The following is a 125,914-nucleotide window of genomic DNA, read 5'->3' as shown; positions in this document are numbered from 1 at the left end:
TCACCTGGCAGGAGGGAGAGAAGGAAAAAGATCTCCTGCCTCAGTTCCATTCTTCATCCCTTTGCCTGTGTTCAGTCTTCTCTTGCCCCCATGGTCAGAAAAGAAGGAAAGCAGCTCGGTTCTTCTTTGGATGGACAAGATGGAACTTTTAGCCCACTCATTTGAGTGTTGTGGTTGAAGTTAGAGCGTTACATCTGTGAGCCTTTAAGAGACAAAACCCATGATGCCACTTCAGTACAGAGTTGTCTTAACTACAAACCCCTAAAGCACATGTCACTGGAATAGGAAAAGCCACACCACTCATAATTTGCTTTCAAGCAGAGCATGTCTTCAGTTACATGGTACTTTTGGAAAATCTTCCCTTGGAATATATTATTTGAGAGAGGAAAACATTATTTCTTTCCCAATAGGTTGTGAGTTACAGGCCTTTAAACACATGTAATAAATACATATTCCCATCAGCACAAGATGTGAAGAAATGATTGCCGTGATGGGATTAAGCCTGTCACAGAAGTGCTTAGGTTTAAGTCAGTTGTTTGCATGGTGTTGGCAACATCTAATAGAGGATAACTTCCAGAGACTGATATAAGGAAAAGTGAATCCCTCTGAATTTTCTGGAAATACAGAAGTTGTTGGCATATTAATATTTCAACATCCAAAAAACTGCCATTGAGTTATGCAAAATACGGGCACAACTTGGCTTTTCCTTCTGCAAAAATCTGGCATCGTGCTGCATTTGCTTTTAATTCCTTTGTTCCTCCATTAGAGATGGACCACCAAAGGCAACAGTGGTCTGGCTATTCTCTGCTCTGAGGCATCACTGATGTATGTATATATTTCCTCCTTCTTCTTGCATTATTTTCCTAAACTAAACTGCTGTTTGATTCTAGGGGCAAAATAGACAGTTTTGAGCATTTCAGTCTCCGCCAGCTATGACTTCCACATGTTGTTGTAGCCACCTTGTGTCAAACGTCCACTTAATGACACCTTCCACATCATATGTATTTTTAAAATTAGGAAAGCTTTAGGGTAAAAATGTCTTTGAAAATCGTTGTGCTTTTGAGACACAAATTCTTATGTGCTCAGAAAATGTTGTGAGGATTCTTTTCTTAGCCATTAAAGCTAATACTAGACAACAGACTAACTGTAAATAGCATGATGCCTGTGTTTCTCAGTGTAGCCTAACAGCTTAAAAAGACTACGACAATACTTGTTAAAGTAGTAGAAAATACATGCTACTAGTGTTTTTCTGTTTCTACTGCCTCAGAAAACCCACATATATGACCTGGGATTGGTGATAGATCTTCTCCAGGTAGTAAGGCGAACTAGGTGGCTTTCAGATATCCCCATTAACAAACATTTTTGTGATTACCTGTGATTGAGGAAGTCTGTAAATGGTTCATGAGACAAATTCTGCGCCCGTAGCCCAGAAAGCCAACCGTATCCTGGGCTGCATCAAAAGGAGCGTGACCAGCAGGTCGAAGGAGGTGATCCTGCCCCTCTACTCTGCTCTTGTGAGACCTCACCTGGAGCATTGTGTGCAGTTCTGGTGTCCTCAACATAAAAAGGACATGGAACTGCTGGAACAAGTCCAGAGGAGGCCGCGAGGATGATCAGGGGACTGGAGCACCTCCCGTATGAAGACAGGCTGAGGAAGTTGGGGCTGTTCAGCCTGGAGAAGAGAAGGCTGCGTGGAGACCTCATAGCAGCCTTCCAGTACCTGAAGGGGGCCTATAGGGATGCTGGGGAGGGACTCTTCATTAGGGACTGTAGCGACAGGACAAGGGGTAACGGGTTCAAACTTAAACAGGGGAAGTTTAGATTGGATATAAGGAGGAAATTCTTTCCTGTTAGGGTGGTGAGGCACTGGAATGGGTTGCCCAGGGAGGTTGTGAGTGCTCCATCCCTGGCGGTGTTCAAGGCCAGGTTGGATGAAGCCTTGTGTGGGATGGTTTAGTGTGAGGTGTCCCTGCCCATGGCAGGGGGGTTGGAACTGGATGATCTTGAGGTCCTTTCCAACCCTAACTATTCTATGATTCTATGATTAAGGAGCTCCTGGTACCAGTGAGGGTCTGACCTTGCCAGGGCTTTTTTCCCTGGCATCCCACAAGATTGGGCCCCAGGATTTTTTTCAGAGTTCTATTAATACTTATTTTTTTCTATACCTCTGAAAAGACTGTTTTAAACCGGCACAATGTATACCAGGATCTGATGGGCTGTAACCTAATCCATTCTGCTGAAAGAGTATCTGGTGCCAGATTTTTATCTCCCACAGGGTTATCTGTAAATATGAAATCAAAGCTTCTGCAAGAACCGAGTGTATGAACTTGCACTTCTACATTGCTAAACCATTTCTGTTTAAGTCAGCTATGCTCATTAGAAGAAATTGCCCTCATCTGTGTTTGCTGCAGAGCTAGCAGCTGAACAAGCAAGGATCTCAGAGGTTTTGTTTCTGATGTTTCCCATTAGTCTCAGCCCCATTTCAGATTACGAGGGTTATCTTTATGTCTGGAGCAGCCATCACTGGGCAACAGGTCCTGTGTTGCCACGTTCTTGGACATGCGTTATCTCTTCAGCCTGACTAGTAGCATTTATTTGGTGTATTCAAGGGAAATTCAGAGGGGTTATGCTTTAAAATCATAAGCAACACTCTTGGGCAGTAACTGAACTGTCTCGTTTAAAAATGTGCCTTTCTCCTAAAAATGTTCATTTCTCCATTAATTCCAAGGTACACCTGCTAACAGATCAGTGATCTTTGCGTCAGAAGACCAATATTTCAGAGCTGGACAAGTTATTAGATTTGATACGGAATCAGTGGTGGTAAATCCATGATTTATTGGCTCTGGATGAGATGTACATCAGATTGGCATCTGAGATGTACAGTGAACACCACTGGTCATTCACTTCTCAGCATTGTAAAGACATCCCATCATTGTTTTGTATTTGCTGACAATGGAGTTGCCTGTTGCTGAAATAGGGTATCTACAGGAGCTGTTGTGTATTGAGGTATATAGAAAGTATGCAGCATTAAGAATTATAATTCAGTTGGAGATCTTCTGCTAAATGCCAGAAACGTAGTGCCCATTTCTGCACTCTGAGAGGAGGCAGAGGAGGGAATGGTGAAATCTGCACACAGTGAATCTCTGCTAACACGTTTGAAATATTTCTCTTCAGATTCCTCTATGTGAGTCTTCTCATAGAATCATAGAATAGTTAGGGTTGGAAAGGACCTCAAGATCATCCAGTTTCAACCCCCCTGCCATGGGCAGGGACACCTCACACTAAACCATCCCACCCAAGGTTCTGTCCAACCTGGCCTTGAACACCGCCAGGGATGGAGCACTCACAACCTCCCTGGGCAACCCATTCCAGTGCCTCACCACCCTAACAGGAAAGAATTTCCTCCTTAGATCCAATCTAAACTTCCCCTGTTTAAGTTTGAACCCGTTACCCCTTGTCCTGTCACTACAGTCCCTGATGAAGAGTCCCTCCCCAGCATCCCTATAGGCCCCCTTCAGATACTGGAAGGCTGCTATTAGGTTCTCATTTCAATACGATTTTGCATGGATGCATGTATGAGAACTGAATGAAAAAAACAGTCTTGGTGGGTAAAACCAATTTGAAAGCTCACAATCAGCTGGACACAGACCATCTTCTTACGTTCCTGTTTTCACTCTTCACAATAACAATTGGCATATATGCACAGTAAGATCCAGGAAACTAGAGATTAATCATCTGGACAAGCAGAACTCAAAGTAAAAGCTGCAGGGGAATGTCTGGCAATACTGCAAAATGTTTAGCTCATATTAAGCATAGTCAGATGATAGTAAAATATTGTAACTCACATATACTCCCATTTGTTAAACCTGTATTTGCATCCTGACATCTGGGCTCACAGGGAGGAGAAAGTCCACCCCCATTAAGGGCATGTAAGGTAGTTATTTAATACTATCCCCTTATAATTCCCCTTTTTCTGAAGCTGTTTCTGTGTGTTTCTGTGCGTTGTGAATTTACAGCAGGCAACAGCTTTATTGTGGCAGGTGAGGTCTGGGACATGAGAGGTGATATTGCATGTGCTGTAAATTAGTTTACAGGTAAATAATGTAACGCTTAAAATAGAGGCAGTGGAATAGGAAGCAGAATCTGCTGGTTTCATTATGCCACTTCTGGTTTCCAGCTGTTAAACTATGTTTGAAAATTAGCTTACTGCTCCTGTTTTCCTAAGAAAATAATTGCCAGTGGGATGCCATATGACTGTGAATGGGGAGCGAACGCTGCTTTGAATCCTCTTAGGTAATGCACAATATGCCCTTCCTACTAGCTGAGACTGGTAACCTGTCCTATAGCCTGATACACCGTTTTTAGCCGTTATTCTTCTGCTCTTCCATGCTTTTATCTGCCAGTATCAGGACGCTGCTGCCCACAACACTGCTACAGCACAGGTCAAAAATCATTCACTTGAAAAGACAGTTCATGGACAACTGTTGCAGCAAGAGCTAGAAGCACAGGATCTAGTTACTGCACAATGCAGGTACTTCTTCCTACTGAAATCAACAGGAGTCAACAGCCCAGACATAGAATCATAGAATCATAGAATAGTTAGGGTTGGAAAGGACCTCAAGATCATCCAGTTCCAACCCCCCTGCCATGGGCAGGGACACCTCACACTAAACCATCCCACACAAGGCTTCATCCAACCTGGCCTTGAACACTGCCAGGGATGGAGCACTCACAACCTCCCTGGGCAACCCATTCCAGTGCCTCACCACCCTAACAGGAAAGAATTTCCTCCTTAGATCCAATTTAAACTTCCCCTGCTTAAGTTTGAACCCGTTACCCCTTGTCCTGTCACTACAGTCCCTGATGAAGAGTCCCTCCCCAGCATCCCTATAGGCCCCCTTCAGGTACTGGAAAGCTGCTCTGAGATCCCCACGCAGCCTTCTCTTCTCCAGGCTGAACAGCCCCAACTTCCTCAGCCTGTCTTCATACGGGAGGTGCTCCAGTCCCCTGATCATCCTCGTGGCCTCCTCTGGACTTGTTCCAGCAGTTCCATGTCCTTTTTATGTTGAGGACACCAGAACTGCACACAATGCTCCAGGTGAGGTCTCACAAGAGCAGAGGGGCAGGATCGCCTCCTTCGACCTGCTGGTCACACTCCTTTTGATGCAGCCCAGGATACATCTGTATAGATCTAAGGCAGGCCTGCAGAATGTATGTGCAGAATCATCTGTGCTGGCACAATGGCTCTGCATCACCCTCCAGTTGTGAGCTGTGCTGACTGACACCACCACCCCCGAAACTCTGTTCTCCTGTAAAAAGTTACAGCTTTATACTCTGACCTCCCAGACTCAGTTTCTTCAGCTGACCCAAGATGACGTGATACTTGGTTATGCTATCTGAAACTGCCAGTCTGTTCCCTGGAACACAGAAGAAGATGGAATAGAAATTAGTAATCCTTACAGCCTCCACCTTCTGCCTCACACATAGCTGCAAGGTGTGTACTGTGACTGGTCAACGTGAAGAGCAGCAGCAGGCTTTTCCTATCATTCCTCCCACTTCCAAGTGACATGCACAGCTTTAGTGAAAGGTTTTTTGTGATGAATTCAGATTAAACACCACTCATCTATGTGGAGTGGTCTTATTTTATGTATCAATACAAGCTACAGCAGAAATGTGACAGAAACTGTTATAATCCTTTTATAGTGCACAACATTCTTGTTAAAAGTGAATTTATAGGCTGCACGTTATTTGTTGCACTCTTGTGCTTTTTAGTGTTTAATTATTGGTTAATGTGGCTTGCCTCTCTAAGAACACTTTGTTAGTGTATCATATATTTGAGACAAAGAGGCATCTGTGGGATATTTTGCTCTTGTACCTAATGAGTGAAAGGCCTTTCTTGTCTAAGTACTAGGAAAGGTCAAACACAGACTTCAAGAAAGCAAGCATCATCTTCAGAAATGCAAGATCAGTGTCTGCATGAGACTGGATACAATAGGGTTTCCTCAGCAAGGTATTGAGCCTTTCACCTCATATTGAACCTTCTACCACTTTGCATTTTGTACTGTATTCCGGAGTATTTGGAATAGCGAATATTCCTTACCACGTGTTTGTGTACTGCACTGTACAATGGGCCCCAGTCTTGTTTGGATCCTCTCTTGAGGCTTTCTGTGTTAGGGTCCAAAAGCATATTACTCATAATGAATTTGCAATGCAAATTCAACAGCACTCTATTAGTCACACAGAGTATGAGAATAGACAATTGTTCAGGAGTCCAATTCGATAACTTTGGACTCAAAAATTAAGTATTTTAAGCATATTTTGAAAGGCAGTTTATGCATAGCAGCACTCTGTAGTCCAGCAGGAGCACTGCTTTGGGGAAGACAAGGTAGAACCATGACTGCACAATGAATCAGTTTGATCTATGGAGATGTTTTAGAACATCTGCTGAAAACACTTTAATAAAACCCCACAGCAATTAGAGCAACACGGTCGTATTAGCCACATAATGAAGTGCTAATGCTGTGTATTTATATTTTGTAGGATTTATTTGAATCCTTGAACAAACTTGAAAATTAAGCTGAGAAAGCTGCAAATAAATTCCTAATTGAAAATGTGCAATTTTAAAGTCATCAGGAAAGTACCTAGAAATCAGCTTTTCATGTACTGTAGTGTTATTCTAATCTTCTATTATAATAAAAAGTTATATTGATAACATCAAGTGTCACCCATTGCCTTTGAAACAACATATTTGGTTGACATCCTCCTTTAGGGTAGTGTTGTTGGAGTAAGTGGATTCACACAAGGAGTTCATTTTGATGGGCAGTATCCTTGCATGAATCAGAGCATTTACGAACTTGCAAAGAGTTTCCCATTAATTGCATCGAGCCATGGTAAATCACGCATTTAGGTTTTGCCTCAAGATTCACGAGTGTGTTAAGCTCCCATGGGAACCCCACACACCCCTGGGTTAATGCTCAACTAAGTTATTAATCTATAAGAAGTTTTGGGGATGGCTGACATACACTATGAAGAAATGACGATTGCGTTTTGGGAGTTCAGTGGGATAGAATTCCCTGCTCCTGCATGTGTTCTTTCAAAACGTCTGGGATTCATCAATGCAACTAAGAGTAAGTTTTCGTTGCCCTCTTAATAAAATGACTTTCAGTTGAGATTACAGAATATTCATCCCAACGCCTTTTCTGTAATATGAAGTGTATTTCACTGTATCAATAACATGAAAGGTTCCCAAGTTTGAAAATCTAAATGCTAGTGTTCACTATACCTAGAATGCATTCTTTGTCTAAGTTGTTGTGTCAATACATTAACAGTGAGAGTCAGCTGGAAGATGCAGCAGTCTTGCAACTGTGAATCCTGTGTAAGACAACTTGCTTTAGAACCAGTATAAAACAGGCCTTAGATGGTTCAAATGATGATGAACCCACTTCTTTTTGTCTCTCTGGCTGCTGTACCAGACAATTTCCAGCCTAGTGAAGACCTTAAGAAGTCACTGTCAAAGTGTGAAGGTTCCAGACTCTTGCCTTCTATTTCACAATTTACTGAAAGAGTAGAAACTTCAACGCACTTCTGCCACTATGTTTGACCACCACATGGTATGTTGAAGCAGACAGCATTGTTGTAACATCATGAAATGAGTAAGTAGAGTTACTTGCTGTATGTAACCAGGAAAGCAGGAATTAAACCTTTAGCATATATGGCTGGTTTAAATTACTTACAGTTGCCCAGAGAAGCTGTGGCTGCCCCATCCCTGGCAGTGCTCAAGGCCAGGTTGGACACAGGGGCTTGGAGCAAGCTGCTCCAGTGGAAGGGGTCCCTGCCCGTGGCAGGGGTTGGAACTGGATGAGCTTTGAGGTCCCTTCCAACCCAAACCATTCTAGGATTCTATGGTTATAGCAACTTGATATTATTACATATCCTTTTAATACTCATGAGCATCTTGTGCAAACGCTATACTCGCAACTGAAAGAGACTGCTAATGGTTGTTTTATCTGATTAGTGTGATAATATAAAGGAGATGTCTATTTTAAGGAGTTCTTAAAGTAGGATCATCAGGATGTCAGAAATAATCACTCTGCACACTTCCTAAATTGCTGCTATTTATACAAGAGAACTATGAGAAAATAAGAGCAACGAGGGGCATTACAAAGCTCCAAATCGGAAGCCAGATTCATCATTACACTAAACTCAATTCTAATAGCACTGGCTATGGGAAAGGAATAGAATGAGAGGAGAAAACACATATTAAAGATTTATTTTTCTTTTAGTCTGTAATATACAATGCTCATGATTAAATGAGCATTTAATTGCCTGATTTTCCAGACTTGTAATGCTTGGTTGGATAACTTAAAAATACCGAAGGCACATTTCTTCCTGTTGAATTACTAATACACATGCTTACATTTAACTCTGCTTTATTGTCTTTGGTATAAACACCACCACTGGTCATGATTAACTAATTTAGGAGTCTATTCCTCTTCAAAGAACACATCTGTTACTCTATTTGCTGGAGCAGGGAGCTTAGCGATTAATCCATACATGTATATGGAAACGTGTTAGAGATGCTCTGCCAAGGGCATCATCCTTTTGTCTGCAATCTTCACCTCTTCTGCTCCTCAGACCTTAGAGAGGCTCAAAAGCAGGTGAAAGAGGTGTCACCATCAGGTTCATCCTTACGTTTCCCCTCCTCCCCCTCTAGGGCTCTCCTGCCCAAGCTTTTAGGAGCAGAAAAGTTGCTTAATGCAAGGGGTAAAAAGTCCCGTCTCGGCCGTGCGCGAGCGGATGTTTCGGGGATCTATTCCAAACGGCTCGGGCGCCCTCCATTTCTGACAGAGACAAAGCTCAAGGGCAACGACAGGGACAGGGACAGGGACGGGACACGGACAGGGCAGGGACAGGGGCAGGGACAGGGCAGGGACAGGGCAGGGACAGGCGCGGCTCCGCCGGCGGCTGCCAGCGCCGGCTGCTGCATTCCCCCTCGTAACCTCAGAGCGGGGCTGGCGCCCGCCATGACCGCCGGCTGCACAGGGCTTGGCCCCACCTCCCGCTGCCGTTTGACCCTCCGGGGCCACCGTCGCGCCCGGTAACGGCGTCTCGGCGGCCTTGGCGCTCTGGGCGGTGCTGCGCCGGCCGGGCGGCGATGTCGGGGCCGGGCAGCAGCGATGGGGTCACCTCTTCCTCCGGGAGCTCGAGCTCGGAGCGCGGCCGCGCCTCGCTGCCGTCCACCTCGCGGAACGGCGCCGTGCCTCAGCGGCGGCAGCAGCAGCAGCAGGCCCGCTCGCCGGGCTCCGCCGACAGAGACATGGAGGAGACGGGTGCGGAGGGCGAGGAGCCGCAGCGGCTGGAGGGCGGCGAGGGCGATGAGCGCAGCAGGAGGATCATCCGCAACCAGTACCGGGAGCTCATCTACAGCGTGCAGCGTAAGCCCGGCCGCGCTGTGTGAGGAGCTCGCAACGCTGCCCTGGAACACCCGGTTCCTCGGGCTGCTGAAACGACGGGCCCGCGGTTGGATCCAGGTCCTGCCTCCCTGGAAGCCTTTACATGCCCTGGGATAGCAAGGTTATGAGGGCGTTACCCGCCCCTAACCGCATTGATGCCGCGGGCCAAACTGCCAGCTTTAGACCCGGAGCTAAACGCAGAGCCTTTAATTTTGCCTTAATGGTGTTTGAGCTTTAATTTGGGTGCAGGTTTTCTGCTCGGACCTGAAAGTTGTTCGTGGGCTTTCCAAATGCTGTGGGATTTTTAGCAACTCTTTAGATAGATGTGTCAGCGCTGCCCATCTGTGTGGCTGGAGTGTGATGGTTTTCTCATAGAAACATCATGGTGGTTGGAGTATGGCCTGCTGAATTTAGCAGTGTGTGGTGCTGGTATTTTCTGCATGCTCAGTAAATGTGTGGTGGTGTTTTACAAGGGAATACAATGCAATTCGTGGATTATCCCGGCTGTGTTTATGCGGAAACCAGCAGTGGTATGTCAGGTCATTGAGGTGGTGTAAGTCTTTAAAAGCAGTGTTGTGAGTAGCTGTTTAGAACAGGAGCTCTGAAGCCGTGTTAAATCATACATAGACTGTGATATAGAACTGACTATGTTTGACGTGGTGATCTTCAGAAGTCATCAAGCATTCACTTGGGGGGTTTTGTTTGTTTGTTTCATGAAAATCCTTAGTAACCTAAAGGTAAGATGAATAACGTGGTAGCTGGTAGCAGCTTTGACACAGATACAGGTATTTTACTCGAACCAAGAGGGATCTGCTAACATAAATTCATAGAATCCAAGGCAGGTTTGGGTTGGAAGAGACTTTAAAGCTCATCCAGTCCCAACCCCTTGCCATGGGCAGGGACCCCTTCCACTGGAGCAGCTTGCTCCAAGCCCCTGTGTCCAACCTGGCCTTGAGCACTGCCAGGGATGGGGCAGCCACAGCTTCTCTGGGCACCCTGCGCCAGCGATTCACCATCCTATGGTACAGTATAGATCTTACACCATTGAAGTAAACGAAAAATTACTTCAAACTGAGTTAATGCATTAATAAAAACGGAGCCTGCGTGATCTTGCAATTAATGTACTGTAACTATATTCTGTATTTTTGTGTATGTGACCCAGCCAGTTCTGATTAAGGTGTAAATCTGTATTCCTCGATGCGTCTATATTTAAGTAACATAAGATTTCGTTTGTTTGTCCCCCAGAAAATCGCGAGGATATGCTGAGTTCAAAAAGCAACAGGCTGACAGAAGCTTTGGAAGAAGCCAATAAACTGTTTAGTGGAGGTAAAACAAATTCTGTGGTCCTTGTTAGTGGTGTTTGCTTGACAGTTGGCCACGTGTAAGGTGATGACTCCTTAGAAACAAAAAAGGGCAAGAGAATGAAGTTGAAGGTCAAGTACTTTACCAGAATTATTAAAGTATAACTTAAAACAGATAGGTTTAGTTGAAGAGGAATTATTTGAATACGTTGATATGAGAAAACTAATATTACTTTAGTGTTTATTTGCGCTTGGAAGTTCTCAGTGCTTTGTCTTGACACTGCAGAACAATATACATAAGCAGTAGATATAGAAGCTATGAGTTAGAGGGGTTCATTTCACTTTGAGAGATGGAAAACATGTCAATAAAGAAGGCATTTTATTCTTTAGGGTGCTGTGTTATTTTTCCATGCTTGCCTTTGTCAGTGTCATCCTTTCCTTTTCCTTTTCTCTTATTTTTTAATGCAAGTACTATTATAAAGATTATGTAAGTACAGGTGTTAGAGGTCATTGCAACAAAATGCTTGATAAAGCTTTATACCTAGGATAGTCTGTATGCTAAATTTTCTTACTGTTTTTTTGATAATTTCATCTTATTAACATAAAATCTTTTCTGTAACAGTTTTCACTGCACGAGAAGCTGCCCTTGATGCCCAGTTTCTTGTCTTGGCATCAAATCTAGGAAAGGAGAAGGCCAATGAGTTGCACTCTGAAATGACAACGTTTGATTCTCTAGTATTTGCAGAAGACTTGGTAAGTTCTAGACTGAATTTGCCAACAGTTTTGCTGGGGGTTTGCCCTGTTTGTTATAGAACAAGTTTTCAGGCAGTAGAGGACAGTTCTGATGGAATTTAACTCTTCCTGTGAAGTTCTTTGATTAACTTTCTGGTTACTGTTGGTAATTGCTCTAAACTATGTATTGAGCATTTCCAGTATGCAGAGGGGAAAATATAACTTAAAATGCAAACATCCCCTCCCGTTGGTGCCTTGCTGCTACTTTATCACACCTTGGTTTGTGCTCTTAAGGTAGCCTTGTACGCTTTTTTTATGCTCACTGTTTTGTAGCTTCAGTAGCTCTGAGTAGTTTCTTTATTCTCTCCACTGCTTTATATGTTTTTGGAATTCTTAAGGCCCCATGTCACTGACATGACATGGGACTTTAGATTACTTGCATGCTTTTAGACTTGACATGTTTGCCTCTTTGTACTGTGACTGGGTGGAAGAGTCAGTTTAGAATAGCTTTGAAGAGTTTGGGTTTTTTCCTTCCTCCCCTCCCTGGAAATTTTCTCTTGTGTTACACTAGATTAATGAGGAGTCTGAGTCTTTGGTCAAGTCTAGAACTCTGCAATATTAAAAAAAACCCCATCAAGTTAAATTGTTTTGCAGTGTTTTTTTCTGGGGAAGTCTGGCGGCTGGCTGTAAGGTTGAGTCAAATAAGCTGTTTTATGGTGTTGAGGAGCTAAGCTTCCTGGAAATGTGTGGTGTTCAGAAACTGTAAGATACCTTAGCTTTATAGCACAATTTAAGTAGTCCGAGAATGGTTTGGGTTGGAAGGGACCTTAAAGCTCATGTAGTTCCAACCCCCTGCCATGGGCAGGAACACCTTCTACTCTCCTACATGGTAATTTCATTGAAGTTCTGTTGTAATATAGGCAGTTTTATTTACCTATAGCTCTTTCTTCCAATGCTTGCTGTGAATACAAGTGTGTATGTGAGTCTTTTTCTGTTTTCACAGTATCTGCAGGAAAGTCGAGGTTCTTGTGCAGTGGTATTAAGTATTAATCTAGCAAGACAAACACTGTGATCTAGTATTTTACCATTACAGTATTTGCTGATCTTTCTCTAAGTGAATTTTCATTGCAGCTTTTTTTTATCTTCTAGTTAACTTTCATGGGTATAAATCGCATAGAAGCAGAAGAAAATGATAATGATTCTGAGAGCATTTCAGGCTATTTGCCTAGTGATGCCTGGCATAAACTGGGAGAAGAAACAGAAAAGTACTTCAGAAGAGCACCTTCTTTTCACTACATGTAAGTTTATTTAAGGAAATAGCATAAACTGCAGCACAAGTCAATGGTCTTAATTGATTCTTATCATTAATGCCCTGGGCCTGAATAGAGTTTAATCTTGGGTCACAGAGTGTCAACAAGAACTGACGTGTGCTCTCTGTTCTTATGGTACGGTGAACTCTTTGTCTCCAAAATATTTCATAATGTTTCTTCCTCTGATTTTGATTTGGCTTGGCTACAAAATAGCATCGCTTGTATCTAGTAGAGAAAGCAAGATATTCTTGATTTACGTGCTTCAGACCAAACCCAGCAGAAGCGATCGTCTTTCTTTCAAAAGCTGACTCTTCCCTCATCTTTCTCTCCCTGTACAAGTTGCAGCCAGAATCATGAATACAGGAAGCCTTTTCCCCCCACCCTAGATAGTTTTGGAAGGTCAGTCCATCGGGGTCTGTATCTTTTACCTGGTGATCCTATTCTCAAGAAGAGACCAATAGTTCTTCTTGTATATCTGTGTTAATGAGTTGTCTTTTAGAGTCTTCCATTCTGTCTTTGCCTTCGCAAGAAATCACCTGATTACTGGCAAGTGGCCTGTGTAGAATCGGCATCATCTCTCGTTTTGTGTAAGCAGCCCACTGGTAGGAGCCTTTTTAGCTGCTGTGAAGTGACCCTTAGTCACCTGGCTTATAGACAACTCTCCAATTTAAATCTCTCATAAAGACAGCCATAGCGGGACCTATTTGAATTAAATATCAGCAGTAGAACTGAGAGAGTATTACTCAGTTGGCTATGCTTTCACACTTGTTCCACCCCCCAATAAGTCTCACTGTAAGAAGGCTGCTGAATATACTAATTTGATCATACAATATCTGATATTTAATGAGGGATGGCTAATTAAGATGATTCAAACTTGGCTTTGCACTTTCAAGCTCTAAGAGATAAGTGTTTTCCAAACCTTTTTATTTTTTTTAAGACAAAACTGGCTGCAAGAAAGACTGTTTTCTCAGTAATTACATTTTGACTTAAGTAATTATGGACTTTATACACACGTCTCCTTTTGATGGAGGATGTGTGAATATAAAGTGTTAATATAATAAAGTGTTAATATAATTAAGTGTAGTTCTCAGTTTAGGAAAAGAACTGTTAATTTCTGACTCTATCCTTGATGGGTTCAAATTTGAAGAGGGGAACTTAAGGTTAGATGTAAGGAAGAAGTTCTTTACTGTGAGGGTGGTGAGGCACTGGAATGGGTTGCCCAAGGAAATTGTGAATGCTCCATCCCTGGCAGTGTTAAAGGCCAGGCTGAACAGAGCCTTGGGTGACATGGTTTAGTGTGAGGTGTCCCTGTCCATGGCAAGGGGCTTGGAACTCGATGATCTTAAGGTCCTTTCCAAGCCAAACTATTCTATGCTTCTCTGCTTATCTGAGGCCTGAGTTATTTTTTCTCATGGTTAGTCTGTGATTTCTGAAATGGAGCAATTGCAACTCAAGATAGGGAAAAATAAGTGCTGTAAAATATTTGGGTACCTGCTGAACTACCTTGGATTGAGTCTCAATTCACACTCTCTTCTTTAGGCATCTAGCTTGGTGGAGATTCAAGGCACTCAAAGTTAGGAGCCTAAGTTCCTTATGTAGTCAATGGAGAGAGGTAAGCACTCAAGAAAGTGCTGAAATCTACCACCTATATTGCATTGTTTAATGAGAAATGTTGGGTCTCATCTTAGTGTACTGAATGTTCTTATGATTGATTGTATATGAGAAAATTGTAAACCTGAACTTACAGAAACTAAACAATAGATAAAAAAGAGATAAATACTGTATGGTGAGAGTTTTCAGACAGGAAAGTCTGTAATAAATTCAAATGGAGATAGAGGAGGATATGAATTTCATTTCTTTCTTAGCTTTCAGAAAAGGAGATTTAAAGTTTTCTGTTAAAGTTGGAATAATTGCATCAAATTTTATACATCTGTTGTTAACTCTGGTATGAGGCTGCCAACATATATTGGGAACAACCTTAGGGGATGGTTGTTTACAGAAATCTACGTGTGATGAGGCTTTATTTGTAGACATCGGTCATTACTTTGCATCCTTATCAGCAGATCAGTTTGCTTACTTTATAGATTTCTTAGCACATCATCTAAAATATATTTCCATATACGTGTTCTTTTTATCTTGGTTAGGTTGGGATCTTTCAAGTCTGATCCTCCTGTACCAAGGCAACGGATTGAGAGGCAGAAAAAGACTACAGGAACAGAAGGAAAAAGGGCGATGCCTGCTCAGGTTTGTGAACTGTTATCTATATTGATGATTTGTTATGGCACAGTTACTACAACTGACTTGTAAATCTTTCTAGTTCATGTTGGTTTGGGGTTTGTTGTTAGGAACTGTGTAGTGCGAAAGGATTCAGACTAAAGAATTCAGACTTCATTATTAGGCTTCTCAGTTTTTTTTGTGTGGACTGCAGTATTTCACTGAGTGGAAGGAAGTAGGATTTACAGCCTGATTTTACAAGTTCAAATTATTTTATTTGCTCTGATGCTTGTTGCTTTGAAAGGAAATGAAAAGAAACTTCTCTATATTAGTGTGTTTTCAACTTTTAGTTAAAAATCATCTAACAGTCCACATTATTTGCACAGAAATGCAGGTAACAACAAACTAATTGACTCCCTTAATCACTATTTTCTCTGCTTTCTGTTTTCCCATTCCTTCTGTTGTACTCTGGCAGAAAGGCCAAAGTCTGAGAATACTTCCAGGGAGGCTTCCTTTGAAAGAATAAACCATGTCAATATAGGGAGCCTCTGGCTGATAATGCCAGCGTGTAGAGGCAACATCATAAAATCAAAGACTGGTTTGGGTTGGAAGGGACCTTAGTGCTTATCCAGTTCCAACCCCCTGCCACAGGCAGGGACACCTTCCGATAGAGCAGGTTGCTCCAAGCCCCTGTGTCCAACCTGGCCTTGAACACTGCCAGGGATGGGGCAGCCACAGCTTCTTTGGGCACCCTGATGGTGAAAATGTTGAGTGTGGCTTTCTAAATGCAGCATACTTCATAATAGTCCAAATAGTGATAGAAAATATTCTGATACAGTTTGTACTGGGAAGAAGAGGAGCTGGGGAGTTTGAGACAGTTGTTTCCAAAAGCAAGTGACTGCTGTTTGTCGTTTGCTTAGGGAAGCGCTGATGATCACATCACATATATGTAAATCTGTGTTAGATATAGTTATGTGTAGAAGTTTCTGTAGCTTGCAGGGTGGTCAAAGGGAAATTGTTACCTAACAGGAGCAGCAAACAGGTTGCTGAGGACTGCTTGAGAAGTGTATTTGGTACTGTGTAGGTTACAGTGCTTGGGGGGTGCTTTGGAGTCCCCTGCTGTACCGCTCATGAGCAAATCTGAAATCACAGTCGTGTCCTTTGACCATGTTAAACTTCACTTTTCTTACGTGTAAACTTAGGTGCTTTTCTGAAAAGATCTTTAACTTTTCCTTCTTTTAATGAACTGCTCTTCTACACTTATAAATAAACTTCTACAATAAACTCACAGACTGTGCGCCATTAGGCATAACTCGGAAATATTGGAAAGTAAATATAGACCTGTAAATAGGCTGAAAACTTTCAAACTATAGTATGTCAGGTTGATTCTGTAAGATGGGAATTGATTCCTAAAGCACTGTGTATGTTGTTTTACGTTTGCATACGTGTGTCTGTGACTGTGCATGTGTGGCATAGAGAGAAAAATTCACCTTTTAAGTTAGGTGTTCATAAAAGGCCCTTTTCATCTTGTCTTGCCACAGGGGTTATTGGAGGTGAAACTGTGTTTCTTTTTTGCAGTTAAAAAAAATGGAGGAGTCTCATCAGGAAGCTACAGAAAAAGAAGTAGAGAGGATCTTGGGATTATTGCAGACTCATTTTCAAAATGATCGTAAGTATGATTCCAGTAAGCTTTTAAAGCATTACTTTAAGAAGCTGAATGCTCTTAATCTACAGTTAAGAGTGATTAGACTATAGCAACAAAATTAGTTGGAATTTGCAAGTAGAAAGCTCTCAGACAGGTTGAGATGGCTGGATTTGTTCAGCTTAGAGAACAGAAGACTCTGGGGAGACCTTAGAGCAGCTCCAGTGCCTAAAGGTATATACCTACAAGAAATCTGGAGAGAGGCTTCAGACAAGGGCCTGCAGGGACAGGCCAAGGGGAATGGCTTTAACCTGCCCGAGGGGAGACTGAGATGAGCTCTTAGGCAGAAGCTCTTCCCTGTGAGGGTGCTGAGGCGCTGGCACAGGGTGCCCAGAGAAGCTGTGGCTGCCCCATCCCTGGCAGTGCTCAAGGCCAGGTTGGACACAGGGGCTTGGAGCAAGCTGCTCCAGTGGAAGGTGTCCCTGCCCGTGACAGGGGTTGGAGCTGGATGAGGTTTAAAGTCCTTTCCAACCCAAACCAGTCTGGGATTTTACGGTTCTTCCAGGATTCTATGCAGACTTCATGTCGCAGGATACAGACTATTTTTATGAACACTAATTGACTGCTGTTTGCTGCAAAGTAAATTTAAACCCTATCCTCTCTCTCTTACTAGAACATGCCGTTTTTTAGAGGGGATCAAATAATTACCAAATACGTGTATGTGTGTGGCAAAAGATGGAAGAAAACAATCATCTCTAGAAACTGTTTCTTTCTTCAGGCAACTGGGAATTCAGTTTTATAACTAAATAGACATAAACAGTCAATCAGCTTTTAAAAGGAGCCCTGACTTTATGTTTGCATATATTAGGTGTGTGTACCGCCTGTTTGGTTTTTTAACAACCCCTTTTTTCCTTGTCCAGCTAGCACACCTATTTCCTTCTTTGATCTTGTGATTGATCCCAACTCCTTTGCACGCACTGTGGAAAACATCTTTCATGTGTCCTTCATTATAAGGGTAAGGCATGACATGAAACGTTCTTGAAATCTTATTTTGGATATTGGAGTTATCCAGAAATACGATTTTTTGGTTTTCTGGCTTCAAGAGTGACAGATTAGGATTTAAATATTAGGAATCCTAATTTGTTTTCTACAAACAGTCTGTGATATTTTAGTAATTGAATAAAAAAGAAACCAGAGTTGACAGTATAATATTTTTTATTAAATTTTTCTATTATAGTTAATTCCCAGCAAAACAATAATGAAACTTTTGCTGTTACGCACATCTCAAAGGGATTCTGCCTCACTTTATGTTCGATTTTAGAAGTGTAGTCAGGGAGTATAGAAGCGTTATTGAGGCTGTAGGAAAGTATGTTAGTGCAGTGTTTAATACACCTTTTGAATCTGTAGATTTGCACTTCATACTTAGTTTGTCAAATTACATGAATTTGGGAAAACAGAAAAACTTACTAATATATTTGTCTAAATTCAGGTTGATAGTGAAAAGTGATGTGATCATGGAGGGTTCACTCCAGTATATTTACTGAATAATGATTTTTAATAAACCAGATTTTTTTCTAATCCAGGTTACCAATTGTCCTATATCAGCTGCATTCTTTGTGAATGAATGAATGCTGTATTTAAACTATTCTTATTTGGTATGCCAGTTAAGACTGTGTATCAATACATGTACTTGTTTATGATGTAATATATTAAAATATGGAATCTCAGTGCATTATCTTAATCACCTCTAATTTATGAAACTTTAAATCTTGTCTTTTCAGGATGGTTTTGCAAGAATAAAGCTGGATGACGATAAATTGCCAATAATAGGTAAAATCTAGCTTTAAAAGACTAATTGTTGGGGTTTTTGTTATTGAAAAGTAGCTACATCTTGTGTGTTCACAAAGTTTCAGGTATATTTTTAGCTGCAAGAGTAGAGATTTGGGGATATCCAGTGAGTGTAATTGAAGACATAAAGAGATTTATGAGAGGAACCGAAAGTATTGAGTCTGTTAATAAAAGGAAAGGGAATAACCTTTTATTTCCAAGTGATATCTTCACTAATACATAAACAAACATTGTTAGGTTTTGCTGAGAAAACAGATTTTTGGATGCAAGAAGTCTCCTTTATCTGCGTTGGGAAGTGCTGCATCTTCAGAACAGTTGTAAGGGAAATGCCATCCTACGTAGGAGGTGTTTAGCTTTCATTCTCATGGCATATCAGTGGGATTAGAACTGGTTGGATTTTGGAAAGGATGAAATACGTAGGTCCTTCTGTGACTGAAATGTTAGTTCCTCAATTTTTAGGAGTTAAGACTAAAGAAATGTCTGGAGTGTATGATACAGGCTATTGCTGGAGACTATCTTCGTGCAGCATGTATCATTGATTTGCTTTTTGTGAAGCTTTTGTATTCCTGGAGGAGACTGACTTTATGAGTAAAAAGACTCTGGAAATGCTGTACTTTGCACAGAACCTTCAGAAGACAACGAGGAAAGGGAGGATGGCCATAGTGCTGGAGCACGGAACCAGGTTGTCTTGTCTCTGAACTATAAAGACTGGAAGGTATAATAGATAGCTCTTGATACTTTTGATTATTTTTTGTTGCTAAGTGTAGGAATTTATCTACTGCATTGTTACATACTCTGATGAGGACAGGAGTTATCACTGTATTATCGCTGCATTTAACCTTATGGTTCCCAGAACAATCACAAATCTAATAAGTGCTTTTAACTGCAAGAACGCTGAGAACTGGGATAGCAATTTCCTCTTTGATCCTTGAAGCCTGCCCAGTTTAAGTGCTTTTAAGTTGTGCAGTGACTTGCTTTTACTGTTTTGTATAAGGGCTGCATAAATAGCATCTGTTTCTTCCTTTCCTGAATGATAGTTGCTTTTAGAGGGGAAGTTCTCTGTTCAGTTTCCTCACCGCTTGCTCTTTGTACTAGATCTTAAACAAAAAGTAGTTTTTGGCACGTACAGCTCCTCTCCTTTGTCCCTCGCTCAAGGATACTTAGGAATTTGAAGTAGTGCTTCAGTATGAGAAACTTTACTACTTATGTGATGGTAACTTCAATGAAATGAAAATAATTCTGTTCTTGTAACTTACATACTTTTGTCATCTCTAACCAGGAGATTGTAGAAACATTTGAAATAACGGAACCCATGATTAGCCCTCCTTATCATAGCAATGAAGATGAAATGGAGACAGATTAATTCTTCAGGTAAGTTTTTTAATAAATCAAACTAAATAAGGATATTTATTGTTTTAATAAATCAGACTAAATAAAAGAGGGTACAGTGAATGAGTTCCTTATGCATGTTGAAGAACTGCAGGGAAACTACCTGTGACTTATAAATGTAGAAAAACTATGAGCAGTGCAACTGCATAACATCTGGAACATTGTTGATGTCTTAATGGAACAAAGTAATCTGATCTTCTATGCAGTAGTTAAATGAAAAAACCCTTTATTTAGAGAAAAGATTCAGAGCAGTTCTGCGGGGAAGGACTTGGGGGCGTTGGTCAATGAGAAACTGAACATGAGCCGGCTTCAGTGTGTGCTCGTAGCCCAGAAAGCCAACCGTATTCTGGGCTGCATCAAAAGGAGCGTGACCAGCAGGGCGAAGGAGGTGATCCTGCCCCTCTACTCTGCTCTTGTGAGACCTCATCTGGAGCATTGTGTGCAGTTCTGGTGTCCTCAACATAAAAAGGACGTGGAACTGCTGGAACAAGTCCAGAGGAGGGCCACGAGGATGATCAGGGACTGGAGCACCTCCTGTATGAAGACAGGCTGAGGAAGTTGGGGCTGTTCAGCCTGGAGAAGAGAAGGCTGCGTGGAGACCTCAGAGCAGCCTTCCAGTATCTGAAGGGGGCCAATAGGGATGCTGGGGAGGGACTCTTCATCAGGGACTGTAGTGACAGGACAAGGGGTAACGGGTTCAAACTTAAACAGGGGAAGTTTAGATTGGATATAAGGAGGAAGGTCTTTACTGTAAGGGTGGTGAGGCACTGGAATGGGTTGCCCAGGGAAGTTGTGAATGCTCCATCCCTGGCGGTGTTCGAGGCCAGGTTGGACGAAGCCGTGGTTTAGTGTGAGATGTCCCTGCCCATGGCAGGGGATTGGAACTGGATGATTTTAAGGTCCTTTCCAACCCTAACTATTCTATGATTCTGTTTTTACATGTCAGTCAGTTAAGTGGCATACTTGAGTTAATTTTTTGTAGCTTTATACTCAGAATGCAGGGCTGTGAAGAATCACAGCTTAGTTTTTGTACCTTTTAACCTATTGACAGCTGATGTTGTTAATAGATTAGTGTGAAGGACTTGAGGTAAAAAGAAGGGAACACCATCAGGTTCCCTCTAAAATCCATTCAGCCATAGCATTGAATTCTTTTATTGTCACAGGTGTTTGCTAAGTTCCAAATCTTAATGCATGTTGTCTTACTGGCTTTTCTTTTTTTTTTCTTTCTTTCTTTCCCCCAGGTGCCTTACAGAAAATATTTTAAAACGTTTCATTCCGAAACTATTTTATATGTATATATGTTGTAAAATTATTTCTATTAGAACATCTCGACACTTCCTATGCGCTGGTTTGTTTATACCTGTCACGGGGTCATTACCATATACTTTCTGTTTATTATGGCTTAGTTTGCCACTTTACATAAAGTTTACAGATGCTTCTAAGTAAGAATGAAATGCTGTCCCCCTTCATACATCCCTCGCCTCTCCCCAGTAGCTTCCTGCAGGTGTAATTTGCGTGGTTAACCATCTCTGCTGCGATAATCCTGGTATCTAGATGAGTTTGGGTGCTACAGGAGACACTGATGATGTCTTTCTGCTCTTAGTCCTCTGGAAACCAATGTTTGAGTTTTAGGTTTGATCTCAGTGGCACATAAAAGTCCTCCTTCCTTGGACTTAGTTAAAAAGACATCAGGTGTATCTGGTTTTGTAACTAAGGCAGGACAGCTACATGTGGCCATGACATTATTTTTTTAATTCAAGATAAATAAAGTTTAGCTCCGTCTCCAGAAAATCCTCTTTGGAGGAGCTCTGTCTCTGGAGTTTTTAGGACTTTTTCCTTTATCAGGCAGGGTTCTGATCAAGCAGCTGGGGTAGGAGGTCCTGTTGATGCTGTTAGAGCATGTTTCTGGGGGTGATAACGTGGGCAGGCCCCGAGGGTGTGTGAAAGCACGGTTCCATCATCTCTGCTCGACTACACCAGAACGCAGAGCTCTTCTAGAGCAGCTCCAGCCAACGGGGCCAGGCCTCCTCCGAGGGCCGCCTCCTCCTCGCTTCGCCCCGGCGGGGCGCTGCGGGCAGGGCCGCCGGGGCGAGCCGGGCAAGCCGTACGCCATGCCTGTCGCCGTGGTGGAGTACAAGGGCTGGAAGGAGGGCTACCGCTGCGGTTACTGCGCGTCGGAGCAGGGGAAGGTGTCTGCCGGTAAGCAGGAGGAGGTGGGACGGGACTGGGACGCCGGTCTCCAGCGGCTGGGCAGCGCCGCCGCCCTCACTAAAGATGGCGGGTCCACCATTTCCTGTGGGCGCTCCCGGTGCGCTGCCCGTAGCAAAGATGGCGGCGGCGGCTGCTTCCGGGCGGCCCAGGTTGCGGTGTATGGCGGCGGGGAGGGCGCTGCTCTGAGCCGGGCGGCGGGGCACGGCCAGAGGGTCCCGGCGGAGATGGCGGCGGCGGGCGTCTCTCCGAGCATCGTCGAGTACTTCGGCGGAGAGGATGGCTACCGCTGCGGCTACTGCAAGAACGAGACCGGCAACCTCTCGCACGGTGCGGCCCGCGGGCAGGGCGGGCTCTGAGGGCCGGGACGCTACCGCAGGTGGCTGGAGGCCACCGAGCGGCTCCAGCCTGGGGCCGGGGGAAGGCTGTGAGCTGCGGCGTGCAGCAGCCTCCGTCCTGCCGGGAGCGAGCGCTGCCCCTCTCCCGACGGCCCCCGCCGCCCCCTGCTCCGGCATGGGGGCTCCGAGCGGCCCGGGGTACCCGGGGCAGCCCGCAGAGCCAGGCCGGGCCGGTGGGGGGGGCCGAGGAGGCCATGGGCTCGCCGGGAAGCCTCGCCTCATGGTCGGGGTCGGTAAGAGTGCTTCTCCAGGCTGGGGTGAGCCACGAGGAATAACGGGAAAGCTGTGTAGAGCGTGAACTGTTTAATTACCGCTATCATAACACGTGCACCCCAAGTAAGGATGTAGCTAGGGTCCTTCCCTAAGCGGTCTCTCGGTGCAGTTCGGCCCCTGAGGCGCAGCTCTCCTGTCTGACCCTTCGCTGACGGGGAAGGCTCCATCTCCATGGGGTTAACCCAGGGCTCCCAGTGTTGGCCGGGCCGGGCTCGATAGCTCTAGATCTGTGGCTGGACAGGTTTAGCTTAGGACGGCTCGGTGGGAAGCGGATGATGTGCTTTCCTGGGTGAAGAGGTGAGAGACAGTCCCTGAGCTCTGCTCCACCCGGCAGCTGCCTGGGCAGCTGCTGTCCAAGGGGTCCCTGCGAATGGTGTGTGTCCGCTTCAGCGCTGCTCGGAGGAATTCTGGCTCGGTGTTCCCAGCAGGTTAGCGCAAGATTTAGGAGCAATTCAGTGTTATTTTGTTGGTGTATCTCTGGCAAAGATAGCAGGCAGAGAGGTGAACTTTTACCTTGTGCAGTCAGAGCAGTGTAGAATCAGAATAGCCTGGGCTAGAAGGGCTCCAAACCTCATCTGGTCCAGCTTCTCCTGCAATGAGCAGGGCCATTTTCAACTAGGTCAGGTTGCCCAGCTGGCCTGGAATGTCTCCAGATATGGCACATCCACCGCCTCTCTGTGCCAGTATTTTACCACAATTTGATTTGCAGGTTGGTTTGCATCTCAAGGTCTGTATTAGTTTTGGTGTTTTCACACTTTGTGTGTTGAAATCAGTAATTTATGGCATACATGCATATGCCCATCCTTGCCTTCCAGTATCTGAAGGGGGGCTATAGGGATGCTGGGGAGGGACTCTTCATCAGCGACTGTAGTGACAGGACAAGGGGTAACGGGTTAAAACTGAAACAGGGGAAGTTTAGATTGGATCTAAGGAGGAAATTCTTTCCTGTTAGGGTGGTGAGGCACTGGAATGGGTTGCCCAGGGAGGTTGTGAGTGCTCCATCCCTGGCGGTGTTCAAGGCCAGGTTGGATGAAGCCTTGGGTGGGAGGTTTAGTGTGAGGTGTCCCTGCCCATGGCAGGGGTGTTGGAACTGGATGATCTTGAGGTCCTTTCCAACCCTAACTATTCTATGATTCTGTGATTCTATGATTTGTAACTCGCCGTGAGCTACTCAGATTTGCAGTCATATTTTTGTGTACCTTCCTGTGTTTTAAAGCATAACCGTGGTCAGTCAAGTGTGCTACTGTATTATTTATTGCAGGTATGTGGGCGCATTCGATGACAGTTCAAGATTACCAGGATCTCATAGACAGAGGATGGCGAAGGTAAATTTAAAACAAAAGACGAAGCCCTGCTGACAGGTTAGATAGAGTTTAGAATCCAGTTTTAAAACTTAGGTCTGTGTCCTGCGTTCAGGAGCAGCAGTCATTTGTTTTTCTCCTTCTTAGTAGCTGGTGCAGTGCTGTGTTGTTGACTTTTAGCCTGGGAACAGAGCTGATAACACCGATGTTTTTAGTTGTTGCTAAGTAATGTTTAGTCTGACCAAGGACTTTGTGAGCCTCGTGCTCTGCCAGGGAGGAGGGGAAGCCGGAAGGAAGCAGAGACAGGACACCTGACCCAAGCTAGCCAAAGAGGTATTCCATACCACAGCACGTTATGCCCAGGATGTAACTGAGAGTTACCCAGAAGGGCTGGTGTACTGCTGGGTTGGGCTGGGTACTGGTTGGCTGGTGGTATTTGTATTCTCTCCCCTTATTTCCCTCATCATTATTATCATTGGTGGTAGCAGCAGTGATTTGTGTTATACCTTAGTTACTGGGCTGTGCTTATCTCAACCCGTGGGAGTTGCATTCTTCTGATTCTTCTCCCCATCCCTCCGGGAGCAGGTGCAGGGAAGAAGCGGGGGGAGTGAGAGAGACTGCTTTGGCTGACTGGGCTTAAACCGCAACAGTCTGTGAAAACAATTGACTAGTTTCTCTTAGCAATTGCAATAGAACTGTCTCTGCAGTGCTCTTTGCAGTTTTGTAACACGGTTGAACAGGAAAATACTCGCTTCTAGAATCCCAGACTGGTTTGTGTTGCAAGGACCCTTAGAGCTCACACAGTTCCAACCCCCAGCCATGGTCAGGGACCCCTTCCACTAGAGCAGCTTGCTCCGAGCCCCTGTGTCCAACCTGGCCTTGAGCACTGCCAGGGATGGGGCAGCCACAGCTTCTCTGGGCACCCTGTGCTGCCAGCACCTCAGTGCCCTCACAGGGAAGAGCTTCTTCCTAGCACCTAGTATTTTAGAAAGATAGTATTTTAATTTAGCAGCAGAAAGCTGAAGAACTTGCTTCTTGGTTTCTGTTACTCATCATGTAATATTTTGATATTATTTTAACAAAAAAGGTTGGTCTTACATTTATTTTGTAGTATAAGCAGCAACAAATGGATGCATATTTGTTATTATTTTTAGAAGTGGAAAATATGTCTACAAACCCATCATGAATCAGACTTGTTGCCCTCAATACACAATAAGGTAAGAAGCTCAAAATCTGCTACTGTGATTTGACTGCTTCAAATACGTTCAACCGTTTGTGTTTACTGCTTTAAATACATGACAGCACTTGAAGGGTTTATCTACTTGTTATGATACTCTGAAGGCTAAATAAGTGCTGTTGGGTTTGTGCACAGGCACATCAGTGGCTCTCTGATGGTTCCCTATAAGCAACCTGCTAAGTGTACACCCTTGCCTTTTGCTTCTGGGTTGCAATTGAATGAGTCCTGTGATTGCTGTCTTGCTTGCTGGTTTCAGGTGAATTATAAAGTCTGTATCCTACAAACACTGCCTTAGTAGCCCAAATAAGAGAGGCTGTCAGTTATACAGGGTATGAATGATTCTAGATATGCTTTCCTTGTGTGAGTAGTTGGTATCAATGCTGTATCTATAAGATGAATAAGTGAAAGAATCTATTGTATTAGCCTCCTAGGAAAGCTTTTATGCACTGCTTGAGGTCACCTTGGCATATTTTAGTGATTACTGTGATATGCACACAAAACATGGCATGAAGAATGACATTATGCAGTACAGGTATTATATGTGTATAGGATATTATGCAGTATAATGTTGTTAACTCAAAAGTGGTGAAAAAATGTTTGACCACTTCATATAATGACACTTAAGAAATAGAAAATACATATATAGTGTAATTTTTTAAAGTGGTTCCTTAACCTATATTATTTCTGAAATAATCTTTCCCAAAAGAAATCGTAATCTTTTCTTTTTAAGGTGCCAGGCTTTGCATTTTCAGACCTCCAAATCTCACAAGAAAGTTCTGAAGAAAATGCTGAAATTCCTTTCCAAAGGGGATGTTTCGAAAGTAGTGAATGAAGGTAAAGAAATTCTTCATGTTTGAAAGTGGATACTGATGGTTGAAAAGAGGATCAGGTACCTGCTTGAATGATCAAATGGCTAATATGCCTTGATCCGAGGGCTGGAGCAGCTCTGCTCCAGAGAGCTGGGCTGGTTCAGCCTGTAGAAGAGAAGGCTCCTGAAGGGGAGACCTGAGAGCAGCTCCAGTGCCTAAAGGGGCTGCAGGAAACCTGGAGAGGGGCTTTGGACAAGGGCCTGTAGGGACAGGCGAAGGGGAATGGCTTGAACCTGCCCGAGGGGAGACTGAGATGAGCTCTTAGGCAGAAGCTCTTCCCTGTGAGGGTGCTGAGGCGCTGGCACAGGGTGCCCAGAGAAGCTGTGGCTGCCCCATCCCTGGCAGTGCTCAAGGCCAGGTTGGACACAGGGGCTTGGAGCAAGCTGCTCCAGTGGAAGGGGTCCCTGCTTGTGACAGAGAAAAGGAAGAGCAAGCAGGGTAAGGAGGGTTTTTCTTTCAAGTGATTCAACAGTCACACCCCATTTGTCCAACACCAAAGCCACCTGTTTTCAGTTGTGATGGAACCTGTGTTTGGTTCTGAATCATTATAGTTTGCCTCTTGTGTGTATGTGAGGCTTTTTTTGTTCTTTTTTCTTTAAGTTGTTATTTCCTTGAAGTTATGGCATGAAATTAGTTGAATGACCCATTTTGGTGGAGAAAACTATTCTGTAGTAATTCAGGGTTGTAAAGGAAGTTTTCTGTGTTTTGACTATACAGTTGTAAAGTTTAGTATTAATGGTGCAAAGTGTGAGCTGTGGTCATGTGGATTGAAATTCACTCATGCAGTTGTTAATTACTTACAGAAGAGCCTATGGATTCTCATATAGAGGATGTGGGTGCCTGTGATTTTGCCTACAAAGGTGAATCACATGTTAGTCAGTCTGAACTGACTCCCCTGAGTGTGGATCACGCTGAGAGGGTGGAGAATGAAGATCAGGACACAGGAGAAAAGAAAGAAGAGGGGACTGTGCAGAAGGTGGAATCGGATTCTCTTCAGCTGCGTGCAGATAAAGAGACACCAGTCCCTGGAGAACCATCACATTCGGCTAAGGTTGTTCATGCACCACCTAAGCCAGGTAGTAATTGGAATGCACTGTCACGACTCACATATTGTTGAAGTCCTTTGTTTAATCTTGCCTAGCACATCAGTAATAATTTCTTTCTATTTCCAATACTCTTCCCAGTTTATGGAATTTTATGGTATAAATTGAGAGGTGCTGCATGGTGCGTGTTTTCTTAGTTTTTCCTGAACTTTGCATTAATTTTCATTATATTTATTTATTTATTGAGAATACGTACCTACAGCTGATAGTTTTCTATGAGGTGATTGAAGCTCATCAGACACTGGGACCAGTTTCCAATTTGGGATACTTTTGTGTGCAGAATAAGATGTACATCCAGCTTTTTCTTTCCACTGTAGGATGTGGTGACTCAGGCTTTATGCACCTTGAGGAATGGTTCATAGAATCATAGAACATCTCAAATTGAAAGAGACCCATAAGGATCATCAAGTCCAGCTCCCTGAGTTGGATTCGTGACTGTCCAAGACTAAGAGCTGGATACAGCTTTGGCTGCAGGAGTGCTAGTTACTCAGCTAGGCTAAGGCATAACCTTGCCTCTTGTACAGCAGTGGGAAACCAGTTTAAGAAGCAAGAAAAACATCTTAGTGTTGTTTTTATATTCCTTAATTTCTGTAGATCATCTTCTTCTAGTACAGTTTGTATTGTTTACACCCTGTGAATACACCCTTGTGAATAACTTGTTTAAGACTATATTTTTTATGCCCTTATAGCCTACTTGCCACAGATCTAACTGGCATTGAAAACACATTGAGTATATTGTTGTGTTGTTATTTTGTAGGGTTAAAGAAAATTGGATAGCTTTCTGCTGATTAAAAAGCCCAAAGAAGTAGAGATAGTTCTGGTCCTCTATAAAAAATTACATTTTCTAGGTTAGCTTTTTAATCTGTTTAGGAGCTTTCCTTGTTTCGTATTTTGGCTAACTTTAGAAAATCAGTGTCACTGGAGGATGTGAGCAGTCATAAGGAGAAAGACTTGAGGGTGTTGGCTGATGAGAAGCTCCCCATGACCCGGTTTCAGTGTGCACTTGAGCCCAGAACCCCCATGTGCTGGGCTGCACCTCCAGAGCGTGAGCAGCAGCTTGAGGAAGGAGATTCCCCCCCTCTGCTGTGCTCTGGGGAGAACCCCGTGCAGTCCTAATCCAGCTCTGGGGCAACAGCACAAGAGGGACGTGGAGCTTTTGGAGCCTGTCCGGAGGAGGCCACAGAGATGCTGCGGGGGCTGGAGCAGCTCTGCTCTGGAGCCAGGCTGAGAGAGCTGGGCTGGGGCAGCCTGGCGAAGAGAAGGCTCCTGAAGGGGAGACCTGAGAGCAGCTCCAGTGCCTAAAGGGGCTGCAGGGAACCTGGAGAGGGGCTTTGGACGAGGGCCTGTAGGGACAGGCGAAGGGGAATGGCTTGAACCTGCCAGAGGGGAGACTGAGATGAGCTCTTAGGCAGAAGCTCTTCCCTGTGAGGGTGCTGAGGCGCTGGCACAGGGTGCCAGAGAAGCTGTGGCTGCCCCATCCCTGGCAGGGTTCAAGGCCAGACGGTGCACAGGGGCTTGGAGCAAGCTGCTCTAGTGGAAGGTGTCCTGCTTGTGGCAGAGAGCTGGAACTGGATGAGCTTTAAACTCCCTTCCAACACAAACCATTCTTTATCATGCAAATTTGCAGAACCCTCTTGTTTTTTAAATAACTAATGAAAAACTCTGATTTATGTAAACTTCATTTGGGAAACAAACGAAGTGGCCATTGACAGCAGATGGCAGCCTTGGGTAAAGAATCTGTGTGAACATGCCTTTCGTTTGAAAAAGCTGAGAGATAACGGGCTTCAGTTCTGTGGCAGATAACTTTACGTAAAACTTAAAACACTGGAAACAAAGATAAAGAAAGCTTGAAGCATTGCGCTGTCTGGGTTTGCTTCAATAGAGGAGAAATACACATAGAATCTTAGAATGGTTGGGGTCTGAAAGGAGCTTAAGATCATCCAGTTCCAACCCCCCGTCCCACGGGCAGAGACGCCTCACACTAGACCATGTCACCCAAGGCTCTGTGCTTCTTCCTTTCTGTGGGTTTAAAATGAAATATAAAAGTGAATAACAAATGTATCAGAAAGCTTATTTAATTAATCTTCAGTATTTTTTTTTTAGGGTAGGTGGTGTCATAGGTCAAATGTAGTTTAAAATTTTCCAGGTAGAAAGATGTTTAGTTTTCATCTTGGAAAATGTAGACTTGTTCCATAATCAGATTGTTTAATTGCATTTTTATTCCATTATAAGCAGAACAGGTCATTGTCCTATAGGAATAATGGGCTGTTTCTGCACAGTTTCATATGGAAAAGAAGGTTTGCTTATGTCTGCATGCACATTCATTGTTTTAAGAAGTTTTTCTTGCTAACTTTCAGCTTATAAGAGACATGAAACAGATCCTGATACAGATGAAATACTAATTCTTCAACTGTATCATGAGTATTTTAAATAAACTCTTCCTCTGACTTGTCTGCCTGTGGACAGGTCACATAAGATCTGTAATTTCCTCATAGGATTTGTCCTTTTCTGGTGGATAATTTTAACTCTATGGATGAAACAAATACTCAAAACCTTAGCTGAGAGGTAAGAACTCTAGATCATATAATGGGGTTGTCTAAAGAGTGCCAAAGTGGTATTGACTCATTTTCGAAGTCCATGAGATGCTCTCAGCATTTCAGCTCTCATGGAGAAACCAGACTGGGACTTGTCTGGGTGAGCCATTATGAGCTTGCTAGTAGCTTGCCCCAGGAATACACTTACAAGCTCTGTAAATTCTATATGGTATGCACATTAGAAAGAATAGTTAATAGCCTTACTGATGCTTAAAGATTTATCCCAATACAAAGTATTTTGCCATTTTCTATGATGTCTCTATTGCTAAGGAAAGATTCAGGCAGTGGCTCTGAGGTCTGCAGTTCTTTGCAGGTGAAGTAACTCTAATCACATCAACGAGCTTTCACAGTACCAGTGCACTCACCGTTCCCAGTCTGCAGAAGGATAGCAGTGTTCTTATTGTCCGTGGGAAGGTTTGAAGTGGATTGAGGACAAGAAAGATGTCAGTTTTAGCTCGTAAGTTTGTAGAATCATAGAATCATAGAATAGTTAGGGTTGGAAAGGACCTCAAGATCATCTAGTTCCAACCCCCCTGCCATGGACAGGGACACCTCACACTAAAGTTACTGGTAAGAAGGAGGAGAAGGAAAGGAAGATCTAGCTATGCTTTCATAGGAGTGCTGGGAAAAAAACAGTTTCCATGTAATTTCCAGGTGTTCAAGAGTCAAGTGGGATAAGCCGTAGTTAAGTCTGGGTTTGTATTCTTCTTCTTATAAATACTAGGAGTTGGAAGTGTGTTTCCTCCTAATGCTTCACATGAAAGCACCTCACTGTTCAGGGTACTTTCACATATGACAAGGTAAGTCTTTCAAAAGCTGCCAGTGTCTTTTGCCAGTACATGGCTTTCAGGAGAAAGCTAATGGCTAAAGACTTCTCCAGCACTTTGTCATCATGTTTGTTACAGTTTTGGTCTTGTACTAGATGTATGGCACTATTTCCCTGTATGAGCGTAAGTTTTTTACACTCACATGAGACTTCTAATATATGGCTTTTTTTTTGGCCTCCAACTCATCTCCTACTGCCCTAAAAAGTAATAAGAAATGCAGAATTAGAGTTACTTTTTATTACACTAGCTGCCTGCTGATGCAGTTTTGAGTGCAGCTTTCCCTTTATACGGAACTTGCAACAGCAGCTGCTAAGCTGAGACAGATATTCCTGGAAAATTGAGTAGTCCTTCCACCACTGTTTGCAGCAGTGCAGCAGATTCATACAGCTCTTACGCAGTTTCTGGAGTGAGGTGGGGTGTCAGTTACAACATGGAGTAGCAAATCCCTTTGTGCAGCGATGTCCAAGTTTTAGGTAGAAATGAGAATGTTAGGAAAGATGTTTCTTGCTTTTTGTAAGTTTTTCAAATTTGAATTGATGGATCTTTGTCAGGGACTGTAGTGACAGGACAAGGGGTAATGGGTTAAAACTTAAACAGGGGAAGTTTAGATTGGATATAAGGAGGAAATTCTTTCCTGTTAGGGTGGTGAGACACTGGAATGGGTTGCCCAGGGAGGTTGTGAGTGCTCCATCCCTGGCAGTGTTCAAGGCCAGGTTGGATGAAGCCTTGTGTTGGATGGTTTAGTGTGAGGTGTCCCTGCCCATGGCAGGGGGGTTGGAACTGGATGATCTTGAGGTCCTTTCCAACCCTAACCATTCTATGATTCTATGATTTACAATCAGTATTGATTTGAAATTATGCTGTTTGGGGAAATTGGTACTTCACAGAATCCCAGACTGGTTTGTGTTGGAAGGGAGGTTGAAGCTCATCCAGTTCTAACCCCCTGCCACGGGGGGGTTAGAACCCCTTCTGCTAGAGCAGTTTGCTCCAAGCCCTGTATAACCTGGCCTTGAAAGTACTTGTAAGTAGATTATTTGTTTGGTAATTTCCTTTCAGTGCTTATAATGGGTAGCATAGGACTAGCCATCATTCATTTATTATTTATTGAAGAAGATTCTATGTGAATTTTTCTAGTCCTGGCATTCTCCTATCTTGGCTTTTTATCTTATATTTGTACTATAAGTATAAAATTAATTCAGCCTCTTTGCTGAGGAATATAAACCACTTGACTTTCTATTTGTGTATGTGTTTGGATTCATTATGCTTTAAAAGCTAAGTTCTTGTCGTGCTATGTACTGTTTTCCATGGTGATCCATTTAGGTGTCTAGCTTTGACTTCTGTTCTAAGGAAATAACATTTCACAAATAGAGCGTTATGGATTGTTAAAGACGGAGGTAGGTTGATAAAAGTGGATTGATTAGTAAAAGTAGACAATCTGAATATATTTTTAAGCAAAGATGGAAGCTTATATAGCTTTTACGTGACATTAGTAGCACTGGCAGGGGGTTGGAACTAGATAATTGTAAGGTTCTTTCCAACCCAAACCATTTAATGATTCTGTGATAATGGCACTGGTGTTGGCAGCATTTCTGTATGCTGAATAAGGATTCCAGGTGACAAAATAGAAATGCTTTTGTGTGTGTGTGTGTGTGTGTGTGTGTGTGTCTTTTACAGGAGAGTTGTGGAGCCACCTGGGTTCTGGAGGTGGCAGAACTATTCTCTGTGAATTCGGCTGTGAGGTTTTGTGATTGTGTATTTTCTCTTCAGTATTTCAGGCTTGTCCTATAGGTGTTTGGATGCAGTACACCATTGTACTGTTCATTAAATAGGAGCTTTTCTTTGTTTCTGAGAGGGGAATGTGGCAAATTGATTTAAGGACAGACTTAGCAGGAAGTCTTTCATTTTAGTTGTTAAATATATCCTTGGCTCTGGGGTGGAATCGTGGTCGAGGTGTTTCCATGGTAAATTGCTGCATTAAAACAGCTTTAGGAAAGAATCATTGCAACCGAGCTTGGCACTGAGCGTGGTTGCAGTTGTAAATGTGAAATACCATGTTGTGTTCAGACCACAGTCTGCAGTTATTGGTGATTTTAACCATTTCTTGTCAGTGACTGTATAAGAACTACTTGTTTGTTGCAAAACATGATGTTTAATTCTTTGCCTGTGCCCTCTAGGGAAAGGGGCTGACCTGAGCAAGCCCCCGTGCCGAAAGGCAAAGGACATACGTAAAGAAAGAAAACTGCAGAAACTCCTTCAGAACCAGACGTGTACAGTGGAAGGATCTCAACTTCAAGCAGCAGATCAAGTTTTCCTCTTGCAAAACTCTAAATCTAAAACAAACCAGCCTAAAAGCATTGAAGACTTTGTTTTTGTCTCTTTACCTGATGATGCACAACACAAATTAGAGGTAATATCTTATTCACTGGTGTTGGAGGTGGAGTAAGGAAAAGTCTAGTTAAGGAGGTTTTAAAATGCTTAGGTGTTTAGAATCTGTGACTGTATGGAATGAGAATAATTTAAGTCTGGAAGTATATATGGTACTGCATTTTATATATATAAATATGTATATTATATGTATATTGCAGCTGAGCTCTGTGTAACCACAAGAGGGTACTCTTGCACTTGCAGTCAGTTGTGACAGAGCCCTGTACAGTTACCAAAATAACTTGCAGATTGCTTTCATACAGTGTGACTTGAAAATGAAAGACTTTGAGTTAACCGAGTGTTGAATGATGAGAGATTCAATATTTAGTTCTGCAGTGTATAAATGCTTAAGCTATCTATGCTAATGAGTCTTGACAAGAAAGCAGTAACTGTTCATAAAATTAAACAGATAGGAAGACAGCTGCTCTTTGTAACTGCCATTGGTATGTGTTGATGTCTTTGGAAGCTGTAAAAGTGATGGTAGAAAAACTTTGCTAACTCTACTGGTTGCCAGTAAATCTATTAGGAATATAGAGACAGTAAGCTGGAAGACTTGGACTTCTTAACTTTTGTTAATCATAAAACCATTTCTTTTTTTGCCCTGAAAGCTGTAAAACCATCTGAATATAAGTATTTTCCTGTAGTTACTGGTTCTCAGTGATGGTATTGGAAAATAACTGACAAGAAGCCATGGAATTGATCCACCTTGCTAACTCCTTCAGCTTTGCTGATGAGTTGTATAGTAACAGACATATGATGGCTTTATCCGAACATCTGCATTTAGAAGATGCAGGTAGCATTTAAAAGGAGCATGGCTCCAGCAGTGTGATTCTCTTTGCTGCTTACTTTGCTGTCAGGTGTGATTTGTTTGTTACCTAGATCAGAACCAAAGCTTTTTGTGAAAATAGAACTATACTGAAAATTATGTGGGTTTTTTTTAAATGACCATGTCCTTAAATATGCTTGAAAAGAAAGGCACTGTTCAGGTAAGGGCATTCTTTTGGTTAGGGAGCAATCATTTTTACTGAAGAACAATTTTTAATGTATAGATGCCATAAATGTCTTTTATGTGTGTAAAGGTGATGGTGGGGAAGATGATCACTTCCTATTACAGTTAACTTATAATTAAATATGGAAACATTGTTTCATCTTCCTCTTTCAATTTGAAAAATGCCAAGGAATCCCCTTGGGATTATTGCTCCAAAACCAGAGTCTTTAGACTAAGAGCACGGGAGTCTTCCAACTACACGGGTCCTTCGGGTATTTTTCAGTGTAGTGTGAAACTACAAGAAAATCTCTCTACAATGTCAATCTGCATAGTACTTCTTGGTATTATTTCCTGCAAACTATTTGTGTAGTTCTTCTATAGGCATTTTAGTTCTCTTCAATTTGTGCTTCGTAAACTTTGTATGTTACTCAGTGTAAATATTAAAGCCTTCAGTGGCCTAAACAGAGCTGAAAATTCAAAGGCTATTTGTTAATATGCATTAAATTGTGAAGGTTCTTGTGCAGGTCAAAACTTCTCTCTGTTGTGATGTTTCTGTATGTACATAGTTATTGTATGACATTGTAATAATGAATGTGTTTAACTTCTTCTGAAGGTGAGGGTGGTGAGATCATCTCCACCAAGTTCACAGTTCAAAGCCACATTTCAGGAGTCTTACCAGGTCTATAAACGTTACCAGATGGTTGTTCACAAGGACCCACCTGATAAACCAACTATAAATCAGGTCAGAAGGCCAAATGCATTTTAAGCAGAGCTCAGCTTCCCCTCTATTTCGTGTGCCTTGTTTCTAGTAGAAACAAATGTGGATTTTATATCCATTGTATATTCAGGAGTGTGTAAAATACTGTATCAAAGAAAATCAACATCCTGAAAGTGCAAATTCTTTTGATGCCTTTTTTGTGAGTGCCACAGATACTTGATTTTAGTTGCAGACAGGGAAGTTAAGGAAGTTGCATGGATGCTGCTGGGTAAGAGGTAGAGAGGATGAGGCTTTTGGAGGTAGGTGTTGTGGGCCTTAAAAATACAACTCTCATAAGAACTAAAACCAGCTGGACATTTAGCTTAATAACTGGTCTCACTGGCTTTGGTTTGTAATCATTCCATAAGGATAATCAGGGCTAACAAATGAGCACTTATATAAATTGTTGGTGTAAAGTCACAGAAGCTGTATAAATTAACTTTCAATTTAAGCCCTCCAACATGTAATCTGTGCACTCTATCTAAATCACACATTGTTTTCTTCTTGCAGTGCCGAGGCAGAGCATAATAGTTACGTGTCAGGCACACTACTTCTCTACTATAAGAACACTGTAAGAAAAAAAACTAGACATGAGTTTGGAGACATGCTATATGTAGGAAGAATAGGTACTCGTTAAAACAGGGCAATGAGTTATATGCCATTAAAAATAACACATCTTAAAAGTCCTTGAGACTGTGCAGTGAAAATATAATGTGTGGTTGGGTTGTTAGATATTTAGTCAAAACAAAAAGTAGGTTATATAAATTGCTTCTTTGGAGTGTTGTACAATTTTTATCCTTGAAGGTATCAACAGTCAGTTTAAGCTTAGTTTTAGTTGTCAGACTTTCCCCTGTAGAAGGTTATGATGTTTAAAGAAGAAAACTGATTTTGGAGGCTTTGAAGTGGCTAGGAGGAGATCTTTCACTAGCCTTACCTTCAGAAGCATGTTATCTGATGATATGCACTCAAACCAGTCTGCTTGTATTTTCCTTGCTCTGAAGGTGAGGTTAGTACCTGTCTCCTTTGAGGACCCCCAGTTCAAATCATCCTTCAACCAGTCAGCCACTTTATTTGCCAAGTATCAGATGGCTATACACAAGGATACACCTTCTGAGTGTGGTGAGAACGAGGTACAGTTCACTGCATGCACCTTTATGAAAACATGGTTTTGAATGCACAGTTAAATGATGGGAAATAGTGTTTCTTAAAGAGTGATTCTAAATGTTAAGATATTGGAGTTTCTGTCTGGAGGGGAAAGCGTTGGTGGTTTTTAGCAAGGTTCTGTTGCAAGACTCTAGCCCAGGGGAAGCTGAGCTGAAAAGGGAAGGGTTATGTACTATCATAACTCAAAACCTGATGTTAATGAGTTAAATGGAGCTTGTATATGGTTGTAAAGAGGTCTGGGACTGAGACTTTCACTGGAAAAGGGGTAATAATATGGAAGTGCTTTTTTGATAGCAAGAGCATCTTCTGCTTTAAAGCTGTTGGGTACCTTTTCCATATTTCTCCGTATTTTTTTCGTGGTCTTGCTTAATTAAACAGGTGAAGGTTTTAAAAATCTTGAGCTTCGTTCACATGTCATTGTTAAGCAAAGCCCACTTCCCAATTAGAACTCACCTGGGCAGTAGAAACACTGCAAAAACGTTCCCACCAGCTGCTTGTCTGAGATTCAGTGAGAGCACATTGCGTATGAGTAACGCCTGTTTTTTAAGTGGTGCTTACAGGATGCTAATCCTAATTCAATAATACTAATAGAAGTACTTGTAGGGTTCTAAAGAAGCAGCAATTCTCTATTTTCCTGGCAGGTTGCACAACACTTTCATCAGTAGAATTACTAAAGCTGCTACCTCAGATCTGTCGCTTCTATTTACCACAGAAGTCCAACTTCAGTATTGCTTAACTATCTACTCAGACTTTAGTGTTCTTGTGAGCAATACCTGCAGAAGTGATGCCCAGCAAACTGTGGCTGGTTTCCAGGTAGAATAAGAAAACCCCATAATCAGTTTTGGCTTTAGTTCAGAACAGTGTAAGGAGAGCTTTTTTGTGAGCTCTCTGTAATGCCACTGTGGAAAGCCATAACATTTGTTTCCCTTTGTTTTGTGAAATACTAGGACTTGTAACTAGAAGAAGTAGTATGTGTTCTTTTTATAATTGCTGATAGAAGTTGGATTAATTATAATAATGTAAAAATTGAAAACATGCCAACAAAGATTGAGCTATTTACTAGATTTGTACCAGGCTGATTTAGGGACTTGATTTGTCTGCTATGATGGATGTTTTTCAGCTCTAATGCTTAGATACAGCATATATGCCCCTATGCTTTTGCTCTGAGTATCTGGTTGCTGCAGAGTGGCTGATAAGAACTTTATATACTTATTCTTGGTTTAGAATTATGGATTTTTTTTTTTAATACAGTCATTACATTGTGGTGAATCAAGGGCAGAATCATGATGGCTGCTTGCAGTTCAGTTCTGAACACCAGTTAGCTCCCAGTTTAGCTAAGCTCTGTTTGGGTCAGAGTGTGTGGTTTGGTGTAGACTTGGGTTTAATCACCCATGGAATAGGGGAGGAAAACTTATAAAGATGTATTAAGGACAATTCAGGTTTCCACTATGTTAAGGTGTGAAGTCTATAGTGGGAATTGCTGTTGAATAGTAAGGAGATAGATTTTATTTACTTCTAATAGTTTAATGGATTTTTATCCTCCTCTTTTCCCTTGTTACTTGCCGTAGACAATTCCCTACTTTCCAGAGAGAGAAGATCAAGGCAGTTTGTGCAGGCTTAGTATAATATTCCAGAGGAGACGCAAGACCTTCTCTGAAGCATCCAGTAAATGTACAGGCTCAGTCTGATGCTGATGGGTTTTGATTTAGGTCCCTCTTTAGCGCTAGTAAATTCTGTTGTGTGTTCACATGACTGTCTGGTTCAGAAGATCTTTTGGTCACTAAAGCTTTGTCACTTCAATCAAAGCATTTTGTATTTGATCCCTGCAGGAAGTAAACTAAAGAATACTTTACACAAAATGTATTTTGAGGTAGTTTAGGAGCCTTTTTTCCTTTTCATACTGTGTGGGAGGAGAATTATCTGAATCACTTTTAAGAAGAGAAGGTACCAAAGAGGGTAAAACTGATCCAAGTTATTGAGGTGAAGGGTGGAAAATGCTATTTGAAAGACCTCAGACTTTTTCTTCTTTCTCTTTTTTAGGCTTTACTGTATCATACAGACATTATGGAGCCAAGTAGATTTTTAAGTAAAGATAGAATAAAATCCTGTCCTATGCACAGTGCTTTTTATCAGGGGAGTCACAGGTCTGCGTTGGGCTTTAAAGTGGCAAACATCCAGGAATTTGTTTTGCATCTAAAAATCAAATATAGCTTTTAATCTGTGCAAACTAATCTGTGTATGGGGGATGAACCTCCTTTTCGGGGAGAGCCCTGCATGCTTTTGTGTCTGAAAAGTTTCTAGCTTAGGAAAAATATTCTATATTTGGCTGAACACTTCATGTTAAGAAAGCTGTCTACATTTAAATTGAGAATTCGCCAAAAATTGTTATGGGCACATATTAACAGCTTCTTTTTGGAATATATTCTTAGATTGTTGGCATTACAATATATTGTTAGCCTATATTAGCTAGACTAGTTTAATATTGTCCTTATTATATTGAGGCAATTTTAGGAATAGATTTAGAATATTGGTGATTATATGGTGATAGAACTAATGTGGAAAGTTATAAACCAATTCACAACATTAACAAAAGGTGTGTGAACCACGAAGTTCAATGAGTTCAATGTGAAAGCAAGCCCTCTTCTGCACCTATGTAATCTATATCCATCTTTCATCAAGATCTTTGTGGGAGAAGGAGGAATAGATGATTTCCAGGACAGGGAATCCATGGAATATTTGACACCAAAGGTGACTTTGGACTGCTGGGTGCTCTCAAGTGCCACTTTGAGATCAGTGACAAGTGGTGTTTCAGTGTCCTTTGACAGTGGCTTTTCCTGAATTTTGGCTCTTCTTCCTTGCTTCTTCCTGCTCCTCTTCTTCTGCATCTGTGATGGATGTTGCGGCAGCACTAATGATAGTGATTGTTCATTAAAAAGAATTCAGTTTGACATTTTGCTGCAGAGAGTCCTGCAATGGATTTCAATGATGCAATGCCAATTCCTGATAAAGGCAGTGTTTTCTGTTTGTTCTAATAAAAAGCAAGGTAAAAATTCCACAGTGGAATAAAGTTTTTCTAAGTAAGTCCCAAAGTCACCCCTGTGGTGATGAAACTTGTCTTTTTTTATGGAAGCATCATTGCAATCTTGAGTACCATTCTCATTGGTGAGTAGAGAGTTTGGTGAGGTGGAATGATATCTGGTATCTGTCAAATAAGTTTATATTCTAAGTTACTATAATGGTTTTAAACTGACAGAGGGAAGATTTAGATTCAATATTAGGAAAAAAATCTTTAATATGAGGGTGCTGAGGCACTGGCACAGGGTGCCCAAAGAAGCTGTGGCTCCTCCATCCCTGGCAGTGTTCAAGGCCAGGTTGGATGAGGCTTGGAGCAACCTGCTGTAGTGGAAGGTGTTCCTGTCTGTGGCAGAGGGTTGGGACTGGATGGGCTTCAAGTGAACTTCCAACCCAAACTATTCTAGGATTCTGTTATCTAAAAGCTCTCAGCTAGGTTAGTTCTTTAGCTATATTCAGTGATTGCACTAAAGAAAACCCCTAGTGCCTGTCATACCAAATGGACTTTTATACATAACATTGTCCTGTAAAAATTTGAAATGAAGCACTTTTGTCTTCCTGCCTCTTTCCTGGTGAGCTTAATGGTTGCTCTGGGGGCAGCAATGCGATAACACCTTGTCCATTAATGTGATTTTGAGGCTTTTTACAGTAGTCTTTTTTTTTAAGAAGCATGGCTCAAGTGTAGCTGAAGCAAGTTATGTAGCAGTCACACAAGTTAGAAAACATTTCCATAAAAGATCATAAAAATTCTACAGTAGTTTCCAGAAAGAGCAAGAGTTGAACAGTTTATTGCTGTTTAGACCTCCTGAAGCAAACGTTTTATTTCACATTTCATGAGTGTTTTATAATGACAAACTTGAAGGAAAATAGAATGTGTCTCCCTTCCCTCTACAAAGCTGACTGGACACTCTTTGCTTTGTGCTTAACTAAATATTTGTCTTGGAAGTAAAGAGTTTCACAACACACAAAAGAGACACTGTTTGAGAAGGTGCAAAGAATTACTGAAATAGGTGTAGTGGGGTTTGTTTTTACATTCCCAGTGTTTTTTGGATTTGCCTCCCAGAAATCCACTTGAACTACTATAGAGAACTGAGTGAGTAGTGTGGGACATGCCAAGGAGCACATTTGGATCCATTTGAAAGCTGGAAGCAGCAGCCAGTTGCACACTTTTAGGTCTCTCTAAGCTATTTTCCTCTTTCTTTTGTAGCATTCTAGTGAGAGAATGCTTAAAAACTCCTTAGGTTCGAGGTTATTTTTAGCCTGCTGTCGCTTGCCTTGGCAGCCATATACTTTTATAATGCTCTTTAATGAGTACTTTTATCATTCTGGGTGATGGCAGCAGTAAGCTGATGATTGACTCTTCGTGGTCACTGCTGCAGTGAGCCCATGTTGCAGATCCCTGATGATGCTGACTTAAAGTATTCCTTTATCAACCTGATTCCTCCTATTTACTTGCGAGACCCTTGTGAACTGTAGTGCTGCACATTCACAGATTATAGGCTTGAAATGCCTAAAAAGCCAAAGAAATTGCTCATCCAAGCAATTAAGTGGCTTGTTCACAGTCATGTCATTTCAATGCAGATGCTTACTGCATCAGTTTGCATTGTTTCTCTGGTTTTGACACTCAGTTTTCCATATATCCGTGTGAAATTAAAAAGTCTTTACACTGAGACTAACAAATCTTCATTATTTTGTAGATAATTTTCTTGTGAGCAGACAAAGCCCTGGGGACTTTTGTCACTCCAGGAGGGAATTGAAGTCATAGCTCTGAAATGTACGTTCTGTCCCATCAGCAGTTAGTTCTATTTTGTTAGTCCAATTCTTGTACTGAAAACTGCATTTGAGACATGCATTTGAACTTTAAGTCATCTCTTTCCTTATGTGCTATGTTTTAAAGGCTCTTTCTTCACCTTCAGGTCTGTGGCTATCTCTGAAACCGTATTTTGTTAGCATTCCTTATTGTTGTAAGTCACTGTTGAAAATGCTGAACAGAGACAGTTCCAGAATAAGTCTATCTCTAGACCTTAGGCAGAAATTCTTCCCTGTGAGAGTAGTGAGGCGCTGGCACAGGGTGCCCAGAGCAGCTGTGGCTGCCCCATCCCTGGCAGTTTTCAAGGCCAGGTTGGACACGGGCTTGGAGCAAGCTGCTCCAGTGGAAGGGGTCCCTGCCTGTGGCAGGGGGTTGGAGCTGGAAGGGCTTTAAGGTCCCTTCAACCCAAACCAGTCTGGAATTCTATGACAGCTCAAAGCTGTTTTTCCTGAGCAGGCTATGATGTGTGACATCAGTAACTCTTGCCTTTAGAAAGTTCTTGAGCTACCAGATGAAACTGTTCCAGTTTAGCATCCAAAGCACCTGAACATCTTCCCTCACTTGCAAAAGGCAGCAGGTATTAACGCCCTAGTTTAATTACAGCTTTTTAAAGCTGTGCATGTGCTTTTACTTGTGCAAGTACTTTTGAGTTGAACCAAATCTTCCTTTTATTTTTCCTGCCCCTTCTGCCTTGATTTACTTCTCAGTGATGCTTTCATCCCTTAGTTTTATTAATTCTAGTTAAGCTTATTTCCTGTTGTTCTGTTAGTTCTTTCTGGCAGTTGCAATTAGTTTGCACCAAAGTAAAAATGTTGTGGATTTCATATATATTGTACAGTTTTTGAAAGACTAAATTTTATGTAATTCAGTTTGAAATTAAAATTGGAAAAGCATGGCTTTGTGAAAGGAATTCTGATTGTGCTTGTGTAACGGATTGAGTTATTTTACATGCAGCACCAGCTTTTGACTGTGTTTCTCTCATGGTTTATTGAATCCTTTTTGAATTGTGTTCACAATAAGCTTGCAGTATTAAATGAGTTTGTTAATTTAGAAACTGAATCTTATGTTTACTTCAGTTTAAATACGTGTATAGATTCCATAGGTCCCTGGCTTAGGAAGAAAGGGCTTTGAGTTTGGTCTAGTGGAAGGTGTCCCTGCTTATGGTAGGGGATTGGAACAGGAGGAGCTTTAAGGTCTGTTCCAATGCAAACCAGTCTGTGAATCTATTATTTTGGAAGGGAGAATAAGTGTTGAGAAGGTAAGGGCAGAGGTCAACTGATCTAAGCTCATTAAATTCCCCCGCTTTATGTCAATTAAATTCTGCCTTAACAGAAAAAAACAAACAACAAACACAGAACAAAAGATTGTTGGGGTTTTGGGTAACTGTTTCTTAATAGATTTCTAGAGAAGATTGAGTCTTTTGAAGCTTACTATGACTTAAGGAGATTGTCTAACCTGAGAACTTTAGCGAGTTTCAACAGGTAAAAGTAACAAGACCTGCAATGGTGTTTTTTCCCCATCAGATTGTGATACAAATTCAAGCACAGTTAAGACTTTGTTTTCTAGCCAGCAGTATAGGTAGCTGCAACAGTATGTACTCCCCAGCAAGCAGAAGTCATGCTTGAGCTACGCTTGGAGTCCCCCTTTGCCCTCGAAGCCAAGGGATTGTTCAGCAGGGCCTGGAGAACTGATAAACTATTTGAACAGTGCCGTTGGCTCCGTTTTCTCACCCAGAGGCTTTAACTCGCACTATAAAGCTAAAGTTACAGATTAAGAACTATTGGGGGTCTTCTGAGATGAAAATTAATAACACATGGTTTATTATTTCTGAAGCCTGCATGTTCTAAACTCACTGGCTGTAAGGACTGATGCAGCCACAGTGTAGGAATTTGTAACTCTGTTCTTTATTTAATGGAATGGAACAATTCAAATTCTGAATTACTTTTTATTTCTCTTTGTTACCTTTATTCCCTCTGTTTTTCTCTCTTCCTACCCACCAAATCAACCCCGCCTAGAATTGAATTAAGATACATCATTCAGTTTTCTAAGCTGAGTTACTTAGAGGGGTGGTGACTAGGTCTGAAATGGTTCATTATAGGAAATGCACAATCTCCTGTCTTCACCTTATAGAAATGAAGTTTTCTTTCATAAAGTCTGTGTTCAAAAGTTTACCGTTCGTCTGTAGCTCAGCTACTGCTATATGTTTGAGGGGGGAAAGATCTGAAGTAGATGATCTCAAGGTCCTTTCCAACTCTAACTATTCTGTGATTCTGTAAGTAAGGCTTTTACAAAGCCTTGATTATTTTAGCGTCAACAGATGCACTGCCTTAGAGACACAGTCTTAGATGAGGTTCAGGTTGTGTTCACTTCGAGCTACAATGAGAATGGTCCAGTTAATCTTTGCAGATCGATATATATCTAATCTACCAGAGGCTGTGGTTTTATTGCTGAGACCTGTTTTATAGCACTTTCTGAAGAAAAGGGGAAGTTTTAGTTACTTAGGCTGTGTATGAAACTCTGTTCAAAGTCAGCAGCTTGCTTTGTTTGCACTTACTGTTGCTTTCTTTCCTCCCCTTCTCTGGGAAAAAACACGATGACTGGCGAGTAATCTCCCCATTTGTGGTATTCATCTTTAAATAATCTTATTTAATTAATTGAAGAAATTCATAGAGTTCTTGACAACAGTCGTGTTTTTATAGGGGTCATATTCTGTTTATCAAACTTTTAATTCAAAGTTCCTATTTGCTATTACTTTGCAGTTTGCATAATGCAGGTGTATTAAGTCATCCAGCCCTTAGAGGAGGGAGGATTAATCTATGTAACACACATTAGCTTTTTAACAAAGGGATGTTTTGGGGTTAAACGCATACCAGAATTTTAGAACATGTTTAATGTGGAATCCACCAATAAGGAAGTATTTGTATCAAATAAGTAAATGATGGTAAATAAATACCTATTAAGTTTTATTACTGTTAGGATCTTGAACAAGCTCCAACTCATTAAACCTTTGCTTTTTGGGTTGCCTGTCAGCAGCACATCACTTTGTATTCAGTAAAGAATGCAGGTTTGAAAATGCTTGCACTTTCAGGAAGTTGATTTATCTTTCTTTCCCTTTTGTTTCCTTTTCTTCTTCTTCCTCTTTAGACTTAAAGTGGGCTTGCTTATGATTCTGGATGTAAATAGACTTAATAAATATATATTAAAGGAGATGAAGGCCCTACTCCCCTTGCTTTAGTGATGGGGCAGGTACCAAGGGGATGGTGGGAAAAGGCTCTATATTGCAGGCAGGGAGAGAAGGGTAATGGGTAATTTAAAATGAAGACACCAGAAACAGACCTGTATTATAAGGTGATAATTCACTTCACATTTTTAAAGTACTTTGGATAGTTGATTGTTGTATCTATTTGTACTTCTAAATAAAATAGAATGTGGGACTTAAAATTTATTTTACCTCTTAAAATCTGATGGCGTTCTTCAAATAGATGGTTTTGAAAGAGTGTGTTTGACTGTTACTGTATCCTCATGTGCTGCTAATGTTTTTCTTCCTTTTCTGCTTTGCATATTTGGACTGTCTTTCTGGGCACATATTTGTGACGAATCTACCTCGATGCAGTTCACACGATTCCTCTGTGATTCTCCTCTGGAGGTATGTATCCATTTTAGATGCAGGTTTTGAAATGATTGTGTTCTTTCCTTTCCACTCCCTGGGGACAGCAAACCATTATGATGTAGGTGGTATAGATGAGTAGCACAGTGCTTATATCATCACTAACTGTTTTCAAAGTGTTTTCAAAGGAGTTTCAGAACTCTTTGGCTGGATAATCAGCTGGATAATAAGCTACCGCTGAATTTCATGTCACTCTGTTAAGAGCCAGGAGCAGAAAGTGCTGTCTTTTCTGTCCTTGGTTTATTTCTGTGAAAGAAAAGAACATATTAACTGTATAGCTTCCTAAACTTGAATCTGACTGCAGTCTGAGTTAAAAGTTTAGGGGAGATGCTGTTGCTTCATTTCAAGCAAGCAAACTGCTATGGATTTCTAGCACTTTCTTTCTTGTTAGTCTTAAAGAGTTAAGTACTGTGTGACTGTAATGAAATTGTCAGGTTATAGTAATTACACCAGTAATGTGATATGTCGCAGCTTGACTGAATCCATGTGTGGAGAGTTTGTTGCTTTTCTCTGCCGAGTCCACTGGCCTTTACATTCCTGAAAGCTGAAGAGTAATAGAGCTCATTAGACTTTATAGGAAAAGGGCTTTTATCACCTCGTCAACTCAGGCAGCAGACTGCCATTATATTCTTCATTCCGTATGGCTATGTAGATGTTGATGCTCGCTTCCCTGCCAGGTTTACACCAGTATTGTTACTTACAGACACTTTTTATTGACATTTCCAAGCTTGAATTCAATTTTGTGTGGCACCACTACACATGTCTTCAATTAGATGAAGTTAAATAAAAGGGGTTGTATATCAGAGGCCAGGGGATTCTTGGAATTCTTGATTCTGAAGCAGTTGCCACAAGCAAAGGTAGTAAGTGTGTAGTCTGTTTACTCTTTTGAAGAAAAATAAGGGAAGGTTTAGATTTTACTTTCAATTCGTTCAATTTGTCATTTTTTGCACTGTCACTGTTGTTATTAGCTGCAAATAACATGAACACCCAAACTCTTCCTGGCTTTTTTTATTTCCTCATTGTAATATTCTCTTCAGTTTGTTTTGGCTATGGGCTCTGGCACAAAAAATGAGTAACTTAAAGATACAGCATATAGTAGCAGAAACGGAGGCAATTTTGTAGCAGTAAACAGGGTAATGTAGAGGGAACTGTTTGAGTAGGTTTTAGTCATCCTTTCTTAGAAGCTACATTTAAACGCTTGCCATTTTACCACTTCACATAGGCAAATACTACCTGGTTTGGAGGGGTAAAGCTACAATGTCCAAGAGATGCAGGAGTCTTAGCCAAAAACCAGTGTGGCCTCATTCCCTGTTGCCACGGGGAGGGTGTTTATGAAGGAAGGGCACAGGGAAAATACGGGCTGCTTGAGGTGATTCCTATTTATTGCTGCTTGATTAGGAGGGTGTTTGGGCCTGTAGTTGTATCTGCATTTGTCCTTCCCAGGTTGTTCCATGTCATTACGATGCAGCAGTTGGAATGAGTCTCAGTGCTCAGATTTGTTGTAACGTTCCACAGTTGAATGATGGTTTTGTTTTAAAATCCTTCTCTAATTGCTCTTTTGTCTTTTTCCATCTTGACTGATGCTACATCCATTTATGAAATGGATGATTTCATAAAACTGCTCTCAAAAGTATCTTTTGGAGTGAATTGCTAATTGATGCATGTTGTTTTGGATGTGTGTCTGGCAATGTTTCCCCCATGCATTTATGTTCTGTGGGTTTATGAACATTTGATATTTCCTCTGCCTTTTTAATCACTCAATATTATGGATTTTTCCTATAGTTGTTTACACTCAGCTCTTGTTCTTTCATCTTGAATGCTTTTAAATCACCAGCTCAGTTTGCTGCAACATTGTTCAGTGATTCACCTACCAGTGTGGAGAATGTAATGGATTCAGCGCGATGGAAAGTGAACTGCTTTCATAGCAACACAGACCGATTTGGGTTGGAAGGGATCTTAAAGCTCATCCAGTTCCAACCCCGTGCCACAGGCAGGGACACCTTCCACTAGAACAGCTTGCTTCAAGCCCCTGTGTCCAAACTGGCCTTGAGCACTGCCAGGGATGGGGCAGCCACAGCTTCTCTGGGCACCCTGTGCCAGCGCCTCAGCACCCTCACAGGGAAGAACTTCTGCCTAAGAGCTCATCTCAGTCTCCTCTCTGTCAGGTTAAAGCCATTTCACCTTTTCATCTGTGAGGGTGCGTTGCTGGCTTATTTTAATGAAAACATGCAGTGCTACCTCTGTGCTGACACAGTATTTGTAGGCTGCTTTCACAGCATCTCCACTAATCCCTAATGAAAGGAGGACATAGTACTGAAAAGGAAATACGTTGCTAACCAAGAGATAGAAATCAGCATATGGCAGGTTGTGCGTGTGTACCTTTGGGAAAGGAACTGCTGGAATGAATCAGTTTACTTATTCAATAGATAATTTCCACTGGAGTCCAGGGTTTCCTGGCTTTTTTCTTTTCTCTGTGTAAGGGATAGCATGGATTTCATGGCTTCCTCCTCCCTCCATCCACAGCAGAGGGTAAAATGGAAAAGTGCAAGATAGGGAATCTCATGAAACTTTAGAGAGAAAAATAATCATGCAGTTAGTATGGTCAAGACCCATTTTGGGTGCAGTGCAGTTCACACTGGTCTGGTATGTGCGCTAACAAGTGAAATTTCCATAATAATAATAATAATAATAATAATAATAATAATAATAATAATGAAGAATCAATACAACATCCCTTAAAAGCAAAGACCAGTGTGCTTTGAAGAAAACTGAGCACTGTCATCATCACTGAAGTTCAATTATAAGCAGTTACTGCCTGAGGTGGGCTAATTGAGGCAGTATGTAGTACCAGTTGCTATTAAGTATTTAGGTTTTAATAATGCATTGTAAAATATGAGCAATCAAATGTGTTCATGGAATCTTTAGCTAGCAAAATATGAAGATGGATAGAATTAAGATGGGATGGAATACATTGTGGTTTTCTCTGCATTACAGTCTAATCATTGGAGACAAAATGACTTGTTTCAATTTTTGTACTGGATTTAAGATGATATCTTAGGAAGAAGTTCTTTATAGTGAGGCTGGTGATGCACTGGCACAGGCTGCCCAGAGAAGCTGTGGCTGCCTCATCCCTGACAGTGTTCAGGGCCAGGTTGGAGGGGGCTTGGAGCAACCTGCTCTAGCGGAAGGGGGTTGGAGCTGGATGAGCCTTAAGCTCCCTTCCAATACAAACCAGTCTAGGATTCTATGATTTAATTCTAAAGCTTATAGTGTAATCAGATTATAATAATTTATTGTATTGAAGTTTGAGAAGAAATTAATTTCAAGTAAATTGGTCCCTCTGGATTGATTCCAGGGCTAATGTATAATTTTGCGTAGATAAGGTAAGTCCTTACTGATGAAGCTCACCTGATGCCCCTTGTATATCTTATGTCACCGTTTACAAATGTGGTCCTATGTGGACATATCAGTAGTGTGAAGTGGTATAACCATAACCTGCTTCAGGAAGATGTTTCGTATTCCAGACATGTCTCATGTCAAATTTGTCTCGATGGTGCATTAGAAATCAAGTTAAAAGAGCCAAGTAGTCACTGAAAAATTGAGCAAACAAAACACAAGCATTACAAAGGGTAAAAACTTTTGAAGGAGGAGGAAAATGTTACTGTTATTTGCTTAATGTAGTGGAGATCCCTGAACGTTTAGCCTGAAATCAGTGCTGTGCTTATGCTGTTTGTCACAGAACATAAGCCTTTTCTGTTCATGACCTTTCACTGTAATTGCATTAGGGAAATAACTGCAGTTTATGCTTTGCTAGAAGTTCTTCACTGATGCTAACCCTTCAGTTTGCAGAAGTGACCAAACCCATCCAATGCCATTTGGAGGTTTGGGGTTGCACATAGACACAGCATTTATTTAACTCCAGAAGACTTTACTCTGAGTGAAAACCATTTCCCATGTTGGCTTAGTCTGTCTTTTTTAACATTAGTTAAACCCTGTGTGAAGAGTTTCTGACAAAGAAAGAAAACGTGGTTTAACTGAAACTTACTTAAGCAAGTGTGTGTTATATTATCAATCACATTTCCTCTGGGCTTGCAGGAAATGGTTCACTTTTTCTGTCACCCTAATAGCTGAGAGGAGAACTTAGAGACAATCTCTTACTTGACTGTGTCCCAGCTTAAAAGTTTTACTCCTGACCACAGGATTTCATTTGGCTCTACTGAAAAGTTATGGATATTGTATGAAACCATAACTGTTGAATGTAGGCTTTGCCTGAATGAGAAGGAACCCAGTTCCATACACTGCAGACTGAGCTCTCAAATGATTGTTTCATTTTTCCAGTATCTGTAGTTCCACATCTAGTTTTCTGCTCTGTAACTGCATAAAAATGCAAACTCTTTATTATATGGTCCTTATTTTGGGACTTCGTTGTTGGGGAAGTCAGTTGAACTGATTTTTGTTCACGTGATTGATTCCTTTTGACACATGTGGTACCAATTAGAATAACTTCCACTGCCTATCATCTCTTCAGTCTGCGCTACTGTATCAAAATACTTGATTAAACCCACCTTCTGTTGTTGTAATGCAAAACAGTTGGTAATAGTAGGCAATATTGTCAGATTTATGGAGTGAGAAGCGGCTTTCTGAAGATCTGGCAATGCAGTGAAAAACATGACTAGATGGATAATTAAGTTGAGCACAGTGGAATTCGGGATTAAAGTAAACTTGACGTGGGAGAAAATGGCATGCCAAAGTTGGTTGTGTAATACAGTTTAAATTAGAAGATCGTTTTCTTCTTAATTTGAAGCATCAGGTTTTGGCTCTAGGTGCTTTACCCTGTCTGGAGACATACTTCAGTGCACATCCAAACCCACAGCACATAACAATAGCGAGTTCCTTAGGGGGTTTGCAGAAGATGCTCTGATGTGGGCTGACAAAGAAGTTCCACAGATTTGCTTGCAACGCAGTTCCAGGTGCTTGGATAAAAGGTGTTTTGTTGGTCAGGAAGAGTAAAGCTCAGAGTAAGCTGATCAGTTCTTTTTATAAATGCTTTTCTCAAGCAACTTTAGTGGCCTCTCTGACAAACTGATTTTTCCAATACTTGGGGACATGGGGGAGAGAAACATTGCGGTCCTTGCTGTGACAAAGCGTCAGAGGAGCCAGGCAGCCACAGCCTGCCTTGGGAACAGCCAGCACAGTGAAATGTCTGTATTTCACCTTTCTGCCTTAGGGCTTTGTCTCTTGTTGGAGAGTAAGGAGGTCAAAGAGTACCTGCAGAATTTGTGTGTAATGATTTGTTAATAACTTGATGAATTGCATTGTTTTATCACGTCACTACTATAAGTGGTGGATGGCAGAGGCTGTTTGCAGATTCCTGGCTGGGAGGATGGCTGCCCAGAGAAGCTGTGGCTGCCCCATCCCTGGCAGTGCTCAAGGCTAGGTTGGATGGGGCTTGGAGCAAGTTGCTCCAGTGGAAGGTGTCCCTGCCTGTGGCAGGGGTTGGAGCTGGATGACCTTTAAGGACCCTTCCAACACAAATGACTGTGGGATTCCATGATATGTTGAGTTTACTCGTGATAACTACAGCAAAGGTCACAAACATGAACTATTGTTTTACCTGCTTCTCAATGTCCTATTTTCCCTTTTCAAAACACGGACAGAAGGAGTAATTTCTCACAGTATTTACTTCTGTGTTAATATTCTTTCTCAAATTAGGTTTCATACTGAGAGTCTGCGTGTCAGACAGTCACATCCCTCTTCATTCTTTTTGCTCAGGCAGAGAATGCTCCAGATGGACCAGAATGTGGCTATGGTTCTTTCCACCAGCAGTATTGGCTGGATGGGAAGATAATTGCTGTTGGTGTCGTTGATATCCTGCCCTACTGCGTGTCCTCCGTCTACCTGTACTATGATCCAGACTACTCTTTCTTATCTTTGGGAGTCTACTCTGCATTACGGTAAGAGGACTTTTTTGTTATCTAATAGTAAGAATTGATACTTGTTCCTCAACTTGAGCTTTTATTTCCAGTCTAAACACGGGTAATAGTAAAGTATTTGTGGTTTATTTATATTTACTTATTGATTCTCTGTGGTTGGTCGTATTCCAAATACACTTGTAATTGCCATCCTTGAACAGGGGTGGATCTTTCTAGCTAGCTAAATACTTTTACAGATTAAGAAAACACTCAGAAACAAAATACCCAGTTCTTATTGCCCTTGCAAATAATTTAGTATTGCTTGGTCTCAGCGGGAGAAGCCCCTTTTTTGTTTGAATAGAAATAATTTTTCCTTTGACCTTTTGCTTAGCCTAGTCACCAGATTAAATGAATCACTTTTATAGTTTTATGCACATAGAGATCATAAATAAAAGAGTACCTAAAACCCGTTGTCTTCTGAATTAGTAGTCTCCTGGTGTACTAGCAGTAGTACTTTCAGGTATGTTAATCTCATTATCTTTGTCTTCAGAAAGCCTGATGGGACAGAGTAATCTTATGAATCTTAAAGCCTTAAATTAACTATCAATCTAGTCATGCAAAACAGTAGGAGTTGTGGGTAATGCTTTTCACTGTGAGTAAAACTTGTCTGCTAAACTGCAAGTTCCTATTCTTCTTCCATGAGCAATTTTATGGTTTCATTAATATTACAAAGGGAAAAGAACCCCTAATGAGTGGAAATATTTGTGTGTCTCCAGTGGTCTATGTCTAAAAGAGTCTGAATTATCAGTTTCCTGAGGCATTCAGTGGCACTGGTGATTTTATAAGATCAATCGAAATTAACATAATACATAAAACGTACATAAAACGTTTTAAGTTCTGTGAGTTAGAATTGTTTTTTTCTTTCTGTCAGTGGTCTAGATTTTTAGAAGCATTTTATTAGATATGTTAGATTTTTTAATTACATAAGCTAGATATTACAGCCTATAAGAAACCTGGAGAGGGGCTTTGGACAAGGGCCTGTAGGGACAGGCCAAGGGGAATGGCTTTAACCTGCCCGAGGGGAGACTGAGCTGAGCTCTTAGGCAGAAGCTCTTCCCTGTGAGGGTGCTGAGGCGCTGGCACAGGGTGCCCGAGAAGCTGTGGCTGCCCCATCCCTGGCAGGGTTCAAGGCCAGACGGTGCACAGGGGCTTGGAGCAAGCTGCTCTAGTGGAAGGGGTCCCTGCCCATGGCAGGGGTTGGAACTGGATGAGCTTTAAGGTCCCTTCCAACCCAAGCCGGTCTGGGATGCTGTGATATTTGAAATTAGACTGATTATTAATTTTTCCATGCAAGAAGAGCATATAACATAGAAAGCCAAGTCCTTGTAAGAGTTGGTTTTCAGTATTTGTACATATCACATTACTTTATGTAATAATAGACTGACATAATCCCTGCTTATGAATTCTTGAAATGATTTTGACTTTTCTACATAACAAATTGAGAACTTTGTGGGTGCAACATGCGTGAATGGCTCAACTGGAGAAAAAGCAGCTTATAAATTCTGCAGCATTTAAGGCAATAAAAACGAGTTCCCAGCAGTCTTAGGGGGAGCCAATCTTGTTCTTCTTTCAAAAAGGGGAAAAAAGCCTGGAGAGTTAGGGAGGATTTAGGAAGTTGCAGAGGAATCTGATACCTTCAAAGCTGTTGCCAATTTTACTCCGAGGAGGTTAAACTGCATTGCAGCGCTGTCACTTCCACTTCATGCTACTCTGAGAGTTTTTGCTGCTGAGTCGTAGAAATGATGGGATTTGTGGATCATTTTGAACTATGTAGGCATGTAAGTAAAGAATGAGGGGAGAAGAAGCTACTTGTGAAATACCAGATTTAGCAAAGTAAAAACAGTCTTCAAGAATTATTGAGTGATTCTTCTTTGCATGAAGAAGTTAAACCTTCCCCTTGCTACCTGAAATCATGAGTCGTAGACAAGCGTAGTACTCATCACTTCTAGTTAGTAGGAGGACAAATACTTGAACTACTTTTGCAGTTGGGTTATGTAGCACTGAAATACTGTCTGAATTTTGTATTGGTGAAATGAATGCGACTTCCTCCCTAGCTGATAACTCTTGCCAAGCACTAACAGCCGTCATAACTCTTCAGATGTGTACCATAACCTAAACTTTACAAAAAGAGTAATTGAAGGTCTGTAGTCTCTTTTCCATAGGAAAGATTTATGCAGAAAGAACACAGGTAGATGCATGTTACGCCATACAGTGACAACTCATCACTGCTCCTGGTGAAAAATAGAATCATAGAATCCTACAATGGTTTGTGTTGGAAGGGACTTTAAAGCTCATCCAGTTCCAGCCCCCGGCCACGGGCAGGGACACCTTCCACTAGAGTAAGTTGCTCCAAGCCCCTGTGTCCAACCTGGCCTTGAACACTGCCAGGGATGGGGCAGCCACAGCTTCTCTGCACACCCTGTGCCAGCACCTCAGCACCCTCACAGGGAAGAACTTCTTCCTCTAACCTGAACTTCCCCCTGTTTCAGTTTCAGTTCATTGCCCCTTGTCCTACTGCTACAGTCACTCTCTGGCATCCTTATACATATGGATGTTAAATGGAGTTAGAGGATGCTCTTGCATTGGATCATAGTATACGCTCCTGAAAAGCAGAAAGAGAAGAATGGTTTAGCACCCTCCTATTCAACTTTGCCTAGAGTGAGGTTGGCTGAATAGATAAATGAAAGATAGAGCAAGAGCTTAAGGGTCCTTACCTAGAGCATATCACTGAAGGCTGTAGCCCATGCAAAGACATTGGCAGTAGTTCTAAGCTTTGGTATCACATGCACTAATTCACTGGCTTAAAGCTTTCTTGCCCATGGTGAGACTTGTTGCTGCAGCCCATTTTTTGCCTCGTTACATTATGGTTTACTTTATCTTCTGTTCACTTTAAGTCTTTCTGTTTTATTAGATCAGATAATTTATAGTCCAATGGGAAAGAGTGTTAGGAGGCTTTTGAAGTGCAAAGATCATTTTCCCCTTTAGTGTTCCAGCTTTCTGAATTGCAGAAGGGTATTTAATTAGGTCCAGGATAATCTGCATGAGACAGTAAGCTTGTTTAACTTCATGCCACGTTTTAAAGATTATCTGTGTGAAGTGCATGTTTGCACATTTCGGTAGTACATAAATCCAACTTCTGGAACCTGTTCTTTTTACCTGGATTTGCAGTTATGGAGTAACTTGTTTCCAGACATTCTTCACTTCTTGAAGAAATGTAGAATCATAGAATAGTTAGGGTTGGAAAGGACCTCAAGATCATCCAGTTCCAACCCCCCTGCCATGGGCAGGGACACCTCACACTAAACCATCCCACACAAGGCTTCATCCAACCTGGCCTTGAACACTGCCAGGGATGGAGCACTCACAACCTCCCTGGGCAACCCATTCCAGTGCCTCACCACCCTAACAGGAAAGAATTTCCTCCTTATATCCAATCTAAACTTCCCCTGTTTAAGTTTTAACCCATTACCCCTTGTCCTGTCTCTACAGCCCCTGATGAAGAGTCCCTCCCCGGCATCCCTATTAGGCCCCCTTCAGGTCCTGGAAGGCTGCTATGAGGTCCCCATTCAGCCTTCTCTTCTCCAGGCTGAACAGCCCCAGCTTTCTCAGCCTGTCTTCATACGGGAGGTGCTCCAGTCCCCTGATCATCCTCGTGGCCCTCCTCTGGACTTGTTCCAGCAGTTCCATGTCCTTTTTATGTTGAGGACCCCAGAACTGCACACAATGCTCCAGGTGAGGTCTCACAAGAGCAGAGTAGAGGGGCAGGATCACCTCCTTCGCCCTGCTGGTCACGCTCCTTTTGATGCAGCCCAGGATACGGTTGGTTTCTGGGCTGCGAGCGCACACTGCAGCCGGCTCATGTTCAGTTTCTCATCGACCAGCACCCCCAAGTCCTTCTCCGCAGGGCCGCTCTGAATCTCTTCTCTGCGCAGTCTGTAGCTGTGCCTGGGATTGCTCCGACCCAGGTGTAGGACCTTGCACTTGTTGTGGTTGAACTTCATAAGGTTGGCATCAGCCCACCTCACAAGCGTGTCAAGGTCCCTCTGGATGGCATCCCTTCCCTCCAGCGTATCAACCGGACCACACAGCTTGGTGTCATCGGCAAACTTGCTGAGGGCACACTCAATCCCACTGTCCATGTCAGTGACGAAGATGTTGAGCAAGACCGGTTCCAACATCGATCCCTGAGGGACACCACTCATTACCGGTCTCCAGTATTTCAGTATGAAGAGGTAAAATGAGTGTAAGGATTGTATTCAAAAGTAAATAGTCTTTTTTTTTCCTTTCACAGAGAAATCGCTTTTACAAGGCAACTCCATGAGAAAGCTCCTGATCTCTGCTTTTATTATATGGGTTTCTACATTCATTCGTGCCCCAAAATGAGATACAAGGTAAAGTGTGATCTTACTTCTTTCCTTAGTGTACTGTTAGTCAAAGCTTTTGACAGTGTTCATAGTAGTATCGTGTTTTCTAATAGTCAGTTTGGATTTTAATGTTGACTTTCTATGGTTAAATTTGAACATTGGTCATTATTTAACTTGGCTTCCAGTTTTTTTCTCCTTGTCAAAATTTAGCTGCATATGGTATTTATTACATGTTGGTTTAAAAGCAGTTCACATAGAAAGGTTTTCAAGGCTGTCACATCATAGTTTGTCATTTGATTACCTGGCTGTCTCATGTTTGCAGTATATTCTCCAGTTTTAGGTTTACATACCTGTGGCACTGCTGCTTGGTGCCTGTGGGCAGTGATAACGTCTTCCTGGTCTTGGCTGTACTTGGGCTTTCCCTCTTTGGTTTTTTGTTGGAGAAAGGGCACTTGCTCTGCTGATGAAAGCAGTGACAAGCTGGGCTAGCAGCAGTTCTGACCCAGAAAAGCAGACTTTGGATGGAAAGGGTCAGGAAAATCTACAGAACATTTAGAATAACCAATCTATCACCAAACCTCCTTTGTAGCTCCTGTGAGCTTCAGCTTTGTTCAGACCTGAGACACCTAAAGGTGTCTCTTGCCTCTGTTTTTTGTGAGCATTATGAATGTGGTATCTTTTCTTTGTAAATACATCATTGCTTTGTGAATATTATGATAAAATTTTTAAAAGGGCACTTAGTGACAGGACAAGGAGAAATGTTTTTATACTGAAAGAGGTTAGATTGAGATGAGCTCTTAGGCAGAAGCTCTTCCCTATGTAGGTGCTGAGGCACTGGCACAGGGTGCCCAGAGAAGCTGTGGCTGCCCCATCCCTGGCAGTGTTCAAGGCCAGGTTGGACACAGGGGCTTGGAGCAAGCTGCTCTAGTGGAAGGGGTCCCTGCCCATGGCAGGGGTTGGAACTGGATGAGCTTTAAGGCTCCTTCCAACCCAAACCAGTCTGGGATTCTATGATTTTTCAGAGTACTGACCATCGATAAATATTTGCTGAACACTTGCACATAACCAAAATTCCTGTTAATGATATGGAAAGATGCATGAAATGTAGAGTAAGAGGTGCAATGTTTTCTTTTCCTTCCCCCCCCTCAGTGAGCTAAAAGTCTGTAGTGTTTTCAGCTAGTTTTCAAATAGCCCCAAAATCGTGAGGTTCATTGAAGTGATGATTGTGACAGAGGAAAACATTTCAGCTTTATTGTGGCCTGCAGTACAGGTAACCATGATGGTTCAGTCTTCGGAAAATAACAAACCCCTCCCTCTCCTTTTGCTAGATGTTTGTCTGTCCTTCCCCCCCCCACCCCTCTTTGCCAGCCTGAGTTTATCATCTCCATCTGCTGGCCAAAGAAAGAGGATATTAAGTTTTAAGAGAAGGATAATGGGTGAGTTGGAAAACACTGCCCCTTTCATCTAAATCATCTTAAAGGCTATCATATCACCAACTTGAACCAGCTCTGATTATTTGTTCTACTCTTTGGAAATACTTAAAAGTTTGGGATTCTTTGTTCCTGTGGAGACACTGTGATTTAACATCCCTTGTCTGTTCTTCAACCTATGTGGTGCAAGACTTGTAAAAAGTATGCATTTAGTTTACTAGGGCACAAGCAAATCTGAGAGACAAATCTGACTATAATGGGAAAAAGCATCCCAGTGTTGAAAGCTGTCATTGCTGAGAAGCTTGGGTTTGAGTCTTTTGTAGTAAGTTTTAATGAAAATGTGAACTTTGGAGGCATGGATTAAACATAGCTCGTGTAGGAGTCAGTGTATTAAAGTGGCCAGCAAAAATATGATTAAATGCTGTAAAACTGGGAGCTGACCTCAGCAGCCACTATGTATTTGTGTTATATCCCCAGCATAAGAGGGACATGGAGCTGTTAGAGCGAGTCCAGAGGAGGCCACGAAGATTCTGCGAGAGCTGGAGCAGCTCTGCTCTGGAGCCAGGCTGAGAGAGCTGGGCTGGGGCAGCCTGGAGAAGAGAAGGCTCCTGAAGGGGAGACCTGAGAGCAGCTCCAGTGCCTAAAGGGGCTCCAGGAAACCTGGAGAGGGGCTTGGGACAAGGGCCTGTAGGGACAGGCCAAGGGGAATGGCTTGAACCTGCTCGAGGGGAGACTGAGATGAGCTCTTAGGCAGAAGCTCTTCCCTGTGAGGGTGCTGAGGCGCTGGCACAGGGTGCCCAGAGAAGCTGTGGCTGCCCCATCCCTGGCAGTGCTCAAGGCCAGGTTGGACACAGGGGCTTGGAGCAAGCTGCTCCAGTGGAAGGTGTCCCTGCCTGTGGCAGGGGTTGGAAGTGGGTGAGCTTTAAGGTCACTTCCAACAGAAACCATTCTGCGGTTCTGTGATTATGTATTATAATGTGGTGTCTCGTCTGTTGAGCTTGTTCTGTTGAAAATAATTGCATGAAGAATGAGATTCTCGCAATCCTTCTAGGTTTTATTCTCAAATAATGGAAATTGAATAAATTGTAATGGGAATATTATAGCATGTTTTTTCTATTATTATTATTTTCTCTACAAATCATGAGAATTTCCGGGGCAGGGGATGGGTAGAAGAAAACCTATACATATGTGTTGAGAACATGCACAATAGAAAGTAAGTAATTCTCCATGCTGGGAAAGGAATAATTTAATTAACGAATTTCAAGGTTTTCCATGTTATTTTAGATTTCTTTTCCTGTGTATATTTGTTTTGCAAGGAATACAATTGAAAATCAGGTTGACATAAGTTCTGTAGGCCTGCTTTACCCTCACTGAAATAGTACACAGAAGCAAATTTTAAGGCTAAGCTCTGAAACACGTCTGGGTAATGCTACAACTCCTGTGAGTAAGTACTGACATTGGGAATTAAGTAATTTCGGTAGTTCCTGGTTGGCTTATGTGCATTATGTGCTGAAGACTTTGCTTTATTACAGTTTAATAGAGATGTTGAAGGCTCCCTTAATGATATTAGTGGGGAAGAAGGACAGGCTGTTGTGAAACTAATGTCAGGTAAGAAAAATAAATGCAGGAAAGAAATCGAAGCGATTGGAAAGCTAAACACTGGTTTTACCCTTTGCTGGTAATTGTCTTTGCAAATTATTTGGCCTAGGATGTTTAGAAATGGAGGCTAGGCGTAATATCACTTCTTTACATAAGCAGCGTCTGATGGAGAGCACCGTAAGCAGTGTCTTGTGAAGCACACATGCATGTTATCCTTATTTACAGTAAAGTCACGGGAATTTGGAGATCTTTGAAAGTTTTCATTCTTCTAGTCACAGATTGTGATCCGTGGAAATGTCTAAGCTGACATTTGCATTTGGTTTTTGATGGAAAAGCAGTACCAGACTGCTTCTAGCAAAGATTCCTGAGCTTGACTACCGGTTTGTACCAAGCAGCTGTGTATCTTCCTGCTGATCAAACAGGGGTAGCGGGTGAATAAGGAACAGTGACTTTATGATGTCGATTTAAGGAGTTTGACAGTGTTCCACTTTGCATGGAGTCAAACTCAATATTCTGTACAAAATGTAGCTGGAATAATTGAAGAACTTTGCAATGAACTGTTGTATTCGCATTACAGTCCAAGACTGCACTGATGTTGTGCACATGAGGACATAGCTGGATTTTTTGCTTTTAAATACATATGGTTCCTAGATGGGAGGTATAGATATCCAAGCATTAAAGCCTTTTTCTGTGTGGGTACTTTCTTGGAATGCAAATTATAGACATCTCTTCTGGATTCTAACTTGTTTTGGGATGTGATCATATATACCAGTGACTGGGTCATATACAGGAACAGCTCAGATCACTTTGGTTGTGTTGGATGTTCTATGGAGCTCCAAAGCATTGATAGAGTATTTTGTTGAAGTATTTGTTTTTAAATGGGGCTGCTGACATGCTTGTTCTGCTTTTTATGCAGTTCTTGAAACATTGTCGGTATCTGTCCTAGAACATTTCTCTGAGCAGTCACCTTTGATATGGCCAGAACATCCCACCAGTTGCCAGTAGCGCAACAGCTCCATGCAGCTGCTGGGTACTTTTAGCCACCACTGAGCAGGTCAGGGAAGGAACTGACAGAGAATACACTATTAGGGGTCAGTGTGTGACCTTCTCATCTGAAGGATTTTGTTGCCACAAAAAGTACAATTTTGGGCATTTATAGTGCAGTGGAAGATTGGAGGCCTGATCTTCCTGGAAGAGGATACCCAAATCAGTATTCGCGTGACTCAGTAGCAGAGTTTGAGAATTCCGAATTATCAGGCAGGAAGATGAATTATTAACAAGTTTAGAATCATAGAATCAACCAGGTTGGAAAAGACCAGTAGATCATCAAGTCCAACCATTACCCCAGGCCTGCCAGGACCACCTCTAAACCGTGTCCCTAGGAGCCTTATCTATATGGTTTGTGAACACATGACAGTGATTCTACGCCATGGAAGTGGATGATGCTTCTTAAAAGGGTTGTTTTTAAAAATAAAGTGTTTTTTTTTTTTTTTTTTTGACTCACTATCCCCTTCTCTTTGTTCCCAAACAGCTTGCGTTTGATTTCAATGTGATTTTAAACCAGTGATGAGGAAAGGGAATATATTGCAATATTAGGCTACTTTTTAGTTCCCAGCTTCTCCTAGATTTGTTCACGTCTATGGGTTAATATTTATGAACTGGTGAAATAAAATCTACATTAAATTGAGACAAAAGGATTTCTGTGTCCTATTAACTATGTTAATATGGAAAAATGCTATGATAAAACCTTAAGCAATGGCTTTGTTCCATTTTTTTCTGGGTAGGTCAGGGTAGCACAAGAATAAAATGGTTCTCTGAAGAAATTCATGACCTTGTGGTAAAACTTCTCAGGCTCTGTTAGATGTGGTAGTTCTTATGTTGGAAAACAGTCTCCTGGAACATTTTCCTAGAGTCATAAGATGCAAAGTCTTTTTCCTAATGCATTTTTGAGTGTGTGATAAAATCTTAAGTATAAGAAAGTATTTTACTTGAGGATGATGTTGGTCTCAGGCTTGCTTCTGATGCATTTAAGAACTGTATCTGTACTTGTTAATGCTTTTCAGTTAAAGACATTTGTTTCCATGGAGTTATAGAAATAAAAGATCACCTTTAGTGAACAGCCATATCGGAGAGATGCTTGTGAGGATCTTGGGCTATTTTCCTATACTGATATTCTATTTTATCCCACATCTTTGCAAGTAACGAATTTTACTGCGTGGTTCAATGTTGCTAAATCCACATTCTCCAGTTACTATGGACTCCTTGGGAATCCCTTCTGTACTTTCCATAGCAGTTCTTTCATAGCGATTTTGAGTCTTGTGGTGGTTGTCACTAAACAGATCTTGGGTTTGTGCTTCTGGTGTCAATTTTAAGTGAACTTGCTGTTGTGCATTTGTGATGCAGACCTCTGTGGACCTTTAATCAAGCTCTCTCTATGTTCTTGTGCTAGAGGGGATTTGTTGGTGATGTTTTCTACCTGCGTTTCCTTAGTTCTGAGTTTTTTCAGTGTCAATATTTGCATGCAAACACTGCAATTGGAGCATGTATTGTTACTTGTTTTGGTCAATGATCTCCTTTCCCTGAAGCCACTCCACTAAGCTTGTAAATAACTACCAGTGTACTTTGAAGTACATAACAGATTTAATGTCTTCTTGCAGTGTTATCTCTGTGTACCATTTTAAGACCATTCTGTGATGTGAAGAGGTGTTTTGACTGAAATCTTTATCCAGACTTGTGTGCAGGCCAAAGTAAATGGAATTATTTCAAACAGTCTCCTTTGGTATCAAGGCATGGCCAGACTTCAGATAGACAGAGTACTATAAAGGGTTCTGAAATGTCAGAAAAGAAACAAAAGGCTGATTCAACTGTGATTAATCATTCTTGAACTAAATACCTCGGCCTGACTGTGGTCATAAGCAGTGCCCCTGGAATTTTATGGCACTTGAGAGCCAATTTCTTTGGCTGCTTTCAGGAATTCCAGCATCACAACTCCTACAGCAGTGAAACGCATCCAGTGCTAGCCTGGGTTCCACGTCCATAGGATCCACAAAGGTCTGGCTTCTCCTGACTCTTTCACATTTCTGACTGTGGAATTAACCTTTTCAATAAGCTTGGGTTTGCTGTGTCAGCTCGGATGTGTGAGGGAAAGAGACTTAATGCGACGTGACTTTATGCGATCCTCAATGATTTTGGGGGGTGTAAGCACACACCGTTACGGTTCTGCCACTGAGCTTTGCAAGCTGTGTCGCTAGTTCCCCACAGAAAGAGCTGGCATTTCTATACGTCCATGCGTGCTCTTTCTGTTCAGCTTGTATTGAAGGTGCTACCAGCTGTCGGCCTGCTTTTCTCACTGATATTGCCATTTACTTTGAAATGGGAAAACACAATAAGCTAAGAGTGGATAAGCTTTGGAAGACTGGAGCTGTTCTGCTCACGTCTGTTAGCACTTGTGCTAGTGGTTTTTCCAGGATTAATTTAGTCAGTTTATAGGAGTAAATACGCATTTAAATTAATACAGAACAATTTTTTGCATATAAACAGGTCATAAATAGTCAACTAAATATTCTGAAGAGTCAGTACTTGTTAGTGAGAGCCAAGTTGTTGCTTGCAATAACTTGTAATTTGGTCATAAAGAACTGAAATATCTGGGTTGCAAAACCATTATCTACTCTTAAGAAAGCAATAAAAGTTTTGGCAACACAGTGGTTTTGCTCTTTTGGCAAGACTGTTAAAAACAAACAGCAAAATAATGGTATGTTTTTGTCTTTGTTTATAAGAATAATAATAAAATCTTGAAAACTATAAATTGTAGAACTGAGGGGGAAAAATCCCTGGTTTTCTCTGTCTTGTTAACACCACTTTTATCTGCCTCCCTTCTTCTTTCCTTCCATTTCTTCACTGGACTCACAAGCTGGGATACTTCTCTACATTAGCATCAGCAGCTAAAATTGATCATTCATTTCTTCAGAGCTCTGAACTTACCTCCTGTGTTCCTTCCAATTATAGAATCAGCATGGTTTGGGTTGGAAGGGACCTCAAAGCTCTTCTAGTTCCAACCCCCTGCCATGGGCAGGGACACCTTCCACTAGAGCAGGTAGCTCAGATGGTTTTGGTTAGTAACCCAAGGAAGACTACTTTGAATTACATTGGAGTTTTGGTGTTAAAACCCATTTTGATGGGTCTCATAAAGTGACTTGCCAAGACTTCCAAAAGCAGTTTAATGCTTCTGAAAATGAAGTTGCTTAATATTCTATCTGGTTGTAACTAGTGCAAAAAGTCCTTATCTATCTACATATACTTTATCAAATGTGTTCTAAGTAGAAGCTTGGCTGCTTTTTGGATCTCATAGATCATATATTCACAGTTGCAGTGTCAGGTTGTGAAAACTACATTATTATGAGCATTAAAGTGCAGGATTCAGGAGATGCTCCCTTCTGGAAGGCAACAGTGTTATTGAATGCTATCAGTGGATTTCTACTGAAAATATAATTATTAAAAGCAAAATACCAGTTTCCATGTCATTTTCATAGCAGGTAATGATAGTGAATGTAGTTACTTCTTTGTGTTTCCTGAGCTGCTGTGTGTAATTGTAAATTGCTATAGTTCTTCCTTTGGGCAAGTGTTGAAGCTGTGCTGAATTTCACACAGCGTTTGCAGGGATAAAACCGGTTGGAATCCTATTTTTCTACTAGTAAAAAGTAGAGATCCCATCCATGGCTTTTATTCTTAACTTTAGTTTTACTTTTAAATTATTTGCAGTCAGGACTTAGGTTTTGGTCACTTAGAACTCTCCTGGGAAAAATGTGAACATGTCCCCAGGGCTTTATTTTACTAATGTCTGAAATGTGGGTTTCTTTACTTCAAGTTTAGGGTGATGGAAATGTAGCAGAACTGAAGTGAAAATGATATGTGTATTTATGCCTGATTGTATTTGTAGGCTTTTATCAGGCAGAAAATGTCTGTTGCACAGGTCTTTGAAGTGAATGAGTCTCTCTCTTGTTACTGTAGAGCCCCTTGAGAAACTAAACTTGTGTCCAAAAGCAGAAATTCTGGGGTGTATGTTGTACAAGTTTCAATGGAATTTCTCTGAATGTCATTGTCAGGGTGAAGTTGTATTTGTGAGGCAAGGCCTTGCTGCGGTTTCAGCTGTCTACCTGCAACCTTTTATTTGATGGGTCTTTGATTACAAAACAGATTTCATCAAGTTGAGTAAACTTTATTTTGGGGGGGCTTTACTCCTCTATATTGGGGAAAGAAATGCTATTAAAGAGGAGTAGGTCCTCTCAAAACTCTCTATTTGTTATCTTCTGTATGAGGCTTGGATCAGGTTATGTTATTTTCATGCAGTCTTAAAACCCCAAACACATCCCTCCACCCAAAACCAACCAGCCAAAGAATTCCCAAAAGAGCTAGTTCCCATAGAAGTTATTTCAGAGGAAGGTTCAAAGTGTCTTTTAAGTAATTCCATTACTGTTTTAAATATCAGATAATTTAAATATCAGACGCAAATATTGATGATTTACTGATTTTGATGATAACTTCGCTTATAATGACTTTGATATCTATCACTAAAGAATTTGCATACGGTGGGAATATGCGTATTGGAAGGTATATGTTCAGGTTCCACAGTTCAGATATTGTGATGGAGATGGTATTAACTACCTGCATATGCACATCAGCAGGGATAAGTTCTGCACCTTTTACTTGTTACAGGAACTTTGTTAACTTGGGATAACTTTCCTATAGTGTTTCTTTAATAAATGTGTCTTTGTTAATTAGTGCAAGGCTGAAGTACACTATAATCTAACCTTATTTTCATGAAAGCACAAGAATAAGAGGTGTGGTTTGTTAAATTATAGGCCAATTCTATACTGATGGATGCTCTCAGAGTTATTAGATGTAACTTGCCTGTCCCTGTTAAAAGGAGCCGCTAAAAAGATTTATTCAGGATCATGTGAATAAGCCTGTGGCAAACCATCTTCTGAATGATACTAGCAGCTAGAAATGTTATCATGTCTATGACTCTGCATAGTCATAAATCCATTGCTTAGTGCTGACTTGTACTGAGTCTTATTTGAAGGCTTATTTGGGGGGCTCCATAGCAACCGTAAGCAGTTAAAGTGAGAACTGTAAACTGAAACACAGAGACAAAAGAGATGTAGGTTTTGTTTGGTTGATTTTTGGTTTTAGAAGGGGAATAATAGATTTTTGCAATTCATGCATCTTTAATTTTTCTCCTTCACCTGAGGAATCACAGAATCAACCAAAAAGACCTTTGAGATCATCAAGCCCAACCACAGTCCACATTTCAGAATATTCCGATTGCAGTTCTACAAATCCATTAATCCTTGCTGGTTAGTAAATATCAGAATGCATGGAATTAAGTGTATTTATGAAGTTTCTAATGAGCAAATGAGTTAATCTCGTGCTGCTTTGTTAGCTTCACTTCATTTATTGTTGATTTAATCAGTTTTGGATGGTTCTCAAACAGTAGTTAATGTTCTTTACTTCTGATTCTTGTCTCTCTACCTGCCTCTTTGTGGGGATTCCCAAAAGTGAATGAATTTGAATATGCAGAGATGGACATCTTATAATGCAAAAGGTTAAACTTATTTATGAAGATAATGCTCTTCGCTTTTCCTAACATAGTCTCGATGTGAAGTTGTTCCCAGTCGTGCCAGTTTCCAAGTTCTTGTGCCTTTTAAATCTGTCACTGAAGTGCAAGTCATGGAAACACAGGTTAGTTTTATCCATTTACCACAGTTACTGAATCTGGCAATGCCTGGAGTATTGGATCTCTCATTTAACTTCAAATAGGATTGCTGTTACTGTAGTCTTCCTTGTTTTTGCAGTTTTGCTGATTATATTAGCTCTAATTAAGCAATATTGTCAAGTGGAATTTATTTGGTCTGAAAGCCAGGAACTCCTGCTTTTCCTGGCTCTGCTGTGTTTCACCTTGTGGTCTATACAGTAGGAGCTGGCTGACAAGTCAGTTAATCTCCACAAGAGATGTTTTTTCTCCAGTTTTCCAGGAAAGATTTAATGGTAGATACTTTAATGAGGCCTGGTTTTACTAAGACCTCATTAATTTTACAGAGGTCTCAGTGCACTTCTCTGAGGTGTTACATTTAATCTAGATGACAATTTATGGTTTTGAATGATTATTTTCTTTGTCTGAGTTTGTTTAGCTGCTGACTGTACTGAGTCTCCAAGTGTAAGTGCATTAATGAGGTTCTATTTAGCCTCAATCCTGATAATTCCTGTAAAGGGGAATGATTTGGAACCAGGAGGGAAAAATGGAATCATAGCAAAGAGGACTTCTCAGGGACTATGGGGGGATCATGGAGTCCATCCCCTTACTTCAGCACAGGTTCAACTACGTGTTAACTTTTAAGAGCCATTGGACATTTGTATGCCAAAGGCCTCACTTGACAAACTTATACAGGTCTCCATGTGTCGGTGGCTATATAAATACATATTTATGTGCTTCATATTCATGTGTGTATGTATTCATGTGCTTTAGGGGGCCTGTGTGGATGCTGGGGAGGGACTCTTCATTAAGGACTGCAGTGACAGGACAAGGGGTAATGGGTTAAAACTGAAACAGGGGAAGTTTAGATTGGATCTAAGGAGGAAATTCTTTCCTGTTAGGGTGGTGAGGCACTGGAATGGGTTGCCCAGGGAGGTTGTGAGTGCTCCATCCCTGGCAGTGTTCAAGGCCAGGTTGGATGAAGCCTTGGGTGGGATGGTTTAGTGTGAGGTGTCCCTGCCCATGGCAAGGGGGTCGGAACTGGATGATCTTGAGGTCCTTTCCAACCCTGACTGTTCTATGATTCTATGATTGCCGTTGAAATGCTTTTTTTTACTGTCTGACCTGAACTTTTCTTCTGAAAGAATGCTGCATTTTCTCTTACCTACCACTGTGCACATAACCCCCCATGTTTTGTAACACCCTTCTTTCTAAACCTGATGGCCACCTTCATGTATCTGCCTGGCCTTCATTTTGCTAAAACCCAAACCAGGCACCCACGAGAAAAAACCCTTCTTTTTTCCAAGCCTCGTTTTTAAGTCATTCTTTGTGCAGTCGAATGGATTTTCATCAACAGATGCGTTTATGTCCTAGGGAATTATATGTAAAGTGGCCTCAAATGCTGAGGTCAGCTTCTACTGTTTGCTTAAATGACATGAGTTATTGCCTTCATTGTGCCAAAGAAGATGGTAGGCTCTGGAGGCAAGGAGAAAGGCTGGAAGGGAGAAAAAAAATGGGAATTGTGTGACTACAGAGTTTCAGAATGGGCTAAACTGGGACATGGGCTGAGGTATTCTTAGTGTTTGTGGCTATGAAAGCACAGTTCTATGTGCTGTTGAATCTCTGTTCACTCTGGTTTAGCTAAGTCTCTGTTTAAAGTCACATTTCTCTTAGAGGAGGGAATATTGCATCAAGTGAGGTGGACACAACATAAAGGGGTTTATGGTTGTTACAGTGTCTTTGGGGGTCTTCTGGATTAGTTGTATCTTCCTTATTACAGTAAAGCATTATTTCATATCAGAGAATGGTTTGGGTTGGAAGGGACCTTAAAGCTCATCTGTTACATTTATAATATTATAGTAAATCCTGCAAATGGCATCTCAGAGAAAGTGGTATATTAAGAATAAGCAAAACCCAGAACAAAGGTGGGATAATACTGATGCAGATGGTGGCAATCAGTTGTGTTTTCACACCACCAGCATGTCACTGGTTGGTAGCAACCAGCCTCATTCAGATGCACGTCATTTAAAACTAAATCTATACTCTTTTTAATTGGTATTAGAAGCAGTAGTTGAAGTTGGTGGAGCCTGGCAGGCGCTTGCACGGTGCCGTGGTTTCACAAAGACTATCGTGAGGGCACTGGAGCTCTGAGAGATTGCACAGAGCAGGACCCCAAGCAGGAGGGCCAATGGAGAAGTATTTTTGTGACAGCTTCTTTAAAGCTTTTTCTTAATCTAATAAAACCAATTCCCAAGGGCTTTCAAAGCTTACCTTATTGAGGAGGCCTGAAGAGGCCTGGGAGCTTGGGAAACTGCTGTCTTTGAGTGTGAAATGAAAACAACAACCAAAACCCCCTAAACCTCTGCTGTTTCCAGACGCTGCCCTGAGGTTTCTGCTTACCGTGTTAGAGAGTTAACCACTGCTGCAGACTATTCTGTTCAGTTGTTTTCGACTGAATAACTGAACTGTTCCAAAAGGAATGTCTGAAGCTGTTAAGAGTGATTATTTGCTGTGTTAGATGTGAGGAATAGTTTTGGGATTCTTACTATAAAGGTTTCAACAGAATAGATCATCTTTTTTAATAGAACATGATACTGTTTGCTTCCTTCCCCTTTCTTGTTCGGAATCAAAATGTCACAAATAACACTGAGATCAAATTACCCCCCCCCCCCAAAAAAAAAAAAGGTATTAAAATGGTCCCATTGTCAGCAAAATGAAGAAGAATGGGTTTGGGGATCAAAAGTACACAGGAATCAAACTCTGTTTGTCCCAATACAAATGTGCTGCTGTTCTATGAATGGACAGAAGACAAGATGAGCTTTTTGTTCTGCTGATCTCTTGGGTTTATTTATTTATTTTAAGATATTAAGGCTACTGTTCTGTAGGGCTGCTTAGTGCTAATATGGTCAGTACGGTTGATCTGTGGTTTATTTTATGAATTACTTTTTTTCTACGTTCTTTCCATTTTAGTCTTTACCACTTGGCATTGTGTGGCTGGTTATTCATTGCTTTTAATGATCTTCAGTTCAGGGGGAAAGGGAGGAAGGTGGAGGGATGTTACAGGATATGGCTACTCTTTGCGTCCTCCATTTGTGTCATACAGTGGCAATGAGGGACCCTAAGTACAAAGCAGTGATGCCAGCTGAGAGCCCAAGAGCCTGTCTCAGGTTCTGACTTTGCTTCTTGGCTTGGGCAATTTGAGGATCATAGAATCAACGAGGTTGGAAAAGACCTTTAAGATCAAGTCCAAGCATTCGCCAGCACTGCCAAGGCCACCACTAACCCATGTCACTGAAGGCCTTGTCTAGGTCACTAACCTTGAAGGTTAGTGAACACTTCCAGGGATGGTGACTCCAGCACTGCCCTGCACAGCCTGTTCCAATGCCTGAGCACCCTCTGGGGAAGGAATTGTTCCTAATATCTAGTCTGCATCTCCTGTGGTGCAGCTTGAGGCTGTTACCTCTTGTTCTATTGCTTGATCATAGAATCATAGAATAGTTCGGGTTGGAAAGGACCTTAAGATCATCCAGTTCCAACCCCGCTGCCATGGGCAGGGACTCCTCACACTAAACCATGTCACCCAAGGCTCTGTCCAACCTGGCCTTGAACACTGCCAGGGATGGAGCATTCACAGCTTCCCTGGGCAACCCATTCCAGTGCCTCACCACCCTAACAGGAAAGAATTTCCTCCTTAGATCCAATCTAAACTTCATCTGATTAAGTTTTAACCCATTACCCCTTGTCCTGTCACTACAGTCCCTAAATATACTTGATACTTGAGAGAAGAGACCAGCCACCTTCTGGCTCCATCCTCCTTTCAGCACTAAGATTGGGTAGGAAGTTCTGCATAAGGAGAAGCTTTGGGGCTGCTCCACCACAATTCCAGCTAAATTAGGTATGCCGTTGAGAAAGGATTCAAAGGACAGCACTGGTGCAGCCTGAATTATAGCAAGGTAGTATTTTATGTGTTTCTCTTCAATCATTTTGTACTTCTAATAGAGCTCATTTTGTGAGACCTCACTGAAGCTTGATTTTAGAAGATAAACTGGTTTTTGTCTCAGAATTGTGTCTGTTTTACTGTTGGTTTCTGATGATGGGTTAATGGGTTTATAAACACAATATGAGTCTCTGTTAGTGGGGGATGGTAAAGAAACTCAATGTTAAATGCCTTGGTCACACTGATGACTGAATTATTAAGTCCTCAAATGCCTGTAGTAACAGCCCCACCTTCTGATGAAGTTTAAATGGTAGTACATTTACCTCCTTGTGATGTGGGAAGTGATGAGCCAACAAAAATATGCTAATATTCCTGAAGCCACCACCCATTAAAAACCTGCAAACTGCCACTAAAGCCTCTAAAACCTCTAGTATGCTACAAGCGAAGTTCTGATGGGCTTTCCTTAATCCTCTTGCCTCTGTGGTGGTTGCATATCTTCAGAGCAATAACAAACAAAGCACCTTCTCCTGAGGGTGTCCTAAAGCTGCAGATGTTGTTCCTTTCCTGGGATTTATGAACCCTTTCTAGGTTTTCAGCCAAATCCTTGGCTCCTGGCTGCGTTACGCTGTTTGGGCTGTACACCACCAAGAGGAAACTTCCCTAAAGGGGCAGCTGGAGACCTGCAGGGGAGGTGGTGGAGCTGGGATGTGCCACGCTTCTGCCGACGCTCATCAGCACAACAGCCTCCAAGCACCCACTGCACATACGCTGAAACAGCTTCAGAGGCCACCAAGTCTGAACAGGAGGCAGGAGGGTTTAGAAGCATTTTTGGCCATTGCCCTTTAGATGTGTAGGTCTGGATTAAGCTATTGTGTCAGTATTTATTGACATATGATGCAGAGCATACAATTATTAATTATACTTTGGTCTCTATTTTAGAAATGTGTTAAGAAAGCATGGAAGTGTGTGGACCTGCTTCTGTGTTTCAAGATACGCATGTACACAAATACAGTGTGGAGCTTTATGGACTTAAAATGAAGCAAAGGGATTGCCTGGGCAATTTTTAATTAGTTTAAACTCTGAAAAGTGAGGACTAGGAACTGTTAGAATGTTAACAAAGTGCTTGATTCTTATAAGTCAGGGGGGTTGGAACTGGATGATCTTGAGGTCCTTTCCAACCCTAAACTATTCTATGATTCTATTCTGTGATTCTAATTTTAATACTCCCCTTATCCTGTATTTGGATGTATGTTTAATATACTAATTCCAGCCCATTTGCCTTCAAACTTGTTTTCTTCTACAAAGGTGATTAGAAAGGGAACAGTTTCCAAACATCTGGCATTAAGAGAAAACTGAAGTGTTGATGTTTCAGCTCGAAGACTTTGGAGATACATAATGTTAAACAGTACGTTTTCCTAAACGTGGAAAGAGACATTTGTGTACCTTGTAATGGTGGTAATAGAGATGAAAGCATAATAGTGAATCTGTTCAAATCAACTATGAGAATAGTGTTGGGCAGTTTTACACAGCCACAAGCATGCACGTGTGCATTTAAATTGCTAATAGATGCAAAAGCTGCATGCAGAATTACACTGCAGAATTTGCTACTCTAATCTCATTTTGTTCAGCTTTGTATAATAAAAGTTGACTTATCTGAAAATAGAGTATTATAAGTTTATTTTGTTTACGGTTAAGGAGAAAGAGTTCATTAACATAAGGAGGCATTTGAAAATAAGTCATAGAGTCCTAGAATGGTTTGGGTTGTGAGAAACCTTAAAGATCACCTTGGTCTACCCCCCCTGCCACGGGCAGGGACCCCTTCCACTGGAGCAGCTTGCTCCAAGCCCCTGTGTCCAACCTGGCCTTGAGCACTGCCAGGGATGGGGCAGCCACAGCTTCTCTGGGCACCCTGTGCCAGCGCCTCAGCACCCTCACAGGGAAGAGCTTCTGCCTAAGAGCTCAGCTCAGTCTCCCCTCGGGCAGGTTCAAGCCATTCCCCATGGCCTGTCCTTACAGGCCCTTGTCCAAAGCCCCTCTCCAGGTTTCCTGCAGCCCCTTTAGGCACTGGAACTGCTCTCAGGTCTCCCCTTCAGGAGCCTTCTCTTCTCCAGGCTGCCCCAGCCCAGCTCTCTCAGCCCGGTTAATGTCAGAAAGAGCATGCTAAAAGGGTGCAATTGTTTTTACTGTATTATGTCCTCAGGCAGTTGTTATTCCCTTCAAAGCAGCTTAACAAAAATTCAGAACCTCTCTTAATCTAGCCATATTTCCTATGTTTTATTCCTACTTTTGTTTGGTGTTCCTATATTTGGATTTTTCCCCTAGTTAAATTTAGCATGGTCTCGAGAGGGACTCAAATACCTTGAACCTTAGAAACTGGGGCTCTCTTCAGTATTTCTTCTGGTATGTCATGCAGCTACAGCCTGGTTTACAGCCTTGAGTGTTAGGTGGAGAAGAGGAACAGAAGCTGGTACGGGTTGTGATGGCAGTTCAGATTGCTCTTTTGGAAGCATTGGGATGTTTGACTCGTGCAGCAAATGTTTGCAGGTGATGTAGGGGAACCATGATGCTTGACTGTTTTGCTTTACACACAACCACTTTTGGAGACCACATAGATTATTGTCTCATTTTGAGGCTGCGCAGTGAGATCAAGAATGGCTTCAGTTCAGAACTGGGGTTTGGGAGCTCCACATGCTGAGATGGTCCCAAGGTGAAGGAGATGCTCTCCTGCTGAGAACGGACTCCTTGGACAGCACAGAGAGGCTTTGTTTATGAATCCTGCTCTCCCAGCAAACAAAGCCAGCTTGTGTATCAAACCCTGCACAAACAAAACGGACCTAAAATTAGAATGCTTATTTCATGAGTGCAAATCTACTGTGAAAATAAACAGTTTTAGGGACAATAGAAGAAACTCCTTCTAAAATGCACTTCTTTTGATGGCCCAGAATTTACAGACAGATACTTGTTGATAGCTTTGTACAGATAGCTGTTGTTTTACTTGCTGTTAAGATTTAAGTTCTAACACATGCTTGGAACACTGGTAAAGTGAGCCTTTTTGTTTATTTCTTCATTCTTTAATCTGCAGATGTAAGGGAGACAAGTAGGTTTGGATTTTTTGGCAGAGGTGTTTTACTCTGTTTTCATAAATTGTAGGCACTTAAACACGGCGTTCTGTCATTGCCTTATTTTAGCCTTCAGATTTCCAGTCTGAATAACATCTTTCTCTGTGTGTTAATTTGAGTTTCTCAGTAGTGGGTGGATTGGGATGAGCTCTCAGGCTGAAGTTCTTCCCTGTGAGGGTGCTGAGGCGCTGGCACAGGGTGCCCAGAGAAGCTGTGGCTGCCCCATCCCTGGCAGTGCTCAAGGCCAGGAGGTTGGACAGGGCTTGAAGCAACCTGCTCTAGTGGAAGGTGTCCCTGCCTGTGGCAGGGATTTGGAACTGGATGAACTTTAAGGTATCTCACAACTCAAACCATTCTGGGTTTCTGTGAATGTTATGTAGTCAAAAAAATGAGGCTTTTACTGCTAAGCATTCTCATGCTGTTTTCCCTACAACATTAATCCTTTCTGTTATCCTAAACCTGTTGTTAACACTTTATTTGTGTATATGTACCAGTGTTGTTGAAATTTTCATTACTAGGTTGTGTGTAATTCGGTGTTTAATGACTAAGGGTAAATGATCTTGCTTTTACTAGGTGTTTGTATTGTTAGGCTTAAAAATCGTGCCAAGCTACCATATATTGCTAAAAAGCCTTAAATCTGGTACGGTTCTGAATTATCAGTTCAGTGTATTATTTCTTGTTCTTAGATGAATGGAAGGAAATACAAATGAATGAGGCTGGAGTGGCAGTTTTTCAAGTGACATTATTTTTTCAACATGATTTAGTTGCATAAGTACTGTAAATGCTTTTGAAGATCCCACATAGCATATCTTAATCTAAAGCCAACATCCCGCTTCTGAGCCCTTAATTAGGAGTGTATTTCAACGTGGGAGTATCAGTGTTTCACGATTTGAAAAGCTGTCAATTACTCTAGTATTTATTATGTCTTCAGATATTCCACAAGCTGAGTCAGTAGCTGGGCATGAAGGTGAAGTATGAAATTATTTGTTCAGTGTAAGGCTACCATCAGCCCAGACTTCCCTGTGTACATCTCGTTTTCTTGCCCCCAGAGCCTTGTCTGGATAGATTTCTGGCAAGTTTCTATGTGTTTCTGGCTGAGTTTTTGGAAACCCCATTATAAGAAGCAGCAGGACTTTGGGAAACTCCAATGCAGGGTTGTATTCGCAGTGGTGGTGTGATGGGTATGGGTGGTAGTGCAGAGATGCATCGTGTATGTAAGGTGGAGCAGGAGAATGGGAACTGAGTAGCAGGAGTGCTTGGAGCGGCTTGGGGCTCATGGATGGGTGGGATAAAGGGTTGAGTTTTGGAGCTGGGAGAGGAGAAGGTTTGATACTCCAGGGGAAACTATTTAAGGAGAGTCTTTGGAGAGACATTGGGAAAGAATGGGAAAGCTTGGATGCTCATGAGCACTGGTGCTTGCTGGGGAAAATGGCACAAGGTCTTGGAGGTAACCACAGAACACAATGGCTGTAATGGGAGGTTTGATTTGAAGATAGATACACAGGCAAAGAATTGTCAAAAGCATTACAAGTACACAGAAATTCCAGGACAGAAGAAATGCAGGTTCCTGTACAATCTGTTGGTGCATAGTGGGGGACAGTTTTATCTAGAACCCAAGAACATACAGTTGAGTCAAGTGTGTCTTATGCATCTCTAAAAAGGGTAAATTGGAGACTTCATAGGTACAGTATCTACTTTTCGGTATCTCATTACAGAATATACCTGCTTTTCTCTTGTGTCATCATTTAGAATCACTGCTTTAAAAGATGAGGGAAAAACCAGATTTGAGTTGAGTAAGGGTAGCAGGTGTAGTGCCTCTTTGCTTGAAATCATCACAGAGGATGAAAAAGTTCATTTGCATTGGTGTAATTCTTGGTACATCCTAATCACAGTCCGTGTGTTCTAAAATAAGCAAAAGCTGATGCACTGTGCCCTCACACCCATTTCTGTTGTGCTGGTGGTTCAGTTCTGGTGCATGTTAATTTTCTGGCTCCCTGTGCAGTTGTACAGAAATATGTTTTAAAACACGCTCATTTTCGCTTACATTCTATCAACTTTATGTTATGTTTGGATTCCTTTTTTTTTTTCCCCTATTAAATAAACATGGTCTGTAGTGTTTTTATTTTGATAACCAGATAGTAGTAGCCTCTTTGACAGGGCATTAATTTAGCTTTCCTGTGGAGCATGTCTGTAGGCTGCGTAGATGAATGCTGTTCTTTTAGCTGTGACTCCAGCTAGTGCAGCATTCATGAATGTTTAAATGTATTTGATATCAGTGTGACAGCTTTCTGTATGTCAGTGTAAAGAGTGAGTATGATACTCTGCATATTTTCCCTGTGATTTTTTCACTTTATGTTAAACGTAAGAAAATAAACTTTAATACTTCATTTCATACGTTTAATTTAATGAAGTAAAAAAATCCTGTCAGATTATGGCAACTCCTTGAGAGAAAGATATGGGATCCACATGTTTAAAGCACTCACTTCTCTTTCCTTTTCTTTCTTTTCCTTTTCTCCTCTTGCTGCTCGCAGCTGCCAAAATAAACCCCTTTTGAGATAGACCTAAGTCAACATCGTTGGTGTGTCTCTCACGAAGCATTCCTCTTGAGGCCCCTACTTGGGTTTTATCTTTTTGTCATAGTTTTCTTTTAATCTCCCATTCCAAGTTTAATGCTGGGGTCCCCTTAAGAATTTCTGCTGAGATTTAAAGCAAACAAGTTCCATTTCAGTACGCATGTGATTTTTATTCCCCAAGACCTTTGTTTGTTGGGGTAAAAAGGCAACGTGTATTACATTCTTTTCCCTGTAATATACTTGATACTGTTTTAAGTTGTGGAAAAAGTTGGCTAAAATGCAGAGAAGTGAATATTCATTAAATGTGCAAGCTGAACTCTTCTTTCTTACTGTTCTCTATTTAAACTTTCTTAAACTGTACTGCTTTTGCTAGGATTCTTGAGTAGCCTTCTCTATAAGTAAGATGGATACTAGTGTCCAGCTTCCAAAGCGTATCTCTGTGGTATCATCTTTGATTAGTTCCTGACTGGATTTTTACTGGCAATTTCCAGTAAATATTAACTGGTTTTATGTCATTTTTCTTTAAAATCACAAAGTCATGTTTTTTCTTGTAAATTTTTTGAACATACAGCTGAATTCATAGGGAATTCAATAGAGAATTCATAGGGAATCTCGGTCTCTAAATATGTACAAATACACCCTGAATTAGAAACATTAGAGCCATCAACAGTCTTGTGTTAATGTCACTGTTCTGCCAGTTTACTAACACTGATACTAACTATTAGTAAATGAGTAGGATAAAATGGCAATATTTGAAGGTAGCAGCCTCTGGTATTCCAGCCAGGAATGTACAATAGGGTTTTCCTGTAGGTCCCATCTCATATCAGTATCTCTTCATTTTGTATGTCAAAGTTTATATAGCAACATTGAAAGCTCAGCTTAGTTTGAATAGTCTGTTTTAATAAAATGCCGTGTGTACAGCACAGATTAACAGATATAAAGAAGGAAATGATTTGGGAAAAACAGGAACCTTGGGAAATACAAAACAGCCGACCAGTCACATCACTAGTCTGATAATGTAAAAGTACTTAGAAAATGTGCTTGAAAAGTGACCTTGATTTAGTGTCCGCTTGTCGAGTAGCTACATACTTGTAATGCTTCTCTTTGTTTCTCAGTTTCAGGAGTTGTCTTCATACTTGTCTGTCATGTGGATATTTTTTCAGCTTTAGATAAACAGTCAGCCAGTTTAAGGCAGCTCAGAATCCAGAAACTTGCTCTTTCTGTCATCAAAAGCCGGGAGCGAGGGTACAATACCTGTCACAGGGTAAATAGTGTTGTAGGGTAACTGGTCTTGAAGGGTTCATTTTGTAATGTTCTGTTTGTTGTCTGTATGGTGTGAAACACCATATAGCTGGCAAATTCAGCCTTGTAGCATTCACTGTTTAGATTAAGCTTACGAGAATGTAAGAACAGCAAATGAGGAACCTGTGTGTATGTATCTGTCCATCTTCCTTACTCAGGAAAAAGAATGAGTGAGAACAGATGCAGGGTGGGAATAGGCACAGGTATTTAATGGCTTGCGTCCAAGTTACTGCAGTTATTGCCCCCATTGCCTTAAGTAAATCTCAAAATGCAGAGTCTGAACATAAAAGACTGACAAATGCCCCCTTCCAAAACTTGTTAAATTACCTTTTCATAAGTATTCCTTTAAATATGTTTGTCTATCTAGTCATCGAGGAGACTTTACAAGTGTAGTTGTATGATGTAATTCCTGAACATCCATACATCTTTTTACCTCTGCTGTGCAAGCCTAATTAGCTGTGTTTATTCCAGCTACAGTGCCTTTAACATAGTGAATTCACATAGAGTGGCTTTAGTTACTTAGAACAAGCAATGGAAAACTCTCACTTACTGGTCTTTATAAATGAAAACCAGCAAACTCTTGGCAAGAAGTCTTGGAGGGGAGAGCAGTGCTTGAAGGTGGTTGACAGTTATAAGCTGTGTCTTTAGCTCCGGACAGTTGCATCTCAAGCTAATTAACCAGAGATGCTAAATGCCTGCTGTTCACCCATTCCTGCAGAAACCCTCTAGGACAGTGAAGCTGAAGTCTTTTCAGCATCCTAATCCTGTTAACTTTCAAACTTGAAACCAGAATTATCTCACTGATTAATACAGTGGTGTCAGAGGGAATCTGTGTGAGTATGGTCATGGCTATACGTTATCTAAGCAGCACTTTGTTGGCTTCTTGGATCTTGCAGGTGGCACGTTTGTATATTGAGGTGCAGCAGTTCATAGCTTGGATCTTGTGGCATAAACATCCACAGCTACCCTTAGCGTGTTATACTCTGTGAGTGGAGGGAGAGATAATCTTGGTGTTTAAAAGAAGGCAGAAGAGCTGGACAGAGTTAGAGATTAAGGGGGTGGAGGGGAAAACCTGTCCCAAATTTCCTCCTTTTTCTCTAGCAGTTCATAAGCCTTTTCAGACACCTTTTGGCCACTTTCCAGTATCAAAAGCAAGCTAGAACCTGTTAAATATTTCAGATAACTTCTATGAAAGGAAACAAGGTGAAAGCAGCTATTTCGAGTGTACTCTGAGTCACTGAGTTCTGAAGACAGAAGAATCCAAACAATTCAGGAGATACCTGGGAATACCATGTGCTGGGAAAACAAATGATAATGCTTTCAGAAAGTATTTTGATGAGGGGAAGTATTCCTTTTGTAAGTGCTTCTGTGCAGACCATAGGCTGAACACAGGACATAAATCTCAGCACTTTCTATGCTTACATATATATTTACCTTAAATCTGAGTGATATTTAGAGATGATTTTTATTTAATTCCATTTATGTGTTGGGTCAAGAGCATGTAGAAAGTTAATGGTAAAATAGTGGCATGATAGTTCAAGGATATTGAGCATGGATCTTGGCTGTCTTCCGTTTTGTCTTTTACTTATTATCTTAATCTGGTTTACACTTAACCTGAGGTATTTTATTTACACAAGGGACACTATGAAAAAAGCCTTCTGAAACACTAGGATTTTCTTATACTGAGTGAAAAACAGCTGAGTAAGAATAGATAGACAATATTTGTAGGAAGCTATTTGTTTCCTACTTGTTGTAAGACCTGATAGGAAACAAGTGGCGTAACTGTTTTCTCCTTGGAAACAGTTTATCATTAGTTATTTCTGTTAATACTTCACATTGATAGGGAAATAAATAGAAAAGAGGTGAAAGCTGGCAAATTATCCCATTGCTTTGGTCAGTCGGTTTAAAGATTATCGGGGCACTGGCACAGGTTGCCCAAAGAAGTGGTGCTCCATCCCTGGCAATGTTCAAGGCCAGGTTGGATGGGGCTTGGAGCAATCTGTTCTAGTGCAAGGTATCCCTGCCCGTGGCAGGGGGTTGGAACTGGATGAGCTTTAAGGTCCCTTCCAGTCCAAACCATTCTGTGTTTGTATCATTATTAATCTTATTAATAATTAATCATTATTAATCTTTGCATGATTATTAATCTCATAATTAATCTTTTATTTTTTAAAACAGATTTAAGAAAAAATGTGACTATGAGGTGGGAGTGAATTTGTGCAGGTTGGTTTCGGGTGAAGGTGTTTAGTTGTTTTCCTAAAGTCTTTCAGGTCGTCCACAGACAGATCGCATGTGAGTGGCATGGATTCAATCCCAAACAGATTCAGATGTCCCTGCTCACGGTGCGGGCACAGCACAGCACTGTCCAACCTCCCCCTGTGAAAACAAAGCAGCTCCAGTTACTTGCAAGGATTCTCCTGGGGATCGATAAAGTCCATTTCTGTTTATGTAATGAAATCAGGGAGCAAGGGTCTGCTGCAGTATTCTGCTGATGGGATTCCAGCGGGGTTGTCTTTCAATGCAAAGACTGAATTTAATAAACCCGTACCCCTGCATGCTCTTTCTGAGCCCATGCTGCCCCGCTCTAATGGATTGCTGTGCAATATTTGGGGTTACTTTATTTACCTAGTCAGAGAGCTTCTTTTTAGGCAGCTGGCTGGAAATGGAGCTGGAGGAAGTCTTAATTCACTTTTAATAAAAGATCAATGGTTTATTGTGAAAGAATAGATCACAGATGTAAACCATACCTGATAAAAGAATTAAGTGTGTGTTTAACCTTCCTATTTTGTTTTTTCAGTGCTACTGGTGCTTGACCTTCTTTGTTTTTGTGACTATTCTCTTTCTGGGTAGTTTTACATTTGAAATGTTACTCACACTACAAAAACAAACTCTGCTGGTGTTTTTCATCTCATGCGCTTACCAGATCCCTCAGATTTTGCAAAATATTTCAGAAGTAATCTCCAGACTAAAGTCTCATTAAAACCTTTGCCCTTCCCGTGGAACAAAAGTTCAGAGACGTTCTGGTTGATTCTGATTTGGAAACTGTAAAACAGTATCATGGTGTGCAGTATTCCTTTAGGTTTCACAGCTTCACTGTAAAATAGAGTTCCAAAAGCTTCCAATTAAAATAATAGAATCATAGAATAGTTAGGGTTGGAAGAGACCTTAAGATCATCCAGTTCCAATCCTCCTGCCGTGGGCAGGGACACCTCACACCAAACCATGTCACCCAAGGCTCTGTCCAACATGGCCTTGAACATTGCCACAGATGGAGCCTTCGCAACTTCCTTGGGCAACCCATTCCAGTGCCTCACCACCCTCACAGGAAAGAATTTCCTCCTTATATCCAATCTAAACTTCCCCTGCTTAAGTTTTAACCCGTAACCCCTTGTTCTATCACTACAGTCCCTCCCCAGCATCCCTATAGGCCCTCTTCCGATACTGGAAGGCTGCTCTGAGGTCTCCACGCAGCCTTCTCTTCTCCAGGCTGAACAGCCCTGAATTTCTTAGCCTGTAAGGGAAAGTACCTTAAAGGATCTTTCTTTTATATTATATAGGAGGGAAAATGACCCAAATAGTGAAAATGAAATGTCTTGGAGGTAGTTTTTATTAAACAGTCACATTTATACTGCAATAAGTTGACTTGATAGAAGAAATCACATACTCGGGAATTTATTACCTATACTAATTTTCAATATTGCTTTTTTAATCAGGCCATTTGATAGATTCATCAGATATTTATAACGATGCACTTTATTCCTTTTGTTTTCTTTATATCTTTCTTCTACCTTGTGCTCTCCTGCTTCTTGAACAAAGCAGTTTGGATGTGTTCCCTCTGTGGCTCTTTCCCTCTGTTTCAAAGGAGAGATTGACTAGGATAGTTAAAGGTATAGAATAGCTTATGTAAGAGGATGCAGTACAGAGTTTAGGTCCCTTCAGTCTGGTGGGGATACCATCATGTGTAAAAATCATGAGGGGCATGGTGATAATGCAGTGATTGTTCGCCGCATTTCTGGACTAGAGGTAGCAATAAACTGCAGTATGCAGATTGAAGTAAGTCAAAGCAGTTGTCAGGATTATTGAATGGCAAAATGCGTCATTACTGAAGTTACCTGGTTGTGGAAAGATCTGTATTGCAAAGTGTTGGAGGTCAAGAGAGCATTGGCAGAATAACAGTATGTATTTACACTGTTCTTTTAGTCTTTGCTGAGTAGATGGATGTGAGAGATGCTGTTTGACTATCCTGTGAACATCCGGTATGGCCTGCAAGTGGCTGTTCCAACAGCTCAAAATGTGCTCGTATTCTGTCTCAAGAAGGGTGTTTCTGTATGTCCATGAAAATCTTAAACAGCACCAAAACCAAGGAAATTTAAGGAAAATGTATTCTTTATTTCCAAAAACATTTCAAAATAGCCCATTTTATGTCTTGTTGGATATTTCTTGACAGAATACACAGACAGAAATATGTGCAGCTGTACATGGGCAGAGTGCATTTCAGCAGCAGGTGGTACTGGATTTAAGATGCTGAAACATACGATAAGTGCTTAGGGATGGTCTGTAAGATGATACCATTTGTTGAAAGATTTGTGGTCTAAGTATTCCCAAGGTGGTCTGGACAAGCATAAACAGTGCTACTGTGCAAGAGCTGTTATAGTACGAGATAAAAGAAAGCAAAAATGTTTTCAGTTGTGGAATTTTACCATCAGTGGAATTACTTGTGAGATGTGGGCGAATCGAATCTGCAGCCAAAGAGAAATCCTTTTCAAAAGCAGTTTTGCAAATCTGATGAAGTTCGACTGTGATAAATAGCTCTGGAGCAGTGCCCTTCAGGAGATCCCTGTTCTATTTTGGATTTATGTTAGGTGTATACTGCAAATCAGCCATAGTAAGAGTGACAATGAATGTAAGTAATACTCTTAGAGGCAATTTTTAATATTATGCAATTGTTCTACAATGAATAATGAAACGTGACTATTTTTCATGAAATAAAGGTGCTCCTGTACATGAGGCAAAATCTGGCTGGGATCTCAGGTTCAGATGTGTTCACAGTCCAGAAATAAGGGGAGAGGAGGCAAAAATAAAGTGGGGCGGATTCATAGTTGTTTATTTTCATATTGAGGTTTTTGTAAGAAAAGAAGCAAATTGAGAGCAACTACTTAGGGGTGGGGAAAGAAAAGGCAAAAGTCCTTGGAAGTCATTGCATTTGATTTAACAAATTCTGTGGGTTCCCTTTTTAATTCTATCAATACAGACACAGTGCCAATCCTCTTCAGTGGGAAATGCTGCAGCATGTCTATGTGCTACCACTTCCTTCCTGGAATGAGTCATGGGATGTGGGTTTAACCAGTAGTGTAAATAAAACGCCTTTACGGGAGAAATAGCTGACTTCTAGTTTCGTTTGGAAGTGCTTTTAGATAGGATATTGAAGATCATCAATGGTTTGTTTAATTTTTACCTTCTAATTACCTTGTGTGTCATCACCACAGCCTCGTGTATCTTCAGGGGTGTTTATTAACAAGATTCTAAATTTGAAGGAAGGAAAACATGTAAAGGAAGTCACCTCAGAACTATTTCTTCCTCTTTCCTTCGTAAGTAGGGTATTTGGTTGCCCAAAATTAATACTGAACCTACAGCGATGGATTCTGTAATCAATTCTTGCCATTACTCTTTTGCCCAGTACTAAAGAAGCTCTTTCTTGTTATAATCAAGCTAGTAATCCTGCAGTGCAGTTAATTTTATACATAGAATGGTTTGGTTTGGAAAGGACCTTAATATCATCCAGTTCCAACCCCCCTGCCATGGGCAGGGATGCCTCACACTAGACCATGTTGCCCAAGCCTCTGTCCAGCCAGGCCTTGAACACTGCCAAGGATGGAGCATTTACCACTTCTCTGGGTGACCTGTTCTAGTGCCTCACCACCCTCACAGTAAAGAACATCTGCCTTAGATCTTTTAAACCCATCACCCCTTGTACTATCACTACAGTCCCTGATGAAGAGTCCCTCCCCAGCATCCCTATAGGCCCCCTTCAGATACTGGAAGCTGCTCTGAGGTCTCCACGCAGCCTTCTCCTCCCCCAGTTTTCTCAACCTGTCTTCATACAGGAGCTGCTTCAGCCTCTGATCATCCTTGGGGCCTCCTCTGGACTTGCTCCAACAGTTCCATGTCCTTCTTATATTTGGGACACCACAACTGCACACAGCATGTTCCATTTTATACAGAATATGATGTTATAGGAGTAGTTGGGAAGTTTAGACTAGGGCAGCATATGAAATAATTTTCACGTGTTAGATTCACAAATGTGATGCATTTCAAGATGCAGGGGCAGTGTCTTGTAGGAAAACTGTAAGTGATCGAGCAGTCTTTACTTATAACCATGAGTACATCCATACAACTAGGAAAGACTAAATTGCCGCCTTGTACTTACTGTGCTTAAGCAACAGCTCTGAACGATGCTTACTTGGCTATTTCTGCCTTCTTTGCAAGTTGAGAAAATGTCTTTAAATCAACACGAAATCATGTTCTATTTTTTCTTTTTGACTGAATGAAAAGGCTTATTTTTTTTCTCCCCAAGTTCTTAAATTGTTTCATTCGAGTAATGGTGACTAAAAGTGTTCTTCAAGCATTGCCTTCGCATACCTTTCAACTATTTCTGTTTAGATAGCCTAACGTTTCAAAGTGGTTTATTTAATAATGTCATTTCCATTCCTTGCGTTTAGAGAATTTTCTAAGGCCTGGAGGTTTAAGCTTCTGCATGGAATGGGAGGGATATTGTTTTAATTTAATATAAAAATTTGCATTTAATTAAAAATAGAAAAAATAACCTCAAAAAGCAACAACAGTAGTTACAAGGAATGTTTTTCGAATGAGAAAATCAGAGTCATACAGACTCATTTTGGAAAGGTACATCAGGGATGTGACAATGCTCAGCATGAAGCCTGGTTTGGGTTTGGCTGGCTTTTTCCATGTGGACAGTTCCGAGTTTGTTCTTCTGGAGGTAATTTTTATATTTCTTACTCAACAATTTACAGTTGGTGGAAAATACATAGTAAAAAATGTTAATTCTACTTGTAAATATCATAGAATCACAGAGCGGTTTGGGTTGGAAGAGTCCAGTTCCAACCCCTGGCATGTGCAGGGACCCCTTCCACTGCAGCAGCTTGCTCCAAGCCCCTGTGTCCAACCTGGCCTTGAGCACTGCCAGGGATGGGGCAGCCACAGCTTCTCTGGGCACCCTGTGCCAGCGCCTCAGCACCCTCACAGGGAAGAGCTTCTGCCTAAGAGCTCATCTCAGTCTCCCCTCGGGCAGGTTAAAGCGATTCCCCTTGTCCTGTCCTTACAGGCCCTTGTCCAAAGCCCCTCTCCAGGTTTCTTGTAGTTCTTTAGGCACTGGAAGCCTGTGAAGATTCAAACATTAAGAGAACAAAAAGAATTGGGAATCTCTGCAAACATTAAAGAAAGGTTCTTCTGATTCTCCAAAATTGGGTATTGTTGGGTAAGATTTTGTCTACCAGAACAGCAAAGCTTGTGAATGCAACTTGAAAAATCAAGTTCTTATCACCAGATTGTAGCCACAGTGATTATCTATGTCCCTTCCCAAACCTTGGGCAGCTTTGTTCAAGCCCACCTTACCTTTTTTCACAGTAGATGTTGGAATAAAAATCAACTTGACATCAAGCTGATCGACTTCATTACCTATTTAAAGTATTTGACAAGAAGAACTCTTAATTGCATCAACTGCAGTGTGAATTCTTATAATGCCCATTCTAATGCTGTTCCTTCAAGACCTGTATAATTGAGAGCCTTAAACTTTTTCATTCTATTTAGTGTATGTCTTTTTCAAGCTGATAAGTATAAGGAATTTTGAATTTAAAAATGGATTTGATATTGCCACCATATGGCTCTGCACATTGGGAGGATATGGCGAAAATGAATAATGGCTCAAAGATAGAGTTTTCACTTAAGTTACAGGCTGGTGAATAATCGTATTTCAAATCAAACGAAGATCTGATTCAGGGAGGTTATTATTGCTGAGGTGGTGATTTTTCACTGCAGCTGAAGGGAAAATAATGACGACTGCTTAATTTCTGGGAATGTCTGCAAAGAATGTCTTTTTAATAAATCAAGGGGAAATGGTAGCATTTCACTAATCATTCATTACCTGTAAGCTTTTCCAGGAAAAACTCCATGAATTACAAAGCAAATGCTACTATTTAAGTAGCAGTGACCAAAATGCTCCATCACTAATGCAATAAAAAGAGCATCCTGCTTACTCTTAAGTGATTTCTCTTCTTCTATTAGGACTTTTTATTTGGTCTCCATTATTTGCTGGAATTGCCACCACTCGAGATGAGCTGCTTTTGGAGGTGCTGAGTGTTTTAGTGTCAGCACCAGCTCAGCAGAGCTCTAGAGGATAACTCAAATACCACGTTTCAGTCAGCAAAGCCAAAACCTTTCCAGTTCATCTTGGATACCATAAAAATGTGTTATGTTAATTTTATGTTTTCATCAAGTGCCAAGGCTGAGTTTGTATTCCTGAGGTGGTGCTGAAGTTACTGAAGAAGTAAGGCTGTGATTTAAGTTTCAGTGAAGCCTTTTCTGACTCATTTGGTGTAGATTAGATTAAAACTATTCCTTGTTCATAGGAAAATCTGGAAAGGTTTAGCCAGAGTGTTCTTGTGCAACTGATACGATGACTCTCTTTTTCTCCTTGTTTTTATTTCTCTCCTTTCTAGGGTCAGTACAGGCCCTCTGACTTGTTGTGCCCAGAGACATACATCTGGATGCCTATTGAGCAATGTCTGCCGCTGCTTGAACACTCAAAGTACTGTCGATTCAACCAGGATGGAAAAGCAGGTAAGTTTATCAATAATGCTAAGCCTATACATTGGCTGTCTTGTTTTTATAATGTATTGGTGTCATCTGATGCTGAAGCATTATGGAAATTTTCCCTGTAAAGGAGAAAAAGTATAAAATTCACAACTCCATTAAGCCTTAGCCAAAAGAGAGATTTATCTTCTACCCTAAAATAAGCAATACAATGTTAAGCACATCCTGTTTTCCAGACTAGGTATAGTTTAAAATAGCACCTATTTCTGCCTTGCAGATAATTTGTTATTCTGTGCATGAATAAAACCAATCAAATAATTGTTCCTCCCTTGCATTCCAGTCGGATGAATGCATAAAGAAAGGGAATTAGAATTAATACAGGAAGGTGAAAGGGCTGGAGAAGCTTAAAGGTATCAAGTGCTTTTGTTAAGAAACAAACTGGCAGATTTAGTTTAACAATCCGTCAGTGAATTTGAAGAGTGCAGTGAACAGCAGAAATACCTTAAATGTCTTGAAGTGGATGAGACATAGGTTTTTACATTCTGTATAGTAGGTACTTCGTGATTTGCCAGCATGGAATAGTGGAAAATATTACTGACCAGAACATAATACAGTAATGATACTGTAAAACAATGCAATCAAATGGAAAGAAATACATGGACTCGTAGCTACTGGCTCTGTGGGCTGAGTGCAGGCCATGAGGGAGCTTTGTTAAGAGATGCTTGGGGTGGTGCTTGGGTGGAAAGGAAAAACTGATCAACTATTTTCTGTTAATTGCAAATTGCTGAATATCCTTTTCCTGAGATTTTCTCTTTCTCCACTGAATAACAGTTGGGAAAGGTTGTGGTATTGTTCAGAGATGCCAGTGATTAAACTCAAAAGTATGTAACACCATGGTCTGTTTCTAGCCATCAAAATACAGATTTGGCTGTCTCTGAGTGGTCTTCAACAACTGCTTCTTTCTTTTTACTTTCATGGCTATGGTTCGGTACAGTTTTCATTCACTGTCTGTTAAGTGTTGGAAGGGCAGGGTAGAGGTACATTAATGGAATTTGGGGGGAGAGGACTGACCCTTCAGTAGGTTTGTGAACTTCTGGAAAAGCTGCTTGAGTTCCTTGCTTTTCCTTATCCTGTGTGTGCTACTGTTTATGCTGTGACTTGGTTGCTCCACTGGAACGTTATGATTATAAGAACCACAAAAATGAGGTTCAGATACAGACACTGATTTAAAAGTTTTAGTAGCAGAATCAACTTAAGTGTGCAAAGAGCATAGAATGTTCTTCAGTGGTGGTTGTGCAGGTAAACACTTGAAGTGGTGGGAAGTAGACTGGGGAGCATGCTTGAGTCCTCTCTGGAAAGAGCATTTATCACCATGGGAAAAGCTCAGTGTGTAAGAGATGTAAACGGGTGGCACACCATGTCTTGATCAACCAGAGTAATTGTTAGGTTGGTGAGAGGATACTGGAAACAAATTACAAAGGTAGGAGGAAGAAGGAAAATGGGTTTGGGGGCCGATGATGTTCAAGATACTGTTGGTATTGAGAGAGTGTAAAAACGACAACTAAACTACTGCCTTGGAAGGTGTGAACCCCAAACAAGCAAAGGGGCATCATCATCATCTCGATTCTGTTGAATTCCTCTGGCATACCATGCATGTGGGAGTGTCAGGGTCTAAAACTTTGCATCATTATCAGCACAGAGTCTCTCACTCCAGACATTACTGGAACCATGACATACGCCCTGTGGCTTAAGGAAATTAAAACACAACTACACGTTGAAATGCATTGGGCCTGCTGTGAGCTTATCGTCATTTGAGGTTTAAGTGGCTGTTAGCTCTAAGGAAGCTATTGCTCAACTGTAAAATCAGTTTCCTTCTTACTTCTTTACTCTCCACAATAGTCAGTAATAGGAGTTTAATGAAGCTACAGTGACTTTAAAAAAGAGCAACGGGAATGATCATGTGCTTTATTCCTCTTGAATCAGCTTTCTATTGTACTGCCCATAATTATGTCAGTTAGACAGCTTGTGATTTATCAGGAGTGGGGCTTCCAACGTAGAAACTGAGGGCAAGAACCAGTCAACAACTGGGGGAAATAGTGCAACTTGCCTTGCTGCCTGGGGCAATGAAACAGTCCCTGGAAATGGTCATCTTTTAGTATTGTCTGTAATGTCAGAATATTTCTGAAACATTACCTCACACTAGTTTGATGATCGTGTTTGGTAACTTTGAACTCCTTTTCCCTCCCTTTAAAAGAGTAAAAAAACCCCAACCTAATAAATGTACCAGTTGCAGGTTATAAAAATGCATCATAGAGCAGCAGTGAGTGCTGCTTCAGGAGAGAACCGTCCAAGTCTCTGCAATAGGAAAAGGATTTCTGAGTATCCATGCACATTACACTGCAGAGCTCTTTCCTGTAATCAGATTTATTTTTTCTTTTCTGGAAAAAAGAACAGACAAAGAAAAAGTGCTGAATTTATTTTAAAGTATCAGACAATATTAATGGATATTTGCAGAGCAGTTTTCCTGGTTTGCATTACGTGGTTGTTCCAAGCTTGTGCATTTTCAAATGGTTTTTAAAGTGTATTGTTTTCCATCCCCCTCTCCTCTGACGTCTTGAACTTTTGTTAACAGTTTGAGAATGAAGAAGAGGATGGGCAAAACTAAACAGAGTTCTTAACTCTTTATAGCACAGGGATGAGTCTAGAAATGTGTCTAACAGTTAATAACTTAAAAAAGCAATCCCAAGAACTGGAATAACTGTTATTGTTTAGGATGGCAAATCATGGGCACCTGGTGATTGAAACAGATCCAACTCTTCACTACTTCTGGACAGTGTAATGAGATCCAGCCTTACTTAACCTCAAAACTCTACAGTCACACAGAGACAGGAATGAGGTCTTCTGCCAGCAAACACCCAAATGTGATAAATGAACTGCTAGTGGGCCCGTTATGTGCAGTTCCTAACATGTATTGAAAAATATCAGCTACTTCAGGAAAAAAGCATGCATAGAAATACTCAAACATTGATAGAATCACAGAATGGTTTGGGTTAGAAGGGACCTCAAGATCACCCAGTTCCGTGGGCAGGGATGCCTCACACTAGACCATGTTGCCCAGGGCTCTGTTCAACCTGGCCTTGAACGCCACCAGGGATGGAGCATTCACAGCTTCCCTGGGCAACCTGTTCAGTGCCTCACCACCCTCACAGTAAAGAACTTCTTCCTGATATCTAACATAAACTTCTTTGTTTCAGTTTCAGTTTGAACCCATCACCCCTTGTCCTGTCACTACAGTCCTGATGAAGAGTCCCTCCCCAGCATCCTTGCAGGCCCCCTTCAGATACTGGAAGGCTGCTCTGAGGTCTCCATGCAGCTTTCTCTTCTCCAGGCTGAACAGCCCTGAATTTCTTAGCCTGTAAGGGAAAGACTCTTTCTTCTATATTATGTAGGAGGGAAAATGCCCTGAATAGTGAAAATGAAATGTCTTGGAGGTGCTCCAGTCCCCTGATCATCCTCGTGGCCTCCTCTGGACTTGTTCCAGCAGTTCCATGTCCTTTTTATGTTGAGGACACCAGAACTGCACACAATGCTCCAAGTGAGGTCTCACAAGAGCAGAGTAGAGGGGCAGGATCACCTCCTTCGACCTGCTGGTCACACTTCTTATGAGAAAGGATTATTAGGACTTTTATTATTAACCACTAATAGTGGTTAATAAAAAAAGTCACTTATAGATAAATACAGAGATAAATAGATAAAATAATAGATTCTTTGGCTACTAATGCATTCTGAATATTGAGGTGGTGCTAAATTTCATTTAACAGGCTATTAGGTGGAAGCACAGATAGAGTTATATTAAAGAAAAGAAGAAGTTAATTAAAAGATTGCTCTACAGATAAATACTTGTCAGGGACTTTGAGAACATACCAAAGCTGGTGAGCAAAATTCAGTCACATGCTAGTGTCTGCTGACATATTCCTGGGTAGGGTCTGTTTGTCTTACTAGTTATCTTCCTTCTCTCAAAGCAGTCTTCAGGGTTTTACTTTTTGTACTTTCTTCTGCAGCTTTGTCCACAGAACAAATACAGTATGAAAAGAATTACAAATAATGTAGTTGGCATCCGGGCAATGCTTTTATCCTTCCACTGACCGTTTTTTCTGACATGAATCCAGTGCCATGTCTTTTTCTGACATCTGTTGAGATTTTCAGTTTGTTTCAGCCTGAGAAAAATGTGTTCATGAGTAAAATCATTATGAAAATGTACTTTTGGGATGGTAGTTAAATTAGTGGGAAACCTCAATTCTTTATTCCCATCAGCACTGGACTGTCAAGACTTTAAAGAAACAACTTCAGATAAGGGCAGATACAACCTCAACCTAATGCGGTGGCATCAGAGCCTTCATAGTTTATGGCCTTCTGACTTTGTCATTCATACATGTGGGGTGCACATTGTGCCAGCCAGGGTGCACAGGGTGCTGTTGCCCACGTGAAAAAGGTAGGCTTGATCTGAATTGCCCATGCCAGTCTCAGTGGTGGAATTAGCTTCCCATCTCCCTGTGTCCGCTGCTTTGAGCAGAAGCTTCTAGTAGTGCAGATTAAGAAGGACTTTTCTTGCCTTGACTCGTTTGCTGAAGTTGATATATTGGCTGAGCTGATAGACATCTGTTCAACTTCCTGTATATCTAATAATAGAGTGAAATCAAAATGGAATCAAATGGAATACATTAATTGAAATGAAAGTACTTAAGTGTTGAAATATACACATAACAAAGGCATACATAGTCTCCTCTGTTGGCTTTGTGTGTTCATGGAGACAAGACACTCTTTGCTCCAAAGAGTCTTTAACGCAGACCACAATGGATGCAAAAAGATGGTATAAAGAGAAGCACTTCTGGCTTGTCTGGTCATTTATAATAATAGACTAAATTATAGTAACATAGTAATAGACTAAACTCTATGAATTTTCTTATAAACAACACAGTGAAGGAGAGTTTCAAAGAGGGATCTAAGGAAGTACATTAATTACCTTTTAGAGGTTATGGATAAATCTTTTGCAGCATGAGAGGTGTAGGAGAAATGAAAAATGCGGGAGACACAAAGGAGCTTCCTTTGAAGCAGTTTTGCTTCCTTGAACTTCCTTTGGCAGTTCATACAAAATTATTGATTTTAAATCTATATGGAGACCTCATAGCAGCCTTCCAGTACCTGAAGGGGGGCTATAGGGATGCTGGGGGGGGACTCTTCATTAGGGACTGTAGTGACAGGACAAGGGGTAACGGGTTCAAACTTAAACAGGGGAAGTTTAGATTGGATAGAAGGAGGAAGTTCTTTACTGTAAGGGTGGTGAGGCACTGGAATCGGTTGCCCAGGGAAGTTGTAGGTGCTCCATCCCTGGCAGTGTTCAAGGCCAGGTTGGACAAAGCCTTGGGTGGGATGGTTTAGTGTGAGGTGTCCCTGCCCATGGCAGGGGGATTGGAACTGGATGATCTTCAGGTCTTTTCCAACCCTAACTATTCTATGATTCTATGATTTGGTAGCTGATCCATGCTTTCCCTGCATGGAAAGATGGGGCAATAAATTTTGCAGTAGTTCATACAGGGAGAATGATGAGGACTTGACAAGAACAGAAGAAAGCTGTTGAAATAAGTAATGGTAAGATTAAAACTTAAAAGTCCATCTAGATGTTTGTAGAGATGAATGAGAGGCTGGTTTTTAGATCCACTACATAGAAAGAAACTTGATGCGAAAACCCAAAGAGATCACAAAACCAGTCATATGCCAGAAATTTGCCAGTGCCTAACAGTTCAGCAACCAGTTTCCTCTCACTCTTCTTGATGCAGACCAGACATTGCATCTGTCATCTCCACATAGCAATAAAGACCTTGCCTTCTTCCAGGAGAGGCGTGGAAGTCCTTAGAAGAATTGAGGCTTTATAGTATTTCCAGCTGATCTGAGCCAAAATGACGATAGGCATTGAAGTCAAATGAAGATAATTTGTCTTTTCTGTGCTTTTCAATGATCTGCCTGCAGCCACCCAGGAACTGATGGGGCTACATCTACACAAAAGGCAGATGGTGAAATCCAAAGTCTTCTAAATTGCCTTATGTTCACATACAAGTTTTAACCTTTGGAAAAACCCCCAAAACCAAACCAACACTAAAACTGGTGCCTGAACTCTGCTTTCCAGGAGTGCCAGAGTCCTGGCCACTGCACGTAGCTGTGTAGTGGTCAGAATTCAAAAGTGAGAGGTCTCATTTCAGTCTCACAAGCATCACTCTGTAAGAAAACCCCATTCAATGTATTACCTTACAGAGTTGATACCAAACCGCTGTTTGAACTAAAGAAAATTAAGATTTACACTCTTCTTCTGTAGTAGTCTTAACAACTTTTATTGAAAGATTTTATCATTTATTTCAAGCTTCTGGAAATACAGGCTGAAAAAAAACCCCTTTTTTCCCCTTTAGAAATACATCTTTCTGAGCTATTATAGAACTAATTCCATTTTCTTTGCTGCATGCAGTATAACAATTTCCACAGCTCTGCAGCATTGTGTTTCTGCACATAAGAAGCTAGAGCAGCAAAACCAAGCAACATGCCTAGTGTTTAATAACCTCTGAATCCTTTTACTAGTGACTTGATTATGTATCTTACTGCTGCTTGCATGAAACTGAGGGCTGTTAGTTCTAGTAAATAGAATTCTTACCTAGAAATCTGCAGGTTTGGGCAGTTCATACAAAACTATTGATTTTAAATATATATTGGTGTGGGTAGCGCTTTCACCAGAAAGCAACTGTTTGAATAATGTTGATTTCTAGTGCTGTGTTTTACAAAACCTGTAATTTTATGCACAGTTTAGATACTGTTCTTTGCTAATGCAAAGGGCATATTTCAGAAATGTTTTACATTTATTGTGCTTGTGAAGGCAAGTATTTGGTTGATTTCCCTTTTTGTTCCTCATCAAGTCCAGTGGCTGTTTAATTTTAAGATATATTAAAAGAATATAGAGTATTAACATGATCCTGGTCTTGTTCCTCCTTCTTCTGTGAATGGAAAAGCTATGATCACATATTTATATCCACAAAGTGAACTGTGGTTGCCATTTGGTCACGTCTCATAGTGTAGATCCTTGGCAAAGTGATGGGTACGTGTAGGGGTGCAGCTTCAAATCTACTCAGATGGATTAATGCGAAAGACAGTATCCATTAATGTTTATAAGAGTAGTTGTGATGCGGATTAATGTTTATAAGGAGAAAGGCAATGAAGTTCTTGAGATGATGAAAATGTGGTCACAAAACCCTCACAGATGGAAAACATTAAACAAACTGTTTAGAACTGTGCAATCATCTGATTAGGGAGAAATTGCTGGTGTGCTCTAACCAACTGCTGTTTATAATTCTTTAAAGATACAGTGTTGTGTACTTTGGCAAGGTAGGAAACAGTTTAAATAAGTTCTGGTAAATCATGAACTGAATTCTTCTGAAGAACTAACTTTCCACTATATTATCAGAGGTATTGGTAATAAATGTGAATTCTATAACCAAGAAAAAGAGAGATTTATCAGTTCTTTCTAGCAGCTCCTTCAGAAGAGACACATCTTACAAGTTTGTGTCTGTTCCTAATTAGGTTTATAAACACTTAGAATCGTCAGAATGCAGATTTCTAAATCCAGGGTGATCCTTGAGCATACAAGATATTTAAACAAAGAAGATAGTGCCAAGAAGGTATAGCCAGATGCAATTTTCCCTTTCCTTTTTAGTATGCTTGGATTAAATTGGAAGGACTGTCATGGGGTTTTAGCCTCATACATGAAAATACGCTCAACTATTCCACTGCTTCTGTAATAAAAAGGTAGTGCTGTTAACTCAATTGGTGGCTCTTAAAAACTGGCACTGCATAAATTGGTGTGTGGGGGTTAGAAATGACACTGAACCATGAGCTCTGCAATGGAGTCTCCCAAAACAATCAATTGCAAGAACAGAAAGGTCTTTAAAATGTGATTTGAAGTATGCTCATAATATGAAGTTCATTTTGCATTGTTCGAGCAAATCTCAAACTTTCCTAAGTATTTCTGATTTACAGGTTTGTATTTTGTGATATTATAAAGAGATCTGCTTCTGACATATACGTGGCAGAGTAAACCAATGCCCCTCGAGAAGCACCACTGTCTGACTTGGAATCATAGAGGGACTCTTCGTCAGGGACTGTAGTGATAGGACAAGGGGTAACGGGTTAAAACTGAAACAGGGGAAGTTTAAATTGGATCTAAGGAGGAAATTCTTTCCTGTTAGGGTGGTGAGGCACTGGAATGGGTTGCCCAGGGAGGTTGTGAGTGCTCCATCCCTGGCGGTGTTCAAGGCCAGGTTGGATGAAGCCTTGTGTGGGATGGTTTAGTGTGAGGTGTCCCTGCCCATGGCAGGGGGGTTGGAACTGGATGATCTTAAGGTCCTTTCCAACCCTAACTATTCTATGATTCTATGATTCTATAAAGAGATCTGCTTCTGACATATATGTGGCAGAGTAAACCAATGCCCCTCGAGAAGCACCACTGTCTGACTTGGAATCATAGAGTCACAGAATGGTTTGGGTTGAAGGGACCTTTAAAGTTCATCCAGTTCCAACCCTCTGCCATGGACAGGGACACCTTCCACTAGAGCAGCTTGCTCCAAGCCCCTGTGTCCAACCTGGCCTTGAACACTGCCAGGGATGGGGCAGCCACAGCTTCTCTGAGTACCCTGTGCCAGTGTCTCTGGATCTACTTCTAGTGGAGTTCATGAAACAGTCGGCTTGGACTGCAGAATTCCCAGAAGTATGTTTTAATCCAAAATGACTGTCATAAAAGTTGTGTAATGAACAGATGTATTTTGAAATTGCGTATTTTATTTGAGGACTTTGCTTGGAAAATAAAGATACCCTGACATACTTCTCACATTGCAGAGATGGTCGTGTGCTGAAGATACTTCTTCACCATTTGAATCAGTGTTCAATAGTTATATTGAATATTGCCTCTCTAGAAGAATAATTATGTGCTTTTTGGTGACGGGACCAGAAGTGAACTCATTGGTTGGTGAAGATTCAGGGGAATGTGGGAAAGGTCAAGGAGCGCCAAATCTTGTAGGACTCATTTTCCATATGCAGAAGGTGTTAGAAACATGAGAACAGAACTGAAAAATGAAATAATATAGGATAAGCAGGGAGATCATGCAGATTTGAGCCATGCTGAGGATAACCAGCATATGGGCTTCATTTCAAAATGCGATAAAAGTTAAAAGCTGTAATTAGCTGCAGATACAGAGCAGCTGTGGAAGTGACACCACAGGCATGTGCCTTGCTCAGCCACACGCCACCAGCCACCATGGCAAACTTGTTCCAGGGTCAGACCTTTTGTAACGGCCCTGGGTGCCTCAGAACATGTTTACTGTCTGTCCTGGTGACATCATCCCGACTTCTCACATGGAACATAATTGCTTCCATGTTTTAATTAATTTAGCCAGCAAATTGATTGTTGTAATCTGATTTATTTAGTCGATAAGCTACTGCCAATTGCTTCAGTTTTTTGCCTATTTCATGGAAACGTTTGCAATTGGAAATCTCAGCTTGACTCTTGTATTTCTGGTTCTTCCTCCTCATTTATCAATCTTTACGATTACTTTGATTTTCCCTTCTTTTTGGAAGATCCTTTCACTGCTTTCTGCCATTTTCACTTCTACGCAGTTCAAATATTTTATCAAATAGTATTTAACTCATTTAGTCTTTCACATTTTTTACCTTTTCCATCCCATTTTTTGGAGCTGCAACTCCTTAAAGCATAACCTTCATAGTTTTGTATTATCTTTTATTCCATTGGTTGTCCTGGCATTGCAAGCTGGGGGCTCATTATTGTGTTTCGCTGTTAGTTCGAAGTGTTGTTAAAACCTGGGATTAAAAGTCTCTGGAAGTCTGGTTGAAAATGGAATTCTAGGAAGCTTTCTTATGAAAGCCTGAAGTCATCTTTAGGTGCCCTTCACTGTCAGCTGGCTCAGGGTCAGTCCCTTAGGTTTTTCCTTCAGAAAAAGACATAAAATGGCTAAAATTTTTTATCTGCATAAGTGTGATGAAAATCAGTATCTGAAAATATGTTTCTAAAATAGAATCAAAAAAGCTCATCCAGAATTGCTGAAATTCTGTTGATTTTGATAAATTTTTCTAGCTCATCCACGGAGAATGTCTTTAATTCCCTGGAGTCAAGGTTATAATCCAGAGGGTGAGGGTAACTATTAAAGTTACAAAGTGCTTTTTTTCATTTGTGCAGTGCAAAAGGACTCCCAAAGTATATGAAATGAGGCAATAACTCTGTTCCTGCAATTTTAGCTGCTGTAAAATTAATTTGATGTGAAAAATAAAGTCTGAAATGCTTTTACATGTCATAAATGGCAGCTTTGGAATCATTGGAAGTTGCAGAAATTCACATTCTTGGAAGGAGGTCAGTGCATCTCGTTAGTCACCATTTGTGTGACAAAGCTTAGAGTGACTGTGTCATTTCATAGATAGAAAATCACTGATTTTAGGGGAGGCCAGGATTTGGCTGCTTGGGTAAATCTTACTGAATGACAAGGTGTTTTAGTTAATAGTTGACGTGAAAATGCAGCTTATGTAGTGCTTCTCCTTTTTTCACGCGCAAAATATGCTCAGGAAATAGATGGAATAAGCTGTTCTGTTTGAGATGTCAGTGGACTTACCAGTTTTCAAGTTCTACTAGAGTTAGGAATGAGAGAAGCATTCTGCTTTTATCTAGAAAAATATTTACTCATGTTTTTCATAAGAAGTGAATGAAGTATTTCATTCATCCCTACTGGAAGTGTTTGTGTGGCACTTGCTTTCCCTCCCTCATCTTTTCTATTTCAAAATACATCCTTAATTTAATATTCTCAACATTTAATTCACTGATTTAATGGCGCGTTTAATGTGTCTCTCCCAACAGTACCTGAGTCACTTCTGATGATGTTCTTGAGACAAGTAAATTCTCTGGAAAGACACGTGTGCAGTATTAATTCCCTGATAGTGAGTGAATTAGCGTTCCTTTTTTGTGCTGTTTCCAACTGCTTGTTGGATTTTTGACCATGGTTTTCTCTATCTCTAAAGAGAAATGAGCAGCTCAAAATACTGAACATTCCTGTGTTATTCTGAATAATATGGATACTTTGAGAAACAGAAAACTCAGCTAACAAAGGTTCTGAGCACCACAGGGGAGATGCATCTGATGCAGGATAAAGCTTGGTCTGGCTCATCAGTGCTGACCCAGAGAAAATAAACCTACCCAGAACACAGGAATCAGAAGTGCCTGCAGAGTCCAGCAAAAATGAATTGGGGCAAGAATGAGCTTGTAAAACTTTGACCAAGCTAATCTGGATCTGCAGAACCACTTTGTGCAGTCTGCTGATGGCCTGGGTGCTGCAATCACCCCCAGTTTAGGGAGACAGGCTGCAGGACAGCACTGGACTACTGTCTTGCAAACATTAAAAGTGAGCTGTACCTGCTGCAGTTCCGCTTCTGGTCCTTACATGTATGGAATCATAGAACAGTTTATGTTGGAAGGGACCATAAAGCTCATCCAGTTCCAACCCCTGCCACGGGCAGGGACCCCTTCCACTGAAGCAGCTTGCTCCAAGCCCCTGTGTCCAACCTGGCCTTGAGCACTGCCAGGGATGGGGCAGCCACAGCTTCCCTGGGCACCCTGTGCCAGCGCCTCAGCACCCTCACAGGGAAGAGCTTCTGCCTAAGAGCTCATCTCAGTCTCCCCTCGGGCAGGTTCAAGCCATGCCCTTGTCCTGTCCCTACGTCCCTTGTCCCAAGCCCCTCTCCAGGTTTCCTGCAGTCCCTTCAGGCACTGGAGCTGCTCTCAGGTCTCCCCTTCAGGAGCCTTCTCTTCTCCAGGCTGCCCCAGCCCAGCTCCCTCAGCCTGGCTCCAGAGCAGAGCTACTGAAGCCATCGCGCCACCTCCATGATCTCCTCTGGACTTGCTCTGGCAGCTCAACGTCCCTCTTGTGTTGAGGTCCGCAGAGCTGCATTGTGCATTTAAACTAAAAGCATATTTGAAAGTTAACTAGATGAGCAAAAAGCCTATTTAAAACAAGAAAAACAAAACACCCAAACCTGAAAGCCTCCTGAGTATGCAGTTAATATTCTTCATTGGCAGTTCACATGCTTATTTCTCGTATTATCTGAAGTAATCAAGAATAATGACAGAGATACAACTTCAAAAGAACTGACTAGTTCATTTTGTCTTCTGGAAGAGCATCTGAAAGTGAAATAGTTATCTTTGTCACCCTGCCATCTACTGCATTAGATTCCTTGGTTTCTGTATTAGTGTCTTGGCTTTGGAGGCACCAGATACTGTTTTTCAGATGGGAAATTGTTCATTCTCATTTAACTGACATTTTCCCCAGGTTCTACTCGGCTTTTTTCATAGTGCATCCCTGAAAAGCAAGTCTTGGAGAAATATCAGTATCATTTAAGTCCAGCCCCTCAGTAGCTGTTTCTCAGTCACCATATTTCATGATAATTGATTGAGGTAGGCTAGAATAATTGCATTATATGGGAGCTCCTCATAAATACATTGGGAATCTTATACTTATTGTTTTATGTGTGTCCCTTTCATATGCGTCCAGATGTGGATTTTTAGTCACGTGTGGGTTAGGCAATGTAGTCCAAGGGCTGTATTTACAGGTAAGCCAGAAGCTATTGCTGGTTGCTGTGAATTCCAGCTGAAACTGAGAGCTGCTCTGAATTGCTGTATTCACAGGAAATGTTTTCCATTGGCCCCTATTCATGTTTACTACTAGAATAATAAGAGTCAAAACACAATGAGTTATTGTTTCCGTGTGGCACAGCAGGGCTAGTGGCTTTTGAATGCGTTTTGTCAAGTGATTAGTCTGCTGGCTTCTCAAGATTGAATTGCAAATCATAAACCAGTTGTATGATTTCAGGCACAAAGCCCAAAAGTTTTGTTCGGAAAGCGTCTTTAGGATTTAGCCTTGCTGCTACTTCCTGTCTTAACCCGTTTAAAAGTTCCCTGTAAGTTATACTTGTAAAACTCTTTAATTCTTCTGTCTTCATCTTTTAAGGATCATTGATAATATTTTGATGAAGTGCATTTTCCCCCCTCTGAAACATTCTCTTTCTAAACAGTGATTGCAGAAGTTCCCATTTTTTTCTTGTTAGAGGAATTGCAAAGACTTGGCTGATTGAGAATATCCTGAGTGTTTTACTGTACTCCCTTTGTGACTTGTGCTTTCTGGATTTCATTAAGAACCCTTTTCATTGAATTTTGTTATTGTTGTTTATGCTTCTTTTTAACTGTAGTCTTATTTTGGTTTGAGTTAGCATTTATACCCCGAAGCATACTGGTCTTTAATAGTTCTTAATGTATGAGTCTAGTAATACAGAAGCAGTATGAGAAGAAACACGTTTCAAGTCACTGTCGTATATAAATATTACTGTGAATGGATATTGCTTATCTCGTCACTGTGTACTGTCATTTAGTTTTTGAGGATGATTTCCTCCTATGCTTTGCTGTTGAGCACGAAGAAATAGTGCTTCAAATTGAGTGAGAAACGAGCTTAAATTGAGAGGTCAAATACGTTAGACTTGTGACTGAGGTGGAAATCTTCTGTTTCCAGTCATTAATATTGCCTATAGTTCAGTCATAAAATTGGAAAAGTCCATTTGTTTCTTCCTTTTAAAGTTTTTGGTTTAAAATCATTGCTCATTGACTGCGACAGGGTCGTGTAAAGCAGCTGGAGCTTTCTTTCAAAAAGCATTCCACAAGGCTGTAGTGTTTCTCAAACCAGTTGACGTGGCCACGGTGTAACCAGCAAAGGATGGGTGCCTCCTTTGATCATTTTCACACCTAGTTTGAAAGCTTTGGGTTATCATGAAACTTTCTGACTCCTTGTAAATTGCATGTTAAACCTGTTAGTCTTTGGTTTGGAAAATGTGAACCCTGTGTTCATCTTGAAATCCATGCAGGTCCAACAGCTTCAAAATTGCAAATGAAAAACCAAGGACGACTTGAGACAAACCCGAAATCCAACGTACCCTTTTGGGCTGTCGGTCTGTAAATGCAGCCGTTGTCAAGTGTTAATCTCTGTATTTTTTCCTGTAGATTTAATGCTTAGAGATAACAATAGTTTTTCTGAGATTCCATTTTTAAGCAAAATGGAAGCTAATTTATAATGTGAGTTATTTAGGTGGGTGTTTCCTTCAAAGACTGCTTCCAGAGTGAAGCCCAGGTTTCAGTTAATGGCACAGGTTTAAATACTTTAGATTTTGAATTAGGAGTGGTTCTTTGCCTGTTTCCTTTCTTTCTTCCCCTGTTTCATCCTGCAGTGGATGTTCCCTGTGTAGCGTGGGAGCAGAAGCACAAAGTGAAGATGGCCAAATGCTTTCTTTGTTCCACGGGGTTTAAGTAGCATTTAAGGAAACTGAAACTTATAATCAGAAACAGCGTTATTTCAGGGGTTAGCAGGAGCACCACGTTTCTTTTTTGAATTAGAAATACCAGACCTCAGTAAGGCTTCTTGCTAATTCTGAACCCATTCTGCACAGAAAATGTAAGAAATATTTCCTGTGACTAGTGGGGCTTGAGGAAATTGGCAGTTTTCCTTTTTCCTATTTATAAAAATAAGAAAGTCAATAAATTTGTCACTTATTTTTTTGTCTTCACTTATTTTCCTGTAAGTGGAAAAACGTACTTTACAAAAGATGTCAGCTTGCTTGCAGCTCTAGATTATACCCCTGACAAATCTGTCACGTTTGTGAAGAGTATATTAAAGGGGATGAGTGAAGAGGTACCATTGACCTGGCACCCATCACGCATGGCTCTGAAGAAGAGTGGTACAGAGCACTGCTGCTGCAGGTTGTCCTTTGATCAAAACCAGCTTGACCCACATCAACCACCACCGAAAAGCTGGTCTAGTTAACAGTTTGCTACGAAAACCTTTGAGCTATCACACACCTTTTTCAATGCGATGTTGGCTCCAAGCCTGTGTAGACTTGCAGCGGGCTGTTGCAGAGCTCACTGTCTGCTCTCTGAGTCTCACTTGCACGGCTTTGCATGTGCTTACCCGGCTTTCTGAGCAGATGTCACTGGTTTTCACTTCAGCTTATATTGGGTAGTAATCATAAAGATTAATGCACTTGGAGAGTAAAGAATATTTGGCTGTCTGCTTCCCAAAATAATTTCATAGATACTAATCAATTCCTACACTCTAATCAAAAAAATCAGATCATGAAAGTTTGAATTTCTGTATAAATCACACCAGTGCCCATTTTGCTCTTACTCCAAACAAAAAGGGGTAATAATTTTTCCTCCATTATGCTGGTATTTCAAAAGGAATGCATATCAGCATTGGAAAATCATGTTTTGGTTTCGGGAGGGAGCTTGCAGATTTGGGGGAAGTGAGTGGGTTGTGCAGAGAAATAAAACCGGAGTTGTACAGGAGCATGTCAGACTTCCTGCTCTTCACATTCCCCCTTGTCCCTTGAGTACAAAAGCACTTCTGGGGCTGATTGCTGGATGAGGCTGCCTTTGAAGACCACTGTTGTTACTTTTAGCTTATTGCTCGGTGTCACTCAGCAATGTTGCCTGTGCCCTTGCAAAGGTGTGTGCGTGGAGCTGTTTCCAAATAATCAAACCTGAATCTATCTGCTGACAGCACAGCATCATGTAGAGAGTCTTTAGATGGCTTCTATTTCTTACTTTGTTTTTTACCCATACTTAGTAATGTATCTCTATGCTTTGCTGTTTCAGAAAATGAATCCTTCATGTAGAATTGGATTTAATAGTGATATGGGGAGAGGGAACAAAGGATTTTAACACCTCTTTGCAAGTTTTTTATGGGATCAGGGTGGCAAGGCTGAATTACATATGAAATCTCTCCTATATTAAAATTTCAATAGCTGACTGCTGTATAAACAGTTTTCTGGTTTAGGAGTATAGGGGAGAATAGAATGAGGTGACAGTTAATTTATTCAACAAGAATACAGCTGTATTGTTAGCTTTGAGACTAACGGGGTGATATGGCTCTGAAGAGAGGCAGTTGGCATCTGCAGTTGCTCAGTTTCCTAAAATGTATCTACCATCCAAACTACATTGATAGAGGTACATGAATTAAAGGGTAAAACATTTGATGTTTTGTATGCCAAGTGTCAGTGTCTCTTCTGTAGGCTACAATTAATCAACAGCTCCATGAGAGGATAATCTGCACAAAACGCGAAGTCCTGCATCCGACAGTTATGAACTTGAAAAAGGAATTTAGTCTTCAAACCTATGATGTTAGATTAGATACAAGGCAGAAGCTCTTCCCTGTGAGGGTGCTGAGGTGCTGGCACAGGGTGCCCAGAGAAGCTGTGGCTGCCCCATCCCTGGCAGTGCTCAAGGCCAGGTTGGACACAGGGGCTTGGATCAAGCTGCTTCAGTGGAAGGGGTCCCTGCCTGTGGCAGGGGCTGGAGCTGGATGAGCTCTTAAGGTCCCTTCAATCCAAGCCAGTCTGGGATTCTAGGATTTTATCTTTTTGAAGGTTGTATCAATGCACCAACTGTTTGTGAGGTGAAGCAGAGGCCAGTGGGAGACTCAGGATGTATAAAACGAGAAAGCGTGAGAAGGTAAAAATAAGGGGGTTTTGGCTTTTTGATGGTAACAACACTACATTCAGTAATGATTAAAGCTGCCCTATTATTTCACGATTGTTCCACTACCTGATGAGTCTGGGTCTTTCCAGAAATGGAAATCACTGACTGAAATTTCCTTATTAAAAGCATGGAAATAATTCTTATTGATAGAACTGTTTTTCTTGTTTTGAGCAAGTAATTCTCTTTAATATGGCATATGATCTTACTTTGAATTGGGATTCCTCCTGTATCCCAGCATCAGTCACGCAGAGAACGCCTGTTAGAATTCAGTTGGCATCTTCTTAAATATAAAGCAAATTTTATCCTGTGCCACGTAGCAGGAGCAGATATTTGAAGTTTTATTTTTGGGAGGGTAACTTCTCTCTTTAAACAGTGCTGGAGCCCAGTCTGCTTTTATTTCCCATTAGATTCTCTTAAATCTATTCTGTTCAGGTTTAAATCATGAGTAAAGGGAATACATTCCTGAATTCATACAGTGTTGCCTCCAGAGCAGTAGCAATTGAAAGGTGGCTGAATTTCAACTCGTGGATGTGTTGTTAGGGTGACACAAGTTCCTATTTGCCTGCTCTAAAAGCTTAACGATGTACCCGAGATTATTTTACTGACACTTTACATTGCAGTAACAGGTTTCTTTTTCAGATGGAGTTTAAATTGTATATGTTTAAGTACTTTTACCGAAGGTTATTTTTATCATTAAAGTTTTTATTTTAGGGGGAGTCAATGGAAAAATGTCTTTGTAGACACTTGGACTGTTATTCTTCTGCCTTTCAAAGCTTATTTGCAGAATCTGGAATCAACCTTAATGTGTAAACCAAATATAAGCATAGTCCATCAAATGTAAGTTTGTAAGACCAAGCATATCTGGCTTTCAACATTTCCTGATGACAAACTCATTGCTAAGTCTTTTATATATGTAGTTTATGCACAGAACTTACTGTATTAAGCTTAAACCATGTCTGAAGTATTTGTATTACAGTGATTTTGTCAATATATTGGTATTTTCTTGACTGCTCTGGGAGAGCCTTCTCCTTCCTGCCTGAGGGTTGTGTTAGAAACCTGTGCCACAAACCTGTCCAGGAGAGGACTGATCTACAGCACGGTTTGGCAAGCCTTACTTCTCCCCAGAAAACACTTGGCTATGGTGCTTAAACAAATTTGATGGAACCCTAGGTCAAAGCAACAGTTCCATATGGCTGTAGAGCCAGCATGGGCCTTGAGTGCAAGGAGGGCAATTCACTGACTGCACTTGATGTCATGAGTAAAAGTAGAGTAAGAGTATAAATGCCGAGCAACAATAGAGTTCAGTTGAGCCAGTAAGGCTATAGTGAAACCAAAGTTACAGTAGCTTTAGTTACTTTAAGAAGTTGAATCTGATGCCAGGAACGTTACAAGCCAAAAGATGAACTCATCCAGAGTATCAAGCTTCAGTACTATTTGAAAGCAATGAGTATCAAACAGTGAGTAGTGAGCAGCTTTGAAAGTGCTTTTGGCATGAGACCCTGAAGGCTGGGCTTGGCGTAAATCCATTTCAGGACACAATCTTATATTCAGCCTAGAGGTGCAGTAAATATAAACGTTCCAATTTAAGAAGTTAAAATAACTTTACACTTGTGTCACCTCCAGAAGCTAAACTTGCAAATTTTCCCTTGGTGAACTTTCAGAGAGGAGGAGGTTCTAATAGAAGTGGCAGGAGGGCTGGTAGTAAAACCAACCTATTGGGATATCAGAAAGGTGTTGGCCACACATCAAAAACCTAATGGATTTCAAAGAGGGAAAGAAAGCCATAAAGCGATTTTGACTTGGTGTTTATCTAAAGCAATTGCCAACAATAATTAGGGGAGAATGCAATCTTAGCAAGTACTGGTCAGATTTTCTTCCTTCAAACCACGTTTTCCTAGTTAAGTCTTAAGAAATACGTGTTGCTTTCATGTTAGGAATCAAAACACAGATAAAAGTAATGAAGTCATTCTAAACTTTGCAAAGCAGGCTTCGTTAACTTGCACATACTAAATTCAAGCAATCAGCAGGAGAACGCTGATAAGCCATTTCTGTGGATGAATAGGGGCAGGTTCTTAAGAATGTCCTGGAAAGAAAAGAGTTTCTTGACCTCTTCTGTCTTCATTAAAGCATAAAGAAGGCCCAAAAGGGAGTATTAAGCTTTTCCATAGTTCAGGCTACTTTTGAGTAGAGATTTGTCTTACAGAATTCTTCAGCTTCTTACAGACAAGTTATTTAGTTTACCTGTGGCAAGTCTAGTGAGCAGCTATGTAAAACAAAAAGAAGAGAGAACTTGGTGACCGCTCTGCTTCCCAGAGCTCATGTCACACATCCTTTGCACATTGGATAACTGCCATTTGTGAAACGTGCTCAGAAAGTTCTACCTCTATTTATTCTCTTACAAATAAAACCTGTCTTTGCCCATGAAGTAGCTATTTGAGTTACCTGTTTTTCCGTGGCAGTTGGCTTGATTTTGAGTCAACTGATGACCAGCACGCGGCTTCAGTGTCTGTGTTGTAAGCAAGGAACAGTGTAGAGTAGATACCACTGAGATCCTGTTCAAGGATCTTTAAATGTTCTAATCTAAAAGCAGAAAGTATATGAACGTAACCAGTATTTTAATTTGGGGCAAACTGATGCAGTACTTAAAGCTAAACAGTTATACTTACCTGTCCTGGCTCTTCAGTCAGAATAATGTCCTGATGCCTGTGCTGGTTTGTGCTAGGGTAGAGTTAATTTACTTCACAGTAGCTAGTAGGAGGCTATGGTTGGATTTGGGTTGGAAATGGTGTTGATCACACTGGGATGTTTTGGTGGTATCACTGAGCAGTGCCTGTGCAGGGTCAAGGACTTTGCTCCTCAACCCACCCCACCAGTGAGGAGGCACAAGAAGTTGGGGGGACATAGCAGGGACAGCTGACCCCAACTGACCAAAGGACTATTGCAGATAATATGGAGTCATGCTCAGTATATAAAGCTGGGGGAAGAAGGAGGGAGGGGAGGACGTTGGGAGTGATGGTGTTTGTAGGCAAGATGGAGCCCTGCTGTTCTGGTTATGGCTGAAGGAGATTGAATGGGAAATGATGAATGGATTTCTTGTTTTGCTTGTGTGCACAGCTTTTGCTCTACCTGTTAAACTGTCTTTATCTCAACCCACGAGTTTTCTTGCCTTCACCCTTCCAGTTCTGTCTCTCATCCCTCCAGGAGAGAAGGAGTGAGGAACTGTGTGGGGCTGAGATACTCATTGGGGTTAAACCACAACAATGCCAAAATAAGGTTGGGTCTTTGTATAGTTTATGCCCCTAAATGCTGATGTTCTAGTAAGCGTCTCTTCTCTGTTAGTGTCTGAATTTGTATGGTTCCATTCTCAAACTTGTATTTCAGACTCTGTGTTCAAGTTGACTCTCACATTGCCAGCTTTTTAAACCTGAAGTTCAGGAAAGTCTAAGGGGCTTTTTTACCAGTGTTCTGTAATGATTGTATTAATTTTCCCTGCAATGGCCTCAGGTGTGTAGCATGTTCTCTTGCTTTCTTTAAAGAGCTTTCTAGCACTTTAGAGCCAATTCTTCTGACACGCAGCAGCAATATAACATTATTATTCAGCAGTAGTAGCATTGATTGGGTTCATAAAAACAAGGAAGTTTTAACTTGCTCAACGATGCTCTTATGTGTATGATTCTGGTTAAATTAAGTCACAAGGGGTCTGTAGATGAGGTTAATGAGATTCAACTGTGGTGTGTGTATATCTTTTGAAAGCTTGAGGAATTATGTTGTGTTCATCCAGCTAGTCCTTGCACTAACTCTGTTGGGGGTCAGACTTGAAGTAAGGGCATGTGCTTAACTTCATTCTACTACAGGAGGACATAAACCTGTATAAATTATGAAAAAAAGATGGGGTTGGAAGGCCAGGGAGTTTTACATGGGAAGGTAGTTTATTGCCTGATGCTTACCTACAGACAACAGCATGGAGGCTCCTTGCTGGACTTAATACACTTTTCACAACTGGGGCAAGGAAGCACTCTGTGCTGGTAGATATTGAAAGAGGTTTTAGTCATTAAGTGCAATAGGCAACAACAGTGAGTTGCTTCTGGTCGGTTGTGTTTGAAAGCATTTTCTCAGATAAGTTCATCTTCATCGCTGACATGGACAGTGGGATTGAGTGTGCCCTCAGCAAGTTTGCCGATGACACCAAGCTGTGTGGACCGGTTGATACGCTGGAGGGAAGGGATGCCATCCAGAGGGACCTTGACACGCTTGTGAGGTGGGCTGATGCCAACCTTATGGGTTCAACCATGACAAGTGCAAGGTCCTACACCTGGGTCGGAGCAATCCCAGGCACAGCTACAGACTGGGCAAAGAAGAGATTCAGAGCGGCCATGCAGAGAAGGACTTGGGGGTGCTGGTCGATGAGCAAATGAACATGAGCCGGCTGCAGTGTGCGCTCGCAGCCCAGAAAGCCAACCGTATCCTGGGCTGCATCCAAAGGAGCGTGACCAGCAGGGCGAAGGAGGTGATCCTGCCCCTCTGCTCTGCTCTTGTGAGACCTCACCTGGAGCATTGTGTGCAGTTCTGGTGTCCTCAACATAAAAAGGACATGGAACTGCTGGAACAAGTCCAGAGGAGGCCACGAGGATGATCAGGGACTGGAGCAGCTCCCGTATGAAGACAGGCTGAGGAAGTTGGGGCTGTTCAGCCTGGAGAAGAGAAGGCTGCGTGGAGACCTCAGAGCAGCCTTCCAGTACCTGAAGGGGGCCTATAGGGATGCTGGGGAGGGAGTCTTTGTCAGGGACTGTAGTGACAGGACAAGGGGTAATGGGTTAAAACTTCAACAGGGGAAGTTTAGATTGGATCTAAGGAGGAAATTCTTTCCTGTTAGGGTGGTGAGGCACTGGAATGGGCTGCCCAAGGAGGTTGTGAGTGCTCCATCCCTGGCAGCGTTCAAGGCCAGGTTGGATGAAGCCTTGTGTGGGATGGTTTAGTGTGAGGTGTCCCTGGCCATGGCAGGGGGGTTGGAACTGGATGATCTTGAGGTCCTTTCCAACCCTAACTATTCTATGAGTCTATGATTCTATAAAGTTTCACTTCTGTCAGTGGGCTCCCACGAGCATTAAATGAATGTGAATTTTAAAATATGGGAGTGGAGGCATGTTCAGAAATACCACCATTAGAAATGTGTGGTGCGTGATTTATCTTTTCACACAACACAAATACAGTTACTTCACAAGCTAGGTTCTGTTTCCAACAACGATTCAAGAAGACTGCTCCTTAGAGCACATCTGCTTTTATCTGCTGTTCATCCGCAGATTAGTTTTATTACTTCATACAGCTGTCATTATGCCTATTGTAGTTGCATACATTAAGATCAGAGGGACAATCTACTTAACTAATTTTTATGTTCTCTGCTTCTCTTCGCAGTTGATGAAGGTCGGATCAAGGAACTGGGCAGGGTGAGAGTACTCCACAAGAGAACCGTCATGCCTTACAGTGTGTATAAGAAAAGACGAAAGGGACCAAGTGATGAAGCCAGTGTCCAGCAGTATGCAAGTCTGGTCGGACAGACCTGTTCAGAAAGAATGTTGTTGTTTAGAAGTTGAGAAATGGTGAAAAGGCATTTTGACGGAGCCTCATTTTATTGCACTGCCACTGGGTGATATGTTCTATAGTTGTGTGTTGGTATGCCTCCTCAAATAGCAGTATGAACTACAGGTATATATCTAGGCTTGTGTGAATACATGGTACTGTGTTTTAAGGCCAATTCCAATAAAATTTACAGTACATCAAGGCTTTAGCAATATAAGGTTAGAAAAACATGCTTGCAATATATTTTAATGAAGTAGCTCTAGCCTTTCTATGCATTTTGGATAATTCTAAGTGTCTAAGCAAAATGAAAAACAGGTGTCTTTTTTTTTTTTTGGTAGAGACAAAGGTTGACTAAATCTACATTAACAATAATTAAATTATAACTGGTTTCAAATACCACCTTGGATATCTGTCATTAAAAATTGCCATGAAATTTATGCTCGCATTCGTATGCTCCTAGACTGTTGCAAAGAGAATTGGAACGTGCTGTGACTTTCTAACGTGAAATCTGGCATGGTTTGGTTTCTATTTCAATAGTATATTTAAAAACAGGAAGAAATTATTTTCACTGCACGTTCTTCATTTGTTTGAAGCAGTAGGTTAGTGTCTGAGGTCCTACTGAATGTAGGAGTTCACAGTGGATTCTTAGTGGCAGGGGATGCAGTGCTTTGGAAAACTTTCCCCTTTAGAGATGAAACAGAATAGTTGCACTATAAATATACCAAAGATATGCAGCCAAGAGGCACAGTGGGTTTTTGGTATAAGCCTTATCCTTTGTCTAAAAAGAGTGGATATTGTAGTATCAAAATTTCCACTAATGTGAAATAGAGCTTGGAAGGTTTATCCTGCAGCTCTTCGGTGCAGATTTCAGAGCTATGCTAAAAACACCAGACATGAGGTACCACTGATGGGGTTTGTTGCAATTGTTTTTTCTTCTGAATTGCATGGGAAGACTTAAATATCATATTCCTGCATTTTTTACTGTTTTGTTTATGGTGCAGCAGCTCCCAGGTTAGCATCTTGTATGTTAACATCTTAATACCATTGTATTAAATACTTCTGTTGGAAACACAGGAAGTTGTGATGCTTTATAAAAGCACTTTATTAACTGATACCTGAATGTTGTCATTAGTAGTCTGCGTGCCTGTCAAGTCATATAGGCATTTGGGGAAATAACACTTGTATAATTCAGTAATGTATTACAACCTTGTAACAATCCCAATGCATTTGTGTTTCTTATCTTCATGGATAACAGAAGCTAGTATTTACCTTGAATCAACTTGAAGTTTCCTGTTAACTCTAGAAAAAAGATTCCTATTCAAGAATACATGTGTAGATGGTTTACTCCAGAAAGATACCAAATTCCACTTTACCCTCCGAAGGTTACATCTATCATTCATGGGTTTGATTTAATTTTAAGCATTTGGCCAATATTATTAATCATTGATTTGTATGTGGAACAGGTGATTCAAGTGCATCACAGATTTAACTTATTTTCCATATCTTTTTGATCATTCTAATAGCATTGATAACAGAGTACAGCTTCAGCAGTGATATAAAAAAGTCATTTTGTTTTATTAATTGGGATGTAGTGTATTGATCTACTCCCAGCCTGCAACAAAATTGTTTCATTCTGTCAGCACTATAGCTGGTATGTGTTAATCTTTTCCTGGTACCAAGAAGTTTCTGTATGCTGTACCATGTAACTTGTCCATGTCTTATCTAAACCTGTTGCCACGGGGAAACCATTAAATACTACTATGAACATTAGTATAAAGAGTTAATTTCTTTGGAGAAGATACTCTTGCCACTCAGTGAAATGTCAACTAGTCTAATGTTTTCTGTCTACACAATATGTTGAAAAGCAGTGATGCCCATATGGCCTAAAACCAAAATAAATGAGAAAACCTTTTTGTATGATATAAAATCAGTTAATGGGCACAGACTTGCAAAATGCTGAAGATTATCAGTTATGAAGATTACTGTTTCATGATGGCCTCTCTGTGCTCCTAGAGAAGTTAAAGTTTCTGTTAAATAGCATGGGAGCAGACTTAATGTCACCACTGAGAGTCCTTGAAGAGCTCCATTTTTTTGTGCCCACTATTTGCTACTGATACGCCTTCTAGATATGTGTTAGACTGCTGTCTGATGCTGTTTCTCTTGGGGAGCTTTTAATGACTGCAGTTAATGAAAAGTGACATAAGATTGAAAGGTGATTACAGCATAAGGTTGTTGTTAGTGTGACCACTAAAGGTAAATGACCATTTCCTGTGAATTCTGAAATGTGGTGCTTTTGCTTTCTGACCTCCACTGGAACTGCAGCACCATGTCATGCTGGGCTTGGGACTCTTCCTGAACTCAAATAGGTATATATCTGTGTGTGTGTGTATATATATATATATATATATATATATATATATATACACATATATATATGTAAAAATTCAGTTGAGTTCATCTGATGTATTAAGGTGAGATCTGACACACTTCTTTAGTGTTATTTCAGAAGGAAATCAGTGCAGTATTTTCTCAGGACTGATACCTCTGCTTTAGAAGTGGAATGGAGTCCAAGGATGAAGTTCTGTAAACTTTGCCACTGACTTCAGTGGAGCTAAAAATTCACCACTATTACAAATTTATTTAATAAGATATTGTCATCGAGAATTACTGAACGTAGAGATATTTAATTTAGTACAAAACTATTTTATAAGAGGGGGTTTTTTGTGTACTTAGTTTGTGAGAGTTAATCCCTAAAGTAAGATTGCCTTGTTCTATCATCTGTTGATAAATGAGCATGAAACAGTGGTAAGAAAATGCAGAGCTGTGACCAGGGCTAAAAATACCATTCTTTGTTTTAACTGGAAATAAATGGGGAGCTTTCTCATTTCCAGCATCAACACGTTTCAGTAAATGCGAAAGAACCCGCATGTTGAGTTTGTAATTGCTTTTCGGCGGCCCTGTTTGACTTGCAAGTATAGAAAATAAAGTTATTTCTAGTCTCTGTGAATTATTCAAAGTAATAGCTCTGAGTGCGGCTTCTGTATTACTTTGCAGCTTCTTGCAAATGGAGACTAGATAGGACTAGCTGTTTATTTTAGTTAGGCTGTACCATTTCTAGTTGGTTGGAAATAACCCTTTCACTGAAATAAGGAGCCAAACAAACACCACAGAAATCTGGATTTATGTGTACAGAGATAAAAACACTGATTCGTTCTCAATGAATGAGGCAGGATTCCAGCTAATTCTGGCTTCCTGAATGAGATTTTTATTGAAGCCCAGTGCTACCATGGGTCAGAATTTTGGTGAGACTCTGTCTCATTGATCCTTTGGAGTCTACATCCAGCAATCTTTTTGAAGCTCCGTTAGTATTATAGAATCCTGGAATGGTTTGGGTTGGAAAGGACCAAACCCCATCCAACCTGGCCTTGAGCACTGTCAGGGATGGGGCAGCCACAGCTTCTCTGGGCACCCTGTGCCAGCGCCTCAGCACCCTCACAGGGAAGAGCTTCTGCCTAAGAGCTCAGCTCAGTCTCCCCTCGGGCAGGTTCAAACCATTCCCCTTGGCCTGTCCCTACAGGCCCTTGTAAAAAGTCTCTCTCCTGTTTCTGTCAGGTGATTGTTCTGAATTCCCTCTCATTCTGTTAATCCCATATAATCCTTTAAGCATGTATTATGTGCTCTCCTCCTCAATCTTTCTATCTCCAGCATCCCCCCCAAGCTTAATAGTTCTTTTTGCTCATTCTGTCCCAGTCCTGCTACAGAAGGAGTCTGCATTTGGAAGGGTGTAGATAATATTTAGGGCAGAAATCATCACCACATTTCAGGGACATCATCAGTGTTTCCAGCAGCATTGTAGCCACATATTGTACCCAATATATTTAGAAAACTGCACCTTCAGAACCTCTTGCATATGATCTCACCTACTGAGCATAAAGAAAGACAGATTATGTTTCCACTTGCCAAATGATTTGTTTTCCTAAGCTAGTCGAAGTGATGGAGCATTTCCAAGCCCTGACTCCGTGGCTTTCCTTGGGAGGCCAGGGTGGTGAGCTGTGTTCCTCGGTCATGCTGGAGCATTGGCTGAGGAAGGTGCTGCAGAGGGAACACTGAGGAAGGGTTGGTGATAACCCAGCATGATGGAGAGAAACCAAAGGTGGCTGCATTAACAGGTAAGGAGCCATGTGATTTGCCTTTAGTTATGAGGGAGATATTAGTCTCACTGGGGAAATAAAAATGCACTGTGGAAAACAAATTGTATAAATAACACCATTTATACGTGGTGTTAACCATGTGTGTTAGCCATAGCTGCTAACAAAATGAGTATAACAGATAGGAGGGTTATAATAAGCTCATTTTATAGTAGTGTTTTTGGAAAACATGGTTAATAAGTCACCAAGTATACAAGCACTTGCTAAACGCAACAATATAAATGCATAAAATAGTATTTATAAATTAATCTGCTATGTGCATTTTATAGCATATTTAAAGCTCATCTTGAAAGCTTTAGTTGTGAACAGTATTAAAATAAGTAGGAATGTAAATAGATTGAATTAGTGTATAAGCCTAAGTATAGCATATGTTAATGCTATCTATATTAATATGAAACAATATTAAAACAGTGACTCTTACTGATCATCTTAGACAAGGAACAGCTTGGAAGCTTTCTGCCTGCATCTCGTCATGGTTATGTGTTAATATTTTGATGTTTATTCATTTCCTTATTATAAGTATTCCCATCAGATTTTTGTGCTTCCCATCAGTTATTTCCACTTGGGTTTTGACACATAATACATGTGTCTGCCAAAAGTCCTGCTGAGAGATTGCTATCAGGACAAAAGAAAGTGTTGGAAAGTCCATTAAGTAGCGAGAAGAGAGCTCCGCAGGGACAGTCAGTCTGCAACCTCTGTGCTGCACAAAGAAGCAGGGTTTATTTACAGTTTAGTCTGCTGCAGGCTTTAAAATAAATGTGTCAGTTTTCATTCATTTCCCTTTGTCGGTGACATCTGATTGTCATTGTCCAAGAAGCATCAATGGAGTGTTGTGGAGTATGAAAAAGAAATAATATTTTAAGGTCAGTGTACTGCATCTGTGGCAAAAAGCTTGAGAGTGAAATTGTATGAATTGCTGACAGAGGGGAGGTTTAGAATGGGTATTAGGAAGTTCTCCCCTGTGAGGGTGCTGAGGCGCTGGCACAGGGTGCCCAGAGAAGCTGTGGCTGCCCCATCCCTGGCAGTGCTCAAGGCCCGGTTGGACACAGGGGCTTGGAGCAAGCTGCTCCAGTGGAAGGTGTCCCTGCCCGTGGCAGGGGTTGGAGCTGGATGAGCTTTAGGGTCCCTTCAACCCAAACCAGTCTGTGGCTTTATGATTCTATGGAATCTGTTGTAATTCTCACTCGATGTCTACGCAGGAGCAGAAGAGTGTAGGCTGGATGGGACTCCAAATCCTGTTTGCTGCTTCAACCCTGTCTTCTCTTCTTGAGGCTGAAGTAGAGTAAGAATATGTCCACCATCCCTCACAGGGGTGAACCTCGCTGTTTGCGTTAATCTCTAGCGAAGCTGGTTCAATAGGCTCCTTAGAGTGATTTTTCTACAGGGAACAGTATCCTTGTTATTGAAATCTTTAAAGCCTGGTTTCTAACCTTCATATTTTTGGTTGCACATGAACCTGGCTCATTTTGTCCTACCTGAATATGAAGTGATCATTGAGGTTCCTCCATGCAGCAGCTCTACACACTTTAGAAGACCGTTGCCAAGTCAACCTGCCTTTTCTTTTCCCTAAACTAAGTGGTCCCAATTACCTTTCAAAATAGTCATTTTATTAAGGTATTTTATTGAGTTTTCTTAAGTGTTCTCCCCCTTGGTCCACGTTTTCAGTATGGTGCCCAGCTGCCAACTGCTCCGGTAATAAAAGTAATCATGATTTCAGTGCTTTATATCAGCAAATAAATGTTACTTTTCCAAAATAATAATTGACACGATCCTAACTGTTAAACACAGATCCCGATTTTCTGTTTATCTACCACACGTCAGGAAACGAGGGTGAAAGTCCAGCCCTTACGATACCAGCAAACATAGTTTTTCCTCTCCTTAAATGCTCCCGACCTGCAGCCAGCAGAGGGCATGTTCCAGCTTGCAAAGTTCATCCTCGCACTAACCCTGCTCCTTGTTTGAGTACCTAAATTACCTGGTTCTCTTTTATTAACGTCTCGTCCTGAGTTTAACTTTTTACGCTGCTCTTAGTTGTGGTGTGTCAGAGAAGAACAGATGTGGTCAACTGAGGCTGAGAAACTTCTGTGCTTCATAAGTAGAATGAAGCATGAATTTGTTAAAAATCAGGATTAAAAGCTATTTCAAGACAAATAGTGTAGCTTTTATAACACTAGATTTATTACGTATACCACCTTGTCTACTACTGAAGTTCAGATCCATAGGACACTTAAGGAGGGGTCCACCTGGAAGAGTGACCTATCACAGAATGCTTCCCGTGTGGTTCCAATCAAGCTCAGTGAAGTAGGAACATTAATAATGCCTAATACACTGTTTGTTGCATGCATTTTGACAGCTGCGCTCTCTATGGGATTGCAACAACTAAATCAGTGCATGCCAGGAAAAAAGCTATCTCCAAGCATGAACGAAGTGCGCTTACATCTTCTGATTCAAGAGGTGTGTAATGTGCTCGCTCACTGGTAACTCTGCGGTTGCACTTTCAGTTACTAACAGCTTGTCTCTTGCCTTGCTGAGGCCTCTTTTCAGAAACCAGTTGACTTTTAAGTCAGATGCAAAACTTTATTTCAAAACCTCAATATTCACTTCAAACCACCTTCGTGTCCCGTCCCCGTCCCGTCCCCCCCCCATTAAATCTCTGTTCTCAGTAGATGTCTTGGTGAGGTTTCTAAAGCATTGATTGTGAAAGCTTAAAAAAGTTACTCAAAAGTGCATTATTTTTCTGCTTTCTCCTTCTTTCACTTTTTCACCTAAGTTATTTTGATACCTAGATTTCTTTCTTACCCGTGCAGGGAATAAATGATGCCAAAGCCAAGGTTTCTAATAGTGAATGTAGGGGTCAGGAGACTCCAATGCTGTTCTTTATTGACAAGGGCATTGCAACCCACTTGTTTTGTGACTATATTCATCTCTATTGCTCAAGATGAAAGCAGTCAAAGATATAAGCTGTAAAAGCCACAGTTCCCAGTTTTAAATTGTTATTTCATAGCAATGCATTAGTGCTGTTCCCAGAAGCCTGGAGGAGGCTTTGCTGTGACAGCTGCTGCGTGTGTCCTCAAGTTGAGATTATCCTCATCCCTGAAATTTATGCAGTCCATAAAAGCCCAGATGTCTCGTAAATACTCCCTTCTTTGCTGGCTTCAGTAACGTGAGTAACTGCTTGCAAGGTGGAAGACTTCGAGGAGCTGGGGTTCAGTTATTGTGCCTCTTCTTAAAGGACTGGGATGCCTTGGGGCTCGTATTGGCTATCAGGGAGAAGGGACCCCTCCTTTGCTAGCCTTTCAACTCAGCACATTGGGTTTCCTGGTTATTGTATAGAACCATATACAATCACAACTCTATGATATTCTATGCTGTATTTTTATATTCTTCTTGCTATGTTAGCGTTTTGAGAGCTGTGTACTTTATGATACCTCTTATATCTTGTTCTCCTAAAAATATTTCCATGAAGAGGCATTGTGTCATTCTTATGTGAAATGGGGACGTTCCGTAGCATTACGAGACAGCAGTATTCCTGACATTCCTTCTTCCAGTTGGAGGCTGACAGCACATTTCAGCCAGGAATAAATTAGCACATTCTTACCAAGTAGTAATAAGGGGATATGTGAGACACTGCCTGCTCAGCGAGAATGAACATGGCAGCAGCCTGACAAAACTCTCGTCATAGAATCCCAGACTGGTTTGGGTTGGAAGGGACCTTAAAGCTCATCCAGCTCCAACCCCTGCCACGGGCAGGGACCCCTTCCACTGGAGCAGCTTGCTCCAAGCCCCTGTGTCCAACCTGGCCTTGAGCACTGCCAGGGATGGGGCAGCCACAGCTTCTCTGGGCACCCTGTGCCAGCGCCTCAGCACCCTCACAGGGAAGAGCTTCTGCCTAAGAGCTCATCTCAGTCTCCCCTCGGGCAGGTTCAAGCCATTCCCCTTGGCCTGTCCCTACAGGCCCTTGTAAAAAGTCCCTGATTTTTAGTATATTAAATCTATATTTTCTTTTATTGCCTTCTATTTTAAAATAATAATAATAATTAATACAGTGGGAAAAGCAGAACACTGAAATAGGAAAATGATACTTGCTGGAATTAAAAATTGATGTTCCTGACAAGGCAGAGCTCTCCTAACAAAACCCCACTCAATCCAAAGGAGTGAGGTTGTCAAAACAGACCTCCCATTTACAAAGAGGAATACAACTTCTATGCTTGAAGATTTTTGATGCTTTTTAACAGCTGATTTTCCATTTACATTTTCTTTGGGGTCTTTTGTTGTGTCCTCAGTTTTGCTTTTGCACACGTGAGCATCTTTCAGTTCAGTAGGAATTGAGATATTTATCCACAGGCAGTAATTCAAGAGCATATTTAGTTGAACCATGTGTGTTCTCCATTATTACCTTGCAGAGTGACCTCCTAGGAAAGAGCAAGGCATTGACATTTACAGTTGATAATCTATCGATTCATGGTGGAAAACAAAGGCAATCAGCAGGGGGGCTGTAATTGTTTCATTAAGTACAATGAAACAACACATTGTACATTGATCCAAAGTGCCTTGGAGCTACAGCTTCGCAATGTCATGACTCTCCCCATGGGCACCTTAGTTTTCAATTTGCTGGTGCTTGGAGGTGCTTTGATAATCACAAAATCCCATCGTTCTGAGCCACTCTTACTGTCACTGGGGCAGGAAAGCTGCTGTAAAATCCCGGCGCTGAGTGCAGAATGGATTCAACCTCTTGCATAGTTGTTGAGGCCTTTACAAGTGACTCCACTTTACTCCAAAGTAGGGTCAGGGAAATCAAATGTACTGGTATCTGGCCTTAGTCAGCCTCAGCTCTCTTCTGAAGGGAGTCCATGGAGTATAATCATGTTTTCATACTCTGCATGGAGCAGAACTGATATGGTGGATTGAAATCCAGCCCTCTGTCCTGCAATAGCTGGTGGTGTGTAGTAATGCTTGAATATTTAATAGAAAGCTTGATTCTGCTCCAGCAAGAAGGAGGTTTCCCAGCTCCTGTTCCAGCCAGCATCTGGGTTCCTTTTCAAGCTTTGCCATGCCATTGTTCGTTAGTGTATTTTATAGTAAGTGAAATCAGGATTGCAATCTCCTGAACCATCTGGTGGTATTACAGATGCAACAAATAAGTGTCTATGCCTCTTGGGTTTACTGGAGATAAAAAGCATCTGGATCAAGAAATAAGCATGTCTAGTGGAAGGTGTCCCTGCCCACGGCATGGGGTTGGAGCTGGGTGAGCTTTAAGGTCCTTTCCAACCCAAGCCAGTCTAGGATTCTGTGATTCTATGGACTATAGCACAAGCTGTGAACACTTGTCCTTCTCCAAATGTTGAAGTTAGGGTGTAACATGAATTTACAGCTTGATGGTCTGTCTTAATTATCACCTCTGACTTCAGCAGCTCAGCAGAATAACCACACATCTTGTGACTTCATCCCTTTTCTGAAAGCTTTCACACATGGCCATGTCCCTTTTCCCTCTGCACACCTGCAGCAGTAGCTTTGGTGCATCCAGGCCATAAAGATCTCATTCTCGTTGTGCTTCTCAACAATTTCACCTTTAGAGAAGTGTGTGCAAAGGTGGTCTCTGGCTGTTAGATGCAGTATCTGAGATTTCCCAATGTTCTTCTTGAGTTAATCCTATTTTTCAAGGATTGTACTGATGAGAAAAGCCATAAATTACCTGCAGCATTTCCTTGTTGTTAACTTGAACCAAGAAAAACGGAAGGGTTTTTGTCATAGAATCCTAGAAAAGTTTGTGTTGGAAGGGCTGGATGGGGCAGCCACAGCTTCTCTGGGCACCCTGTGCCAGCGCCTCAGCACCCTCACAGGGAAGAGCTTCTGCCTAAGAGCTCAGCTCAGTCTCCCCTCGGGCAGGTTCAAGCCATTCCCCTTGGCCTGTCCCTACAGGCCCTTGTCCCAAGCCCCTCTCCAGGTTCCCTGCAGCCCCTTCAGGCACTGGAGCTGCTCTCAGGTCTCCCCTTCAGGAGCCTTCTCTTCTCCAGGCTGCCCCAGCCCAGCTCTCTCAGCCTGTCTTTTATGTGCCAGCTAGTTGCTAAGCTGCTTGCAGTTTTAAGTAAGGGTCTCCTGGTTCGGGCACCAAGGCTTTTCATAGTAAGTGCGGTCACATTGGAAAGAGAAAAGCCTTCCTAAAACCCCTCAGCAAAATGGCCAGGGCAGTTACAGCTCTTCTCATAATGATGGTACAAACCTTCACTAAACTTCTAATGATTCTGATGTTTATAGCTTGGAATATTTCACACATATGTTCCAACTTTGCATTCACAACATTTGTTAAACCAACAAGTCTATAGCAGACATGATAGCTACCATCAGGAAACTTGTTTGACAGTTTAAACAGACAGCATCTGTGTTTCCTACTTTTCATAGTACACAAAAAGAAGGAGGATTGCCCGTAGCTCAATTAATTCAAGATGTTGTCGCATGCTGGAACTCTGTTTTGGAGATATTAAAAGCATCTAATTGAAAAAAGGGATTTTGCTCTTGTATTTGGCTGGGTTTCATCAATATCACCTCCTTGGTGGGATTGTAGTGTGAGGTGTCCCTGCCCATGGCAGGGGGGTTGGAACTGGATGATCTTGAGGTCCTTTCCAACCCGAACTATTCTATGATTCTATATTACTGAGAGTTGGTTTGAGTTTGGGGAATGAAGATAAATTGGTGTACATGAGGGCTGCCCTCCTGTGCTTCAGCTACGTCTTTGCACAAAGTGAACTTAGGACTTTCAAACTTCAAATACATATAAGAGACTTTATTGGGTACCATAGGCTGGTTTGTGTTGGAAGGGAGCTTAAAGCTCATCCAATTTCAACCCCCTTCCACTGGAGCAGCTTGCTCCAAGCCCCTGTGTCCAACCTGGCCTTGAGCACTGCCAGGGATGGGGCAGCCACAGCTTCTCTGGGCACCCTGTGCCAGTGCCTCAGCACCCTCAAGCATCTTTTAAAGTAGCACTGAAATTGTCACCATTGTTAACAAAAAGGCCATTAAAAAAAAAGGAAAGGAACCCAAATGCATCAAAACCAAAATGCTGGGATGTTAGTGCTGTGAAATCGGGGCAGCGGTAAGGAAGTCACAATGGAGTTCTTTATCTGCGTGACTGGAGGCATCCTGTGTGTGCATCCTTGATACTGTGTAATGACAGTCACTGCATTCATGATCAGTCGGAATTGTCATTCTCTGAGTTAGTAAAGTAAAAACCAGAACTAAGCCAAATACACGGCACTGCACATCGAAACACTACACAGTGCTAACACCAGCCACTGTAGGTTAGTGTGGTCCATTAATGAAGGACACTTCTTAAAGGGGAAAATTGCGTTGCATGGCTTGGGCTTAGCATAAACATAAACCACATAAACCGATGCTCAAGGCTAAGCTATGAGGAATGTTGTGATGGACTCCAAGAGAGCCAGGACACCCCAGTGTGTTCCAGCATTGCTGTTCACTATAAAGGATTTAAAGCATTGCAAGATTTTAGTTAGAATTAATAGGACCACATTTTGGCACCTGCTGCCGAACCTTCCAGTTCTATGTTGCCATAAAGACCTAAGATACAATGAACATTTCCTCTTCTATGACAAAACCCCTTCAATTTACCTAAAAAATGGGTGGAGGGAAGAAGTGGGAATGTTTTCCCAGAAGCTGTAATCCTGGATCAAACTGTGATAGCCATGTTGAGTGATATCTGAGCCCATGGTTTCATCTGTTGGCTTCAGCAAAGCCCTTTGCAAGGTAAGAGACTATTCAATATGTTACCTCTGATTCTTGCCTCCAGAGCTACTTGTGTCTACAGACTCAGGTTTTATAGGGACTGTTCGTTTGTGCCATGGTGCGTGCTGGTGTCGCTGGGGACACCCAGTCCACAAATACACCAGCTTTGTGTCGGTGTCTTTATCGGATGTCAGCTCAGAAATCCTTCCCCACACAACTTTCTGGCTTCTTTAATAGAGGACATGCAGTGAAATTCATCCTCACTTGTCTGAGAGTTTACGGGTTGACCTGAGCACTGTCTCTGGGGATGACTCCTTGGGTCAGTCAAAGTGAATGAAAACCAAATGTGTCTGGTTTTCATGTTTACCCTTTCCGTAAACACAGCACATATGCAGTGTGCGGCTGCTACCCTGAAAGGGCTTTTTCCCCTGGTATTTGGAGGATCTGCACTTTAAGAGCATATCCTATTGATAGTGCTGTAGAAAGAACAAGGGGTGCTGGACCGCCTCACAACTCGTTTATCAAACTATCTGGAAGGGTTTCAAGTGAGGTATGACAGCAGTGAAGCTGGAGCTAAGGCAGTCAATGTGCAGTGCACTTCAGTAAATAGAAAGTAACCAAAAGACAATGCCTTTTCCCCTCTGCTTCTACCGACTCCAGGAGCAATGAGATGAAAGGTGCAGGACATTTCCTTGGGGGTACATTACCATTTATTGTTACTGATTAGGGCCCTCAGTTTGTGACCTCAAACACTCCTGACGGTTTCTTCCCCCTCCTTTAGTTGCTCCTCAGTGCTGGTTTTGGCTTTGATGAAGTGGTTTGCTGTTGTTTTCAGCAGTGAAGGTTCCCCAGAGCCAGAGCTGCTGTGATGCTCCAGTTCGCTGCACTGCGGCCAGCTGGGCACAGCGCTAATGCATGGAGCAAAGCCTAACAAGGGGAACTTAATACTGAGCCACTTAATCCCATGAAGGCACCATTCCTCCTTCTGCAAAGCAATATTAAGCAGAAGAATCCTGTTTTCATGGCAGGTTGATGGCGTTCTTGGATTAAAAGTGGATAAAGATCGTATTTTGACACAAAGGTGCCAGATTCTCCAGTGAAGACAAAAACATGGTGTAGGAGCTCACCGCAGCAATGTAACATTCACCAGCCTAAATGTTCCATCTCCTGTGGTCTAGTCCCTGTTTGTTCCCTGTTTGAAAATGAGGATGCCTTTTCTTCTGGGTATGTTTCGTATCATTAACCAAACCTCTGGGCAGTGAGGTGACATAGATGATCCAATTGATGGAAGGGAAAGACATCCTATAATGCTTCTATAGAGAAACCAGCCATAGAAGCCTTAAGACCCAAGTGCTGTGCATGGCTTCCTAGTTGGCAAAACATGTAGCTCCTGTTGTTAAACTGCAACCAGTCCCTACAGCAGGTACCTTGTATGGGTATGCAGTTCACTGACCCGCCTGATAGAGCAGAACTTAATCTTTGCCTGAGTTAGGGGAAGCCTCAAGCTGGCTTTGACCTTGTGTTTTCCTTTCCTTATTTCCCCAGCAGTGTCAGCAATTAACCATGTCCTTCTCCTTCCTCTTAGCACGATGGTTCCCTTTCAAACCCCACTGTTTTAGGGGTCTGGATGAGGTCTCTTTTCCCCGCCCTCTTTTGATCCCACCGCTGGCAGTGAGCTGGGAGAAGGGACACATATGATGGCACCCATCAGCCTGGGGGAAGTGCACGTAATGGAACCCTTTCCTGGTTGAATAGGCTTGCAGAATGTCACCCAATTTCCCCAGCCAGCCAGGACCTTTCGGAGTCATTCTCTATCCTTTCATTGCCGTTGCCATAGCGAAAGGCACTAATTCACCTTTGTGTGAAACTTAATAAAGATCAGCCCATCGTTCACTTGTCCTTAGATCATTAGAAATGCTTGTGCTGAATTTCACAGACAGGCTTTTCACAATCTATTAATCTACTTGCTAAAGAGCTGCTTACCCCATTCTCTTGTGTGGGATCCTTACAGGGCACCGAGGAGTTGCTGTACTTGCTTTGACTACGGTTGTCTGGAAATAGGCGAAAAGGCACACAGTGACTGGGGTTTAATCTAAATGCCAACATTACCTTTGGGATGAGCACTCTCTGCTCTTCAAAGGGGAATGGAGCTGCCTGGGAAACCCCAGCAAACTACTGAGAAGAGTGAATTGACCTGGCACTGATCAGAAATAGTCTTTTAGGGGCTAAATTAAAGGGGTTATTTTACAGATACCAAGGTTTGCATTTGGGCTGTTCAGCAAGTTAACAGCGTGGCATATTGGGCAGAGCCAGATTGCAAGTGGCAGTGTGCTATGGGTCAGTCTACCTGGGATGCATGTTATTGGAATACAAAATGCACTAATTTACCCTTTAAACTGAAAGAGCTGCTTTTGGTTTGGAGGTGTATGGACACCACTGCTCCCATCAGAAGACCTGACTGGGGAGATAACATGGATAAAGCCTTGTTTCTTGGTATTCTCTAAAATCAGTGTAAAAAGGCAGGAATTATAGAATCATATCATAGAATTCCAGACTGGTTTGCATTGGAAGGGAGTTTAAAGCTCATTGAGGTCCAACCCCCTGCCACGGGCAGGGACACCTTCCACTAGAGCAGCTTGCTCCAAGCCCCTGTGTCCAGCCTGGCCTTGCATCCAACCATCTCCCTACTGCATTTTGATTTAGCTGTGAAATCAAAGGAACAACAGAGAAATCTTAAGCTAAATGTTGTGTTACATCACGAAACTCCTTTTTAACCAGCAACAGCGTCACTTCCCCACGCCCCAGCGAGCAGATGAGTTCTTTAAGGTTACTGTAAGCAAATACGAAAAATACAAAATCTAATCTTTCAACTCAAAACCTACTGCATTGCTTTAACAGCTGCAGGTAAGACACTGTCTGTGCCTAAACCTGCGAGCAGGCAGTGAGGAAAAGGTTATAAGAACAAGCATGTGCTCAATTCATACAGGCAGACACAACTATGAAAGGAGGAGGCTAACAGGTAGAAACGAAGCAGTGTGAGCACTGGCATGTGCATCAATCCCATTTACAGTGAGCATGCCTGTGGCAGGCGCGTTTTGCTTATTGGGATGCCTGAGCGATGAACGGATGCTTCCCACATTCAAGCAGCAGCTCCATCCTCTCCATCCAGACTCGGATCACTGCAAAGGGGTCCATCCAACCCCCCGAAACCCCCCGATCCAAGCTGTGGCGGGGGATCCCCTTGGCACGGGGTGGCTGAGCTGCGGGCAGCCCCCGAGCCGCGGCAGGGATCCCCGCATTGTGCTCCGGGTATCAATGCTCTCAATGGGATTAGCGCGGAGAAGGGGCGAAAGGCTGTGGGAAAACCTGCGTGTGTCATATTGCTCTCGTCTGCCGTCGCCGACAATGGGGTTAAAACAGTTTAAGAGCAACTGTTGGGGTAGCTCCATTTTGAATTATGTATTCATGAATCTGCATAATGGCCTTTCAGCTGCCGCATTGTTGTTTAAAGCGCAGGCCGGGGACTGTGAGAAGGGATGGGATGGAGGGGGGGGGAGAGGGATGGAAAAGCACAGGGGGTGGAAATGTGGAAAACTAAGACTTAATCAGAGAGTGACAAATGGTACGGAATGAGATTTTCTTCCTGCTTATGCTGTTCCTACGAAACAGGTTTTCACTTGGAAATGCTGACTCCTCTCGCAGCCTTGTAATACTTGTGTTTTCTCTCTTGGCTAAGTGCTTAGAGCCCTAAGAGGGAGTAAAGCAAAGCTATAACTGCATATACCTGCTCTGCTGATCCTACTCGCCCAGGTACTACTGGATTTTCCTGTTTCTTATACAGGTAAGATGAGCAATGAGTTACCCTGCTCTGCTTAATGTCAGGCTGCACAATAAAGTGTCCAGGAGAGCAAGACATCTTGGGAAAGGGGTGAAAAGATGGGAAGCAGCCAACAGGGGCCAAGCTGCTGGTCGGTTTTGAATGCCAATACGCAGATCCTGATGCCATCTCACCAACATCGTTGCCTTTTAGATGTGTTCGAGGATTTCTGTCCTACAACAATAGCTGTGGGCCCTTAGGAAGATGAGTGCCATGATGGACAGGAGTGATAGGAGGTGATGGCTTTGTCATCAGCCCTGCCCCAGGAGCCAAACCAGGACTCAGCATACTCTCCTTCTTCTGCTTGCTTAATGGGTACAACACAGCATTGGGGTTCCAAATACATTTTCTTGTGAGCAAAACTGAATTTCTGTGATTTACCCCTTTTTTTCCTCCCCCAGACTATAAGGGAAATGGAACAGTGGGAAAATATTTTCTCCCCCCTCCCAACCCATTCCAAAATGCATGAGCCTCTAATCATGCTGGTGTAGACCCTCCTCAAAGCCTTCAAGACCCTAGCTCAGTGTGTTAAATGTGTTCCTCGACTCGGAGAACACATCCCCTTTATTCCACAGCGCTGGAAAGTTGAGGAATTCTCTCTCTGCTCCAAGTCCGTGTACAATTTGCGTGAATGTGCCCAAATAAACTTGCTGATTTGGCACAGCAATCATAAAATTCATTACTAAAACACACACTATAAAGTCCCCAATCAGCTAGATGTGGCCTGCGTTTCTGCTTAACAGACATGCACATTGTCAGTTGTGACAGCCTCTGGAATTTGGCCCAAAGCTGCAATGGCTTAAAGCACAGGGATTTTCCATAGCATCTATTTTTAGTAATTATATAGGCTCTGCTCAAGGTAATACCTGCTCTGCTCTTGATGTGCAATGTATTTATTCTCCCTGTGAGGTCGGAAGGAATGAACACAAGCCAGTTGAGCCATGTTGTAGCTATTCTGCTGAAGAGCTGGAAACTGGTGGGCTTTACGCCTCTTCTCTATAGGTGAGGCACAACCACGATGCACAACAAGTCTGAGGCCTTTTTAATGCATTAGGTGCAATTGAATGTATTTCCAAAGCTGTCCGGTGTCCCCCTGCTATAGGTGGAGTTTAAACAATGTGTGCTGTGCTGTTCTCACCCCTCGTATTCTTCTTACACATGTTCTATGTAAAATATCACATTTATGTAGATTTAAAAACCATCCATTTTCATAACAACGCTGTTTTCATTTCCAGGCGCTCATAAGTTAAACAGGGGATGCGTTTGCTTTAACTGAGCTGTAAAGTGACTTTCTGGAAGCAGATTGTGACTTGGGTTTTGTTCTTTCCCTGCCCGGAGCAGTGGCTGCTGAGCTGGTCCCACTTGGCCTCTCTGGTTTTGCCCCATCACGTAGCTACATTCCCTGTGTGAAGCTGCCGCTGTGATCCTGCCTATGGCTCTCCTCCATAGAGCCACATCTGGCCCTGTACCTTCTAACTTCTTCCTTTTGTGCCATCTGGGATGAGTTTTTCCCTCCTGCCACTCACGTTGTCTTCTGTTTTGCCTGGACAAGGCTTTTCCTGAGTTAGTACCTGTCTCCTGTGACTCATGTTTTGCTGCTGTTTGGCTTGTTACCCTATGCCATCGCCTTGAGTTGCTAGTGGATGAATAGGCTGGATCCCAAACCAGGTTTTGCCTTGGGCTGGATCGTTTCAAGCTGCACAGACTCATCCTCCTGTCAGTTGTGGTACCCTTTGAACATCTGCTTTCTGCATCCTGCACACCGGACCAGCAGATAAATCCTCTGACTCCGCTCGGATTTGAGCGGTGTCTCTGCATCGTGATGTCAGCTCTTGCAGCTACTGAGACTGCTGTAAAATTCCTTCAAATAAAACCTGGGCTTGTGTGTACAGCTGCTCTCTCACCTTCCCTCTCATGGCACTTGATGAATTTTGGCCAGTTCCAGAACATGAATGCTTTTACTGTTTCATTCGCTCAGTGTGAAGCTCTGTTGGGCTGCCTGGAGATGTGCAGCTACTGCAGAAAGGTGGCCAGACCCTGGCTCTGCACAACTGTATCTTCTTCGTTTCTGCAGCCTTGGAGACCTATGTCCTGTTTACTTTGGCTGCATCCCATGTGTTTATTTCATGGTGCTCTGAATGCTTGGGACCAGCCTGCCTTTCCTCACTGGTGCTCCCTCCTGCTTTCCTTCCCCCCAGCACGTCTGCGGTGGGTTTGCTCTGCCATGTAACTGTTATTTAGTGTTGTTCACTAGGAACGGGCTTGCTTCTTGTACCAGCTGCGCCAGTGAGTTGACTGTTACTCATCTTCAGAGCAGGCATGTAAAGGATCCTTGTGTCTGTTCATGTTCTTCCATGGATGTTCTCCTCAATAGAGTTACCTGCCTCTTTAGTGATGCTTTTATCATTCAAATGATGCTGCGAGGGCTGGAGCAGCTCTGCTCTGGAGCCAGGCTGAGAGAGCTGGGCTGGGGCAGCCTGGAGAAGAGAAGGCTCCTGAAGGGGAGACCTGAGAGCAGCTCCAGTGCCTAAAGGGGCTGCAGGGAACCTGGAGAGGGGCTTGGGACAAGGGCCTGTAGGGACAGGCCAAGGGGAATGGCTTGAACCTGCCCGAGGGGAGGCTGAGATGAGCTCTTAGGCAGAAGCTCTTCCCTGTGAGGGTGCTGAGGCGCTGGCACAGGGTGCCCAGAGAAGCTGTGGCTGCCCCATCCCTGGCAGTGCTCAAGGCCAGGTTGGACACAGGGGCTTGGAGCAAGCTGCTCCAGTGGAAGGAGTCCCTGCCCGTGGCAGGGGCTGGAGCTGGATGAGCTTTAACATCGCTTCCAATTCAAAACATTCCAGGATTCATTCCATGATTCATTCTATGAACAACTCTCACAGTCCTTCCCCAGACCTCTCTAAGCTGGATCTCCTTTCCTCTGAGTTTAAAAATGCTTTTCCTACTGGAATATATTTGTGCTCTACCTGCCTCCACCCCACAAAGGCTCTATCTCAAGCACTTGTCTTCAACTAGTGGCTATTGCCATTCACTCCTACTGACTTGTTCAGCAGCCACTGCCATGTGGGGACACTTCTCTAAGCTTAGAACAGTTCCTCTTTAAAATGTCTTCTGCTGAAGAGAGGTTATTCCTGTGTCCTACAAATGATCCCACCCCTATTTGGCAAAATGTTTGTCTTCCAAACTAAGCACAGACTGTTTCGCTTCCCTTCTTCATGATCTTCCTGTAGGATACATGTGAAAAGAGTGGTACCTCTCTACAGCCTCTTCTGTCTGAGACCACAGGACTCCCTGAGCACTTTCATTAGGTGTTCATTGTGCCCAGCAATGGCACATCATCGCTTCTTGCCTCTTTTCCATTGTGAGGTCAAAAGAAACTCTCCTTTCCTTTTCTCCTCT

At 41.7% G+C, this 125,914-nt stretch overlaps 2 protein-coding genes across 4 annotated transcripts; both read left to right on the top strand.

Annotated features, from left to right (window-relative positions):
• The first annotated feature begins 9,053 nt into the window (after positions 1 to 9,053).
• Positions 9,054 to 21,225, top strand: NSMCE4A (NSE4 homolog A, SMC5-SMC6 complex component). The gene is made up of 11 exons (XM_065672407.1): positions 9,054 to 9,434; positions 10,698 to 10,778; positions 11,376 to 11,506; positions 12,635 to 12,783; positions 14,940 to 15,039; positions 16,588 to 16,678; positions 17,572 to 17,666; positions 18,433 to 18,481; positions 19,123 to 19,214; positions 19,779 to 19,870; positions 21,130 to 21,225. Exons 1-10 carry the CDS (start codon positions 9,155 to 9,157, stop codon positions 19,860 to 19,862), a joined length of 1,152 nt encoding a protein of 383 aa, XP_065528479.1. The 5' UTR covers positions 9,054 to 9,154; the 3' UTR covers positions 19,863 to 19,870; positions 21,130 to 21,225.
• A 967-nt stretch (positions 21,226 to 22,192) lies between these two features.
• Positions 22,193 to 109,703, top strand: ATE1 (arginyltransferase 1). 3 transcript variants are annotated; one of them, XM_065672405.1, is made up of 12 exons: positions 22,193 to 22,426; positions 24,029 to 24,092; positions 25,223 to 25,285; positions 26,036 to 26,139; positions 26,978 to 27,250; positions 32,873 to 33,105; positions 35,869 to 35,997; positions 44,527 to 44,559; positions 50,353 to 50,534; positions 54,844 to 54,943; positions 84,360 to 84,480; positions 106,532 to 109,703. In XM_065672405.1, exons 1-12 carry the CDS (start codon positions 22,324 to 22,326, stop codon positions 106,708 to 106,710), a joined length of 1,584 nt encoding a protein of 527 aa, XP_065528477.1. In that variant the 5' UTR covers positions 22,193 to 22,323; the 3' UTR covers positions 106,711 to 109,703. The 3 variants fall into 3 exon arrangements, with proteins under 3 accessions (XP_065528477.1, XP_065528476.1, XP_065528478.1); XM_065672404.1 differs by lacking the exon at positions 35,869 to 35,997 and adding an exon at positions 34,724 to 34,852 and having other exon boundaries at positions 22,194 to 22,426; XM_065672406.1 differs by lacking the exon at positions 35,869 to 35,997 and having other exon boundaries at positions 22,194 to 22,426.
• The last annotated feature ends 16,211 nt before the right edge of the window (positions 109,704 to 125,914 follow it).

This window comes from Lathamus discolor, chromosome 3 (genome assembly GCF_037157495.1).
Source record: "Lathamus discolor isolate bLatDis1 chromosome 3, bLatDis1.hap1, whole genome shotgun sequence".
Taxonomy (NCBI): Eukaryota; Metazoa; Chordata; class Aves; order Psittaciformes; family Psittacidae; genus Lathamus; species Lathamus discolor.
Note: the sequence above shows the minus strand (reverse complement) of the source record. Positions and strands in the feature narration are given on the sequence as shown.

Coding starts and splice junctions, on each gene's coding strand:
- NSMCE4A (XM_065672407.1), top strand. CDS start 9,155: ATGTCGGGGCCGGGCAGCAGCGATGGGGTCACCTCTTCCTCCGGGAGC. Junction 16,679..17,571: donor GACTCATTTTCAAAATGATC/GTAAGTATGATT, acceptor TTCCTTGTCCAG/CTAGCACACCTATTTCCTTC. Junction 19,215..19,778: donor TGAACTATAAAGACTGGAAG/GTATAATAGATA, acceptor ATCTCTAACCAG/GAGATTGTAGAAACATTTGA.
- ATE1 (XM_065672405.1), top strand. CDS start 22,324: ATGGCGGCGGCGGGCGTCTCTCCGAGCATCGTCGAGTACTTCGGCGGA. Junction 27,251..32,872: donor TCATGCACCACCTAAGCCAG/GTAGTAATTGGA, acceptor TGTGCCCTCTAG/GGAAAGGGGCTGACCTGAGC. Junction 54,944..84,359: donor GCCCCAAAATGAGATACAAG/GTAAAGTGTGAT, acceptor TCTCCTTTCTAG/GGTCAGTACAGGCCCTCTGA.